This window comes from Dermacentor albipictus, chromosome 4 (assembly GCF_038994185.2).
Source record: "Dermacentor albipictus isolate Rhodes 1998 colony chromosome 4, USDA_Dalb.pri_finalv2, whole genome shotgun sequence".
Classification (NCBI taxonomy): Eukaryota; Metazoa; Arthropoda; class Arachnida; order Ixodida; family Ixodidae; genus Dermacentor; species Dermacentor albipictus.
Genome location: NC_091824.1, coordinates 97,555,991 through 97,700,169, shown reverse-complemented (window position 1 = coordinate 97,700,169; position 144,179 = coordinate 97,555,991). Strand labels below are relative to the sequence as shown.

The following is a 144,179-nucleotide window of genomic DNA, read 5'->3' as shown; positions in this document are numbered from 1 at the left end:
CTGCATCGACAAAACAGGGGGCCGATCGATCCTGGGGATACTGCAGAAAGGGTTAAAGCGCAATGGCACGTGGACTCCGGGTGATGGGCTCAGGGTCCTGTAACCCACCCTTGAACTACTCCTACCACACCTGGGACACAAAGAAGACCCAGGCCGAAGGGTAATAACAGAATATATACGAATGTTTAGAACACTAGGAACAGGGAGAAAAGTTTGAAAGCTTACACGAAGCGAGCAAAAATAAATAGAATATAATTGAACTCCATCCAACGATCTGATCTTAGCCCAAAAGGCCGAACCGCGTCGGCCATGTCTACATTCGCACCACCCTCTATTTGTCGGCGTTCCAAGCGCTTCCTTTCCTTCCGCTCTCCCTTGGTGGCGGTGCCGTCGAAACGTCACGCGTGTCTAGTTTTCTCTGGCTCTTCGGGGCGGTGGTCCCATCGTCTACATAAATATATATAAAAACCAGAAAGAAATTGCCGTTCTCCATTTTGAATTTAACTTCTCTTCTGTCATCGTAATTGGGAGGCCGCATGTAGTCCAAACTCCCGAGGAGTAACGCACCTACGAAGATTGCAGAACGATGCATGGATTGCACGAGTGTTTCCGATACTAAAACAGGGTAAAACTCCTTTACCGCTAAATTCTTTCCGTGCTGTCAGTCTGACAAGTTGCCTATGCAAACTTATGGAAAAGATGACAGACGCAAGGCTTCACTGGTAGACAGGGGCCCTATAGCGTAAAACTATTCCAATATGTTTTTATTCAATTGTCCTCACGTCAAATTTGCGTAACCGCCGACGCAAGCATCGGGTGGTCACCTCCCGGGTTGTCTGAACAAACCAATCAAATGCTCCCCTCGTTTATAGGAGGTCACTTTTGTTTGCTTGAAAAACGAATACCATTGCCTACACTGAGCGGCTTGTCTTAACTAATTAGCTGACAAGAGGAGAGGAGCACGCTCAAGTGGAGAGGGATTCGATTGGGCCGAGCCACTGTACTGAAAATCGATAACTGGATGAAGAGGGTGGTGCCGGCGTCTGCGATTGGTCCGCTTTTCCTTACTTAGCTTGAGGTGGCTGGTCAAAAATCGCGTCGGCCTTCAACGGAAGCTTAGGAATGACGCTAAAACGTGTCCTCAGCAAAAAAGAGTTGGCAGAACGAGGTCGCAAACCTTGCCGAAAGTGCTGGAAAACGTTACGCGGCCACGCAAAAAGTTTGATTACACGCAAATAAACCCATGCTCTCCGGCATGTGCGTGTAGCCAGTGCCTGAGCGATCAGCGGCAACTATCTTTTATTCCTTTCGGAACGGGGCAGCCTGTGGCTGTTCAAAAGAAATTCAGTTTTGTTCGGCATATTAATTCATCTTTAACGCGAACACGTCACTTTGACGCGGTGAGTTTTTGCGGTTTTTTGACGTCGCGTGACAGGCAGGTGAAGTGGGTGCAACCTGAAAACTTATGACCAATAGCCGAGGGCTAATGGCGAAAAGGGGTCGAATCAGAAATAACTATTTTTCTTTTGTTCGGTCAAATCATGCATTATCAGTGTGTACACGTCATATCAGGTGGGGAGCTATCACGGTTTTCGTGACGTCGCGTTACAGACAGGTGAAGTGGGGGTGATCCAAAAATGTTTGTGACCAATCGCGGTGAGCTGATTACAGAATTGGAATAGAAAAGTTTGGTATAGTTTTACGTTATAGCGCCCCAGAATGCACCAACGCACTACTCGAAGATACGGCGAGCTTCCGCAGGCGCAGGTGTAGGATGGATGGTATTTTAGATCTTGTTGCATACGTAGATATGGAGATGGCTGTAGAAGAATCATAATTGCAGTGTTTCTAGACATACAAGGTGCATTTGACACAGCCAACCACACTCGCGTGCTACATGGTTTAATTCAATAGGGCATCGTTGGCCGAACAGTGAGATGGATTGCGGATTTCTTAAGAGACAGGAAAATCTTTATTGAAACTGCTGATGGGCAAAAGCACAAAGCATAAAGTGAATCAAGACGTTCCGCAGGGTGGTGTACTCAGTCCATTTCTATTTAACTGTGTTATGACTGAATTACACCATATCCTGCCTACTATCTTAAATTATTCGCCATATGCAGACGACGTGTGCATGTGGGCATCTGACTGGAGTACTCAAGCCGTTCAGCAAAAGATAAAAGCTGGCCTAACACAAATAATGATTTTTTTTTCGAAAAGCAGGGGTATGGTTATTTTACATGATAAAACTGCTATAGTTCCTTTTACAAGGGAATGCCTCAAGAGATTCCAGCTCTTACTAGAGTCTCAGCGTGTGCAACGTATGCGACAACACAAGTTCTGTGGTGTTATTATAGACAGACGGCTATCATGGGCTCCCCAAATAAAAGCATTAAAGGAGAAAGTCAACTCCCTAATCAACATTCTCCGTCCATTTGCTGGAGTGAAGTGAGATGGGGTAGTTCAACCTGTTCCTTATTACGCATTCACTCGGCAATCATTAGACAAATAATAGCATACTCATATCCTGTAATCTAGAGGAAACAATTCAAAGACTGCTGGCCAGAAGCCTTCGCACATGTCTTGGTGTTCTGCGTGCACGTGCCAGGTGCTTTGGTAATTGCTATGTCCCGCCAACCAACTTTTCATGCACCAAGATTTACGGTAACGTGTCGTCTCTTTTTTCGTCTGGCTACACAACACGCTAATCATCCACTATGACAAGACCTTCAGGATTGAAGCGCTGCACGCAGACATGAAGAAATACGGCGGTGCAAAAAACTTACTGCCTGCTTACGAATACTGGCTTGCTTGCGCAACTCATCCTCCATGGCGACCAGTAATTCCAGAAATAGCCACTTCAATTCCTGGAGTAAGTCGCAAATGTGATATGACCGTAGTTGCGATAAAGCACTTAACTTTATAACATCTTCACACTAAGTACGTAGATCGCATTCACGTGTATACCGATGGATCATGCTGGAATCAAAGCTCTACATCTGCCTTTTATATCGATGGATACCAAGAGAAAAGAGCTTATAGGCTTTGCCACTTTACAACGTCCACAACAGCAGTACTTTATGCAATATTTTCTGCTTTATGTTACATATGTCGGCAGTCAGAACCACTTCGTTGGGTAATTATGAGTGACTCAGAAGCCTCATTGCTGTGCTTAAATGACATCAACTTAAGAAAGGCTAAAAGCACATTGACATACGAAATACAGAAGAAATACGCCATAGCGAAAGATCTACAACACGACATAACTTTCCAGTGGATTCCAAGTCCATGTAAAATCATAGGAAATGTAACAGCTGATCATATGGCACGTGCAGCACATCAAGAGAGTCTCTACTTCCTCTAGCGGTGAGTGATGCGCGATGTCCATTGAATAAACTATGCGGTTGATTGTCCAAGGAAACTTGGTTCATCAATGATGCGCAGAACTCTCAATTATATAATCTAGATCACGGAATAGAATTCAATTCCGTTTAAAATTAGTCGGTCTTTTGAAAGAACAGTTCATAGGCTTCGACTAATCCCTGCCTATACTAAAAGCTTCCTGTATATAATAAGAAAAACTGCCAGTACTACATGCTCATGTGAAGAGGCTGAAAAAGACATAAAACACCTTCCTCTACACTCTAAAAATTATGATGCTCCCCACAAGAACCTCTAGAAAATATTACATGGCTTGGATAGACGGCCTCTATACTTAGAAAAAATTTTAGGTCCATGACCAACAGAAAAACTTTAAACCATTGCTGCGCGCGCCTTAGTGAAATTTTTGAAGGAATCAAAAATATCACAAAAATACTAAGTCACACAATAGTTCTAGCTGGCATTGTTATTATTAACAGGCACCTTTAATTACATATTCATTGTATCTTCGTGTTCATGCAGCATTTGTGTTTGTTGCATTTAGAATGCGGCATTCAAGTGACCAACATCTTCTGTGTGAACATCTTGCTTTTGTGAACGTTTATGCTGTGCGAACTCATGTGTTGCGTGTGAACACTTTGGTTTTGTGAATATTTATGGCACGTGAAGTCTTCTGTTGCGCGAGCATTTACTTACATTGCAGTACTGAGACTTAGTACGTGGATGTTCGTTCATGTGTTTATTAGTCCAGTTTGGTGATTGTTGACAACTTTTCGGCAATAATTATCATAAAAGAGAAGAGGAGTAGCCGGCACCACACATAGGCACCAAGCTTTCCTTAAACACGTGTAATAAAAAAAATGCCGCATGCGCCTGGCGTTTTGTGCACGACCTTCATCTATGGTGTTCGTCGCCCGTCGGCGACGATTGCATTCTCCGTCCATGTCCGTGAAGTCGCTCTTAGTAGACGCGTTGCTGTTCGGACTACACACGAACATCATGGAATTAATATAATAATAACAGAGCTAATACGAGAATGCGTGTGCGTACCTATTGTCACGCTGGCCACCGACCAAGGCAATAAATGTGTTCGTATTCCTTTGTTCAGATACCTCTGTGTCTTGTGCTAAACAGCTTCGCTGGTCATCCACCTTTATTCTTCATTGGTCATCCACCAATAAAGAAAGGGAACACGGGCAAGCATACCTGCAAAGATTGCGCACATGTTTGTCCGTGTCTCCGCTTTATAATGTACCACGTTTAAAAAATTCTAGCGCAGGTAACGAACTATGCTGTACCTACTAACCCCGATTGAAGTCTTGTCGAATGAATTCACAAAAGCACATTTAGGACAGTCCAATTATTTTAATGGTAAGCACTAACAATCATTCTTATTCTGTACTATTAGACCAAAAATAAATAGTCGAGAATTTATAATAGACGTTATACTTCGGTCAAGCGAGATTCAGACAACAGACTTCGCACACCTGTCATTTACCCACTGTCTATCTCCGCACCCTCTCAGGTTGCGGAACAGTAACTGTATCTTTCTTTCTTGATGTCATTTTTTGTCACTGTAGCAAAAGAATTAATTCTGAAGGACTCATATTGAAACATGAAGAAACAAGTTCCACTTAATGTTGCATTCGCTGGCGCTGCGCCTAGTAACGACAACCTACCGCGTCGTATACACATTTTACGGGGGCGTCTAGAAACGACAAAAAAATAAACCGAGGTTGAAACGCGGAATTTGTCGGCTGGAAAAGCGGGGCCCTCGGCGCGTGCGTATACAGAACGGTCCGCTCTGATCCCACCGCTTAGCGTCGCGGACGCCGGGCGCACCGTTTGATCATTAGCGCTTCCCGTGCTCCGCTTAATGCCTCGAGGTTGAGCGGCGCCACGTTAACGCACGCTTACGCGTTGCACGCGTCGGGGTGGAGCACGCGCCCGCATTGTGATCACCATCGCAATCATCGCCGTGGACAACCACGCATTTGTTCTCTCGAAGAGGCGTATATACGCTGTAGTACCTAACGTGTACGCCGGTATGCGCCGTGCTTTCGTAGGGTTCGCTGTTATGGGTTCCTTAAACTCTCGACGCGTCCCTAAATCCACCCGTTGGCGGCACCGCGAAATTACCTTCCCCCCAACAACCTCTGTCGTTGTTGCGGCTATTAGCGTGGATGTGGCTACATGTTTCTTTGAGACTCATAGCAGCCGTAAAGCGTTAGTTACCACAATTGTTTGAAAAAGGATAAGCATGGACTTATTTTAACCTATTGTCATTATTACCACGAAAATAAACTTTACGTTAGATATCGTGAGCAGTACTGTAATAAAATGGGTCACAAAAGGGGTACCGTCTAGTTATTGAAGTAAGATGCATGCTTGAACAGACATAAAATTACCCCATATTTATTATAGAATATTCGCCAGTCAATTAAAAAGCGCCATAGTGATTTGCGTATTCAAAGGATAAAGGAAACCAGACACTGCCTTAGTAACTGTGTTAACTTGTGTTTCAAATCAGTTCTGCGTGAGCAGTTCCTGTACACTTCGACTTGTCCATCAATTCGAGCTCACCCTGCTATCTGCTAGCCTCCTGGTCAGCTCAGATGCCAGAGTGACCACCCTGGAAAGGCGCTAGTCCTGGGTACGATACCTTATCAAGCACAAGACAAACGATGCGCAAGAGCAGCGCCTCCTCTATTTTTTTTTTCAAGGAATATAGAAGGCGATGGCAAGAAAAAGGCGCAGGAAGCAGTTGACAAGAACTTTGTGAATACTGATGTTACGTCGACCTAACTGAGACAAGCGTTCTTAGATTTATGCGAAAAGCATAACCTGAATGGCTTACAGAAGTTGTTAAAGGGTACTAAGACATACGGTTAGAATGTCTTCCTTACGGCTAAGACACACAAGACCATTGTACCGTTTTTGTTTTTTTCAAATACGGCCATCTTTGCCGCAACTGGATGGCTACAACAACTTTGCATATGACGGAAAAATATAAACACATTCCAAAACGTATATAGGACATGACGCAATGAATGTCGAAAATAAAGGACAATAAACGCCCAAACAAATAACCAAATACAGAATACAATACTTCGGCTAAGAAGTACATGTTTGTAACATTGTGACAGTCATATGGCAAGCCGTATGAAAGAAAGACAAAGGATGTATTCTAGAACAATCTGACAGCGTTTGGACGACACCACTAGCATTCACTTTCATAAAAGGTTTTAATGCCTTCCTCAAAGCGTTCAATGCTACTCAGTTGGAAAACAGTCACCGGCAAACTGTTCCATTCTTCAATCGTTCGCGGAATAAATGAATAAGCGTACATGTCCAGATATGCTTTTAGAATTGAGAAGATGAAATGATTGATTGACCTGACGTTTCTAGCCTTCCGGGGAGCAAGATAGGGTGTGGTTTCAATATTGAAGTGGCCTTTTGTTAACAAGAAAATAAATTGAAGCCTATCCAAATTCCGGCATTGAGCCAGTGTAGGCAAATCAAGCAACCGAAGCATTTCAAAACCGAGTCATTACGATAATACCGAGAAAGAATGAGCCTTGCGAATTTTCGCTGTATCTTCTCAATACGGTTTGTTAATCCTAATTGAAACGGATCACATATGACACTTGCATACTCTAACGTCGGTCTAATGTAAGTTAAATATGGAAGTATAATATATAGCTCCGTGGGTGTGGTTGCTAGGTTTAATTGCCGGCGAAGGCACCATAACTTTCTTCCTGCAGCTCCACCGATTCTATCTACGTGTGGCTTCCAACTTAAGTCTTTCTAAATGTTTAAATCTAGGCATTTTATCGTCTCAGCTTCATTTACAATTTTTGAATTCATCTCACATTCACTCAATAACGTGCTTTGTTCTGTTCATAACTCTGAGGATGATCTGATTTAGATTCGTTAATTTTCATCTTTCATTTTGCGGCCCATACTTCTACAGCTTTAAGGGCTCGGCTAAGTGACGCTTGATCGTATTGGTTATTGATTTCACGATATATTAAACAGAGCAACCACACATAACTGGACGACAATGTAGTTACTTATGTGATGAGCAATATCATTTATATAAACTACAGAAAGAAGTTGTCCTAAAAGGAATCCCTGTGGAACGCCTGATGCTATTTTTAATTAGTTAGATTTGTTACCACTTATTTTAACGCACTGTGTCCGACCTGTAAGGCATGAGCGGATTCACATAACAACTTCATTATTTATATTAATTTCCATCAGTTTATTGATTCATTCTTATGTACGACTCGATCGAAAGGCTTCGACAAATCTAAAAATATAGCGTCGACCAGTTTTCTATTATTCAAAGAAGCTGAAAAATCGTTAATCGTTTCTCTGAACTGTGTTATAATCGGAAGGCGCGGTCGAAATCCGTGGTGGTTGGGGAAAAAAGCTTTCTTGTCTTCAAAGTAGGTGTAGGTTGACTTTCAAACTATGAGTTCAAGTAGTTTGCAGCATACACACGTCAGTGAAATTGGCTGACAGTTTCCAATAGTTAGCCTTTCAGCAGATTTCTGAACCGGAACCACTTTTGCCAGTCATCTGGGAAGCGTTTTTGTGTTAGCAGGACATTAAATATGATCTCTAGATAGTAGGTACTACCCATTAGGTACTACCCAGTAGGCTACCCATTCCGCATATGTGCGCAGAAGTGCATCTGGTATACCGTCCGGACCAATAAATTTTTTTACTTTAATGTTAATCAAAAGAACCACACTGCCTTCATGCGACTTTTGTATATTAGGCATTGGTGATGTGTACGGGGATTCTAGGGCGAAGCGTGAAAAACCATCCGCAGAAGTGTCAGTAAAGACATATTTAAAATAATCATTAAAACATATCGCCCTACGCGTGTTGTCCGACACAAGTTCATCATTAAAGACAATGTCACTGGGACCTTCGTTATTATGCGACAAATGGCGCCGAAGGCGGTGCGGATTGTGCTTCATAAAATTAGTTAGTGTAATGTCATAGTAATTTGTTTTAGCCGCAGCCATCTTGGTGCGCAACATAGAGCTTAGCACCGAAATGTTATGATGATCTTTTTTTTACTTCTTTCTATGATTTTCCGCTTTAAATGTACAATTACGCGGGCTATCCACGAGTTTGATTTATTTCTTTTCTTCTTCTTAGTAGGCACAAATCTGTTTACGCAGTGAAAAACAATACCTTAAAATGCCACCTACATTGCGTTGACGTCAGTATGATTGAGTCCATCGAAGCAGAGCGAAAGATCATCAATAACGCTTCTGTCATCGGCTCTATCAAAACATGAGACATGCGTAGTACTACCATTTGTCTGATATACAGCGGTACGCTTAATTTCCACATAAACTAGCTTATGATCCGAGAAGCCAGCCTCAACCAATATGTCATAGTCTTCAAATCGCCTGTAATATTTTTAGCGTTCTTTGTTTCTTTCATTTTTCTTCTTTTTTGCCAATTAAGCCGATCTGACACAAAACTATCATTGCTTACTAAAGTAGCAATGTATAGCTAATACACAGAATTAGAAATCACGGCGTGCCATTTTGCATTACTACAATACAAAATCTGACATAGCAACCGTCATATCAAACATAAAACATAAAGCAGCAATGCATAGCCGTAATATGCATCTCGATACTACATTCTACAAATTACATGATACATGTTACATCACATATGTAGCGTTCCTAACTAGAACAGCAGTAGCAAAGACAAAATCTCAGTGAGACGGGTGTCGTCCTCCATTTTATTCTAACTCCTTCGTCCTCACTTCTGCCCTAGTCCACTTCTTCTGCCATGCATCCAGCACAGTCCGCTTCACTCTTCCGGACTTCTTTAGAGTACACCTCCTAAGGTAATATTTGAATATGTTTCCAATAGAGGCGCACTCTGTTTGACCCGAGGCTCCGGTGTATCAGACGTTCTTCAATATTCCATGCTAGGATGCAATCTTAGTCACTTGAAACGGTCCGTAAAATTTAGAATGTGAAGTTACAGCTCCTTTCCTTGCAAGGACACAGCCTCCAGGTTGTATGTCCGGTATCTCGCTATTGAGCCTTTTATCAAAATTTTTCTTCATGCAGCGCTTCTAGACCTGCTGTTTTTTGACAGTTTTCCTTAATTCAGTGAGTTCGAGGTATCTAGGAGGCATGGCTCACGATCTGTAGAAAGTATGAGTGCTGTACCCGAAGTCGCAAAATGATTACTGTAGCCTAAACCTATGGTGTACCATCTGTTGCGACGTTTCACAGCAGCCTCGAGAGGGCCATTTCCAGCCACAAGCAAAGTCTGGATACATGTTCAGATACTGTTTGACGTCTCGTATGACATGTTCCGCTAGGCCGTTTGCTACTGGGTGGCATGGAGAAAAATATTTGATAATTATGCCGTGCTCCTGTGCCCACTTTGATAGCTTAGCACTCCGGAAAGCCGGCCCGTTGTCGTAGACTAGCGTCTTTGTGTGTCTAAAACATTCAGCCTTGAGGAGATCTATTACGCCATTTGTGTATTCTTTGCCAGCTTTAGCCGCAATCGTCCCTGTGCACTCATCTATGGAGAGCAAGAAAGCTTAAGTTCGCTTGACTCCTTGCCCCTTCTTTTTGAGCTCCGCGAAGTCCAAGTGAACAACTTCGAACGTCCCGCTCGAAGCAATTGAATATTCAGGGTTTGTCATAACGTCTGTCGATTGCTTTAACTTTGTTCACCTGGCAGAGGTGGCATGTGCGGATGTAATGTCGTTTTTCATGCTCGGCCATGTGAATCTCATTAACAATTTCTTATAAGTGTGCCAGAAGCCATCATATCCGCCCGATCCAGGAGTGTCGTTGTACAGATGAAGAATCCTTGGAACCATAGTTGGTGGAACGTCATATTTTCCATTCATAAACTGGAGCTCTCCTGTACCTTCTCACAGCTTAATATGATTGATTGCCTCTGGATTGTTGCTTGATTCGTGTAAAGGAAATCTTGATAGTGCGTCAACGTCAGTGAGGACTGGGCTCGGATGGTGCAAAATAACTAAATCATATTGTTGCAGATAATTCACCCATCTATCAATGCGGCCTCTTGGCTGGGCCATTCTCAGAAGTTGAGTCAGTGCTTGATGGTCCATGAAAAGTATGAATTTGGCACCTTCCAGGTAGGTACGAAAGTGTTGCACAGCTTTTTAGACGGCCAGAGCTTCCTTTTCTGTGGTAGAGTAATTGATTTCAGTGGGTTTCAAATTCTAGCTATAATACCCCACAACGTGGTGTTATGTTTGATCAGCCTGTGTGGAGGGTTTCTGGTATAGAAGTGCACCGGTAGCATAATGTGATGCATCCGTATTCAGTGCGAAAGACAGAGAAAAATCCGGTATTCGCAAGTTGGGGTTCGGCAATATTAGCTTTACAAGCTCGCGATAGACAGCTTCGCACTCCTCGTCCTATTGAAAAGGCACATGTTTCTGAGTTAAACATGTGAGGCACCTTGTTCTCAGTGCATAGTCTTTGATAAACACCTTGTAGTGTCTTGCTAGGCCAAGAAAAACGCGCAGGGAGTGCACGTCATAAGGCTTTACCAGCTTGTAGATTCTCTCTACCAATTATTGCTTAGTGCTTTTAGTGTGTCCATCAAACACACTGCCAAGAAATACTACTGTATCTTGAAGGAATGCACTTTTCTTGCATTCTTGTGAAAGGCTCACCGACCGACTGGCTGAATGACTGACCGACCGACTGGCTGGCTGGTTGTCTAGATAGGTGGATGGACTGGACGGACGGATGGCTGCAGCAAAGTTCTCTCTCAGCAACTGCAGAGCTCCTCAACCAGTCACAACGACTACGGCAACTTTCGTATGTCCAGGCTGTGGTATCGTTTCCTGGAGCAAACGCACCGGCACAACTCGCAGCATTATAGGTGTTCCTAATTCATGCGCGCCAAGGCAACAGTGTAGCGATAAGGTTCCGTGCATGTCGCTTATGCCAAGCGCGGATAGTCTCTCGCATTTCTTCCCTGTACAGCCAGAACATTGTCTCGAAACAATAAAAGCAAACGACCGCGCCGTTATCTGGTACGGCCAATTGCACGAATACAACAGGGAAAACAAAAACAAATACAACTCAGGTACACACTATACACGACTGCAGAAAACAAGGGAGAGTAAGTGTACCAGTTTCCCCCAGTCTGTATGCGTAGCATCGCTTACGTATACGCATAAATGCACCTTTTCCACACGCTCGTGGGATAAACAAACAAAACACGCCAAGCGGGCAATTCGGGATATATACGCCAAAGCACACTGTATGCAGCGGGATCGTAGAGGTCGGAACGAGGTAAAGATAACTCTGTCGAGACTGTGGAGAGGCCGCAGCAGAAGTGTGCGGGCAATTGCTGCGGTTCAAATGACGTCCTCGCGGCATATCTCCGCGCTGGCTACCGCGCACGCATATAAGGAAATAACGGGAACATAAAGTGAGCGACGCAATGACAGAGAAGGCAGTTACACGCGGTACGTTGCGCGCACCGTTGGCATGCATGCGCAGAATTGAGCGGGGTGAACAAAAACTCGGGGGAAAGCTAAACGAGAAATGAAATGTGTAAAGAGAGACAAAAAGAAAGAAAAGTTGGACGAGGGGCTCGCGCTTCTTTGCCCGGCAAGACCTTCCTTGTCTGCGCGTGCTTATCTCTTTGAAGCTCCCCCTTCCCATTCCTTCTTTCCGAATTGCATTTGACCAGGAGGACGGCTCATTTCCTCGTGATTACTTCTCTCGTATAGCGGCCGAAGCAATGGGACACGGGAGAGGACTCGCTGCGTCCCGCGATCGCCTTCCTTTTCTCTTTCGTTTTCTCCGTCTTCCATAGCTTTTTTTTTTTCGTTTCTTTCATGAGTGGGGACCCTGGGAGCGCAGCTGCGTGTGAACAGCTCCCGCTGCCGGCGGCGGGAGCTACTGCAACGGCAGTGCAAGAGCAGCAGCCACGGAGGTATAGTCGTCGTCATTACCGCTGGTAGGGGCGAAAGATAAAGTGGAGCGCCATTCTAAGCAATTGATAATTTTCATGGCCCACCCACACACTCGGTTATGCCTTCCTGCAGTGCAAGCTCGTGTAGAAGCACCGCGTCACCCCACCCCGCTGGCTACCGAATCAATGGCGCATTCCTCGCGCGGGAAAGATAGGTCCGAGAGAAAAAAGAAAGGAGGCATCATCAAAAAGAGCGAAAAAAATCAAACCGCCAGGAAGGACTGAATGACCTGCCCGATGCAGATAGACGGTGCGGGGCGTGTCGGGGGAGGGGTGGTGGAGGGGGGTTGCACGTGCGTTTGAGCATTATCATTGCCCGAAATCGACGCCTCGAATGTGTGGACACGTAGAGGGACGTGAGTGGGCAGCGTTATGCAGAGTCTCTTGTTTTCTCTTTTGTTTCCTGCCCGCTTGTCCTCTAATCAAACAGTCAGTGGTAGCACTCATTGCTTTCCGTTTTCTTTTTTTTTTTTTAATGCTGAATTTATTGCGGGTGCTGGAAGCTTCCAGTCACCACTGGAATTTCTGCCGTACCGATAGTGCCAAACTCCGCCTCCTATGTGTCGCGATGATTGAAGGCATGCACTTTTTTTCCCTCCAGAATATATTCCCTGCAATTTAGACAAAGTAAAAAAGAAATTTATAAAGCCAGATGAAAAAACAAATTTGGTGACACGAAACAAACGGCAAGCGTATATATAACCACCAATCTCGGATATTACGGCTGCGATGTGCCGAGTAGTGTGTTAAAAAAAGAAAAAAGAAGGTGCAGTCTTACCATCACGTCACGAACGGAAAGCGAGAACTAATGAGCGCATTAGGACTAAATATTAGCCTGCCACTGTCGGACCGAGCCTTTTGCTCATCGTTCGGACCAACGCCCTGAAATTTGTGGACAGTGGGGCTCCAGCTTTATGTACGGCTACTGGAGCTGAGTTTCGCCCATGCCGCGCGGCTTATTTGCTAATACCTCTAATACCCAGGCGAGCACCTACCGTTTTCGAGTACGCTTAAGCCTGAACGCGGGCATCAGTATCAGAGCGCCACTATCGAGCTCCACCATGCGCTATCAGCGGCACACGGTGTCTGTCCCCTTTGGTCATGATTTAGAGACAATGGTGTCGCAAGTGTTTGGCGCTGTGTGGACAATTGAGACGAACAGGTAGGAAGGCGGGAGGCCTGAAAACGGCAGTCGGGATGGCAGGCACATGCTATTCCTTGAGACGGCTTTCTGAGTCATTTTTACTGACTTATCTTGGAAATATATGTTCTCCGTTTTGAATAGATAGTCGTAAGAGATCTATCAAGCGAAGCATGAAATCTTATATACCTTCGTAGCACGCTTGTATTCTGCCTCTGCACAGATTTTTGGCTAAAGTTGCACGCTGAGCTCGTTGATATATCATGGTAACGAAAGGTGTAGCGCATGAGAAGCAGGAGAAAAGAAGAACACAGACGACACACACGTTTAGCGCCAAACGTGTGTGTCGTCTGTATTCTTCTTTTGTCCTGTTTCAGATGCGCTACACCTTTTGTCTCTATCTCGATTCTCGACATGACAAGAACAGTGGCATAATGGCACAGTTGTACCCTGCGACTTTGTTTACAAGGGTATGTATTAATTCAGCCCTTCATTTAGTTTGTAGAACAGCAGCTGATGTTTGTGCGCCTTACTTTACACGAAAATATCTGATAAAAATAAAAAATAGAAGCAAGTTTATCAGAAATATGGTTTTTATACCAGGCTGTCCAAGAACGGTGCCTGTTACAAATTAAGTGCACTAATCTGGGGGACGCTTAGCGAAAACGGCATTAGTATTCAAGCTCTCACAAGAGGCTTAATTCACCAAGAAGGCTACGCTGCATGGTTATATGTTTGGCCTCCTTGTCCTGGAAATACTTACACATATCCCAAGTTTATGAATATGAGGCTGCCGTAGAGTGCTTATACTAATGCTGCACTAAGTTGGCGTGCTACTCCTAGAGAAATGACGATACGTGTAAGAAATACGCTGACTGCTTGTGACACTTCTTGAACTTGTGGGTGCCGTGACTCTGTTTTTTCATGCTTGTCACGCAGGCTGGGACTTCCGTGTTTCGATACAGAAGTACCAGTGTCCACTTCATAATGACTGCTTCTCTATTGTTTTCCTTATCTTTCCTTCCGCGTATCTGTCTTTCCCCCGTTCCCTTTCCCCAAGTGTAGAACAGCCAAGCAGGCACGGTCTTGATTGACCTCCACGCCTTCCCTTTTTCGTCTCTCTCTCTCTCTCTCTCTCAAAGATAAGGCAGCTGCAGCCTGTCAGGGCTTGTGGATTTCTGAGGGGCACCAGCTCCTATATATTTCCATCTTGCAGGATTGAGGTACGTCCCTGGCTCATACCCTCATAGAGGACGAGCGCCGACAGATTGCAGGTCTACTATGCAAGAGCCCGACACGCTATTTGTAAGTGTTAGACATTTCCAGGAGACGGTTGTCATCATTGATGTGAAATTGCGCTGCATAGGTGTCACAATGCGCGAACGAAGAAACACGATCACGGACTACCCGTCACGATTGCTCATCGACCATGACTTTCTGCTGCAGAGCACAAGGTTGTGGGTTCAACTCCGGCCAAGGCAACAGCGTTTTTAAAGAGAGTGAAACGTGAAAAACGTTCCTGTTGAAGAACCCCAGATGGTACAAGTAATCTGGAGTTCTCCACTACGGCGTGCCTCATAACTCTTTGTGCCGTTCCGAGACGTTAGGGTCCCGTAGCTAACGACCACACATACACACACATACACAGGAAGATGCCATTTGCTTTGTTAAAAATATATAGCGAAACTGCACAGCCATGCTTACAAACTAATGAACCTTTAAGCAACCTTTCACTATGATATAGTCACCTACGTTGGACAAGGGTACGTACGAATATATAGACTGCATCGTTTCCGTGTGCAACAACTTAGGAAACCAGAGCTGAAGGTTTTTTTTTTTGCTTTTTGTTTTTGCTGCTCACAACGCCGCAGCACAAGCCTAGTGAGCGGAAGAAGCAGTTCACAGTAGCACTAATTACTGCTTCACGAGGGCACCATACATGTATCGATTACTTCAACTCGCACGTGTCCAACTAAACGTGATCTACCCGACTAGACACTGACGAGCTCGACACAGGAACTTGTGCTCCACTATCCTCACCCACGGACTTCGACATGCCGTTTAATTTTTTACCGAAGCATGAGTGGCTGGATACATCGCCCTGAGACCATAGTAGTACCCGCTGACGAGAGCTGCTTAAAAAAACAACGCCTATAATGGTCGTGATGGTGTTGATAAAGGACTGTATAGCCAGGGAGCTAGAGCGGCCATTCCCCGAGCGTCTTTTTCTAGTGGCAAGGACTGTCTCCACGTGTCGAACATATATTCACTTTTAGATGAAACCCGAGAAGGTATGGAAGCAATATGCACATTTTCCAACTATCATGAGGCTATGCCTTTCGTGCCCCTGTATTGAACACTTACCACCTGTCTAATAAATTTTGATGATAATTTCTCTAAACGGAAAATCTAAGGTTTACAATGGCTCTACGCCGAGCAGTCACTTGCAAAAAAAGGTTATTGACATAATAGCAAAATACATTTGGTTAATGTTGACATTTTACATTAGCAACACATCGTGCGTTTGTTGGAATATCGTTGATATAAGTATTTTAAATATTGGCCACCGAAATTTAATTAAAAGTCTATTGGGTTAGCTCTATTGAATATTTCTTGAGCATCTACTAAAAACACAATGTGCTTTTGCTGATATTATAATTGCGGTAAGTGTGGAGACTTCTTGAATAATGACAGCTGGAATTGAATTGAAAGTCTTTTGTTGAACATTGATTGAGCCGCCATTGGTACAGCACTGAAAGCACTTAGTGTTTTCGTTGGAATGGCATGTCTCTTGAAAATAGGCTGATATGTAGTAGAAACATTATAATACTACTCAATTTCAGTTGATTAACTATTGAAATGAATTCACATTCCGCACTTCCACGCACTGCTGCTGATGTTTGTTAATTCACTTTTTCCTAAAATGACTCACAGCCTATGTACTGCTCCAAGAACTGTTAAAGCTTTGAATATATTTGTGAATACGGAATGTAATGCTTGTTTCTATTAAAATGTACAAGCACCTAACGAGTATGAGTATGCAAACGGGACAAAAATAACAAATTAAGACACAGGTGTATAGGCGACAAGTAAAACGCATGCGGATCAATGTGCCAAGTATATTGTTTCAAGATTTGGTTGGGGCGGTGGGAGGAGGGGATGGGTGATGCAGTAAATTTTTTTTTAGTGACTCTTTATTTTTGTTTTTCATGTGTGGTAGATAAGTTCTGTGGGAGCCCGCAAGATGAAGGAAAGTTGTAGGACGGTGGTGAAAAGAGAAACAACAAAGACGCAGATTTCTTTATCATCTGTATTTATTTATTCATAAGAAAACATGTAAAAACCCCTATCGTCGTTACAGACGAAGAGCACGAAATAGTTGCTGCCGCACTTGTTTCCGAATGTCTAGAGTGGGTCTCGCCTGTGAAATAATTAAAATAAAATAAAAATTAGTCATCTTAAGAAAGTCACAGTTTCGCCCGAAATTGATGGCGATAGCAAATTATTAGACAGTTATACAGAGTAAGGTTAGTTGTTTTATCAGTTTCATAAATTGCTGGGGCGCTATAACGTAAAACTATTCCAAACTTTTCTATTCCAATTCTGCAACCAGCCCTCCGCGATTGGTCAAAAATTTTTTGGACCACCCCCTTTTCATCTGTCTGTCACGTGACGTCACGAAAACCGCGATAGCTCCCCATCTGATATGTCGTGTACACACTGATTATGCATGATTTGACCAAACAAAAGAAAAATAGTTATTTCCGATTCGACGTCTTTTCACCCTCGGCTATTTTCCAGAGTTTTCGGGCTGCACCCACTTCACCTGCCTGTCACGCGACGTCACAAAACCGCAAAAAGTCACCGTGTCAAAGTGACGTGTACGTGTTAAAGATGCATTAATATGCCGAACAAAACTGAATTTTCTTCGGAATAGCCGCAGACTGCCACGTTCCGAAAAGAATAAAAGATGGCTCCCGCCGATTCTTCAGGCACTGGCTACTCGCACCTACCGGAGAGCATAGGTTTATTTGTGTGTAATAAAACTTTTTGCGTGGCCGTTCTAACGTTTTTGAGTACTTTCGGCATGTTTACGACCTCGTCCTGCCAACTCTTCTTTGCTGAGGATCCGTTTTAGCGTCATTCTTAAGCTTTCATTACATGCCGCCGCGATTTTCTACCAGCCACCGCAAGATAAGTAAGGGAAAGCGGACCAATCGCAGACGCCGGCACCACCCTCTTTATCGGGTTATCGATTTTCAGTGCAGTGGCTCGGCTCCATCAAATCCCTCATCACTTGAGCGTGCTCCTCGCCTCTTGCCAGCCAATTAGATAAGACAAGTCGCTCAGTGTAGGCAATGTTATTCGTTTTTCAAGCAAACAAAAGTGATCTCCTATGAACGAGGAGAGCGTTTGATTGGTCTGTTCAGACATCCCTGCAGGTGTCCGCCCGATGCTTGCGTCGGCGGTTACGCAAATTATACGTCAGGAGATTGGAATAAAACATATTGGAATAGTTTTACGTTATAGGGATCCTGTAAACAATCGCTTACTAACTAAATTAAAAAGAATATTACGCCGCAGGGAAACATGAACACATCGGTTGATCACCGCGTACAATCGCTGTAAAGCTGGAACCGCATGGCGCGTTTTTCGCTCGCAAAAACGCGACGCTCGGCGAACGCCCGCGCCACCAATAGAGATGTTTAGCTTGTCCGGTATTCCGGTAATACGCAGGCGTAAATTTTTGGCAGCAACACGATTACGCCAGTGCCGAAAATTTGCACCATCAGCGAAGAAGAATACGCTCGGTTAATGCAATATTTGCTGTTTCTGTCTGCTTGAGCGCTGCACTGCGCAGACCGCTCACGTTTACGCCTCCACCCCAACGCCCCAACCAACCGCCTGCGTTTTACCGGAATACCGAACAAGCTAAACCCCTCTAATGACGCGTCGGCACCCTCATGAGCACGGCGGTTGCGCGCCAGCCGCGCCGCGTTCGCCGGCTGTTCAGTCAGACGTGCTCCGCCAAGATTCGGAGAGGGCAGCACCATCTGGTGACGTTAAGGGAACTAATGCATGACGTGTAGCGTGACGTAAACTCGCGCTGCCCTGCCATTGGTGGACGCGGGCGCGGCACCGCAGCGCGACGCGTTCTTTTCAACTCCTCTTCCTCTTCGCAATCACCCTCTCTCTCTCTCTATCTCTCTCTCTCTCTCTCAACAGCACGCGGCTAGGCTTTTTCCGTGGGCGCGTTTCTCAAAACGACGCCCGGGCCCCTCTGCCGCGCGTCAATCGTGCCAAAAATCACGTCTTGCGATTCCAGCTTAAGAACGCTGGCGCTAAGAGCGGCAGCAGCAGCGAGCGAATTGCCCTTCGTACTGCGAATCGCTTCAACGCGAACAAAGCGGCGAGAACAGCGCACACGAAGCCACCAGCCCTCGGCGCACCTAGACATGTTGCCCACCGCAGCGTACTTTCAAGATAGAGCCCGCGCGACCGCGCTCAGCCGCGCCATGCGAAGCCGCGGCCAGAGTAGAACCCTCCCTGCCCCCCTGCTGCTTTGTGCACGATGGAAGACGGCACGCTTCCTCCCCGCCTTCCTTCGTTGCGCGCGCGAGATCGAGCACCATCTGTGTGCGCTCACCCTCGCAAGCCTTCGCTCGCACCTACAGCATACAGCGCGCGGCCACAATGTTATTGCGCTTGGACTTTATACAAAGCATCACGCCGACGCCGACGGCGTCGGCGACAGCGGAAGCTTCCTTGGAGTGTGCAATAATTGCTATCACATTAAAAAATATAGCTTTACCCCACATTTCTTTTTTCAATATGTTCGAATTCAGAGTGCCAAGCGGAAATGCTAAGCTTACCTTCCAATACGGTACAAGTCCGTATACGGAGCAATATCAGCAAATCGAGAGAAAGGTAATCACAAATAAAAGTGGCTGAGCCTATCTTTGCAGCTCGGCAGAAAGTAGCAAGTTGCGAGCGAGACCTGCACGCAAGCCCCAGCATGGTCTCCATATCCGCGCAGTTTTGGTTCGAGGCCTCATTACCGGTCAGCGCCCCAGCCGCTGCACAGAAACTTACTTCCACATTGGTTCACAATTCAAGCACGTTCGGCATAGCATATTATTCACAGCTACGTTCATGGTCTCAGTGAATCACGACACTCATCGAAATTCAACATAAATCCAGAGCAACGAGCAACGGTTCGCGTTCGAAACACCATACTTCAGTATAACTGCCGCTGAGTAGCATGAACCGGGCACGGATTGATACAACCTATCTGGAAAACATGGGAGAGATTTCTACTATAAATCTCTAGCCTATAAACCAACATAAAGTAATTCTGCTTCTCCTTCTTCGTCTTCTTCAACTGATGATGTCGCCAGTAATTTATGCAAAGCCGACTGGCTAACCTTGTTTGAGGCTTTCATGAGTGCTTACGGAAAATTAAAAGCTCATAGATTTATCCTTTTTAGCGTTACTTTTTCTTCTCTCAGCAAAGGACGGCGCAATAGGAAGTGCGCGAGGGCCCTTTAGTTCAGAGTAATGTGTTGCTCATGATATACGTTCGTAATCACGAGAGAGAGAGAGAGAGAGAGAGCACAAATAAGGTAGGTATTGTGTGTGTTAACTGCAGTAACATTATGTTTCTTTGCAGCAACGTAGGTCTTTGCTGCAGAAGTTCAAAGCATACGCTTGTATCGGCGCCTTAGGCGGTGTGTTAACGCGCCGAGCAAATGGGTTTTTTGGATATATACTTCGTCTCAGTTAATGACACCCGTTGTCGGCGGTGTATGCCTAATGCTTGGCTCAAGGCACTTTACAGTTCAGTATTATACTCAAGCGAAGCGTTCCTTGCATAATAGGGTGCGTTTTGACGCGGGGTGATTGCACCCGACTACACTTTTTTTTTTTACCTACACACACATTGTATTCCAATAGAATACAAATTAGTGATCATACCCGCGGAAGCATAAATCCCTTGTGGGCGGGACACGGCAGTCGCTGCGGGGTCTACTCGGCACATACACAAGTTAAAATAGAGAGAAAGGAAGTACAAGTAGATAAAAAAAGATAAAGACAAGGACAACACAATAATAAGAGCCGCACATATGTGACTCAAAAAGCACAAGAAGAAATATCAGACATCCTCAAAATAAAAAGTAATATTCTAAACAAAACGAAATAAATAAAAATAAAAATACAAGAAGCAATAGCGTTATATTTCGTAGGTAAGTTTACGTTACTGCGGCTACTGCAGAGGATACCCCAACTTTGTGGCGTCCGACGCGTTTAGGTGCTGTAATCGGTGCTGCGGTTTGAGTTAATTAGGGTTGGCAGACTGGATACAAAACGTGCGCCAGGGGGAGTTTCATGCACCGGCACTGGTCGGCCGCTGTGGCGGAGTGGACGTTTCCATTGCTCTTCTGTTGGTGATATTGCATGCTGATTTCGTGCGCTGTAACTAACAAAACGGGGACCCTTCTTTTCGGCTGATCTTCTCGCTGACACACGTTCCCACACACACATTACAACACACATGACACACTCAATAATTACACAATAATAGGCCAACATAATGTTGTCAATGACTTTCTTGTTCGGGAATGCTCAACAGGAAACATTTCACGAATTGAGGGTGAAAATCTTCGTGCGTGATCTATATTATTCATAAATCGTAAAAAGAATCATATAACGTTTTGAGTGTATCTAGTCGTGCTAACACATTGCTGTAGAAAAATGCATTATAGGTGGAATGTATGAGTTGAAAAAAGAAAGATTCTACTGGGTAAAATAAAGATAACATCTGAAAATGCAAATTCATGCACTTCTTTTGATATTGAAATTAAGCTTTAGAAGTACCCAAGGGCCAACCGAGTTAGCAATGCTCATCATTCGTGTCTTCTCCCATCCCGCAAAGAAAAGACTTGTAGCAGAAACAATCATGATTATGCGCCAAAGACAGCGATATTGCTTTCTTTTGTGGTTTCGCTGCATGTCTGCACGCAATGTCATGATCTATGTCAAACCTTATGGGCATGCCCATAAGGTTTGGCATAGATCATGAGATTGCATGTGCACATTGTGCACATTATGCACATCAGGCACTGTAAGGCACAATCTCGCTACCAGCCGAAACGCTGGGCTCGATGTCGCTTTCACAATGTATTTTGGCGTAGTGTCCTACCCAACCTCGCTGCCAATCACTATGGCTGCATTCATGGCACCCCACACCATATTGTAAAGTTCCACTCAAACTTGGCGCCAACTCCACGGCGACATATGCCACACACACAGCATCGTTAGCGCTTTTCAGACCCTTTGGATTGTCTGATGCGAACCACAACTGTCGCACAAACTGCACGCTGTTCCAAATGGATTCTCAATGAAAACCTTGGTGAGCTGCTTGTCGGCAGCACTGGTCGAAGGCCTTTGCAGGGCACGTTGCCGACGAGATTCATGTATCCCGGCGTAGCCCCTCTCTCCTTTTCATCTACTGCCATGGCAGTTTCCCGCTGTTGCGGGCCTCTTTTCTCTCTTCCAGTCACCGTTCGCGTACTTTACTCCATTTGACAGCATAGCGGACACGTCTCAGTGAAAACCCTTCGTGCGTGGGACGTCCGTTGTAAATCACGTCCCAATATACCGTGAAAAATTGACGTGAAACGTTTGTAAGATTGGTCAGAGCGGGTCTCTTGAATGTTAAAACCGAATGTGACGAAAACATGTTATTGCATTTTACAGCGAAGCTGTTTGTGGCTACAATATAAATCTGTTTAAATATAAATATGTATAAATATGTTTATTACAGGCTACAATATAAAACTCCCTTTCCTGATGCTGACAGCACTTAAACATTGCAATTTGACAAGCTACAGTCAGATTTCTATTTATAGCTAACTAAGGAGGTAGATGCAAGCATAGCTGACGTTCATATATGCCAGAAAGCACAGTCAGAATTGTATTTAATCAAGGTTTTAAAATACATCACATTTACCTTTGAGACACAGATGGCGTTTCAGCAGCAGTCTTGTCAGCCAGTCTGCCACTGTTTTGATAGAGTGTGAGAGCATATTAGCCCCCGTTGGGTCATTCCTAGCAGCCTCTGAAATTCAGGAAATGTTTATCAGCTGATGCAGGAAGCACAAATGACTACTTAAATTAGGATAACAAACTAATATCACATTGGCTATTACACGCCTTAAGCTGCACTGACTTATTTCAAGGAAACAGTTTAAATGTGATAGCTCACTATACAACAAACAAAATGCACCTTAATCGCTTTATCCTTCTTTCTTGTCTCAAATTTATTGTCATTGCTTTCTCTCTGCAGCCAAATTAACCCTACAAGACTTTAAGGTCACATTCCTTGAAAGCTATGAATCGCTTCATCCAAGGTTTTCCTGTCGTGGTGGGAAAGGTAGAATGTCATATGGACAGTGATAACTTGCACAGAATTTAAAATGCGACCTTTAAGCGGAGACAAGTGCACCGAAAAAAAAAATATTCATATGCTCAGAAAAACAAAAATTGAAAACGATACAGACTACGTTTACTTCACACTACTCTGTGACAACACTGCAAGCGACACAGGGCAGAAACAATTAAGTAAAAATAGAATGAAGGTCAAATGACGGTTAGGGTATATTAGTTACACAATTTTTAATACCTTATACGTACTCAGCAAAAGCAATACACGCAAAAGTAATTTAGGTTCACCATGATTTGCAGATAGGCTATTTACATTTCACACAGGAACATTGAAAAAAGGGCCACACAGTAGTAAATTTATTAACCTTGAAATTGCAACTTTCATTTAGCTATGTGGTAATTTTTGCCCTCAACATAGCGTGCAGTGCCCGTAAGATTTTTAAACCACTTTAAAAGTTCAAGTTTCAGGAAATGTTGCATATGTATGCTTATATAGCCTACATCGTTAGCATACATCACCAGCATGTATGCTTATATGAGCATACATCGTCGTCGTCAGCAGCTGATATATGAACTGCTGACGATTTGGTTTTGCTACCTTGTGGCCCTTCAAACAGCATCATAAACTTCTGCTCCTTACTGTCATCAACGTTGTACAAAGGAGACCTCGGCTGCAGGCGGCCATTACCTTCGGTGACTGCACTTGTCTGCTGCCTGCCGATTATATTATTTGCATTGCCTTCATGCCAAACAGTGGAGTGCTCACACTTTCATAAGCTAAATGTTGGGCCATTAGCAGCATTTCTAAACGAAGTAAACGAAAACATTTTCATTTGCTTTCATTGTGAACAAGGCCCCGTATGGGAGCCGAAACGTCTTGATTTCTTTTCTTTTAATGTTTTTGGTCCCCGTCCGTTTTACCCTTGATTATGAATGTATAGTATCGCAACTGCGTATCGAATCGGTAACAGAATACAGCTCCCGTGGTAGCCTGAGAGCCACTACCATATTCAAGTTGCAAAGAGGCAAAAGGAAGAAAAGTGCTGCTAGCAAACCTTAAAAAAACTTGCAATCTGAAAACAGGTTTCGTCAATAACTGCATGAACGCGACAATCCGAAACGTTAACTGACGTTCGTGTTGTTCAAATCGTGCAGCATGATTTCCAGCAAAGCAGGAACCCTTCAATCATATAACAAAATCACTTACCCAACCAAAATAAAGCGATGTTGCTACTGCCGTTCTTGGAAATGCGATCCTAAGTTCTCCAACCGAAAACTCAAATCACTTTAAGTAAGCGAACAGCATGAACGAACCGCCGCCACAGCTGCCGAGAGTTTCAAATTCTGCAAAAAAAAAGGAAGAAAAACAGCGCGAAGCGCTACTGTTACATGTGGCTCCACCTGCGTTACCGGCCCTGTGCGTGAATAAAACTGTCTGATCTTTTCTCATGCTTACATATTTTCACTTTAAAGGGCCCCTCACCAGGTCTGGCCATATTGAGCTGACAAGCGCAGAGCATACATTGAGCGATAACGATCGTGTCTGCAAAGTATTACATCGCTATGCGCCGCGGAAAGATCTAAAAGTTCAAACCGAAAGCCGTTTTTCCTAATCCTAGCGGCCGCCGCGCTCCAAGTCGGATGATGACGTATTCGCGTCCCTGCGCCTACGTACTCGAGTCCACAGTGTGACGTCGCTCGTGGTGACACATGATTTGGAGAATTATTCAAGACAACATCTGTTATCTGCGCGATCTATTGCTTGAATTGATGAATTGAAGTTTAGAGAAATAATAAAACACCCAAATGGGATGTCTGTGTGTTTCTTTTTTACTCCGCACCAAAGCAAGAGAGATGTACTTCCGCTTCGTCTGCTTGTTCCCGCGGTCGTGCGGTCACGTACGTAGGTACTGAGAGAGAGATAAATAAACTTTATTGCTAGACCAGGCTTCTTGAGCCCAAAGGTGGGTGGCCTCCTCAGTCCAGGTAGCTATGGCTCGCTGCCGCCGTCCGAGCCCTCTTCACCAACTGTAGGTACTGAAACTATGCAATTTTCTACCGTGCTCCAGCGCGTGATCATGCTCTGCGATCCACTTGTTCTGCCTCAGTATTCGTGTAGCACTGAATTATACCAGTCATGTTTCCTTGTGCACAGCGCGCAAAATCGTGCGCTGCGCGAACGAGACAACAGTTCGCGCGCGACGACGCCAGCGGAAGTGCGTAGCGCCGGAAAAAAAAACGAGGAGAAAAAAAATTAAGGCGGGGCCTGTGACGTATTGCTATGGGGCCTCGTGAGGGGCCTTCTCAGACACCTTTAATGCACAGCTTTGTTTTTTGAACAGCTGTACATGTTATTTCTTTTTTTCACTTCCTTTTTATGAACACAATAAATGGCGCGTCCCCTTGGAAGGCTGCAAGTCGCAGCCGAGGAGGTCCCTGGTCGCAGCATGCTATCAATGTGACGCCATATTTGAACCGGCGAACGTGCACGCTTCAAAACATGCGTAGAAATCTATGGCGAACCATTTTCCGCACACTCCATTTGTGGTGCTGATTGCGCTACAAGGCGTTTCAGGTGCCCTATCAACGCAACTTTCCCTTCAACTTTACCGAAGCATGCCGGCAACTTCCGCGCTTACAAAATTGACCATGCTGTCCCCTCCCCCGTTCACTCTACGTAATACGAGCTCCCCCATCACCCTCCAATTCGTTGAGGCTGCCCTGGATGTTCCTGGCAATGCCTTCGAAATTTTGCCACTTTTTCTGTGTCTTTGCAATGGCTAGAAACGTACGGCTAGGAGACATCAAGTGCTAGCATGGCGATGAAAATTGTTCACATATTTTTTTTTCAATTAAACGTCTTCCCAATGGCTAGTGAGTACAGCTTAGAGACATCAAGTGCTCGCCATGTTGAAGATGTATAAACTATAGCTTGACATAGCTCTAGCTGCTTCTAGCCTGCTCAAGCTGCATCACGCTAGCTAGTAGTCAACTTATTTGTGCTTGCTGGGGTGGTCTGTTTTCCGGCTTGCACGGCACTGACGTCTAAGAGTAGATCAACCTTTGTGAACGCGTCACCACTAATAACAAGTGGGATGCAACGATTATACTCACTAACGTCCTTTTTCACCTAAGCGGCACCCCAAGCATGTTGACCGAACCCACGAAGATAAATTAACAAGCCCGAAAATTTTAAAAATAAAACTTCGCAATCTGTTCGGCGACCCCTTCTGGCGTACGGTCGCAGCAAGAAAGTGGAGGACGCTTAAGCTTCCCGTTCAAGAGTGGAACGCGATAGCGTTATCGCCCCCCGTTCACACCACCCAGTCATTCCCTCGGCATGCTCTTGAGTTACACAAAGACGATGCACGATTCCTGCACGATGTTCACACTAACCTTGACAGTAACATACAGACTGACGCAATTTTCCTGGATTTCTCTAAGGCCTTCGATAATGTTCCTCATCAACGTCTAATATTGAAACTTACAAGACTTAATTTGCATCCTGATGTTTTGAATTGGATCATTGAATTTCTTAGCAACCGCTCCCAATCTGTCATTATAAATAATCACCTATCTAACCCTGTGCCAGTCACATCAGGCGTCCCTCAAGGATCGGTTCTTGCCCCCCCCCCCTATTATTATTTTTAATATATATTAATGACTTACCTTCACATGTGTCCTGTAATATCCGAATGTTCGCCGATGATTGTGTCATTTATCGAACTGTACGTAACACCAGCAATCAAACAGCCCTGCAGAAAGACCTCACCAACATACTAACATGGTGTGACGATTGGTTAATGAAACTAAATGTACAAAAATGTAAAGTTATGTCTTTCACTCGTAGCAGTAATCCCCTGGTATTTCCCTACCAAATTAGAAGCATGCCTCTCGAACTAGCAGAGTCCTATAAATATCTAGGTGTCACTGTATGCAATGATCTATCCTGGCATAAACATATTTCTAATATCATATCATCTGCTAATAAAACACTAGGTTTTTTAAAACGTAATCTCCGCCAGGCACCTCAAAACGTAAAACTGCTTGCCTACAAGTCCCTTGTTCGGGCAAAACTTGAATATGCATCTGCCATCTGGAGCCCGCACCAAACATATCTTGTCACCTCACTTGAATCTGTTCAGAACCGCGCTACTAGGTTCATTCACTCACAATATTCATATGATGTCAGTATTTCCGCACTTAAAACACAATCCGGACTAACATTACTATCTAATCGCCGACGCATTGCTAGTCTTGAGCTCTATCACAAGTTCTTTTTCAGTACCCTTCATCATGCGCCATACATCGTTCCTGCAGCACGCATCTCTCACCGCACCAGTCATCCGCAGCAAGTCGCACGGCCACGTGCCCGAACCACTCATTTTTCCGCCTCGTTCATTCCTCGAGCAGCTAAAGACTGGAACGGCCTTCCTGCTGACATTGTTAGCATCACTTGCCTGTCTTCATTCCTACAGCGTGTGATTGATCACTTTGAATATAATTTATGAAGTGTACCAAATGTGGAACTTATGTTAAACCCACCTCTTATGTAATACCCCCTCCGGGGGTCTTTAAGGACAATAAACTGAACTGAACTGAACTGACAGTTTTCATATACAACACTTCTAAGTCCATAGCCCAACTTTGGGGCATCCTCGCACCGATCCCCGCACGGCCCCAATGCGCTCAAACGAGACGAAGGGGAGAAGCGGGCGAGTGACGCGCCACCTGTCGGGACAGTGCCATACATTGCGACGGGGGTTTTCTGTATTTGCCGCAAGATGGCTCTGCGTGTGCACCAAGCGCAGAAGAAATGTAGCGGAAACGTACTTCGCTACTCGTTTAACTGCGACTTCTGTAATTTACATGCTCGTAATTACCGATATATACCACAGTATAACTTTCTACGGCATGTTTTTAAGGCAACACCGCATTCACTAGAGGCGCTTTTGTCCCGCTTTGAACCATCGAACTCATGGCTGAGTGGTAGCATATTTGTCTCACACTCCAGAGACCCTGGTTCGATTCCCACCCAGCCCATCTTGCAAGTTGTTTTTATTGATGAATTGCCTTCCGGGATTTCTCGCTCACGGCCAACGCCGCCGACGACACCAGCTTTTCTGTGACACGGGCTCCTTAACGCTATCTCATTCGCTTAGCGCTCCACGGTTGGCTTTTCGCCGCAAAGCTGGCGACAAGATGTCTGAAACAGATAAAGTGGCCCGCATATTAAAGGATCTCGCAGATGGCGCTTTCAACTTGCTGGTTTTCGGCAAATTTCCAACTATATTGACATCATTATCAATAAATGTTGCCGCTTCAAACAAGATAATTAAGAGCCGACGTATCACGCCCCATATCGTGTGCCCAAATGCCACCACGATGTAGACCTGTCAGGACCATCCTCGCCTGCCAATCCCATGTGACAAACTGGCGTGTTTCGCCGCGAGCTCGATGCCGCGCACCTCTGACGTCATGCAAGCCCATCTGCTTCCACTGCTGCCGCATTGGCCACATCGCTCGTCACTGCCGCAGCCCATCGCAAATCCCGTCTCAGACATTGTGCCCATATTTAGCCAACTCTGCTCCTACTGCTCCCTGTATGCTTCCTGCCAGGATCGTACTGCCGCTAGCGCCCCTGCTCCGAATCTTCACTACGGTCGATCGCAGTTACCCCGAGAGCGTCAGTCGCCTTCGCACCAACGCCGTCGCGTCTCGTCGCCGTCCACCTATCCCGCACACGAACACCCGGCCGGAAAACGAGAAACTGCGGCTTCTGGAGGTGAAGCTGCGCTGTCTACCTTGCTCTATAATACTCTGCTTACTTTGCCCACAAACCAGAACATTCTTGACGTTGAAGGCACTGCTGTCAGTGCACTGATCGACACAGGTGCTGCCCCTCTTCATTATGAGCGCTACCTTCCAACGACGAATTTGAAAGCTCCTTACTCCTGCAACCACACACGTCTTCTACCTTGCAGATGGTGGTATGTTCCCGTCGTCGGTATGTGTACGGTCTGTGTAAGCATCGCCGGCCGCCACACTGCTGTCCTTTTTACCGGGACTGCCCATTGCCAGCGCAACCTCATTCTCAGCCACTATTTCCTCTCAGCGCATTCGGCTCTTATTGACTGTTCCGCCAGCACACTCCACCTAGAGCTGCCTGTTCTCTTGGATAGTTCTAATGCAACACCACTTCGTTCGACTGCTGCCCAAATCATTATCATATATCAAGCTGTCTGTCTTCTGCACCTGTTCCTGATAGAAAGTATCTCATCACTCCGCTGCCTGACATTCCACTGCAGTATGATGTCCCCGCATCACACAGTTCTGTCTATCTCAGCCAACCGGACTTGCATTCCTGTTGTAAACTTCGGTCTAACCAAACGAACTGCACCTCAATGAATTTGCCTTGCCCAGCTTAAGCCTTTAGATAAGTATCACGCGGTGGCTTTCTTGCCCGATGCCTTGTCTGAGCCTACCAGGTCTCCAAAGCCTGCCTCTTGTGCTGATCCCAAGATTCAGAAAATGATTGTGATGGATCGTTCACCTGCACATGCATAAGAGCTTTACCGTGTTTCGTCATCCCACAGGAATGTTTTTGATATTAACAATCGCCCCTCAGGCCAGAACTTACTGTCAAGCATCATATTAATACTGGCGATGCTGCTCCTATTCACTGTAGATAACATCGTGTATCTCTATCAGAATGCCGGGCAATTCAAACTAAAGTTAGTAAGACGCTCGATAAAAATATCATTGAGCCTTCGTCAAGTCCGTGGGCATCACTGGCAATGTTGGTTAAGAAGAACGAGAGATGACATTTTTGTGTAGAAAACCGCCATCTGAACAAAGTGACTAAGAAAGACGTGTACCCACTGGTGCAAATTGAAGACGCCCTTGACTGCTTCTATGGTGCCAGCTACACTACTCCTTTATTGACCTTTGATATGGATACTGACAGATCGCCGTCAACGATGTGGACAGAGAAAGGACCACATTTATAACACCCGACAATCTCTTCCAGTTCAGAGTTATGCCCTTTGTATTCTGTAATGTGCCAGACACCTAGGAGCACATGATAGACTCCTTGCTTGTGTTTCAAATGGTCCACATGCCTGGGCTACTTTAACATTACTGTGTTTTAACCAACTTTTGACATTCACGGTGAACGTTTCTCAACCATATTTGACATTTTTCCTAAGGTCAGGCTTCTGGAGTACAACCTTGCCCAGGCTAAATTTGTCTAACCCGAGACTTTCTGGTTCCGAAGACAGCCACAGGTGTTCGCAGCTTTGTTGTGCTGTGTTATTACTTTTGCCACTTTGTCCAAGGTTTTGCCACTATTGCTCGACCTCTCCCCGACCTTTTGAAGAAAGGCACACTCTACTCTGGGGACCTCCACAAACTGCCGCCTTCTCTCGTCTCATCACTCATTTGACTACAACACCAGTCCTTGCCCACTTTGACCCCAACGCCCAAGAGCATTTAGTACAGATGCAAGCGCCGGCGCTGTCATAGCCCAGTGTCAGCGTGACCAAGGTCGTGTTATTGCCTATGCCAGCCACCTCCTCCCACCACCAGAGCGCAACTATTCTACTACAGAATGGGAGTGCCTTGCTGTTGTCTGGGCAGTTGCCAAGTTCTGTCTTTACCTTTACAGCCGTCCCTTTTCCATAGTAACTGACCACTATGCTCTCTGCTGGCTTTCCTCCCTCAAGGATCTCATGAGCCAGCTTGGTCTCTTGGCTCTTGAGTATGAAAACTCTTGGCTCTGAAGCTACAAGAGTTTTCATACTCTGCGATTTACAAGTATGGACGCCTATTTGTTGAGGATATTTTGTCGAGTTACCCTATTGACAGCTCCAACATACTTGACATAAAGAATGCCACTTGTGTTTCCTCAGTATTGCCAACGAGCAACGTCGTGATGCCTCACTCGAATGCTCATTGATTGTTTTGAATCTGCGCCTGAGAAAGCTTCCTCACGCCCTTTTGTTTTCCAGGATGGTACTCTGTATCGTGGTAATCTTCATCTAGAAGGTCCCTATCTCCTCCTTGCCATCCCAAAGTACCTACGTGCAACCGTTCTAAAGGAACCTCCCGATGCGTCCACTGCTATACATCTCGGCACGCCTCGAACTTAAGACATAGTACGCCGCTTCCGCTTCTGTGCAACGTCATGTCGCAGCTTGTGAGCCATGCCAACAGAGCAAGAAGCCATTTCTGTTTCCCGCTGGGTACCTACAGCCACTTGAAATGCCAGTAGAGCCATTCGGTCGTGTCGGCTTAGACCTCCTGGGACCATTTCTGACATCTGCATTGGGGAACAAGTGGGTTGCTGTCGCTGTTGGCTACCCGACCAGATATGCCATTACATGCGCTCTCCCAACCAGCGGTGCTATGGATGTGGCCAATTTCCTGTTACACAAAGCCATTTTGATGCATGGAGCTTCACGTCAAATGCTCAGATTGAGGCCGGTCCTTCTTGCCCAAGGTCACTGATGACATCATGCATGTCTGCTTTATTCAGCGTCAGCTTACCACCACCTACAACCCACAAACCAATGGCCTGGTCGAGTGATTGAACCGGACCCTTGCAGATGTGCTGGTCTGGTTTCAGCCGATCACCGCAATTGGGACCTCGCTCTACCGTACATTGGTTTCACCTACAACTCTTCTCACCTTGATACTGCTGGCTATTCCCCATTTTACCTCTTGCATGGCCGTTAACCGTTCTCCCGGTTGACACCTTTCTACCATCGATAACTACCTCGACAAGTCAATATGCTTGACAATTGCATACACTTGACAACTTGCATGCTCTCACTATCAGTGTTGCGCACCATCCATAGAATTTATCACAAATCTCAATGTAATACTAATATCGTTAGGCAATATAAAAGTGAAACATTAGCACACAAAATAATTTACAAGAACGTGCCCTATCCCTCATCAGTTTTATCATAACCTGGGTGTAACACTCAACAGGCAAAACAAAAAAAATCTTAGCTGGCCGATAGTCCACATTGTTTACAGCCGCTGAACAATATCCTTTGTTGGTGCAAAAATTTGGAACAATATACCTAACTTGATTAAATGTCTTCCAAATAGTGCACCATTGCTCAAGAGACTTTCTTTCGGGGAGCTACCAGTCACCATATTAATATTGTGCTCACAAACTACTGATGATATTGTATAAATACCACATAGATGCTGTAATTTTCATGTTATCATTGTACTCACAAATTGATGCTGTACTTACACCAACTTCTTGTAACTGATCTTCAACTAGCCACATCGGCTATGGATCGAGGAGCTGCCAGTCACTTTGTACATCTTTTAGTACAATACAACATTGTTCTTTTCCATGAGCAAGTCCAAAAGTATGTGTGGAACAGCATGCCAGTGGCAGCATAATGCACTGGTCTAAGAAAATGTGCAATGGCACGCACAACACCAGCCCACATGTTGCCAAAACACTGCATCACAAAAAATAAAGAAAGCATGTTTGTTTGCAGCACAGGGAAGCCTGTGCCTGGTATCCCCTAGTTCTGCCGCCCCACTATTTAGGCATTAACATGTTTAAGTGACCAAGAAATGCAATTAAACATCGAGTGGCAATAACATATCAAAAAGTATTATTGTTATTACTATGGCAACTAGCCGTATTAATGCACCTTTTCAATGCAATACTTTTCAATGTGAGTCTAGAATAAGAAGCTATTGATGTAACTGCTGCTATTCTTGGTACTATTACAGTGTTTATTATAACTGGGTTTGACTGCGCAATGAATGCAAAACCAATAGTATTACACACATGTTGTGGCAATAATTTCACATTATTGTTGTCACTCTAAAGACGCTTTGAATCCTCAAGCAAGGACAGAGTTACAGGCTTTTGTACCACTGTGCAGACAGCCCATTCCGTATTACTAGTAACTATAAAACCAAATATGCACTTAATGTAACATTTATTAAGAGATCTCTACTACAAATCAGAAAACACATTTACATCTTACCATACCATTTGTTTGCAAAATTCAAAGACAAGCCTTGCAAATCAGAGGAACACCAGAATTGCTATGTGCACGCACTGTAGTCCATCAGGTTTCATTTATTGAAAATCTTTTCTGAAAACAATGTGTTTACTGGCACAGGAAGAAAAAAAAAAAGAGGCTTGAAAGCATTAATGCTACAACACAGGGTTGAACATAGCACAACAACCTTACACCTGCCGGATGCCCAAAGAAAGTAAACAGTGAAATGCTCACAAACAAGCCTACATCAGCAAAGGTTCTTTCTCACATATAAGTAAACTTGTAGAACAGACAACAGTGGAAAAAAACTATGATGAGTAGACATGCTCATGACAAACTGTACTGCCTAGTATAGCTCGTAAGAAAGTGTTTCTCCAATCAATGCCCCACTCTCACGACATTCAACATACAAAAAACAAGTGCTCTCTAAATGATTCACTGTGCTGCTAGAAGTCTTGCGTCACAACATTCGATGAAGCTCTGTGCAACAACTGCTGACAAGAGAGCTTTTAGCATAGCGTAGATATACTAACATAAACATAAAGTGGAATCCAGAAAGATGCACACAGGAGCAGCAATGCTGATGGAAACATCTTGTGAGAATGCTTTAAACGAAAATGCGTAGAGCTCTTATTGCAATGGGCAACTATGCTGCGTAGATCTCCCAGGAAAAGTCTGTCGGCTGTGAGAAGTGCCATGCAACACAAGGGATCACCACAGCTTTCATTTTGAATGCGTTGTTGAACGCAATGTCACAAGCAGTCATCACCACCTATGACTTTCCCGTCGTCACCTGGTGCCGCAGTATGAGACTATGCCAGTACATTTAAGCTATGCTAAAACACCAATGACAAAACTTTTCTGACCATTTGGCTCTCCAAGAGGGGTTACAGCCAACACATACCTCCAGCCAACTCCATATTACTCACACTACAAAGGTGCCAAGCATTCGGCACAATTTACAAATGCTTTCTGCCACAGGCTAGGCAGTAGTATGAAAACCACTGTCCGGACTGGCCACACGCATACACACGCTACGCACCATCACCAAAGCCTTGCAGGAGAAATGATGCAGGTCATGACTTGCCTCTCAAGACCAGCTCATTGTGGGTGCTTTCACATGACACAATACAAAAGGTAACACTACTTTGCAAACACTTCACGGATGTCTGGTACCTTTATTTGGTTCATGCCATCGTTCTTTCAGATGGCGGAGCAACATGAACTCACATACTTTGAAGATGCGCCAAGGCTCAACTCGAAGAAAAGCAGCACAGAGTGGAGAAGGTGGCAAAGACAACAGTAAACAGGCAATCGCATCATCTTCACAGTTTGCAACTGTTACTCAGACCTCGATACAATACAATCAACAGAATGAACTCATGCAGGCACAAATTAGAACAATGACTAGATGCCAGCATCTCTTCCAGTACAAACGCAAAGGCACTGGAACTAAACTTTCCAAATGCTTCCCAAGGGGGGAAGGGGAACTTAGATGCAATGTACAACCACACTAAGCAGGTACTATGCTTCTCTGACACTGCATCATGCTGCCTTAACAAAGCCTTATGAAGCTGTGGCCCTTTCTTTATTATTATTACAGCTTCCTAAATGTCAGAAGCTGGATATATATAAACCGCCTAGAAGGCCTCACGCATTAAGATGCTCTATAACAAACTGCACGTAAGAGTTCAACCTTAAATTGGCACAAGAAAAAAAAAGTATGCGGTTCTTGCAGACGCAATTATCCAGAACATGGTGCTTTTAAATTTTTCACTCAGGCAGTGCCAACTAAGGCAAAGAGGCCAAAAGAATTGATCACTACACACACGAAACAGTAGCTCCCCTCCTCACGCAACCACAAACATCAGAAACGAGGGAGCTAGGTCTCACTGAACAAAACATGGAAGTGTTCTCCCTGTGTCCTCTTTTTGTAGCAGAGGCAGGACACTATGACACACGCAGAGAAAAATGTCCCCAGGACACAGCATCCAAAAGGAAGAGATGAATAAATCACTTTGCGAGAGTTCTCTCAATGCACACAAAAGAGGGCGGTTGCATGTCAGGCACGTTGAACCACCAGAAGCCGTCTATGTAACCCTTTCCTTTCCCAAAGGCCAAGCACGGAGAAGGGAATCCTCAACAATGTGCAGAATGGAAGATACTTTGTCACACCTCGTGACAGCAAGCACCTTGTCTAAGTCCTGGATCTTGACAGCCTAGTTGTCTTGCACAGGAGCCGGTTGTTTCCCACTAAAGCTGGATCATAACGTATCACTTGGGTGCTTCCTTTTTCTTCATAGACATGCTGCAAGAATAGATTGATGCAGTCAAAACATATAAAAAAATAACTCCGACACTAAGTTGGAGAGCTCAAAGATTCAAGATCAGCTTAACTAAAATGGTAAGCTTATTCACTGCCATTACCCCATATTTAGGGGAGTTGCTATGTGCAGAGGAAACCCTGCATGCAGAATAAACAAGTACAGTGAAACCTCGTTAAACCGTAGTCGGCCGGAGCTCGGAAAAAGTACGTACTAAACGGTAGTACTGTTTAAGCGAAATAGCATGAGATCGCCCACTTACCTGTCGAAAAAGGAACTCAGAGAGAGTGCGATGAAAGGGGAAAAAACATGCAGTATTTATTCACTTCGCGGGACGTAAGTGTTATTTTCATTTGATGTCGCGGCGGCCTAGCACGACGACAGCGGCCTCAAACTTACTGAAGCTGCGTGCCAGCTTCTCAGCCAGCCCCCCTCCTCTCGGCAAACACTCGCACGGCAGATTCCTCGTTGGCGTTACGTATTCTCCGTGCACGCGCGCAGTAGTGCTGCATAAGTCCCGGGGTGCCTTTTTCATTGCCGGGTGCCGGAGTTCGGAAAACTTTTCGTTTGGAATAGTTACGTTATCGCGCCCCTGTTCTTGCGACGATCGCATTCATGAGGCTGACGTAACTCGCAGCTTCTGCCACTGTCGGGCCTGAATAGCCCGTGCTGTCACTTTCCGTGTCGTCCTCATCACTGTCGCTAGTTGACACTTCGGCAACAACAGCGGCAACGATGGTGAAAAGTCGATCCTCGTAGCCGACATATCTCTTCGCGGTCGCAGCAGCGCTGCCGAGCAACTTCGCATTCCAAATGCCACACACTGTAGTCAACAGCAGATCCATGTCGCGGGCCAGCTCCGACTTCTTCGTGTCACGTTCGGTAACACGGACGATGTCTAATTTTTCTTCTATGCTGAGCACCCGGCGTCTTTTTTGTCCTAGCTTCGGCATGACGCGAGTCCTCTGTTGCACGACGCCACAACGCTCTCTGGCACGGCGTCCATGCGGCGTCGAAATGATGTTGATGTTGATGCGGCTTCACGTGCAAACGCACAGGGCGCTTGGAGGCCGTTGTACCGATCTCCGAGGCTTGTTGTTCTGCCGGGCCGCCCAATGGAGACGACGCACCGCCGTGTTTGCGCGACGAAAAGTGGAAACGCTACGTTTTAACCGATGCGTATGCAATAAGCTGGTACGGTTTATGCGGATACAAAATACATTATGTTCAATGGCCGCTGAGTCGGGGAATTGACTTTACTACTTTTAAACCGAAACTACTGTTTAAGCGGGTACGGTTTAACGAGGTTTTACTGTACATACAGATTTACCAAAATTTAGAGACAGTATCTTTCTTAGGGAGTTTGGCACTCTTTGGCCCTACCTGGCCCTTGTGCCAATAAACAAAATGCATTCATTCATTTCTCAGGGAGTTACCCCTGCTTTTCTGCACCGGGTAAGCATGTTTCTAGCCTCCTTCCTGGGCCGATCCCGGAGATAGTGCAGTCTAAAAATACGGGCCAATCCCGAAAGCAGTGCAGTCTAATGTGCAGCGCTTCTCCTACTCCCCTCAATCTAGAGGCACACAGACAAAAAGCTTGTTGACACTGCTGTGCATTGAGCGTGCTTGGTGTTGAATGCCATAGCCAGGTCAGCTGCACAATCAAGACATCTGCCTAAGTGGCAGTGATATGGCATTGCAAACGTTAAGTAGATCTGCTTTGTTGCTTTGCAGGGCTTACGCTAAGGTTACATAACAGGAGCATAACCGAGAGGCACGGTAGTGTGTTGTTTTCCTTGCAATCACTGGGGTTCTGGCGGCATGTCCAAAGTCTGGGCTGAAACTAAAACTTAAATGGATTACTCACTCACAAAACACAATCCTCCCTATAGAGAATGGGTCACCAAGTGTCCCAATAGTAGTCCGGACGATGATGGCATCCTGGTGTATCTGTGGTGATGGTGGCTGCAGGGTTAGTCTGGTCATCCGGCAGGTGTGCTGGACGTGCTGTCAATTGCAGTTGTGTCATGCTGGTTGTGCAGACATGGTTTCTGCGGCGGCACACGACAACTCCGTCGGTGCTGATTGACCAAGAATGATGGCCAACTTGTAAGACAATAGTTCCCTTTATCCAAGCCGAGAGTCACCTGCAAAGTTATTGATGTAGACGACTTGACTTATGCAAATCCAGAACATCGCCTTTTCGCCTTTCTCCGTCGTGCCACTTTTCTTCTAGCATGATTGATGGCCTCAGGTGAGTGAAATCTGAAGGTATTTTGCATCCAAACGTCAGCCTTGCATGTTTTTGGCAGGAGACGAGACTATCTGTTCCCTTAGTGAGTGCTTGCTTCAGCAAGAAACCATTTACTCTACTTGGTCATTTGCAGCATGGCAGGGAGTGCTTCTTGCCCCTTGACTTCGTTGTTCTTGAAGAATGTTTCTATTTCCTCGGATACAAAAAAGTGTTGTCAGTTACCGTCCTTTTTTGGAAGTCAAAATGTAGCAAAAGGACTTCTTCATGCCCTTTATTAGTAGACTGGATCAAATGCTTGGCATCTGTTGAACTTCCAGCCATTTTCTGAAAGAGTTGACTGAAAGGAACTTGCAGCATTTGATGGTTCTTGCAGTTTCTCAGAATTGTTTCCCACGGCTGCATTGTTCTAAGCCTCTTGGGAACTGGCACTTTTGCTGGCCCTTGTGGGTTATTTTGGCATGGCTAAGAGCTATGAATAGTTTATTTTTCTAAATCTTTGCAAAAACTAAGCCACCAAACATAAGCTTTCGCAAAGGATTTTATGGATACAATGCCTCTGTGGCCAAATTGAACCGTCTGCTGAGATCATCACTGTAGATCCTCGCAGTAAGCATTCCTTAAGTGTTGCAAACTCCAAGGTGATCTTCACGTAAAGCCAAAAGTAGTAGCCTTTCAGCTTACACAAGGCTTGCATGTTCAACTGCTTGAAAAACATGGCTGAAAGTTTTTTCTTTCTCTGCCAACTTTGTAATGCATTGCGCAGTAGCTGAGGTTCAATCAGGCATTCCAACATTAACACACCACAAGCAGGGGATGACTCGTCATCATTTCCTTGCAGTGGGAGCCTACTAAAGACATCAGCATTTTAGTAATGGCTTCCTCGCCTATAAATGAGGTTTAAATGCAGTCAACGACTGATTACCGGACGCCCGATTTTTCGAACGCCTTTGTGGCCCCGCCATGGTACCCCATAGTCAGTAGACAGCTTTAGTTTAACGTTGGTGTAATAGCAGGGTTAAGGGAAACAGCGTTACCGTTCTGCAAACAAACCTTGCAGAAAGCGAATTTTAGTATAGCGTGATAGCGTAGTCTACATGCGGGGCGCTATTCCATCACGTTTTGAATTTTGCGCACCTAGTCCATCTAAGTGATTCTGTGTGTGTGTGCAGAAAGTGCGAGAGGCAGCACAATGGAAGCCAGGAACGCACTCTATTTAAATAAGCTTTTCATGCCCGCCGACCTGCGGCGAAACAATAGTATAAGCTGTCTACCATAGCTTCTGAAATCTTCCGATCTCCGAGGCCATATGCCATTGCCGTGCCTATTTCTCAACTTCATTGATAGGTGGCGCTGGCATCACGAAGCTTTCTCTTATTAGGCTTAGACGCGCTTGAAATGAGAAGCGATCTCAAAAACTTTTCAAGGTGATCCATAATACGCTGTCACTGAAGTAACCTGAGACAAAGCGAAAGCCGTTTACATGGTCATTTGCTATGAACAAAGTGAATTCGACAAAAACAATGCCAAATTCAGTTCAAAGCGGGCAGCCAGGATCACCACCATGTTTTACGTAAACTACGTAAAACATGCAAAGACACTGACATTGAATTCGAGACAAAGCGTGCATACACTACCATGCCTCCTTTACAATAGATGCCTGCCGCGTGGTCCGATTAACCTGGTTGCATGCCCTCTCCCTCTTCATGTCTCCACAAAAAGGCAACGAGCACCACTTATGGCACACGCCTGCAACATAGATCACATGCTGCGGCTGTCTCGGATGCTGGCAAGAACGCTCGCTAGCGGACGCCCCCACATATTGGCACTATCTTTGTGCCAGCAGAAGAATTTGGTGCATGCTGCTGCGGAAGCTGAAAATGTAACGAGTGCTATCTACCGGAATTTATGCAGAACTAAGGGAACCACCACTACAATGAGAAAGTGAGCAACGTGGCAGGCATCTAGTAAAGGAGGCATTGGCTAAATGGTATGGGTTCTTTAGCGTTCTGCGCATGCGCATGTCCATATCACTAAGCCCTCTATTATGCTAAACTAAAACTGTCTAATGTAAAGAACGTGAAATTTCAGACACAAAAACTCATCGCCGTCCGATTTTCCCGACTTTTTGCCATGACCGCAGGTTTGAAAGGGCATTGATCGAAGCCATCACAGCTGTCATTTTGATTATCTTGCCACTTCAAAAAGGCGCTCTCGCATGCAGATACGCTGGCAGCCATAGCCACCACTGTAGCAACGCTAGGCCTAGCTACTAAGATGTTCATTACCAAGCTTTTTGCTGTTCGGTGCCATGTTTTTCATTAAAACAATTCGCCGTTGTTAGCAATTGTTTCGAGTCTGCCTTTGTAATCCTCACTAATGGCTTCGAAGCTTGGAAAGCACGATGCGTTGCATACTGCTGGTTGCAGAGTCAGCTTCGCATCAATACAGCAATGTTACGAGGTGAAGCATACGCGAAGTATTGTGGTGAAGCAAACCAAAAGTGGGAAGAAGCAATTGTCACGGGATGCAGTATTTACTTATTTATTTCAATACTCTCAATTCCACGTGGGCCGTTACAGAGAGGTGTGGGATTGTCTACAATAAGCACAAATCGCGGTTTTTAAGGATGATGGAACAGGGTTGCTGACAATGGATGCGGGAAGGCAGTTCCAGCTGGCCACTGTCCTTGGAATAAAGGAATAAGCGTGCAGGTTTGTAGGTGAACTTGGGACATGGACTATGAATGTGTGATCAGTGCATGCTGAAATGTAATGAGGAGCAGCATGTAATGCAATACTTGAGGTGATGATTGGTCTGGCATATTTTGCGGAATAGTCCAAGTCGCAGGATGCATTCCTTGTGCACACTCGCCGTCCTGTCACAGTATGAGCATTGATACGCCTAATAAGTATGCTGGCACACCTTCAGAGCTATTTCGGGCATGCCTGTGGCAATTTGAGCCCTCGGAGGCAGTAAAAGGCATGCATTCGTTTTTTCAGACTGCCCGATTTTTCAGACGTTTTCGCGGCTGCTAGGGAGTCCGAACAATCAGACACTGGCTGTATATGCCAACAGTTCGAGACACCATCTCATCATTCGAAATGACAAGAGCTTGGTAGGAGTTTCCTTGGATTTATAATGCCAAGCAGTGGCTGGTGGTCAGATATAATTGGGAAGATTCAAGTCTGGCTGTGCCAACGATGGTGGCTTCGTAGGCCCTGTCTGCTCAAATGTTTCTCTACAAACAAACGAGAAGAAAGGGGTTAACCGATGGGCACGATTTTTATTAGTCATATCACAAGGAGCCAACAAACACTGACACCAAGGACAACATAGGGGAAATTACTTGTGCTTCATAAATGAAATAAAGAAACGATAAATTAATGGAAATGAAAGTGGATGAAAAAACAACTTGCCACAGGTGAGGAACGATCTCACAACCTTTGCATTTCGCTTGCGATGCTCTACCAATTGAGCTACAGCAGCGCTGTTTCCCAATCCACTTTCTTGGGTATTCATGTTTCCTAACAGAACCCTGGAAGTGTTAGCCAGCGCCACCACCTACAGACCTTGGTGGCGGATGTAGAAAATCGTTTCTGCGCAGGCGTCACGAGAACGTAATCTTTTTTGGGTCAAGGCAACCAGCCAATAAACCCACACATGCTACCTGAAGGCATCAATGTCGCCGGATTCGAGACCCTCGTTATGTAATAAACGAGAAGAAAGGGGTCAACCGAGGGACCAATTTTTATTAGTCATATCACAAGAAGCCAACCAACACTGACACCAAGGACAACATAGGGGAAATTACTTGTGCTGAATAAATGAAATAAGGAAACGATAAATCAATGGAAATGAAAGTGGATTAAAAAAGAACTTGCCACAGGCGGGGAACGATCCCAGAACCTTCGCATTTCGCGGGCAAAATGCGAAGGTGGTGGGATCATTCCCGAAGTTGTTTTTTCATCCACTTCCATTTCTATTATTTATCGTTTCTTCATTTCATTTATTAAGCACAAGTAATTTCCCCTACGTTGTCCTTGGTGTCAGTGTTGGTTGGCTTCTTGCGATATCTCTACTGACAAGAGATTACAACGCTCTGGAGTCCACCTCAAACTTGAAGATCTTTCTATGCACCTCTCAGGGTAATATAACTACAAAACAATGCCAGGGGACTGCCATCTGCTACATTCTCGTGCCTTCTAATCTTGTAGTGCATCTGACCATATGAATTCCTGTTTGTATTGCAGTTACAGTCGCCGACCGATTTTCTGGACTCCAAAAATTCGGACATGCCCGATTATTCGGTCAGCTTCGCGGCACCGCCATTCTCCCCGCCAAACTGCTGAAAGTTCGGACACCTTGCAACCTCTCGTCTGATTTTTCGGACACTCCTTGAGCCAACTCGATCGAGGGCATCATCCACCGACTCTGACTGGCACATAGTTCGACTTGCTGAACGCCATTTTTGTTTTGAACGGGGCGGGGCCTCCTTGCTGCCCCACGAAGTGGCGCTACTGGAAATCCCCGCTCATCATCATCGTTTCTGCCTGGTTCGATAAAGTGGCCATACAGCAGTTCCGGTTTCAACTTAGTAAGCCATGTCAAGACAATCCAGCAGCTGATTTGTTTCTTTTGCGCACGACGCTGCGAGCAGGCCATGTTTTTTGTTTGTGCGACTGGTGTCGGCACGGTGGTGTTTGCTTTGTGTGCTGTGTCGAGGTTTCGGTGATCCAACGCGGCATACGGAAACATCGCGTCAAGTGCCTAATGGAGCCGACAGTGCCAGAGCAGACTGCGCTGGGGAATGCCGGCAAGCGGGTGCCGGGAGGCCTAAGATTTGTTGCCTTCCGATGTGCTCCCTACTGACGTGGAAAATGTTCTGCCGAGACCTGCGCAGTGGTTGCATTGCAATTCCGGACACCATCTCATTTGGCAGTTTCACAGGTGCTGACACTGCTGTACTGACATGCGCAGAACTCGACGACAGCGAGATCATTCGTCAGGTTTCCGCTGCACCGCCGGACGATGACTCCGAGTCGGAAGATGACGCAACATGTGCTACGCTGCCGTCGCAAGCGGAGCGTGCACAAGCAGTGACTGTGCTTTCAGCCGCCTATAGTGACTGTACGACCCTCTCCGAGATTCAGGCTTATCTGATTGCGCGTAAACGGAACAGCGTGCAACGGTGCACTCATGACCTACTGCCAAGCCCAAATAAATGCATGGAAATAAAGGATTTCATTTTTTTTTCTTAATCTGCTTTTTTGGACACCTGTTTATTCGGACATTTCCCCAGTCTCCGTGAGGTCCGAATAAACGGTCGGTGACTGTATTGCAATGCAGTTATCCCTGCACTGCAATGAATGTGGCTGCAAGTCGTCTTTTAAGGGGGGTCGCGGGTCTTGAAATCGCGAAAAATGGTCAAAAATGGCAATTTTCATAAATTGCGTTTTTGAAGTCTTTAATGTCCCAACTATGCCTCTACAAAATATTATGGCTGAATTCCTACTCGAAGTATAAAAAAAACGGCAATTTAGAAACGTCGGTGAGCCGAAATTGAACGCCAAGCGCCAAAGTTTGCCTCATTTTCAAGCTACCGTAGCTTTGCCCGACGCGAACCGATCGGCGCCATCTTGGTCTCGTTTGAAAGCTGGTTTCCCGCTCTCCATTCTGGCGCCCCTCGGCACGCTGTAGACCCTCGTGTAGCGGAGCGATCGGCACCCCAGGCATCCGTTCTCAAACGCGAAATCGTCGCGAGACAGCCGCTGATTGGGTGAAACGGGCGCCTCCCCGAGGCGCAGCCCTCTGATTGGCCGTGATGCATGCTTCGCCTCACTAATGGCTTCGAAGCTTGGAAAGCACGATGCGTTGCATACTGCTGGTTGCAGAAAGTCAGCTTCGCATCAATACAGCAATGTTACGAGGTGAAGCATACGCGAAGTATTGTGGTGAAGCAAACCAAAAATGGGAAGAAGCAATTGTCACGGGATGCAGTATTTACTTATTTATTTCAATACTCTCAATTCCACGTGGGCCGTTACAGAGAGGTGTGGGATTGTCTACAATAAGCACAAATTGCGGTTTTTAAGGAACCGCGGTTTTTAATTGAACGCCAAGCGCCAAAGTTTGCCTCATTTTCAAGCTACCGTAGCTTCGCCCGACGCGAACCGATCGGCGCCATCTTGGTCTCGTTTGAAAGCTGGTTTCCCGCTCTCCATTCTGGCGCCCCTCGGCACGCTGTAGACCCTCGTGTAGCGGAGCGATCGGCACCCCAGGCATCCGTTCTCAAACGCGAAATCGTCGCGAGACAGCCGCTGATTGGGTGAAACGGGCGCCTCCCCGAGGCGCAGCCCTCTGATTGGCCGTGACGCATGCTTCGCCTGCCGCGGCCCCGCGGCCGCGTTGTTCGACTCCTTCACGTCGTCTGCTTTCGCCGGCGCGCACGTCATTTTTCGCACTCCTCGTTGTTTCCTAGTATTTTTCGTTCTGCCTTTTTCTTTATCGTTCTTGTAGATATTTTGGCTATTGAGTTGCTTCTTTTAACCACGAATTTCTTGCTTTTGCGTGCCTGGTGTCTTTGTTCCGCGTGTCACGATGGCGCGAGACGCGCGCTTGAAAGCACGCACGCGAAAAGCAGTCAGCAAAAAGAAACGCGCATGGAGTAAGATGAGCGCTACATCGTCGAGAACTACAGCTTCGGTGATGCCGCAAGCTGCTGTACCCTTGGTGGATGCGGCTGGACTGAGCTCGCCAACAACAGCTTCGCCAGTGGACGCGGCTGGACAGTGCCGATCGGTGTCAACTTCGGTGTTACCGCAAGTCTCTGCAGTGCCGGTGGATGCGCCTGGACTAAGCCCGTCGAAAATGCTAACTTTTGAGACGCTGCCGAGCAGGCAGACCTAAGCCTAACGTCGACTTCGGCGTTTCCGCACGCCACTTCGGCGCCGACGGACGCGGCTGAACCGAGCTCGCGTGCTCAGCGCTTCGACACGGTGTTTTGCGCGGAGTGCGCGGGGCGCGAAAAGTACGCAGCCAACATTAAAACTTCATTGGCGAAGAAGTTCGCGAATTCCCGCAAGTTCGAGCTAATGAACGTCGGCACAGCAAGTGAAGACGACTTTCTGAGCTTTTTTTTTTTTTGTCAAGTGCCAATGCAATACAGAGGTTTTCACAATCTTTACATGAACAGATTTCTGTGAGTTTGGTGTTATTGTGTTCAATAATGACTGGGCTGCATGCTAAAGCATTACATTTTTCCATGTGATAGGTAAACAAAAGTGGCAGAGTAAGCAGAACTTTGAATGCAATTTTCTCAGCTTTGCTTTTTTGATCAAATGCCTTTGCCTTACAGAACTTTTCATAATGTTTGCATCAACTGATTTTATTGAATTAGGTATCATTTTTTTCAGTAAAACCTCAGCTACATCCTAAAGCTTTCCATTTTTCATTAAACCCAATAGACTAGCAATTAAGTCAGATGTAATCTAATTACTCCCACATTGTTTTTTTCTTCCTACTTTGTTATTCATTCATGACCTATATGATCACATTTTAAAAACTTCTTTAGCTTTAGGATGTGCAGTGGGCCCTTGGAAATGACAGCTATTCTTTGAAACTAGTTTTTTTAATTAAGAAATTATCATAATGGCCCGTAAGAAAAGACCTATGTGGGATAAATTATTTTGCAATATTTTCATTTCTAGATGAGATATATAAAATGTGAATATATATTTGGGATCATATCTGCATGCCAATTTTCAGGAAGATATGTTAAGAAATAAAAAAAAAAGTTTTCAAGACCCTCATCCCCCCTTAAAGATGTGACCTACCTGTCAAAATACCGTTATGACCACGTACGTCTTATTTCCGAAGCTTTCCACATTCATGTTAGCGGCGAAGCATGTGTAAGCCTTCCCTCTATTTCCCTCCTTCCGAAGGAGATTGCCTTCGTATTGCATTAATTGCATTTTTCCCCCTTGCACATGCTGAATTTTGTGGATTCAGTGCTTTGAGATAGCGGCGGAGTATATATATATATATATATATGCTGACTGGAAGAATAAAGGCACTTGGTTGTTAGTCAGCGCTAGTGTCTGTGTCCCTCTCCTCGTCCTGCTGTTTAGCGCTATTTTACATTTTACTGCTCGTAACGTGTACGTAGGCGCACTAGCACATGTACGTAATTCTCATGCTTGGATTGCGGCGGCCGCGAGGAGAAGGGAAAGCAACGTTCAGTTTGAAATTACAGGTCTTTCCGCGGTGCGTAGAGACATAATACTTTGCAAACCCGACTGTTATCACGCAATGTGTGCTCTGCGCATGTCAGCTCAAAATGGCCAGACTTGGTGAGGGGCCCTTTTGGACACAAATCGCCACAGGCACATCCGTAAGAGCTCTGAATGCCTGCCAGCATACTTATAAGGCATATTGGTGCTCGTACTGTGACAGGAGATGGTGGGTGCACGTGTGTATAATTAAGTAATACATACTGTGTTCCGTGACAATTGCCCCTTTCCACAGTTGTTATACTTCACTGGGCAGTACTACTGTACTAAGGCGAAGCTGACTTTCGGGAACCAGCACTATGCAACGCGTTGTGCTTTACGAGCTTCGAAGATGATTACGAGGATGACAAAGGCGGAGTCGATGACAGTGCTGACAGCTGCGAATTGTTTTAATGAAAAACAGGGTGCCGAACAGCAAGAACCTTGGCAGCAAACATCGAAGCAGATAGGCCTAGAGGTACTGCTGCTAGTGGATCTGCACACGAGCGCCGGTTCGAGGCGGCGAGATAATCAAAATGGCAGTGGCAGTGGCTTTGATTAATGCAATTTCAGACATGCAGTCACGGCAAGAAGTCCGGAAAATCGGATGGCGAAGGGTTCTTACGTCCGGAATTTCAGGTGTTCTTATACACTGACTCCACGGGGCAGGTGATGGTGCCTCGATGCTGTCCGAATTACCGTATTTACTCGCATAATGATCACACTCGCGTAATGATCGCACCCCTAAATTTTGTCGTCAAAATTCGATTTTTTTATTTCCCGCGTAATGATCGCACCCTGAACTTTCCACAGCGATATGTCGTGTGCCAAGTCTAGCAACATTGATCGCGCTTACCATCTGTCGAATGCTACGCGAACGACTCTTCAAGACAAACCAAGCGGTCTGCACGCACCAAACATTCTTATGTAGACGCCTCATTTCATTAATTTCATCACTTTCTGCACTTCCATGACTAAAACAAAGCTACAACCAAACTTGCCTTTATTATGAGTTGGCTTTATAATGGCTGATGTCAACAAAAACAATAAAGGCGCATTTCGATTCTTTTCATCTGCTTTTGCACTCGTGAGCACGCAACAAATCGCGTGCGGCAATGATAGTAGCCATGTTTACTCTGATACGTTAAAAGTGTACCCTATTCATACGCTGACGCTTGTAACACAGCTAAGATATACGCCCATCCTTAACGGAAACGTGCCGTATTAGGATAGTAGGGAAGACGGATGCCGCAGTTTCCGCAGCACGTCGGCCATGCATTTCTATGTCACTGGCAGCTAAGCGCGCCCACCTGTTTCTGTCCCCTCAACGTCGACATGGCTAGGTTATTGCCGCAAACTTGCCGATATTAACGATATTATTCATCACTGACACGGAAGAAACTGTTTCAATGCACGTAATGTACTCACGAGAAGAAAAAAAAAATCGCGTTCGGCGCGTTCCGCTTGCTTCGCCGGCCGCCATTTTTGTTTTGGTGTACCGCAGTGTTACAGCGGCAGCCATCTGTTTGTTGACCTGACGTCATCCCGCAGCAAATGCGGAATGAAAAAAAATTGCGCACATACGCGTATACGCTGCGCACATATGCTGCGCAATCTCGCCACTGCCAGTATGCAGCGCTGCGTGCACCTATGGCACCCGCGTGGCCTCCAGCGGGAGCCGCTTCGCCTCCCGCCGGAGTTTATCGCGGAGGCCACGGCAGCCATAGCAATGAATAATCGTGCCGCTCCAAGAAGGATGCCGTTGCGGGCGGCTGCGGTGGCGATGACACCAATGCGGAGCACGGAGCTGTTGGAAAACTTGAAAAATTGCACATTCTACCAAAGAATGACAGTCACCTCGAGGATCCCGGCTGAAAATTAACTTTCAATTAAACAATATTACTGGATGAGGACTTCGAATTATTGGGAGTCGACTGTATTGAGGTTCTAATTACACGGTGTTCTATGGACAAGGGGCTACGAAAAGTTCAATGCTTCTTTTTATCAAGAATTTCGTTATATTGAAATTCATTATACAGAGATTTAACTTAGCACTTGTGCAGCTTCTGCAGTGTCATGTTGGCAGTTAAACCATGGTCACCACCACAAGCAAGATCATTTAAAGCAGGGGGAAAAAGCCCACAACAGCTATTACATAAAATGTACAATTTGCATGGCAACCACTGCCATTTAATACTAAACATTTATTAACCATAACAAGCTCCCCAGTGTACAACGGCAAGGCCTGCAATGGCGAGCTAATAAGCATACCTTCTTTAGGCCGTCACAGAGTTCTTGTTAGGATGTGTGTTCGACCACTTCGGTGACTGTGATGCCACTCTGTTCTAGGTGGGCCTTGAGCAGCTGGTTGGTGGCTCTGAGCTGGTCGCACTGTTGCCGCAGCAGCTCCAAGTCCAGAGACAACCGCTCGTTTTCTTTCATAACATCAGGCAGCCGTGAAACGCTCGCACGCAGTTCCTGTATGTAGTCACAGGCCTTCGCCAGGATGCCCCCCTTGCTGTGCAGGTGCACGGACGATGGCTGCACAGAGGAAATGACGTGCTTAATATAAACATTTCACTCACCATAGTATGCTTTAGCTTAGACAGCCGAATGCTCAAACTGTGAAACTGGTTCACAAAAAGGAAGATCCTTTTTTTGCAGTAAACCTTCACCTATCAAAGGAGCAAATAGGGCCCATATTTTGTGACAACCCATTCCAAATAGCTCAGCGATAACATGAGGCATGCAAATCGTGTTAGTGGGTGGAAGGAATGGAAAATGACATGAAATGTTTGAAAGCATGGTTCAGCAAGTACAAAAAAAATTATGTATTACTAACCAGAAAGTGGACAAAAGCAGATGTGGCATAAAAATTGTGACATTAGATGTCCCAGCAGTTCGGCAAATCTGCAAATGCGCAATTTTTAAGAGCTGCACAAGCAATTCTCTGTGATGACCAGCCTTGCCTCTACTGCACTGAAAGAAAAGGTCGGTTCAGTCTGTTGCGAGTTTTTGTCAAGTGTGAGCAACACTACTTTCAACTACAGTGAAAGCTCGTTAAACCGTAGCTGGCCAGAGCTCGGAAAAAGTGCATATTAACGGTAGTACAGTGAAACCTCGTTAAACTGTAGTTGGCCAGAGCTCGGAAAAAGTATTCCGAACTCTGGCCCCCGGCAATGAAAAAGGCGCCCTGGGACTTCTGCAGCACTACTGTGCGCGCGCATGGAGAATACGTAACGCCAACGAGGAACGTGCCATGCGAGTGTTTGCCGAGAAGAGGGGGCTGGCTGAAAAGCTGGCATGCAGCTTCAGTAAGTTTGAGGCCACTGCTAGAGCGCCGCGGCATCAAATGAAAATAACACTTTTGTCGCGCGAAGTGAATAAATACTGCATGTTTTTTCCCCCTTTCATCGCACTCTCTCTTAGTTTGGTTTTTGACAGGTAAGTGGGCGAGCTCATGCTATTTCAGTTAAACAGTACTACCGTTTAGTACGTACTTTTCCAGAGCTTCGGCCAACTACGGTTTAACGAGGTTTCACTGTACCAGTGGGACATGGCTGTATTTTACACAAGAGAGCGAAGCGTTCAAGTGGGCTGGAAGCGTAAACTTTGAAGACTGCTGTGGCATGCCGTCATTCCATGAAGGTCTTAGACATTGTGGTCTCCGCATTATGACTGTGAACCTGCCACACAAGAGCAGTAAAATTAGGTTACCTATGTCGCTTTGGGTGAAAAAAATGAGACCACTGAAAGGTAGAACGCCATCGTGAACCCTTATCTGCATTCGGCAACATGCAACATTGCCGAGATCTCCTGATAACGTAGTAACCGCCGGTCCGCTGCAATATTGTGTGGCGTCAGCGCATGATGCAGCATTCTCGCTGACTTGGGTCGCATGAATATTGACAGTAATGACAGGAACGCTTGAGCTGCCGCTGTTCCCATGGTGGACGAACATAGGCGGTTGTTCCAAATCATCGAAATAGGTGTAATTCACATGGTGCGGCAAGGACAATTCTGCAAAAACGAGAGTGCCACTGTCATGGCATCCAATATCATATCGGCGCACGCACTTGTGTACGCCCCGCGCCGTGCTGTTTATCCCGTACACCTCCTCCCTGGAGGCGTGCCTCGAAACCGAGTGACCTCCTTGGCAATTTCTGATATCCGCATGAGGCAATCCCATGTTCTCTCGTCCCAAAGGCCATATCCTTGTCATGGTTGGACTGGAGCTGGGCACACGCTGCCGTGCATCTAGTTTTGTTGCGCTTCCATGCTTTGGTACTTCGTTTGCATTCCTCTAGTTACAATGGCCTGGTTAGTTTAACAGTGCAGCGATTTTAAAAAAATGTTTGTTGGACTGTATGGAAGCAGTTTCAATAGGCAGATGGAAAATCGTAAATGCAGTGAAATGTGGTCGTTATAACCGATAGATAATTATAAGTGGGTTCAACTGTACTGCTGTTAAACTGGAGTTTTGCAACAATGATTCAGATCTTGAATAAATAAGCACTTAACGACATTGCCAGCAGTGTTTTTCTTACAAAATACTGCAGAAAAATAATTTGGTCATTTTGATCAGAATATGGGATAACACTGTGGCACGGAAAGGGTTAGAGCCAGCAAAGCGAGTGAGGTGCCTTACCTGCCCAGATTTGTTCAGGTCACTTGTGCAGTCGGGAATGATTTTAGAAAGCTTGATTATCCAGTTGTTAATTTTGTCCCTCCTCCTCCTCTCCACTGCAAAGAACAAAAGGGTTGACATTAAAGGTAGCGGCACTGTCACCTTTCACACTCGCAATTGTGCTTCCTCTGAAATTCAGCACAAATTATATTGTGAAGAAACGAGTACCGTATTTACTTGCATAATGATCGCACTCGCGTAATGATCACACCCCTGAATTTTGTCGTCAAAATTCAATTTCTTTTCTTTCCCGCGTAATGATTGCACCCCCAACTTGCCGCAGCAATATGTCGTGTGTCAAGTTTAGGTAATGATGATTGCGCTTACCATCTGTCGAATACCACGCGAACGACTTTAAAGACAGACCAAGCTGTCTGCACGCACCAAACAGATTATTAAGCACATGCCCCATTTCATTCCTTTCATCACTTTCCGCACTCCCATGAAAAAAAAAGGAAATCTACAACCAAGCTTACCTTGGCTTTATTTGTAGGCTTTATAATGGTTGTAGTCAGCAACAACAAAAAAGGCGCCTTTCAATTCCTTTTGTCTGCACTTGTGGGCATGCAATTGCGAGCAGCAATGATAGTAGCCACGTTTACACTGATACGTTAGAAGTGTACCCTAATCATACGCAGACGCTTGTAACACAGCTAAGATATTCGCCCACACTTAGTGGAAACGTGCCGTATTTGCATAGTAGTGAAGACAAATGCTGCAGTTTCCGTAGCATGCCTGCCATGTGTTTCCATGTCACTGGCAGCTAAGCGCACCCATCTCTCTTTCTGTCTCTACAAAGTGGACATGGCTACCTTATTGCCACAAACTTGCCAATATTAATGATATTATTCATTACTGAAACGTAAGAAACTGTTGCAATGCACATATTGTACTCCCGAGAAGAAAAAAATCCCGTTCGGCACATTCGGCTTGCTCTGCCGGCCGCCATTTTTGTTTTGGTGTCCCGCACTGTTACAGCGGCAGCCATCTGTTTGTTGACCTGACGTCATCCCGCAGCAAATGCGGAATGAAAAAAAATTGTTTTTTCTGTTCGCTTAAAATTTTACCCGCATAATGATGCACTCCGAATTTGCTTGTATTTTTTTTTTACAAATACGCAAACATATGCGAGTAAGTGTGGTAATCTTGAAACTGCAAGCATGTGTCATCTAACAACTCGGCCCTGTTGAGCACCTAATTTAGCTAAATCTCGATATAACAAAGTCGCTAAAATTCCCAAATTCCTGTTATATCAAAATTTTATTATATTAAAGTTAGACCTTTCTTGCAAATAAGTACAGCCGTTGATGAATTTTTTCTCACATGGAAGGGCCCGCAAAATTTTCTGACCTATAGGGCAATGGGAAATAGCAAATTTTTATGAGAAAAAAAATTCATTTTGAATTTGGAAAATTTGAAAGTTGGTGACAAAAGATACAGTTTCATGCCATGCCGACCATATCTCCACATCTGAGGTATGAAGAGAAGCCAGCTACGCTTTCATGTCCACTCAGCCCTCACGGCTGATTGCGTCGCCCGCAGCGGGACGACGCGGGGAGACAGCACACAATGCCACACCAACTCAGCTCACTCAGTCTTTGCACACGCAACAGATTACCTCTAAAACTGGGTGCAAGGCTGAAAAGAAGAGTGCCAACCTGCTAATGTTCAGCATATGAAGTTTGACTAATAACAGGCCACGCTTAACTTGGGCTCTTGAGAATCTATGCATTTTTCAAATAGCTATTCCCCCGACACAAAGACATTTTACAACACTCAACACAACTAGCAGCACAAAAGGAAGTAGACAAGATGGAGATAACAAGAATGCATGAAGTACCTTCGTTGTGTGTTGCTCTCCTTCTTTCATCCCTGGCTGTCCTGTTTCCTTCTGATTTGGAGCTGAAGCTGTGGGATCGCGGTGCTAATGTCCTTGGTGCAGTCTGCAAGACATCCTGGGGTGACATCATCACATAGAACTGGCCTAGAAAGAAGCAACAGCAGAATTAGTGTGCAGTCTCTCAGGGGCTTTAAAAAATATGTTTTTGTAGGCTTTGCTACCACAGGTCAACACCACACAACTCCTCCTCTCATGCACATTTAGCATGAGACACTCATAGGCACCACCACCTAAGCTTTAGTAAAGCTCTCACACAGTCTCCAAGAGGTTAAAAGAAATATTCCGCTACCCGTTATTGAATACTTAAATACTTATTGAGTACTTAAAAAATTGTTCTTTCACTTTCACAGTATGAGGCCTCAATTCCTGAAACATGCCCCAAATCACGAATTCTTCCATATTAATTTAACCAATTCAAAGCATGTGTCAACACCTGAAGGTTGCTTGGTTGCCTTTAGTTATTTTTAAACACCATGTAATCTTTTATTATCAATACAGCAAAATCGTGCAATAACAAAAGTGAAAGGAGGAGCCAAAATTACTTTGTTATATCCATGATTGCCCTTTACTGCAATAATGCCCAATTGCACAATGGGAGCAGCAATGTGGGCTTGTTGATATTGCGTGACAGAGAACTAGTTGTAGTGCTAAAAGACACAGGGACAGAACAAGGGAGACACACACGCAGTCTGTCTGTGTGTGTGTCTCTTGTTCGGTCCCTATGCCTTCTAGTGCAACAACTAGTTCTCTGCCCAATAGGGTGAACAACTTTAAATATGCACGGAAGAAGATGGCAATGTTGCCTGCGTAATCTCTACATGGCCACATGTGCGATGAAATTTTAAAGGGCCCCTCACCAAGTCTGGCCATTTTGAGCTAACAAACGCCGTGCACACAATGCACGCTAACGATTGTGTCCGCCACGTATTACATTGCTATGCGCCGCGTAAAGAGCTGAAATTTCAAACCGAACGCCGCTTGCCCTTCTCGCGGGCGCCGCGCTCCAAGCCAGAGGGATGACGTATACATGCTAGTGCGCTTACGTACACGTGTCTTTGCTATGACGTTGCTCTTGGTCACTCGCGACTTCGAGAATTATTAGAGGCAACATCTGTTATTTATGTAATCTGTTGCATGGAAAGTTGAATTAAGGTTTAGAGGAATAATAAAACATACAAACCGAATGTCGGCGTCGTGTACTTGTTTAACTTTGCGCCGCAGCAAAAGAGATGTACTTCCGTTTCGATCGCTTGTTCCCACATCACGCAGTTGCACACGCTGACACTGAAACTATGCCACTTTTTACTGTGTTCCAGCACGTGATCATGCTCTATGATCCGCTTGTGTCTGCCTCAGTGTTCGTGTAGCACTGACTTTTACAGCTAGTCAGATGTTTTCGCGCACAGTGTGCACAGTCGTGTGCCGCACAAAATGAAACAAACACAGCAGCTCACGCGCGACGCCGTAAGCGGAAGTGCTCTGAAGAGCAAAAAAGTGAGGAGAAAAAATAACGAAGGCAGGGCCCGTGATGTATGCATCACGCGATCCTCGAGGTCTGGTATGGGAGAATGTGGGGAAAGAATCTCGCTTGCTGAGGCTAGATGGGGCAAGCGGAGAAGGTGTCTTTCTTGGCAGCGGCCCTCGCCTCCTGAAACCACTGGTTCGTGGCACTGAAACATTTCTATCCCGGCTATTATTGAACCCATTAAAAAATTCTTGTGGCTGAGCGCTCCTTAGAGGGCATGTAACAACTTCCAGTGTATAATAAAAATTTGCTATGGGGCCTATTGAGGGACCCTGTAACAAAACAGCAAAATAATATCCGACATGTGCAGCACACGGCTCAACAGCACCTCAAGCAACTGCCTTTATGATAGCTGCCTTCTATTCTAATGAGACGGTCCTTCATTTCCATTTTCAAATTGGCTTATCTACAGCCTTGTGAAATTGGCAAAATGGCAACACATCCTGAGAAAACAGTTTGCATGCTGCGACATCAACAAAGTGAGCAAGCACACAACATGGCCCACCAACTACACAGACGATCTAGGCTGATCCACTGTGCTTCCGTCGCTTCACTGTGTGAATGAGTAGGCCCACAAACCTCGTGATGCTGCCTCGGCTGTCTCGTGCCCTCCGACATTGTGCCGGCATTGACGCAATCTCGGACGCCATGCCTAGCTACACCAGGCTACGTAACATGCTGTAGTGAGAAAGATGAGAAGATGCACTGGTCTTTTGCACCGCCGTGCGCAAGCGGCAGCTCACCATCGCTGCCACTGCACTTCACTTTCTCAGTGAGGCACGTCGTGCAGGTTGGTGCAGCTTGGGCGCAGCTAGGCACGGCCTCCGACTTTGTACCAGCGCAATCTCGCAGGTCAAGCCTAGCTGCGCCGGCCTGGGTGGCGATGCATTGAGAGAAAAGTGCAACAGCAATTATGAGCCACTGCTAATGCGCAGCGATTCGCAGTGGTGAGAAAGACCAGTGTTGGTCGACGGCATATTCAGCATGGAGTTTTGAAATTCCGTACCAAATGTGTGCAAAACTCTGCGAAAAGTGATATATTTGGCGTGCAAGGGTCGGGTATTTTTTTAGTTTCGGACACAAACCTAGTCTGTTATATCCATTGGCAGGACGATTTTACTTCATTGAAACAAGGCTTTAAATGCCCTTACCTCTATGGAGATTTCAAGGGGAATTCCACTTACTTTGTTAAATCCGTTATGCTGTTATAGCCTGCCTCATTATAACGAGGTTTGACAGTGAGCTAGCTTTGAGCATACACTGTGAGAATTCACGGGATTGCCAGAAGCTAGTGCAGGAATTTCAGGTCACAGTGTTGCCACCCTAATTTCATTTTTGTGAACTTTCTAAATCTTCCACTGGCAGCATGATGGACCCAATTTCCTACGGTTGTTTCCCAGGATTCAGTTTGTAGGAATGCTCGCCTACTAAAACGTGCAGCACACAATTACTGACCTCCTTCTGCTGTGGGGCTGGAGCCTCCATTAGCTGTGGTGGCGGCAAAGGGGCTGGAGATTATGGCCTGTGCTACCTGTTGGCCAACAAGTGCTGCCGTGGTGACCACTTGCCCGCTGGCGGCCTCTGTGCCTTCCGGCGCCGCGGCCACTTGGACCACACGATAGGTGACCCCGCCTTGACCATTCTCAGTCCGAAACTGGTACTGGATGCCAGGGTCCAAGATGGCCTGTGATGAAACGCTGGCTATGGCAGCAGCCGCTGCCTGGCTGTCCACTTCCACACCTTCCGTCACTGCGCAGATTACTACGAGCCGTGAAAGCAGTGCCGGCATTTGCCAGCATGGCACACGTTAGTGTCTAGAAGCGTGCATGAATGAACACGCCTACAAGGACATGCAATTCTTGAAGTCCTGCAATTTATTCCTGCAGGACGAGAAGAAACTTGCACCTGTCAGACCACCTTGCAACTCAGTGAATCTTTCACATGTGACAGCTGCCTACATCCTTCTTCCCAGCATAGTGCCATTGTCAAAGTACAACATGCTATGGAAGTAACCGAAGGGCGAGTAAGGCTGTCCAGTTTTTAAACACGCTGAAACCCATGACAAAATTTACATACTGGAACCTATTTTATTATAGAGGACCATCACTGCGTGTGTTAGTCACATGATTCATGTTGTACCATTATGTGCCATCGCTCATGGCATTAAAAACATGCAAAGGAAGAACCTACTGCGAAAACAAGCTCTATAACTGTATTACAAAAGCTTGTTTTTGCCATTTCGTGCCTTTCTTTGCATCTTGTTATGACTGAAAACAATGTTATGTCCCGTTGCAAGTATAACTATATAGGACTAACAGGGCAAAATGAAGAGGTCACCGTGGCAAAAATAGGTCTGTCTCTTATAGCACTGTTTTGGGGCCTTAGTGTGCATAGATTATTTTTCTCTCCTATTCATTTCGTATCACCGGTTGCAGCGAGTGACTGATACTGGTGATAACGAAGGCTTGGCAATAATCCAGGCAATGACAAAGGATAAGAAAGAATGTAAAACGAAAGAATTTGTTGCAGAATACGGTGCCTGCTCTTATGAGGTAGTCCATTTTGGCTCAATATTACTTTTCAGGCAGCACCCCATGCATTCAAGCTCATGCATTCCATGCTTTTTTTGGTGCCATTTAAAATGAATGATTCAAGTTCCAACAACTGTCACTATCCAGCAGTGCACCAAACAGAAGAAAAAAATATAATATAATTAAGCCTGCTAAAATTTAACCTATTCTCATGCACTTCAGATGTCCTCATTCATATAAGAAATGTTTTTGAATTCAGGCTGCAGCTGCTCAGAGCAGTTTCCAGATTGCAGTTTGTATGTACTATTGTTAGCAAATAAAGGAGATAGGACAAACTGAAGTCTAGAAATCTGGCAGTTTTGCTAGCTGATTGTGCATAAATGTGCCATCTGTTTTTACCGGAAAAGGACTGTCTACTGCATGTTGAAGTTCAAATCAACCAACACTGCCACATCACCTAGGTTGTGCGCAATATTCCAATTTCCTTATTAACATTTCGTTTCAGTTGTCTGCAGTAATACAGAATGCTCGCCATCCCAACATAGATACTCTCGCTATCATTAGGTTGAAATGTCATTTAAACCAGGCGGCTGCCAGTTTCTCAACAATTCAAAACTGGCTGATTATGCCTGCAACGCATTTAACCTTGAACCTAGCAAATCTTTGGTTTTTGTTATTTGAATCACATTTCTGCTTAAATTGAGGATGAAGCAACAAGCTATGGAAAGAAAAATGATAGGTGTAATGTTAAGGGATAAGAAAAGAGCAGATTGGGTGAGGGAACAAACGCGAGTTAGTGATATCTTAGTTGAAATCAAGAAAAAGAAATGGGCATGGGCAGGACACGTAATGAGGAGAGAAGATAACCGATGGTCATTAAGAGTCACGGAATGGATTCCAAGGGAAGGGAAGGGAAGCGTAGCAGAGGGTGGCAGAAAGTTAGGTGGGCGGATGAGATTAAGAAGTTTGCAGGGATAACATGGCCACAATTAGTACATGACCAGGGTAGTTGGAGAAGTATGGGAGAGGCCTTTGCCCTGCAGTGGGCGTAACCAGGCTGATGATGACGATGCTGCTTAATCTGATAACCACAGCATAATGAACAGCCAAACTCTGCTTGGAGCGCACAAGTGCTCAATTCCATCTGTTCTTATTAACTACACCCTGTCATATGCAGTTTAACTGTGCCTAGTAAACACATAAGGAGCTATGCACTTCAAGCATCCGCATGCCCTCTTTAGAACAAGCACTCTAAACCTAGGGCACAAGTGAAGGCATGCTGCCTAAAAGAGTAAAGGCTTTTAGACTCTTCTCACAGAAAAAAAGAGCAGTGATGCCTTCAAGCTTATTGTAAACCTTTCAGTTGTGCCCGCCGAGTGGAATGTTTATGCAACAGAATAAAGTTTAATCAGTTTTCATGGTTGTCAAGTCCTGTTGCCTAGTCCAATCTACCTTAGCTTTCTGTTTGTTACAGCAGGCCCTTTCACAGGTTTGTCTTGGCATTTAAATATTTGGTGCATAATTCTTTTATGCCTATATGTTGCACTATCATGTGCAGTTTTATTACAAATTTTACTGGTTTCAGAAAATACAAGGTACAAAATGGCAGTATGAAGATTTTCTTTTTAAACTGTCTATATATAGGATGCAGTGATAGCATCTGACATGAATATGGCCAAACAATGCCCTGAGAAAAAGTCGAATTCAAGCCCCACCCACACACACAACCATTTTATGATTTCAACTTGTTTCAACCAAAACCACTCAGATGACAAGTTTGTGGAGGCCTAAGCTGAAGGCCCCGCATGAAGCATAAGCAGACATGCATACCACATTCAAATGTATGCAAATTAAAAACAGAGTATTAATCAGGTTTACTAAAGGTTACAACGATTCACAACACGCTTCGAAGCTGCGGCATAATGAAGGAATAACCATGACAAAAGTAATTAGCACTTTTCCTGAGAGTGCATTAATCACAAATCGCATGCCACAAATCATAAATACGACAAAGAAATACATTGCTTACCATCAGAGTGAAGCTGTGATGCATCATCTGATGCCGAATCGTTATTCTTGTCTTGGGAACTACAACAAAGAAAACGAATATGTAAGGCGTTATTTTATTTTTTTTTCCCGCGGGGTGAGGAGGCCAGATGTATAACGCAAGGAGCCCAAGGATCATGAACTACCGTTCGCGCGTACAATACCAAATCACGACACACGGAAGCGGTGAAACGCACTGCTTTCACAATGAATGGAACTGCCACGAAACATGCAGACATACGTTGTGAGTTGCATAACTATTCCACGAGAATGCATCAAGCTAAACCAGTCGCGAGACAGCGGTGCCGCAGTCTTTGAACCTTCCGCGTCACATTACGCGTATCGGCAAGTGAAGGCTGCGATCGCTCACAGCTGTGCGTTCTCAAAAGGTGATCCCTTTCTCACTTAATAGACCACAACGCAGGTGGCCTTTTTACACCTACGCCGATCGTAAAACAGTTAGAACGCCAAGAGTCGCGACATTCGCAGTGCAGACGACGGCTCACGCAACACCGAATGGGCCAAACAAAATTCTGCTTGCGTACGGCATTCGCTGCCCACATTACGGTCGGCTCGTCTGCCTTGGAAAGTCGCCGCCGGCCACGATACGACGGCAACATTCTCCGCTGATATGCAGATGGCGTTAAAGCACTACGTGCGCCACCGTACGAGGCTTTCACGTATTCGGAAATGGGCCTAAAATATAGAAGGACATACGACGGCGCTTGCGGCTACGAAAATCGCACAGGTCCTACCGATATATCTGGGGCGTTAAAACGTCGAGGTCGCCTGCCAACAAACGTGTCGCTCTGTTGAATTAAAGGCTGAGGGCGTTGCATAAGTCACAGGCATTCGACAGTCGCCAAACGTCACACTCGATATTATTCGCGGGACACGTTCATAAATTCCATTCACCGAACACTTCCCTATGATATGCCGCATGTGAAAAGTGAGGAGTGCACATTTTGCTGGCAGGAAAGAGAATCGGCAGTTGCACACGTAACCCTCGAATCGTCTTAATTCATGCGGCGCGCACTTTCCGTTTAATTTTCATGAGGCAAGCAAGTTACTAAATTGATTTTTCACGCCCCGGAAGCGATGGACACGGCCTTTCAGCCTGTCCGATCCCACGACCCGGCGATGTTCCGCTACCACGGGGCGCTTTCCAGATTGCTATTACGCTGTTGTCGCCTCCGACAGGGCTCACTAGACGTCCCGCGTGAGCACTATTTTTACTGAAAATACGCTTACTTGCTGTCCAGTGCTTGATCCAGCATATCCATGTGGTTAGGAATGAATGTTTTGAATTTGCCAGGAAGCGAGTGATCACGGGGCCAAACAACAGGTCATGTGAGCCCAAAACCTAGACATGTGACAATATGGCGACCTCTCGGCGTCTTCCTCACAAATTGCAGAGCGCGTGTTCCTACGCACTAATATTCTCAGCATCATATGATAAATTATTTAGCCTTTCAACCTGAAGTCTTAATTTTCATCCATTATAGATATAAAATAGTGCTAGGTACAGCTTTTTGTTAAAGATAAACAACTTTGCACGAGGGACTATATTTCTGCGCACTCAAGTTACTCAACTCCAATTTACGAAGTAAAAAATAGTAAAATTGCTCTTTCGTAACTTTCGCATTTATTGGTTAGACAGAATTGGAATAAGCTGAAAAATATTGTACGCTGCCTTTTGAGCAGTTACTTACGCTTAAAAATTTGATCAAATTAGCGTTTGCGACCTTGACTTTTGAGGTCAAAACATTTCTCTTATTTTTCTCTACAACCAATGACACCAGACCGGAAGTTGGCTAGATTATTTGAGCTAAACGTCACTTCCTACAAACACGTTACCAGCCGAGGCGACTGCTGCCGACCGTGCCGACTGCGTTTGGTTCATTCGCCGAGCTTGGAGTAATTACCTAGATCGCATACTTCTTTAGTCGCCGATATTTTGGTGCTGTGAAAATGCTCGACCTTTTTACGATATTCAGCAAAAGTGGGATTGTGTTGTGGTGTTTCCAAGGCACGACGCAGTTCTTCACTCCGTCGGTTAATGCCTTGATACGCACCGTTATATTACAGGTAAGTTCCATATGTCGTGCAAGAATTATCTTAAATAATGTACCGTTGAATTGTAGTTCACTGTTCCAGGAATGATAAGTCCCCTAGCGTCGTGTATGTGGCAGAATATGCGACTTATTTATGAGTGTTCAATACTAGCAGAAAGCACGTTACTGCGTAATGCGTGCTCTTTCCGCCTAGGTTGCTAATTTGCATACCAAGAGTTCTCTCTAGCTTCTAAGCGTTCTTCTCACATGAGATAACTTCACTGCAGGAAAGAGGTGGCGACAACTCCTTCACCCACGAGAATCTTGTTCTCAAGTACAAATTGGACAACGAATTTGAACTTGTCTTCGTGGTGAGTATCGACGTCGCCAAACTATGTATAATCGTGGTTTTGTGCACCAGATCTCTCTAAATCGCATTGCCTGCTCTTGGCTGCTTGGATCTAAAGTACGAACTCGAGAGCAGCACGTTTGATGACTCTCCAATCGTGTGTAGTGAAGACAGAAAAAAAAAAAGGTCACCCGTGAATGCAGTGTAAACATCCCATGTTGTTTCTCATGCTGACTGATGTACTGCAGTACGTCTATATGAAGTGGATGTATGCTGCTATAAGCATAGTAGAGAAAACGTGATGCGGTCACATATGTTTGCAAACACGCTCAGTCAATACCCTTGCGTTTAAGCTGATATTGAACTGTATTAAATTGCACAGCACCGTGCGCCCTTGCATTCTCTGTTCACCTTACATCGTAGTCAAGCAAACTGGCTCTTCAGGGAGAAAGAAGAGAAGGGGGAAAAAAAAAAAACTCCACCAAAATTTTATTCTACTTGCATTGCCCTGCCTTTTCAAGCACAGAGCTGCAGGATGATCAGGTGTGGTTAACAAGCCAACTGTCACCAGTGGTAGCTGCTACCAGTTATGGCACCAGGAAGAATGGATAGTGTGTCTGCAACATTGTTAGGGGGGGGGGGGAGGCAAGCAGCATATAAACAATAAAAAGTAGAGGAAGCATGTAATGTGCTGTGGCAAAAAAATGAATGCACACATTCTCTGTTGGTGTATCACTTTGAAAGAGAAAATTTGTCATCCACCCAAGGTAGCTACCAACAAAACCTACATGGGTTTTTTGTAAAGTAGACTTGCTGTTGGAGAAAAATTCCTGCTACTCTGGGGGGAATAGAACCTGACACCAATGCCTTTCTGGGATGGTCACTTTACCATCTGAGTTAACCATGATACTATCACATTTTAGAGAAAGGTCAGATTAACTTGCCAAGGCTCACGAACTCTGACCAGATAGTCGGAGTTTGTTCAGACCAGGATAAATTTTTCAACTGCAAAGTAAAGTTTCTGAGAAACCTGTGTGGATATCCTTTGTAGCATCATGCTATGGTATGGTGAATGTGAAATTTTCCCTTTCATGTAGCTTCCTCTACCTTGCAGATTTCCACAACTTTTTTTCCCGTATCTCACTGTCTTTTAATTCAGTATAACAGAGATGCTGCCAGCCAGCCTGTGACATGCATGCCTTTCAGACAAAATATGATCAGTGCTCTCTGATGTCAGCAACTATCACTGCTTTGATTTTTACTGTCCATGACTGATGCTGTGATTACCTTGTATTTATGCGAACATGCAAGTTAAGAAGAGCAGGCGTGTACTGTTAGCATGCAGAGGTTCAAAAGAATGCTCACATACTCATCATTAAGTTACAAGTATGGCTAGATATGAAATTCTGTAAGCTAGATTTAATAATAAATCTTCTGAAACTTCACATTCAGCACTTTAAAAAGCAAAAGAAGAATTGTCACCTAAATACAAATCAGCTGTTGGTGTATGAAAATGCTTGCTTAGTGTACATGCACATCTGCAATTTAACCAGTACGCATAATAAACTTGGCAATATTATCAAGCAGTCCATCCAAGTAAAAGGCAATGTGATAAAGTGCAGATGTCTGTTTGAGTGTAAAATGGCTGCTTAATGTAAGCCCATTGGGGTCTAGTGTTAGGAAAAAAAATTCTGATGATGTGTATCTGCCACAGGTAGTTTTAACAATTTGAAACATGTAACTAGCATCAGTGCAGTGCAAAATGGTGCCACAAAAATATCATTAAAAAACTCGCTTTTTACATTTGTTTCGAAGACTATAACAGCCTGTGGGTAGTTGTGAAATACTTGTATGATTAAATATGCAACCGCAAAACTTCCTTGCCTTCAGATTTTAAAAAGATCAGTCATTCTCCAAGGCTGATTGCTGTCTTAATATTTATTGTGGTTTTCTTTTACTCAGGTTGCCTATCAAAAGGTGCTCCAACTGTCATACGTTGACAAGTTCCTTGATGATGTCCACCTGGAATTCAGAGACAAGTACAAGGCATGCCTGGAATCCGGCAATTTCTTTAGCAACTTCAACTTCAGCTCAGAGTTTGAGGAGGTGAGTAAGCAGTGTTGTCACCTCTTCTGGGGAAAGAATGTGCCTGGTAACGTAAATTACTGTTATCTTCCCATTATTTGTAGTGTTAGCAGGCTGGAGTCATGTAATGTTTCTAGTGGCTCGTGTTTCTAGTGGCTCGTGGCTCGTGTAAGCATTCACTAATTCACATGAGCGATCTACCTTTGAGAATGTAAGAAGCGAGAGTCATATTCATTTGTGGAAGCTGCACTCCCTGTAGGGAAGTGAATAGACACAGCTTTTCTTTCTCTATTTATCCTCCCAATCGCTAGAGGATTAATGAAAATGCCACAGAGGTATGCAATAGTTGTCATTTTATGTAGAGAAAAGCCTAATTCAGGATGGTCTTCGCAACTGGGAAGCTAAGGCATTGGAACGCGGAGGCGCTGATATCGGCTATATCCAGTACTCAGATGTAGAAGTCGAGCGGGTGTCAAATAATTATAGCCACTGCGGGGTCGTGTTCTCCAGGTACAGTATTCTGCGCTGCTGTAGCGTTGGTGGAGTGGCTCAAAGGTAGAATCTTTGATTGGCAATCTGCTGGTCCACAGTTCAAATTCTCGTGGAACAAGGGATTTTTTTCTCTTCTTTATTCGTAAATCTCTTGCAAAAGATTTTGGGGTCCAAATGCCAGCAACAGACACCAAAACGATTAGGTGACTGAGCCCATAACAGCTCTCGCTGTAAAAGTAAGCAAGGAACAGTAGGACATGGCATAGGTTATTGATGTTGCCCCGGCAGAGAGATAACAGGTGGAGGAGGAATGGAGACAGTAAACATTGTGTTTATATCTCCATTGTTATTAGGTATTCAAAAATTTCTATGAAAATGTATTAATCAAAATACATCGCACTCTCTCAGTTTTGAAGAAGCGGTGTTGCAGGGAAGCCGAGGCACTGGAAATTGATGACAGTTGTGAACAAGTTAGCATGCATACGCTGACTGCATGCGTGTGGCTCATACCAGAAGCAGCCAGTACTGCACAAAATTTTAACTGCAGCCACTTCACCATGGTTACCAGGGGTTAAATTTTTACTGCGCAGTTGAATGTTTACACAGCACTGGTTGCGCAAGCTTGTTGCTGCTGTAAATGTTGAGTATGTGGTAGGTGAGGCCATGCAGTGACTAACATGCTCATGCAGCAAATCCAGCACAGGGTTCTGGCTGCATCACGGGATCCATCTATGATACAGCCAGAGGGCATATTTTTGGTAACGTCGGTAAAATTGTGATGCGCTGTGTATCTTGAGCTGCAGTTGTCAGCACAGTTATTTACTATCCAGCGGCAGGCTGTCCCATATGTGTCGAGGGCATGCTCTCCCTGAGCGCCTCTGTAGCCAAAGCACCATATTTGTTGGCTAGGCCAGCCTGCAAAAGAGCAAAGTTATCGTGGCAACATGCAGCTATGGACGACTGCATGGACATGTAGGCACAGGCAACGAAGTGTTGTGCATATGAATATTGCTACTTAAATGGCCGGGGTTCTCGCTGCTGGCATATTATATTTAGCGTGCTAGCTTTCAACAATGATTACCAACGGATCACAGTCTTGCATTTAAGGTAGAAGGTTGTACACAAGCCATATAACAATCTTTTGTTGCAACAGCATATTAGATTTTGTGGCAAAGTTCAGCCATGAGTGCAATGATGGCACTGGAACGCTCACCAGAAATAGCCATGTACTGACTCCTGCCTGTAAAACTGTTGTGCTGACGTAGGAACTGTTCAATTTGTAGGTGCTGCGCAGTGCTGAGGAGTATGGAAGAATGGTGGCTACTCAGCAGAAGAAAATGCGTACGTTTGAAGAATCCCTCAAGTCAAAGAAGACTGTGGCATCTATGATAGAGAACAAGAAGGATACTAAGACTGCGGCTGCAAAGGGCAAGGAAGCTGCGAAGAAAAAACCCGAAGGTAATGTTATCTGCCTTAATCGCTGAGTGCATGATGGTGCAAAATGATGCAAAATGCAAAATGATGATGCTTAGGCCAGATTTACCGACCCATTAGAGTGAAGTTTGGTGCCTCTTTCTTCATTGCTGGCTGCTACTTAGAAAGCTGGCTCTGGTAGACTGCTAAGGAGAGGAGACTAACCCCCCATATTAAAGAATGCGCCCAGTTGTAAGCTCAAGCTTAACTTGATCTGCAGGGTATCCCACGTAACTTGTGCAAAAATGAAAAAAAAAAAAAATATGAGAGTGCCACACAGCTGGACGAAACCAAGGTAATATTTTTCACCGCCACTTGCAGCAAGTCAGACTATTTCTTGTATCTTGTCTAATTATATAATTAGTTTCTAATTAATCAACTTCATTAAATAATATATTTAGAGCTGAAGTCTCATTGAAAAAATTGCTGACAATCCTAAAAAAATACCCGATCCAGCTTTCTGTTGCTTTGTGCGTGCTACAGAAAAGTGTTTTTCTAGCCGGAAAGAAAGCACGTAAAACACAAAACATGCAACTAGTTGCATGACACTTCTTGCAGCCATTCGCATGCTTCTTTGAGGCTTGAAAAGCTTTATGTACCACATACAGAACAACAGAATGATGTATTGGGACGTTCTCATAATGGCCTACAGTTTTCTGATTGACAATGTCGCTCTGATTAGCATGAACTCAAGTTGAACATGCATGAACTTCAACTTAAGCTGCATTTCTGACTATGGTGCTTAGACTCAGGATAAACGCAGCTGGCTCATTTGAGAACGTAATGACTAATTATGTAGTTAGGTGAAATGCAAAAGATAGTCTGACTTGCTCCAAGCGATGGCAAACAACGTTACCTTGATTCTTTTCCAGCTATGTGGTACTCGCATGCAAAATTTGTAAATTTTGGCACAAATTACGCGGAACACCCTGAATATGATGGCTGGTGTGAACGTACCAGAGATTGTCATTGTGTTTCCTTCAGCGTGTTCATGTCAAACATAATCTATTTCAAGTAAAGCATTAACTTCAAGTTAAGGTGCGTTTCTGACTACAGGGTTTAGACTCGGAATAAGTGCAGCTGGCTCATTGCAAAATTCACGCTCCACGCTTCCTGCTTTCACTCTCCCTTTAGGCCTTCCACATAGTATGCTTGAAAACCCTGCTTACACAGTCTCTCTCTCTCATAATTTGTACACAACTGGCGCACACAAAAATGTGTTCCCATGATTGAGTCACCACACAGGCACATCTCCACTCGTCATGACGTAGCAACCACTAGAGTCGCCAGGCCGCTCAGCTTGGTGGAGCCGCAGTCTGCAGTGTGCATTCTCGGGACTCGAGGTCATAAACGGGGTCTCTGCTGCTTGCGGTGTAACCCATGGCTCGTGCCTGCTGCATGGCTGTGTAAGAGGTTGATGGAGAAACTGCGTTCTGACCAATGCTGCCTTGGTAGTTTGAAGCATTCGGCTGGCAACATAGTGTTGTTTTGTGGAAACCACACACAAACTATTGCTCTGCTACATATTCTTGTATTGTAGATATTTGTGTATTGTAGAAGTTTGAATTCCAGTGTCGGTTTACTGTAGACACTCGTCCTACCGTACCTGTGTGCAGTAGATTTCGGTTTGTTTAACTCCGGTCAATTCGATTCAGCCCAAAGGTCACGGCCAGCACTCATACATTTCTATGGACCCAAATTTTCGTTATTTCAGTCCTAAAATTGACCTTCACCAAATAATTTGAATGTGACGAGCCCGCATCTACGTGCCTGACCCCTTTAGTGGTAGCATGTGTCGGAGGAGCTTAGGGGACAGCAAATGCATTGAACGCGTCATGACCCATGAAAAGTACCCATTTTATGCCTGGCCTAAAAAGATTTTTTCAGCAATAACAGTAGCTAATAATGTCTTATTATGGTATTTAAATGTTTCTAGTGCAGACATTTCTTTTCTCTTTAAAGAAAATTGGGCTGAAACTTGCCTGCGGGGTGGAACCAGATGCGAAACCACAACAGTGTTTGTGGCAGCCATAAGCTTTACAGCATAACACTTCTGTGATGTGGCAGAGCTGACTTTAGGAAACTGGCTGCCATTGAGCAAAGCATATTAGACCCTTGTCTATATTAAAGCGAACCTTTCTTTGCCTATTACTTCAACTTTTCAACTGCAGCTGCTGTTACCGTCTTGCACGCTTCGTCTGGATGAGGTTCAGAGCGTGCATGTAGATGGCAGGAGCAGGGCAGAGAGGAAAGGCGACATGAGAAACTCTTTTGGACCTTTCCATCAGGCCCCCAAAATGCCCTTTGCCGCTCCCTTGGTGTTGCCATAGCACCCTCTTGACAGCTGTAATTATCAGTGACCACCCACAAGAGCATCGCTGAAATTGCATTGCTTACCTTTGTACTAACTTGCAACAGTTCAATGGGAAAGTAGGTGGAATGGCAGAGAGGAGGCAAAGAATAGGGTAGAACTGACACTGTCACGAAACAAGGCTTGCCACTATTTGCTCGCAGCCCATATGGGGGGAGGGCAGGGTAGGGAAAAAAGGCAACTTAAAGCAAGGAAGTGCTACTAGTACTAGACACGACAGCAGTTGTGGACAGAGTGGATAAATTTATGTTCAAGATATGGCACGGTTTGTTTCTGGTGTTTCTGCATATAAATACTGTGCAAATTTGACAAGAGGACAATGGACGCAGTGTATGCAGACGCAAAGCCGCATTAAAGCACCATAGCATCTAGGCAGCACTACAGAAGTGGCCACACATCAAATCAACACTTCTGAGCCCACTGCAGTAGCTTTGCGACTATGGTGTTGCTCGACATTACGAGTTTGATCCTGACTGCAGCAGCTGCATTTCTGCACTAGCAAAATACAAAAACACTCGTGTACTGATACGTAAGTGCACATTAGCTAACCCTACGGAGTCGTAATTTATCTGGACTCTGCCACTGTAGCGAGCCTCATAATCTGATTGTGGTTTTGGCATGTACAGCTCCATAATTCAGTTAAAGTTGAACATTTCTGCCGCGATGCGATATGCCATGTGAGGCAATGACAATGCGAACCTTCTCGAACGATATGAACAATGGCACACAATCATACTGCAACGAAATGTGTCTCGCTGTGGGTTCTGTGTACTAGACAAACTAGATGTGCACTAGACTGTACTGTACTGTGTACTAGACAAACTAGATCTAGACAAACAGCAGTGGTGCACATGAGGTAACATTTCACATCAACTCACTGCTCTCATATTGCACTAAAAGCTGACTCAAACATTCGCCGTCAACTTCAGTGCTAATTATTGTCATTCAAAGCAAACAGCACAGCAAGCTTTGCTTACATCGATTCCAGCAGTGCTTGAGATTCGTGTGATCTAGTTTGCCAAGTCAGATATGCGTTAGATTCCTGCTTCCGTTAGAGGCTTTGATTTAATTTCTGTTAGTTTTCTACTTTAAACACATAGGAAGCGGGTGTGCATTTGATTTGAAGGCATGTTAACGTTTGACAAATACTGCCAATTGAATCAGTGGTGTTTTTGGTGATGATTCTGCATCTTGTTTAATTCGACCTGCCAGATAATTTAATGAGTTTCGTCGGTCACGTCAGGGTTGAGTTAATGGAAGTCATCTGTATTGGGTGTCATGGTGCTTTGTCTGAAAGTGAGTTAGTGTAATGTTTGGTTTGTTCATTTAACATAAACAAAATTACCTGCTGGGATTAGTTTTAGAAACTGGTTCATGTTGGCAATTAAAAACATATAGGAACATTTCCTTGGACCCGTGAATCATTGAGCACGTGAAAATACATTCTTGGCACAGATGGGCTTGCTTCTCGAAAGTAGCAAGGGTTGTGTTTGTGCAAAAGGGTAACAGAATTCTGTGTGCTAAAGACTGGCACGGGGTTGAATGAAACAGCATATTTCATCCTGCTGTGTAGAAAATTCTAACAGTGTGCTTTTTCATTTAACATCACAAATTACAAAGCATGCTTTAGGACTATAAACAGTTTTTCCAGTTTTGAATAAGGAGGCAATAAAAGCTGAACTTAACTGAACGTGGTGTAGTTATCACAAAAAATCCATTGTGTACTTATTGCTGGCAAGCCAATGAATGCATAGGACTGTTCTATTTATTCAAATAGGTTTTGTTTGGGCACCATTTGGCTATTCTGTTTGATATTTGTTTATACAGGAATTTAAGGCACAGTGCATGATGTGAATTCAAAGGGAACATAGAATGAGGAAAGTTTAAGGTGAAGTTTTTTTTACCTTTTCAGGTGCCAACTATACTGTTGATATTAAATTTTCTTACATTTCTTACACCTTTATAATCATGGAAACCATAGAGCTGCACAACAAATCAAAGAATTTTCAATTCTTCAATGAGTTTTCCTAAGATTATAGAATATGGAACTCCATGCGAGAACTCCTTTTAGGAACGTCGGATATGGGAATCTCAACTAGTTCATGGCTAGAAACTTTGAAAGCACCTCTCCAGACACTTGAAATATATACATGATGTAAAATATTGTTAAAGAAGATGAAAGAAGGGAACAAGTTACATGAAGACAAACTGCACCTGTCAGGACAAACATCTAGCCATCTACCTTCTGACTTACTTTATTAAAACACTTTACTCTTATCATTCAAATTTGCAGCAACAGGTCCAATAAGAAGTTCTTCAAGGTGCTTGTGGTATATTTTAAGTATTATAATTTTAATCAGTGCTTTTGATTTTGATGCACTCTCTTTATGTGTATAATTGTGCACATAGTGTCTGAAGGGGTTAGTGGCAAACTGTATTTTATAGAACTGTAAGAGTTCTTTGTTACATTTGCTTTTTGCTTGATACATAATTTTCCTGAAACAATTCTTTGTCGGTGGTAGTTAACCAAGAATAATAGAACTTAATATGGTTAACCAAGTTAACCATATTAAGTTTTGGTGGGTGTGATCCTCAGTACAATTTATGTGATGGTACCATTTTCTAAATTGGGTCTCTGTTTGAGAAAGTGGCAGTCCATCAGAGTGGTGAAAAATGCAGTGTTTCAGAGTTTGGGCCTCTGTTTATGCCTGAAAGTGAAATGTGCTGTTAATACTCTCGATACGAAGTACAGTGGCCTCTCTTTGAACATAACCTCAAGGAACCAGGGAAATTGGTTCCATTTATCAGGAGTTCTATTTACTGTGAGACAAAACTGAGTAAACTTGCCTGAATACGAAACCAACCAACCATAAGGATGGCGTTCCGTTTAAGAGGTGGTTCCGTTTAAGCGATTTCCGTTTATTGAGATGCCACCGTACTGCCATCATGTGTCTAGATGACATACTCAACATCCATTCTGTACTTATATTGCATCAAAGTTCACATAGGTAACTCTTGGTGCTGGCAACTTGTCATGGAAGAGGCGACAGTGGTGCAGGGAACTTTCAATGCTCAGTTATTTGCGTACATGAAGCAATGCAGTGCGTGTTGAAAGATTTCTAGCTAAACAATGGTAGTGTTGAAAGAAGATAATCCACATTAAAATAAAAAATAGTGGTTTGTGAAATTTTCTGCCTGCCCAAAATATGGAACATGTAAAGGGCCGTTAGTTACACCCTTTTTTTTTATGCTCGTTTTGTCACAGCACCCAAGAAAGAAGCTGCTGTAAAGGAAGTCACCATGAATGGCGATGCTGGAGGAGACCCCAACGATGATGACATCGTGAAGAACAGGCAGAAGCTGTTCGAGAAACTGCAGGGAAAGAAAAAGCCCGACAAAGGGTAATGATTGAGGCTCGTCTGTTTCTGGTGGTTGTGTTTGGTTTCTTACTGCCGCAGTCGCTTGATTTTGTATGTCTTGGGTTGCCAATGCTTTTGTGCGGTGCCGGCCACTAACCTAGTAATTGCACAGCTGTCACGTTTAGTTTCTTGAACCCCCGAAAAGATCCAGCATTGTTTTTGAGCCAGCTCGAGCAATAATGGCACATGCTTACAGTGCTCTGGTAATGTTAATGTGGTAAAGTTAATAGTTAAAATCATTTGCAGGTATCAAAAGCCACCTGCTGGTGTTAGTAAAATTCTGTTTTTGGTCAAAATATTCACCTTCTGTGTCATCTCTCTTTTAATAACAGTTCTCAAACTGTGCATAGCGACAGCACCTGTAGATTTATAGGGGCCCTCGAACGCTTTTCAAGGCACTGTTTTTTGTTCCGTGGGTTGTTTAGATTGACGGTTGGAGAGATAAATGCAACAAGAATGGCAGTGATGGGGTTACACAGTCTGAGTTATTCAGCTAATAATTTTGAAATACGGGAAAAAAATGCATGCCCTCAACTCAAAATTTTGCGCAGTCTTCTTTCCCCATTTCTCTCGCCCACTGACATGACCCCTCGATGCCAATGGTAAGAGCCCGAATCCCCTGCACAGCTGAAGCTCACTCCATGGTTGCCTACACGTTCTATGTTAACGGAGTCCTGGTACTCCGGTGTGCTGATGACACTGGTTGAGCAACCTGGGACTGCGCAAAATCTCTTTTCTTCAGTTCAGCTTTAGGTAAATGCAGAACCATGACCAACAAAAAGGATGCGACAACAATAATGAATCGAGGTGAGAAACCTGCACCATGAGAACAACATCCAAAACGACGCATTGCGGCGATAAGGCTGCTCACGAGCATACAAAAGTGAGAAGAGAGGCTTTTGTGCTTGGAGGCCAGAGGTATGCCACCATACCAGAGGCGAAAGAACAGCCGGCACACCTACCTAGCTTTGTGGTTGCAGTATTCTTTTTTTTCTTACTGCTGTATCTGTTTGCATGAGTATAAAGACTACAGCAAACAAAAATAAAATAAATTCATTTATTATGTTTTTGCTGCAATGCGCTGGTTGGAACAGCGAGTTGTGACGTCGACAATGGTTCTGGCGAGCACCACTGGGCTGTGATGCAGTCAGCAGCAATGCAGCGATTTGTTTGCGGGATTCAAATACTAAATATTTCCATGTCACTGTTTTTACCTACACTAGAAGCATCTCCAACTGTCAGTCTAGGCGACCTGCAACAGAAGGATGGTGGTTTGAAAACTGTTCGAGGGCCCTTTAATATGTAATAATGAACTTCACAGAGAAGCTAGTTTGTAAAGTTGTTCATATGTCGTTTGTGGTAACATTGGCAGTTATGATATGATGCTGATGAGTAGAATAGGAATTTGTAACCATTTTTGGTAGGCAGCTTGCTGTCCATTGTCTGTCTGTCATTGTCTGTCTGGAATGAATGTCCATTGTCTGTCAATAACAGTTCTCAAGCATGTAGCCTCTGCATTGTGACTGTATTTATTGCCTAGATTTATAACAGCAAACTGTGCACGCATGATCAGGTGTGTAGAAGGTTGTGTGCATTAGTGGTAATCTTTTCTTGTCAGCAGCTCCCGCCTTTTTTAAAAAAAATATTTTCATTGAGAAGCATCTGTTTGTACCTCAGTGCTGAGAAATGTCAATACTTCTTTAAAAACTGCATTGTAAAGATTATTTTTTGCACTTAGGGGATTGCTTTGAGAGCATAAATTTGTGTACTTTCTCAAAAGACTGCTGTTTACGTAGAGAAGAAAGGTGGGAGGACACTTCTGCTTTCTTCTCAGCACGAACAATAGAGTGTTTTAGCAGAACGTTTTTGACGGTCCGCTCCGCTCTCGCGTACCCGCTCACAGTTAGCGGAGAGGCGGACAAAGAATCAGTTTTAGCGGAGCGCCCGGCTGCGTCCGAAAGGCATGTGCTTGCCTGACGCGCCACCTTGCCGCAGCAGGTAAAACCGCTATGAACATAATATTCAAGTTGTAAGAATTGCCGCAATAAAATATGTTTGGAATTACTCAAAAGTCTGAAGGCATTTCACGCAATACATTGCATTTTCATTTCTTATAAATATATATAATCCTTACATTAACAAAGCCGTTACGCTGTGTTGTAGCCAAGACAAGGTTTTTTGCTCTTTCAGTACACCTAAAACGTGGTTCGCATAAACAAACGTGCACACATGGCATGGTTCTGAAACGGGTTCATGGCCACAACCTCCCGAATAGAAGAAGATCTTCGTGTCTCCTAAAGTGTACTCTAGGTTTGCGCTTTACAAATCCCGATTCAAACGACCTCGTGGACGGGCCATCAGCACTGGGGGCAGCCATTTTGCTTCGCTAAACCCGCTTGACGCGCTCGCTGCGCTCCGCTGAGAAAGCTTTCTAGCGGAGAGGGGGCCCCCGTCCGCTTGCCCGCTCACTGCTGAACTGGTCGCGCATGCGCACTTGCGCTTCCGCTAGCCCGCGGAGCGGACCGTCAAAAACGCTCTGCTAAAACAGCCTATTAAGTGCAGTACAGTTTTTGCAATGAAAGCTGCTCAATAGCGTCTCATGTGTTAACAAAAGAAAACATTATATTTATTCAGCAAATGTAACCACTGCAGAATGGAGTCCCTTGAGTGGCCCCAGGTTTTGGGAAATTTTGTCTGTCGCTTGTTTAAAGGGACCCTGAAATGATTTTGACAATTTTCTACAAATGTACCGAGTCGTTAGAGTAGGTCCTTCTGATCATTAATTTACGCATCTAAGTGCTCCGCATAAAGCGTGTAATTTATTATAAGGTTTTAACCCTTTGAGGGTCAATGACGTAAATATACAGCACCGTGAACAAGTCTGAAAATGGTCGATGCCGTATACTTACGCCGCCATCTGTACGTTTAAAAACATGCCAATTTCCAAACTTTTTCTTTCCTGTCATATGCCGCCACCATGTGGGAATACAGGGAATTTTTTTCGTGCTCCTCCCTCTCTCAGTTTTTGTTGCATGGTTTGTTTTAGAGCTAGTTTGCTCCCGTGTATCTATATACTACTGCTCGCGCATTGGCGCACGCGGTCGGGCAGCGGTTTGGGTTTTGTTCTGCGGGCTGGTTTCGGCTTCTTTCACTTGCAAAACTGATGGCTATCTCGTTACTAATTGCTCAAAGGGCTACCGCTTGTTTCTCACTCGTTTATGCTCACAGGGGTGCGCATAGGAAGGATGCCGCCATGCATGTGTTCCAGTTGCTTTTTTTTTTTGGACACTCGCGAAAACTAATTGCCTCTGGTTGGTGATAAGATGAAGATTAGGGGAAGTTTGTCACACGTTTTGCTTTTTTGACGAGCACACAACCACACAGTTTTCTTGAGTGCGCGCACCTACGCAGTTTGATTACTCTATGGACTTTAATATTAGTGTAAGAGCAGGAACAGGGGATATTCTCGTGAGCGCATCCTCAAAGCCTATATGTATAACAATGCATCAAATTTTTAATTCTTATAACTTTATTTGCTTTTTTATTGTTGTTATTCATGAATGAAGAGTCCCTATATACCAACACAAAATATTTTTTCTCATTTTACAGTCAGCATAGAAAAATTACGGTATGTTTTTTTCCGCACTAAGTCCCTAAGAATTGGAATCTGCAATAAAAAAAATCGACCCTGGGTGGTCGCGTATGCCGAAAAAAATCTACCCTCAAAGGGTTAAAAATTTACATTGCTGCCGATCGCAGCACACTGCTTGGTGGAATTTTCTGCCGCCCCTACCCATATGACATAAATCAGCCAATTGACGTCATGTGGGCGAGCTATCCAATTGTCTGCCCAGGGCGCGTCATCTATAATTTTTCCACCTTTATGGTGAACAAATGATCTTCGTAACAGTTGGAGTGTTAGTTAATTTGTTTCTATAAAAAGAAAGTAACAGAAAGAGAATGCACAAGAACAATTTCTCGCTGCACTTAAGCACTTCCGGCACACAGCAAGCATCGTCTGCTTGTGTTACAACATGCTCCTTTTCGACGAGAGCTCCGCGGTCAGAGTCGGTCTCAGTCTTTTCGTGAGCACTATGATTCGACTTTGTTGCGTTGTGGACTGCAAACGTAATGACTGGCAATATGTCAAGCTGCAACATCATGTCCCTCTGCAAGGCAGCAGACGAGCGAACTGGCTGCAGTGCATTGGTGTGCTGCTATCCGATCGGCACCCGGATTTGCGCATTTGCGGCCGTCATTTTACAACGGAAGATTACTAACGCAATAGCGTTTCACGAGTCCGGTATTAAGAGAAACGCAAGCGCAAGGGGACAGGGCCTGGCGGTGTCCCCTTGCGTGTCGCCTCACTGGATGAGCAGATGTGCAAATGTGAATGGTCTGCAGGGTGCAGCCACCTGGTGGCACAGAGCTCAACCACACACAGTAACAGTAACAAAATGTGTTCTTTGCTGCTGGTGTAAATCTTTCGCAGGAGTGTAATCGTTAACACATTGTTTTTGTAAATGTTTAGAATGTTTTACACTTGGTTAGAGCAATATTAGTTCTTTGTTTGGCTGATCAAGCTCTGTGCCAATGGGTGGCTGGATCATGGAGAACGATCAGGCAGCTCACGTATGTCTGCACTAAAGTTCCTTCATCAGCTTCAGTTTATGCCTCCCTCGTTCTGTCGAAAGGCCCAGCTAGCCTGTGGTTACCGGAATACCAGACACGTTCGGCGCTGCGACAGAATGCTCACAAAGCATGCTGCTTCGATAGCTCTCACTTGGGGTCGACTGCCAAACAGCTGGCGGAGAATTTGGAGAGGCTTTGCATGCTCGCTCCTAGAGAACCGGAAGTCGACGACACGTCGTGCCATCATGACGCAGAGCCAGTGTAGGCGGAGCTTAGCCCCGATCACTCGGTGAACGAGTTGAGGGGGAAATGCATGACTATGGAGGAGGGTAACTTGTAATGATTCGTAGCTCTCTTAATATGAGACCTTTCACACAAATTGTGGGGCAAATTATTAACTTTAGCTGTACCCTATGCGTCTACAAAATTTATCCGAACCGTTTCAGGGACCCTTTAATATTGCTTCAAACATTCTGTTGTCACTAGTATAGAGAGCTTCCAAGCAGGTCCAGCTAGCCCCAACATTTAATGAGGGCAACTCTGCATAATGGGGTCCCAGGAGCAGACTGATTTCAAGCGAGATGTTGTCAAAATGTTTGGTTTCACCTGCAGTGTAATTGACTTCACAAAATGCATTGTATGTATGAGTATTGGCTTTGTGTACAATGCTGATTTGTAAACAGTTCTGGAAACATGCCAAAGAAACCTGTGGCTTTCTTGTGGGTGCTTGAGTACTCGGCATTCTGCGTGCATATCTAATCTTCATGTCCCTCTACTTGTCTGAAGTTATAGAATTTTAATGACCGTTGTTCTGTACTTACGAAGAGCTTCGTAAAATTTGTTCTCTTGCTTCAGCAGCACTTGTCTTTTATGGGTGTTTGCATTGCTTGCGCATGGGTCTTCGTAGTTTGATCTTCTTGCTCATTTTTATTTTAGCGCGAAAAGCCCTGCTGCCGCGAAGGACAAGTCAAAGAAGCCTCGTATTTGGGACCAGGGTGGCAAGTCGTCAGACCTTAAGACCCTTGACTACAGCGGAGGGGCACCTCCACAGGGCGAGGAAGGCGGTCGTTCGGAAGAGCTCCTGACTGCTGAGTCGGTGAGGGCATCATGAATGTTAATCCAGGGTTACTGAACCCACAAACTACTTGGCAATCCTGGATTTTTCAGTGTATATGGTTCATGTATACACATTATTAGGCTTCAGAACATCACTGCAGTCAAATCTAACTACAGTGAAATGTCACTACTACGAACCCCACATTAACAAATTTCTCAAATTTACGAATGTTTTAATATCACTGCCAGATTGTGGACATTTTTAATGTAAAAATACTTCAGAACTACGAATTTCAATACAGTCGAACCCTACTATATTGAGCCTGTTTACATCGAATGATTCTATATATCAAACAATTTCTGGACATGGTATAGTTACAATGAGTATGTATAGCAAAAATTACGCTTACATCGAACAAAAATAGCAGCGATTCCCGATATATCGAACGTCAAGGGGCGGAAAAGTATCCCCAGAAGTTGGCTTTCCCTCGTGGTGGCGGGGAAACACGGCGGCGCGGGTCCATCCAACCGCTCTCCCGACCGGGACTGTGCTGCCTTGGATGAGCCGTCGACACCCCCCCTGCAAAAAATGATCCTGGCCCGCCCGCAGCGCTTGCTCAGACAGCCAATCAGAAGCTCCTGTGCCCTCGCCGTGCAAGATGGCAAAAGTGCGAGTAGTCTTGCTGCTTTTCTGGTTCATTGTGTGTGCGCATTGTGGGCCTTCTCCCGCAGTGTAGCTGTGATGAAGCGGCAGAATTCGCCTTTTGTCATGAAGCTCGAAATCGTAAATCGGCTCGAATGCGGTGAGAAGTTGAATAACCCCGCAGCGTGCAAGATTCCAAGGAGCACTCTCAGCACGATCTTGAAGAATAAAGGGGACATTAGGGCTAAAGCAGCCAAACTAGCGACCCGGTGCTCGTGGCGCCCGACGCGTACCCACGGCCGTGTATGAGTGGTTCATTCGAAATCGCTTCAGCTGTGCTGGCTTCCGCGTGCTCGGTGATGATTGCAAATTCTGATGAATGCAACGAAGCCATTGCCGGTGTTGCTGAAGTTTAGAGTGAGCTATCAGAATTTCTGGAAGCCGTTGACGAATCAACGGTGGGCGAGTTTGTGAGTGCAAATGATGGCGTCGCGACCACGGGAGAGCCCGAAAATGGAGACCACATTGCCGACATCATACCGAGCACAAGGAAAAGTAGGCACAATGAGGAAAGCAACGACAGTCCTTTGCCCACATCCTCCGAAGTGATTGGTGCACTCGCACTAATCTGGTGCTTCTGTGCGAATGCGGAAGGTTGCAGCCTCAGCTGCTCCGACTCCTTAGACAATGTAGAGAAGTGCGTGCATTGCAGGCAGTGAAATTGCCCAAGCAGAAGACAATGCAAGACTATTTCATGGGAAACTAGGCTAGGTTCATCAATAAAGTGATTTCATGTATGGTATGTGCTATTATGACATCCATTTATTTAGCAGGCTTATATCGAATTATGCTCTATATCCAACTGATGGGCGTTTTTTTGCGAGTTTGATGTAGCCGGGTTCCCACGTCTTGACAGCCGGGTTCTCCCGTCTTGACATAAAACTAAGTTCTGTGTCACTCAGGGAATATTGGAAAGGCACTGAGGGAAAACCTTGAAAACTCAGGGAATTTGAAAATGTCAACTTGGTAGACACCCTGTGCAAGTACACCGACCGCCGGCGGTGCCCTGCTGCGTGGGCAAGCTGGATTACAAGAGGTGCGGTAGCCATGTGGGGAAAAGAATATCAGGAGACGTGTGAATGTTGAGTGTCTCTACATTGTGTGCAGGAACGTGTTGTCGCGCTTTTTTGGCCACTTGTGGAATAGATTAACTTTCGGGCAAAGCTGATATTTAGTACTTCTGATTAAACAGACATTTGTTAGACCCTGCCAAGTCCAAAATTATCCCTTTGTGACTGTAGTTCATTATATCCACATTTGCTTAGCGGAGGTTTTACATTATATTAAAATTTAACTATAATGAACTGGCGGTATACTGTATGTACATTGGGGCATATTATTGGGCATATCATCTGCCTTTAGGTCATTTGCAGCTGTAAACAGGCAGATTGTAAACTAGAATTCTAACCATATTTTATTCCGGTGCCTTTTACCTTGCAACTCCAGCGTTCATGGGTTGGAAAAGGTGGTGGGGAGATTAAGGACATGGAGTGTTCCGAGAGCGAAGAAGAAATTGACGAGGAAGATGACCATGTCAGCTCGAAAAAACAGTCCACCAAGGGGTAAGTTGTATGTTCTTGTACTTTTGGCATGCTGTCAGGACATTGACATGTGTCAAAGATTGCATCACAGTAGCTGAAGCAGCTTCTTAGATGGTAGAACTGTGTAATTTATGCCTGCTGCCATGAGCATTTCTAAAAATGTTGTTCTTAGCTTAAATGAAGAGGTACTTCTGATGTGCTTGAAAGAGACAGTATCAGAATGTCCACTTAGGTCATTTAAACTGATGCAAATATCACATATTTATATAGGGTTGACAATGCGCATGAAGGATACAGTACAAATCAAACATTTAAAATATAAATAAAGGTATCATACATTTAAGTTGGCTTTCTTAAGATGCAGTAATGAGGTTCCCAAATTGGTAGTAACACTCAAGGTCTGACACTCTTTCTTTTTTTATATGCTTGGTCTCAAAGAAGGAAAGCTCTTTTTGTGGCACTGTGAGGTTTGTAAGAATATTCTATTTGATATTCACTTTGATGTGAATTTCGTGTTTAGTCTTCTAAATGTTTTGAACAAACAAACGCAAACTTAAAAACATGCACAATTGATAGTGCCAGTTTCATTGTCGAGCAAGTTGCTTAGCCATTGCCATGGCTCACACTCAAGACAAGATGAAGTCAATTTGCACTCGCCATCCGAATTTATGCAGCTGCTCGATTATTTGAACATCACTGTGGCACCGCCATCTTAATTACTCAACCACTGTATAAAGGTGACCAAAATTTCAGACTGCGTACAGTGCATTGTTTGATTTTTCAGGCTTTATCCGCGCACACAATGTCTGAAAAAGTGGCACATGTCAGCAAAAAGTTTGCACCTTTGAAGTTGTTCCTCATTCTCCTGCTTCAGTTGACAAACTGGTTTCTCGGCTTTCTGAGAACTGTATTGACACACGCACTTGTTGATCATTCTCCGGTGACCGCTTTTCACTGGATGAGAAATGTTAAATGTTGTCACTCGATGTAGGACATGCCTGCATGCATCTGAAGTTTCTCGAATATTATCAATAGTTATATCCGTTGTCTGTTGTCATTGAACCTTGTGTAATCTGATTGTATATGCCACCTGAATCGGGTAGTACTTTCTGGAAGTCACGCATGCACCATCGATTACGCTGGAACCTTTGATGAGTCATGTATGAAGCTCATGCGCTTGACCTGCAGATCAAATTTTGACTATCGCCATTGCGTTTGCTGCTATCATCGCGCTTGAGTGTAACTTGTTTTTCTGGGCACAGGCTTGCCCACTAGAGAATTTTTTTGCAGTTCACAATTCTTGCTATGTTATTCATTGTCACTACAACGTGGCAGTATAAGCATTGCATACCTGCCAATTTTCCAAATATTTTGTAATGTTTACGAATTTGGGCTCGTTTCACAATTTTACAAATGCTCCATCAAGTTTTAGGAAAAGCAGATTCAGTTTGCAGAAAATTTTTAAAGGTGTCTGGAGGTAGAGCAAGATCACACAAAAAAAATTATGCAGATACAATGCACATGTTGGAATATATGTGAAGTGAAGCTTTCATGAAGTGCTTGATGAAATGCTATAAGTTTTCTCATTTAATTCCTGCCTCTTTGGCATAAAGAAAACTGGTGCGTGCAAGTGCTCTTGCGTACCCATGTTTCACAGTGTAAAATCTTATATAGGCTTGTATTTCTCCATTATTTCTTACCGTATTTACTTGCATATTATAGCACTTCTTTTTTTTCGAGAGAGAGTTGATGCAAATTCTGAGGTGCGATCATTACATGGGGTAAATTTTCCCTGGAAAAAAAATTTTTTTTTTCATCCCGCCTTTGCCACGGAATGACAAGTCAACAAACAGGCTGCTGCCGCTGTAACTGTGTGGGAGATCGAAACAAATATGGTGGCCGGCGAAGCAAGCCGGATGCCCCGAACGCATGTTTTTTACTTCTCGGGAGTTCATTACGTGCATTGAAACAGTTTCTTTTGTTTCAGTAATGAATAATATCGTTAATATCGGCAAGTTTGCGGTAATAACATAGCCATGTCCACTTTTAGGGAACAGAAACAGAAGGGCACGCTCAGCTGCCAGGGACAGTAACACATAGCGGGCATGCTGTGAAAACTTCGGCACTTGTCTTCACTACAATCCTAATACGGTGCATTTCCGCTAAGATTGGACGAATATCTTAGCTGGGTTACAAGCGTCGGCGCATGAATTGAGTACACTTCTAACCTATCAATGTAAACATGGTTCCTGTCGTCACACGCAACAAACAAATCTGTTGATTTGTTGCATGCCTATGAGTGCAGACGAGAGCAATTGAAAGGTGCCTTTCTTGCGGTTGTTGGCCACAACCATTATAAAGCCTACAATTAATAAAGAAAAGGCAAATTTGGTTGTAGATTTTTTTTTTTCTTGGAAGTACAGAAAGTGATGAAATGGGGCATCTGCTTAAGGATCTGTTTGGTGCATGCAGACCACTTGGTAAGTCTTGAACAGTCATTCGCAAAGCATTCAACAGCATTTGACATATGGTAAGCATAATCATCATCAGCTAGACTTGCCACACGACATATCACTGCGGCAAGTTTGGGGTGCGATCATTACGCAAGAAAGAAAAGAAACAATCAAATTTTTACGGCAAGATTCAGGGGTGCGGTCATTACGCGAGTGCTATCATTATGCAAGTAAATATGGTACTCACTTTAAATGTACCGGCCGCTTCTTGGCACATCCCCGTTGTGGGTTATCATCAGCACGCGGCAATAATTTCAGAGTTGGTTGACATTGGCACAATATCAAGTTTTTCTTTAAAACTTCCTTGTATGATATGTACCTCCTGCTTCTTGGCCAACACTCCTCTGTGGATATGTGCTGTTGTATGGAAATCATTGTTATCACAATCAACGTGTGGATATGCTTATTGCTCGATCCTACGTTGTGAGTAGTGTGGGAATCATAATCATCAACGCGTGGCAATCAGCTCAAAGAGCTGCCTGATGTTGGCACTAGAGAAGAGTAGGTATGTAGGGCTGGGGCCTAATGGTAAGAGCATCAGGCTGCTGCGCTGGGGGGCTGAATTTCTCATCCCTCCACCAGACGCGCTTAATTTTTTATTTTTTAAGTGAATATGAATCTATTCGACAAGAACCTGACCAGCGACTGATCGACCCAGGCAAGACCATGGAATGGTAACCATAAAAAGCTTCACTTTAAAAACGCATACAAGAAAGAAATTGTAATTGTATCCTTGTAGCCATACACTAGAAGGGTACTTGCTGTGAGCAAGTTTATTCAGAGAATTTCCTGAAACAGGTGAAATCTGAAACAACAAAGTTTGTGAAAAAGTCATTGTTATGTAAAACTTGCCTTGGGTATGTCTAAAGGTGAATTATCAGTAATAAAGTGCATTTGTGTATCACATAAGGAGTGTGTACACAGGGCAAACTTTAATGTAATGCTTGCATTCACCTCCTGCCCTTTGACCTGTCCGTGAAACTTCTATGAATTCTAATGTTCCCAGGTTTGAAGGTATGCTGCTGTAAACAGATATTGGTCAATCATATGCTAAACAGTAACTTGCCAAGCCAAGCCACAGCAAAGCTACGCTGGTTAGGCCTTGGAACCAAGGCAGAGTGGCCGCAATGAAAATTTACTGCTGGCTGGTGTGGGGCCAGGCAGAAAATCATTGCGAGAAGCTTGTTGCTATGCTGATATGGTTGTACGAGTAGCAAAAAACTGCACTCTGCAACCAGTCGACAACTATGGTGAGAATGCTTACCAAGTTCATCTGTGTGCTTACGGATGTAACAGGCTAATGCATGTCGGCAGAGAGTACCAAGGTTCCTAGGCTGTCTTGTGGTTTTCACAAGGCAGCCTAAACTGCTGCATTGTGCAGTCCAGGTTGCAGGCACGTACCCAGGGGGGGGCCCGGGCCCCCCCCGAAATCAAGTGGCATACCCCTCCCCACCCACGCCACCACACCTCACACATTCCTAAAGCGCCGCCAGATCAATGTTGAGACTTCGCAGCTGTTCATCGGTCAGCATTATGCTGTCTTTTTCACTCCTTTTAGATGGCGGTAGTTATCGGCATCTCTTGTAATGTGAAGGCCAATTTTCTCGTAGATTCCGCACCCACGCAATTAACTCGAGATGCATTCAGTTGTCACCATCTATTCAACCGTCACGCGCATAGCTGTTGCTTTTGTTAGTTCAACCTTCTTTGTTTAGGCTGATCCTGGGACCATGAGAGGGATGCGGCTGTTACTCAGCTGGTTTGTACTCTCATGGAACGAGTTGCGGCCGGAGAAAACGTCAATTGCGTTTAACTTATCCCTTTGCTTCATTGTTTCCTTGAGTTACGGCTCGCCCCGACGCTGGCAGATGCCCGGAACCATATACACGTGATATGGGTTAGATAAGGTGGGAAATAAAATAATGTGAAAGAGCGTCCATCATGAAACCCTGCAATAACCTTAAACCCATAAGCAAGATGACTGTCGCCCGTTACCTCCTCTGTTTTTTCCTAACTGTATAGCACTTTTCGTGCAAAATTGGCAACTGGAAACAAAAATCGCAAGCAGTTGAGAAATTAAGCGATCTACTAAGGGAGAGCCAAGGCAACAACCAAACTGCAAGCAAAAGCGAATAATAAAAAAGTTAACCGTTGTTTATGAGAATATTTATGGATCAACATATTTTTATTTAAGAAGGAAGTAGAGAAAAGGCCGCCGGAAGTGGAGAACGATTACTTGTTTTGAATGACGCTTCTACAGTTATCGGTCGAACCGCCTCACGTAGCCACTTCTCTGCTGCGCTTATGTGGGTGTTTTTCTAACCTTTCGCAGTGAGTGCAGTACGTCTAGAATCGCGGAGTCCTGCGCTCTAAGCGGTTGTATGGGACTGGCGGCCGCACAGCGTTACGCAATTCGCGGAACTGTCAAAACTGATCAACAAGGCGAAAATAACTGATATTCGAAACTATAACATGAGAAAGACTGAAGAAGCCGTAAAAAATGAACGCAGCCTGAAATCAGTAAAAAAGAAACCTGGAATAGGACAAACCATGATGTATGCACTAAAAGATAAGAAGGATAATATCATCAGCAATCTCGAAGATATAGTAAAAGCAGCGGAAAAATTCTAAGCTGACCTTTATGCAGTACCCGGAGGATTCACGATAGTTCACTTAGAAACAGTAATGAACAGGATACAGAAACTCTCCTATAACTAGCGATGAGGTCAGAAGGGCCCTGCAAGGCATGAAACGATGAAGAGCGGCAGAATAAGGTGGAATAACAGTCGATTTAATCAAAAATGGAGGATACATAATGCTTGGAAAACTGGCGGCTCTTTATACGAAGTGTCTATCGACTGCAAGGGTCCCAGAAAACTGGAAGAATGCAGACATTATACTAATCCAGAAAAAAAGGAGACGTTAAAGAATTGAACAGTTATGGGACCATTACCTTGCTCCCAGTATTATATAAAATATTTACCAAAATAATCTCGAATAGAATAAAGTTAACACTGGATTTTGTCAACCAAGGGAACAGGCTGGCTTCAGGAAGAGATACATTGCACTGGATCACATCCATGTCATCAACTAGGTTATCGCGAAATCTGCAGAGTACAATAAGCCTCTCTATGTGGCTTATATAGATTACGAAAATGCATTTGATTCAGTAGAGATACCAGCAATCGTAGAGGTACTACGTAATCAAGGAGTGCAGAACGCTTACGTAAAAAGCTTGGAAAATATTGCTACATGCATGAGGTATCTGTTTGTTTGAACGAGGCACTATAGGCGCCATCACTCCAGAAAAGAGAAGGAAGAACGAACTGGGCTCACGCTATGAATCTAACCGGTCAGCGTTGCAACCGTTGTTGTAAATATAATCTGTAAATAGTTTCTCGTCTTACTGCCGCGTCTTTCGCGTTAGAATATCTACGAGGTTCTACAGCTACCTTAATTCTACACAAGAAAAGCAGGGAGATACCTACAGAGAAAGGGGTCATACAGGGAGACACAATTTCTCCAAAGCTTTTTTCTGCGTGCTTAGAAGAATTCAAGCTATTAAACTGGGAAGGCTTAGGAGTAAAGATCGACGGCAAATATCTGAGCAACCTTCGGTTTGCCGATGACATTGTTCTATTCAACAACAATGCAGACGAGTTACAACAAATGATTGGAGACCTTAACAGAGAGAGTGTAAGAGTGGGGTTGAATATTATTATGCAGAAGATGAAGATAATGATAAATAGCCGGGCAAAGCAACAAGAGATCAGGATGGCCAGTCGGCCACTAGAGACTGTGAAGGTGTACGTTTACCTAGGTCAATTAATCAGAGGGAACCCTGATCATGAGAAGGAAATTCACAGAAGAATAAAAATAGGTTGGATCGCATACGGCAGACATTTCCGGCTCATGACTGGAAGCTTACCATTATTATTGAAAAGTAAGGTGTGCAATCAGTGCATTTTGCCAGTGCATGTGTCCAGTGCCAATGCATTTGCCAGTGCATTTCCCAGTGCATTTTGCCAGTGCATATGGGGCAGAGACTTGAGAGCAAGTTAAGGACCACGCGAAGAGCGATCGAACGAAGATTGCTAGGCATAACGTTAAGAGAGAAAGAGAGTGGTTTGGATCAGAGATCGAACGGCTACAGACGATATTCTAATTGACATCAAGAGGAAAAAATGTAGCTGGGCGGGTCATGTAATGCGCCGGTTAGATAACCGTTGGACCATTAGGGTTACAGAATGGGTACCAAGAGAAGGGAAACGCAATCGAGGACGACAAAACACTAGGTGGAGCGATGAAATTAGGAAATTCGCGGGCGCTAATTGGAATCGGTTGGCGCAGGACAGGGGTAATTGGAGATCGCAGGGAGAGGTCTTCGTCCTGCAGTGGACATGAAACATGATGATGATGATGATGATGATGATGATGATGATGGAGGTGGCGGCCCCCCCCCCCCCCCCCCCGAAAAAGTATCCTGGGTACGTGCCTGCCAGGTTGTATGTGAAATGCACACGTTGCGGCATAGTGTTGCGTGCGTCCTGCAAACACAAAGTACAGACATGAAACCCCTCAGCAGCCTTGTCCATCACGAATTTTCTAGCAGAGTTAACTGCGCTTGTACAACACTAAACAAAATTGTGCAAATTATTTTTCTGTACTACTGCTATACAGTTAAACTTTGATATAACGAACTTCAATATAACAAAATTCTCGGTATAACGAAGTATATAACTTTTCGTAACCTCTTGTCCATAGAACACCATGTATTTACAACCTCAATATAAGGAAGTGTGTCCATATGCGATTTCAATATAACGAAATTTCACTGCTGCCACGAAGGAATGCCGATGCAATAGATGGAAACTTCAGCGGATGCGGATGGCCAAATTATTGAATTACAAACAGGCGGCTGCTTGCAGACGCACCTCACAAATCGCGCGCCGTGCAGCAAGAGGGACTTCTGAAGTTGAGCCGCATCATGCTCTATACAAAGTTAAAGTGCGATAAGGTACTATCGCGCCCCGCTCACTGTTTGCTTTAGGTGAGACTGAAAGTGAGCGAGGGTGAGACAAAAAATGGTGGTGGCTTCTCGAGCGCCGCCTTCGCGCGTGAGCAAAGGGAAAGAAGGCTAGGGGAGTGAGCTCAAGGTAACGCGATCAAGCGCTTGCGAGGGGGTGGAGTTAGGGGGGTAAGTTAGCGCGTGCCTCGATTTCTGGCACTCATCTTGGCCATGGCTGCATCTGGCTGTAGGCGTGGCTGAGTGCATCTACAGCCGCGCAGCCTGCTTTAAGCCGAGACCAGATGTACAGTCTCGTCCACTCTTAGGGTGAACACGGCTCACCGTGGCCGCGCTCCGCGGGGTGCCAGTGCGTCCGGCGCGGCGGCGCATCGAAGCGAAGCAGTGCAGGCGCACACGGACCCAGGGGAGGTGCTTCGCGTCGTCTGCTGCAGCGCTGGAGTGCACCACCTCTTGCTTTGCTGTACACCTTGCTAGACCCAGGTGACTGAGTGCCCGAGGCGGCATTGCGGGAGGGCGCACTTCACTAACTGGAGCATTTTCCAGCTGGTTCCGTCTACAGCTTGTGAACAGCCTGCTTAATCAATATACATAAACAGAAGCAAGCTTCTCACCACATAAGTCACTTAGCATGCTTTTTATAAGTGATGAGGGTAAAAATACAGTCATTTTTTCACGCTCATTTTAGGCTGGGTGGGGCGTAGAGGCGACGCTTGATAGTCGTGTCAGGGATGTCACCCAGCCTGAGGCTGTTCTTAATTTCTCGAACAGTGGCGGTCGGGTTTGCAGCAGCCGCCGCAACAATGGTCACTTTTTGCTGTGCTTTACGGGGAGCATCCGCAATTCTTCCATCCTTCTTGTAAGCCTGGACGATTCTATTTACAGTTTTCAGTGGCCTTTTTGTCATCTCCGATATAACGCGTTGAGAATAGTTTTGTAGGTACAGATCTACAATGCGTTGTCTTTCTTTTTCCAGTACCCGCGACATGACTAGTTTCCAAAGCGCATCGGGGAAATAAAATTATTCTGCACTGTTACAGCGTTTTTATCGCCGAAGTGCCATGGCAACCAGCAACCGACTGTTTGACTGGTTTGACTAGTTTCCAAAGCGCATCGGGGAAATAAAATTATTCTGCACTGTTACAGCGTTTTTATCGCCGAAGTGCCATGGCAACCAGCAACCGAACAAAATGCAGTTCATCATGCAAGTCGACGGAAATGCGTTTAATGGAAGCACCTCTGGTGTCTTTCGATTTGGCGAGTCATCCCAGAATCTGTAACTCCTGAGTGGCCAGTCACTCAGTTGGGTAGTCGTTGGCTGCACCGCATCATCATATTAAGCTAGGATGGGGTAGCATGACCTACGCAAAAAAAAAAGGGGGGGGAGGGGGGCTCAGCGGTTGATCAGGCTGACGCCCATGGTCAGTTAAAAAGTAGACTGGCCTAAACACAGCAGTCTGGCTTGGGCTGGGCTTAGCATTTACAAACGGCGAGTCCGTTTGCCGACCACCGGCATGCTGTGGGCAGACGACACCATGCCGGCCTCATGGCCGTCGGTTTAAATGTCGTGGCCGCCTTTGTCCAACACACTGACCGGCCACTTCCCCAGGACGGCAACAGCATCGCTAGTCCGCGGCAAGGGTTCCTGCGCCGTATTCATATTTGGCTTTTACCCACTCAGCATAGCCCACCCCATAAAAAGAAATAAATTCCTCCTAATCTCCAAATTTATCCGATGCCCACCTCTACGGTGTAACTCCTTGTGTCGCTTGGGGACGTATACCGCACAATTACCAAATTATTATATACTAGTGAGAATATGCATATGGCCCATTCTGAGGAAGTACCGAAATGAAATAGAAGCGAATAACGACTTAATTACCCGGCAAGACGTAATTTAAGCTGGAAAGCAGACATGTAGATTATAGATTTTCCACTTTAATTACCTATTCGAAATGGATGGAAACAGCATTCGCATGCGGCGTGCATTGATTCCAAGGAGAAAAAAACAACAAAAAAAATGTCGGCGCCATATGTTTTACTTCACCTAATCAATGTAATCAAATAATTGACCGACGATTCCTCAAAATGAGAATGCGACATCTCGCGTCAGGTAGCCCTAAGAGGACCGGCACCGCTTTGGTGATTTTACACAAGCTGTGACAGCAAAAACGAATTTAGTTTTTTTATAGGATGCAGAAAGATGAAAAGGGGGAGTAAAATCGCCGCCAAATCAGTTGCTATGCCGGGGAGAGCACTTTCCTACATCGCGTAAAGCGCTCCATGCTCTCCTACCAGCGACATTAACGCGTCAATAAGAGAGTGCGAAGCAGCTGAGATCACTTCTTAGTTGTTGTCGAAGTAATAGTATTGCCCTCCTTAATGGTAAAATCCATGGCAAACATGATGATGCGTGATTGAACAATCGCTCTCTAACTTTCTGCGAAATTTATAGCAGGTTTCGGACGTTTTCTTGAGACAATTAAGCACATTCGTTCTAGCATCAAGACATGCGCGAAACGGCGCGCTAGGCTCATCACATGATGACTCCAACCAAGAGCGCGCCCAATAGGTTTCTCGGTATGCACCACACGAAGTTCTGTGAGAGTAAAATAAGAGGGCCCCAGCCTAATAAAGAGCGCGAAAAAATGACTATTTTTACACTCATCACATATAAAAAACATGCTAAGTGACTTATGTGGTGAGAAGCTTGCTTCTGTTTATGTATATTGATTAAGCAGGCTGTTCACAAGGTGTAGACAGAACCAGCTGGAAAATGATAAAGTTAGTGAAGTGTGCCTTCCTGCAATGCCGCCTCGGGCACTCAGTCACCTGGGTCTAGCGAAGTGTACAGCAAAGCAAGAGGCGACGCGCTCCAGCGCTGTAGCAGACGACACGAGGCACCTCCCCTGGGTCCGTGTGCACCTGCGCCGCTTCGTTTCGTTGCGCCGCCGCGTCGGACACACTGGCGCCCCGCGGAGTGCGGCCACGGTGAGCCGTGTTCACCCTAAGAGTGGACGAGCCTGTACGCTTGCAGACGCGCACAAGCTTGCGTTCGCGTGCCTAGCATGTGCCGCGCCTGCGAAGAATGGCGGTTTGCATCTACAAAGACGCGCGACAGCGCGCGCTCACTCACAGATGCGTTGGCAGACGCCGCTTCATGCTTTTGTTATTGTCAGTGTTTCAACATGCTTCGATATCTACAAATGTAAATATTATATTTTTATAGCTGTTAGATCAGCACAAAAAGGAAAGAAGCATTTTCTTGCATGTTATAAATCTGCTTCACTGAGAATTGAATGTACTATCGCCGTAGCTGCGTAGCCAGGCGCGCCAATGCGAGGCAGCTCAAGCCCGTGATAACAGAGAGGAGCTATTCCCCGAGATCACACCATGTTTCGACGCGTACGAGCCATGTTGCACCGTCTTCGCATGCGTGGGCACGCGGACGCGAGCTTGCGTATGTCCGCAAGCGTACGTGTTGTCTGGGCTTTAGAGGCAATCTGCCGCGTATGGCAAGAGTGGGCATGCCGAGACGGTGTGGCATCATGTAATCTGTCTTCCCGCCCGTTTAATCTTAGAGGTTGCGTAATCTCGAGTTTCGGTGACCTGTTGGTGCGACAGCAGACGGAGCATTCGCTCCCCACTGCCGGTGCTTTTCATGATAGCGTCGTCCTAGTGGGGGCGACGCTATCAGCCGTGGGGGTGAAGAGCACGTGGCTGGCTTGGCATACTTCGTACCGCCGATGTGAAGATATCGTCGATGTGGCATGAAACTGTATCGTTCATCGTAGACTCCCAAATTCATTAAAATAAATTGTTTTCTCATTCAAATTTGCTTCTTTCGACAGCCCGATAATTCTGATAATTGCACGGCCCCTTTCCGTGTAAAAAAATATCGATCGGTGACTGTACTTTTTTGCATAAAAGGTTGAATTTCAATACAATGAAATTTCGATATAACGAAGCAAATTGCCGTTTTTACTGACATCCACTCCGCTGCCATGAGTGATAGTATCTGCCCGCAGTGGGACGATGCTATCAGAAAGGGCACAGGCAGAGAGGAGCAGATGCATTGTGTGCCTCTCGCTTCAGCAAATTTCTGAAGCTTGAGATTACGCAGCCTCCAGGGCTAAATTGCGCACATGAAGCCACAACCATCTCCGCTTGCCAAAGATTTGCACCCACTGTAGATTACCTCCTACATAAGGTGTGAGGACCACATTACTTTCTTGACAGCCATGCCATTGAGTTAGAGGAGGAGATGCACACTGACCTGCCTCCCACTCCCCTCTTCTCCAGTCGCCTAAAGAAAATTAAGACTCCACAGGGGGCCACCCTAAAACCTGAAACGTCGTATTCACCAGAAAATGAGTGACTTAATTACACAAGGGGCCAAAAAAAAAAAGGGATCTATAATCTTGTATGGTCACTTTCGAGGATACCTTCAATTTTGCGTGACAGATGCAAAATGCATAGGCGTCCATAAGCAGGGCCATATTACGTGCAGTGCCAAGCATGCTGTCTCGTAACAGTGCCAGAAACGCTGTTGCCTGTCGACATGACCTGTGCTAGCCATGCGAAATATCACGACTGTGAACCCCCGAGAATACAGCCCAAGTTTGTCGATGCATTGCTGCATGCACATCTTGCCTTTGACCTAGACAGTCTGTGTCTTGGCCATTATTGTGCTTTTGCTGCAGATAGATGAAAGTACACTGAATACATGCACCAAATGTTCATGCTCTAGCAACCTACCAGAAGTAGACTGTGCTGGGATAGCTGAGTGATTGCATTTTTCTTTTTTTTTTCTTTGTGCAATTGGGGACTTGCATAACGCCGACAACGCTCTGCTGTAGTCAAACAATGCTGATTTTCGACCGCCATTGTGAGGGACAGACACGAGCAGTCTTTAGTAGCCGGTTGCCTAACCCTCCGCGTTTTTGTGTTTTGTGCTGTTTCTGCAACATGCCTTTGCTGAAGTTAGATGTGCTGACCTACGACTGCACGCTACTATACAATTTGTCTACATTTAAGTCTTAAGCTACAAAATGCAATATGACATTCAGTCCACTCTGTCACTTGTCAGCTTGGCAGCTGCAGGGCCATGCCAACCATTCACCCCTGTTTCGCACTACACAAAACAGTGAAGTGCAGCGGCCTTGATTGAGCAGTCACTCAATATATTTAAAGAAGTGTGTGCAGCTTACGCATGGCTGGTTATCTATTTTTTGCACTCTAGAGCACTGTCATAATCGGGTGCACCACTTGCTTAAAACCATGCATAGGTAACAGCAGTCACATTCCTTGAGCCAAGTATGAGATGCTGGGAATGGTGGCTGCGACAAAGGTGATCCAATCGTGTGGCTGAATGCTAGTGTTTGTGAGGTCACACTTTGGCCATGCTACAGTAAAAGCTCGTTAATTCGAACTCGTGGGGGACTGAAAAATTGTTCGAATTAAGCGGAGTTTGAATTAACGAGCAGGCGGCAAAAAAAAAAAAAAAGATGGCCATTGCATTTGGCTGCTAGGGCCGAAGCCAAAATAGCCATATCTGGGATCGTCATCGAGGAATACGCACTTCATACGTCGCATTTCACTTCATACGTCGCATTTTGCATGAGCAAGCTCATGCAAAATGCGACAAGACTACTCGTGCATTCCACCTATCGCAGCCGCCGCAGTGCAACGAAAACCTGAAACGGCTTGCTCCGGAGCATCGGCGGCGGCGGCGCCCGCGCGTCAGAGAAAACCTGCTACGGCATGCGCCGGAGAGTGGTGTGCAGCGAGCGATGAGCGAGCGCGGCTTCGGCCGCTTATCTGTTTGGCCGGCGCTGGGTGCACGCACGTGGCAGCAGACGACCCCAAGTGGAGTCCGCTGCTGCCACGCATGATGACGTCACAAAAAGAAAACTTAGAAAAAATACATGAAATGCTAACGTTATCGTTTTGTTGTTAAATACACTACGCCTAAATACATAAAGCATTTATTTTGTGCAGCGTTTTAAAATCGAAAATGACTGTCGGCGCCTACACACGCGTGCACGCAGTGGGAGGACCGTTGCGATTCCTTGTGGCTGTGTGGTGTGTACAAATCACTGTGTAATATCGGCGAGTACGAATAACGTTGCCGTTACGAAGCTACAGAAGCTTCGAACGAACTGTGCTGCATCCACGAAACAGCACGACATGTCGCATCATTTGGACTGTCGGTTTCGATGAGTCGTGGTAGCACAGCGCCGACTGCATATTGGGTCACTGTGTAATATCGGCGAGTACGAATAACGTTGCCGTTACGAAGCTACAGAAGCTTCGAACGAACTGTGCTGCATCCACGAAACAGCACGACATGTCGCCTCATTTGGACTGTCGGTTTCGAAGAGTCGTGGTAGCACAGCGCCGACTGCATATGGTGCTGACACGGATCATGCGTATTGCAGGGTGTGTCGTATGTAGCGATTCTTTAAGTTGTGTGTACGCCTTCTGGCAAAGTCGGATGCCTATTTGGCCTTGGACACCACGTCGACACACTGCTCTCGAGCTCGAAAACGCAGAAGTGGTGCGCGTCGGCATTGACGTCGATGTAGGGTGCATACACATTTCCAAATCGCTGTGCAAAGTAAGGGCGCCTTTTGTTGATGAGCAAAGTGCGTTCAAACATTTTGCGTCGCCTTATGCATGTTTACATATGCTCCATTGACATTAGTAAATTCAACAAACAAGAGCAACAGCACTAAAAAACGTAACAGGAGCTGCACAAGACCAACCATAAACGCGCTCCAAGGCATAAAGAAACGAGCTGCTCTAGCGTTGCGCCCAAGTGTGCATGGCTCGAGATCGCAAACTCGAACACCATCCGGTTCTTCCAGCGCAACCAACTAGAACAACATTCTCTCACACAACACAGTAAGAAACCGTAACATTGTGTTTTAGCTAAGCTGAAAAGCTGAAGCAGCTCCAGCAGCGCGCGCAAAACTACAAACCGGAACACGCCATACTTGTTTAAACAACGTCATCATAACTGTGACGTCACTTCCGTGCGTGGCAGCAGCGTTTTAGTATGGCATTTCGCTTCTACCACGCGCGTGTCAGCAGTTTACGCCTATCTGTTTTTTCTGCCAGCGTCCGCTGCGGCGTACGCGGTTGTTGCGACGCGCGTCTTTTCTTTTCTTTCTTTCCTCTTATCTTTGAACTCTCCTCTATCTGCACGCGGCAGCGGTGATGGCTCGGCCTGAGCCAATCGGCAGGCCCGTGCACTTTCCTTTTCATCCTTCCCTCAGTCGTAACAACAACAACGCCGGAAGCTCCAGCAAGGAAATTGGCGGCTCGCCTCGTGCGTGCAAAAATGCGCGCTGGCTTATTTATTCTCGTCGCTGTGCATATTAAAAAAAAAATTTCAATGCATTGTACTCGTTACGAGGCGACTTCTATTTACGAGAAGCAATGTCGGCTGCCGGCTCCTAGTTCGAATTAACCGACGTGAGTACCGGTACGTTCGAATTATCGGGCGTTCCGGCCCATTGATATACATAGGGCTTTGCAGGGACCCGGGCATCAGTTCGAATTAACCGGCGGTTCGAATTAAGCGATTTCGAATTAACGAGCTTTTACTGTAGTTAACTGCACGGGATTGCTACACTAGTATACAGTATCACAGCATGACATGCTTCTTGGTTTTTTCCTTTCCTTTTTCTGTGTAGTTTTCACTGATGGAATCCAAAATTATCTAAGAATTTACAAAATTCGTAGCTCCTGCAGTAAAGACCTCTCCCCATCTACACCTTCGTGTTGAAGTAAACTGCACATTCGGGCTGCAAGTGCTTGTGCATGTCAAGATATTCAACCAATATTGCATTGTAGGGAACCAAACCTGTGTTAGCAGGGTCATATTGTGCAGCGAACATGCTATGTATATGCCAGAACAGAGCAACAAACTCAATGTGACCTGTAAGGAGTGGCCCACAAACTTTCCTTGATGACCTATGCTCTCATGCACATCTATCCTTCAAGATAGGGGTGGGAAATCAACTTGCGCACAGAGTATCTGCCATTTTGCAAAAGGTCTATAGTCATTGTCCGGCGCTTCCCTCACCACCTTCGTCTGCAAGGACATCAAAGTAGAGTTAGTACCATGTGAAACTGCTTAATATAAACCGGGAAAGCGTCACTGTTTAATACGTAAATTAACAAATGCTGGATATACGAAAAAGAACTCGCCCATCAAATCATAAATGCAACCTTTATGATTTCGTTACTTGGTTTGTCCTTCAATTTGGGCGTGGTCGTTGACTGTTTGAGTAGGCTTTGCTGGTTTTAGTTTCCAGGAGGTGCTGGCGACATGGCTGATGACCATGCCAACGACATATCAGAACCAAAATATTGCCATTTCTTCTCGACTCAGTGGCCATATGTATATGTTGCAACTGATGGTCTCCTCTGGACAATTGTCAGTTGCACTTTGCTCCTCAAATAAGCAGGACATTTGTCTAGTGAGCTCCTGTACATACAACACTTTGCAGTGCGCTGAATGCATTTTACATCTTAGATACACCTCTTTGAGGTCCCAGGATGTAATCCTAACATATTCTTCTCACATTTGTTGCTAAATCGCCATTGAATTTTCGTTTCATGCTTCATTGTTTTTGTAGAGGCAAGACTGGAGGCATGTTTGGTATGTTCCGTGGCTTGGTCGGATCCAAGAGTATCACAGCAGAGGACATGGCCCCTGTTCTGGACAAGCTGAGAGACCATCTTATTGGTGAGCTGACCGATCACACTCTACTGAGCTCTTGTTCCTCTGTCCCTGATGTTGTGGCATGCTTTCATGTGTCTGCAGTGCCTGTGTTAACAAGTACACCTTAACATGAGTTAGTAAATGCTTCTAATGTGATTAGCATTTTTAAGATACCTTACACACTTTCTGGTATGTTTCTGTCTCTGACTATTTTTACCCCAACTTGGGTCACTGGATAGTTCATGGTTTAGTGGATGGAGCATTGGGCTGCTGTGCTGAGGGAACCATGTTCAAATCGGCTGTTGGACCAACTTGGGTCATTGACCTTATGTGACACTGAGTCGTGGTCACTCTTCAATAAACCTCTTCGACACCAAATTGGGTCACTGGGTATGTGCTGCTCTTCAATGTGGAAAAAAAAATTCTTTATAACTCTTTAGTGCTGTGTGATATCGAACCCACTTCATATATATTCAGACAACCGTGTCCAAATATATATAGTAGAACCTCGTTGATATGATTCCGTTTTGTACAGTTTCACAGTGCCAATGTTCACATCAAGAATGCAAAAAATGACGCAATAAAGTTGCTTGTCTTTTTTACGGGTTAGTAATAAGTTCCCAAAAAGCATGATCCGGGACATTGTATTTCTGAACTGCAGTGGTTGGTATTTTTGTCCTCTTGCCTGAAACGTTTACATGCAAAGCTTTAAAGGGAACATGGAAATGATGCATTCTGCTTTGGGCATTGCTTTTTTCTTCTCTGTGCTTGCCAGAAAAGCTTAGGATACATACATGCAATGCTTACAGACTTCGTAAATAAAAAATGTGAAAGAAGATCACCTTTCTGAATAAAAAATAAAAATACACGGTTTTGCTTATGTCACTGCAAGTGTTCAAAACATTGTGGCACCGTAACGGTCTAGTAGTGAGAGTGCCTCCATTTGTGGTTCTGTCGCAGCCAAAAATGTGGCGGCTGATGTGGCCCAAAAGCTGTGCGATTCGGTGGGAGCCCGTCTGGAAGGGCGTGTGCTTGGCAGCTTCACGGGCGTGGCATCCACGGTGCGGGCCACCCTGGTAGATGCGCTGGTGCAGCTGCTTTCACCCAAGCGCCGTGTCAACCTGCTGCGAGACGTCCTGGAGGCACAGCGTGCTGGGCGCCCCTTCGTCATTACCTTCTGCGGTGTGAATGGAGTTGGAAAGTCCACCAACTTGGCCAAGGCAAGTTATTCTTTATATGTACATACAATAAACATTTTTTAATTTAGATACCACAAGACTGAAAAAGAAATCTAATTAATCGAATGTCAAGTTCTAGAGGGTAACCAAAAAAAAAAAAAGACCAATACCTCGTTAAACCATACCCACTTAAGCAGTAGTTCCGTTTTAAAAGTAGTAAAGTCAAATCCCCGACCCAGTGGCCATGAACATCATGTATATTGTATCCGGATAAACTGTACCAGCTTATTGCGTATGTATCGGTTAACACGTAGTGTTTCCACTTTTCGTCGCGCAAACATGGCGGTGCGTCGTCTCCATCAGGTGGCCCAGCAGATCAACAAGTCTCAGAAATCAGCACAACGACCTCCAAGCGCCCTGTGCGTTTGCACGTTAAACCGCATCAACATCAACATCATTTCAGCACCGTGCCAGAGAGCGTTGTGGTGTCGTGCAAGCGAGAACTTGCGCCATGCCGAAAGTCGGATATAAAAGACACCGGGTGCTTAGCTTAGAAGAAAAACTAGACATCGTTCGGGCTATTGAATGTGACGTGAGAAGTCTGCGCTGGCACGCGACATGGGTCTACTGTTGACCACGGTGTATGGCATTTAGAATGTGAAGAAGTTGCTCGGCAGCGCTGCTGCGACCGCAAAGAGAGGTCAGCTACGAGGTTCGACTTTTCGCCATTGTTGCCTCTGTTGTTGCCGAAGTGTCGCCTAGCGACAGTGATAAGAACGACACTGAAAGCGATAGCATGGGCGATTCAGGCCCGATAGTAGCAGAAGCTGTGCGTTACGTCAGCCTCATAAATGCAATTGTCGCGACAAGAACAGCACCCCACAATAAAGGTGCCCTGCGACTTCTGCAACACTACTGCGCCTGGCAACGAAGAATATGTAATACCAACGAGGACTCTGCCATGCGAGTGTTTGCAGAGAAGAGGGTGCTGGCTGGAAAAGCTGGCTCACAGCTGCAGCAAGTTTGAGGCCGCTGTCGTCGCTGCTAAGCCGCGGCGGCATCAAACGAAAATAACACGTTTGTCACGCGAAGTAAATAAATACTGCACGTTTTTTCTCCTTTCATCGCACTCTCTCTGAGTTCCATTTTCGACAGGTAAGTGAGCGATCCCATGCTATTTCGGTTAAGCAGTACTACCGTTTAGTATGTACTTTTTTCGAGCTCCGTACAACTACGGTTTAATGAGGTTTCACTGTAGTTAGTAAATTAGTGTACATTTACTTGCTGAATGAATCAACAAATCTTGTTTCTGTTCAGCACAAAAGCAGTGTGGAAGCTGCAATTCTTGTCATCTCACGATGGATTAGCACTCACAGCAGCGAATGATGCCTCATGCTTCCTTCACAGTGTAGCTGCAGTGCAGGGCCCGTGTTTTCATCCAAGACGTGCTTTGCAATTCCACCTGCACATCCTGATGATTTTTTCGCCAGTGAGCCAGTCAGCAACAAAGTGTCCGTCAGTTGTGATGTAGCCAGTGAGTTCGATGCCGTTAAACTGTAGCTGCTGAGTTTAGTGAATTGTTCTCCATCCTTGACAGCTTCTGCTGTTGTGATGTGTCATGTGCACGAGTGCCATAATCAGAGTGGGTCAGCCATGCAAAGACAAGACACTGTCGCGGTTGCACAAGTGTGCCGAAGAATAATTCGAACAGAAACACCAAGCCAGGAGAGAGAAAAGAAGGAACTGGGGAGACATGGAGCAACAAGCCTGCATGGAGGAAGTAGTTCACCAGTGCTCCAGGTGCAAGAGTGAAGTCGTCAGGTATCAGGCCCGGGCTTTGTGCCTTCTACTGGACCATGGCGACCTTCCAAAGGCGTGGTCGCTGCATTTTCGTGATCATCACAACAAAAAGGTGCCGGTCGACGTGGGAGAAATGAAGCCCATGCACCGGGAGCAGAGGTGAATACATTGGACTTGATGTCCGGCGTCGAGACCCCTACCATGCCAAGGCCACCTTCCCATGTTTACAATGCCACAACCGGACTTACTCCTGCATCACCGAATCCCTGTTGTTCGCCTGAGGGTCACCAGGATTTTTCTTCATCAGTGCTTGTCTTCAGCACCACTTCTATGCTCTGAGCGCTGCCTTTGTCAACACCTCTAGTTCATCTTGCAGCTCCACTGCAGACCACGAAACTGAAGGCCCCTTCTGATTTTGATACTTTCTTTGGAGGCTTAATTCTTTTTTGCGTGTTCGATTAGATTGTGCAGTTTCTTTTTCTCTTTGTATTGGATTTTCTTTAATGACTGGCTTGCAGTGTGATAATGAATGACTTCGTCACTTCATGCACTGAGGCTGTACCTCAGCAACGATTAATTATAATTGAAATAATCTCATCACAGCTGCGTTCTTGACATTGCGCATGCGCTACACTGAGTCAAGACGAAAGTACTGCTTGCTACATCCTCTGCAGACGAAACCGCGGTCACTTTTGTCGCGATCATGGATGGCAACCTCAAAGTTCTGAAGGCTTGCCACAGCCATTGCAGGCAAAACTGTGGTCGATGTCAACACAATCATGGATGACGGCCACGCATTTCTGGAGGCACACAGGCCATGCGCGCACAGAGTCAAAACGGAACTGCTGTTTCTCGCAGCCGCTTCAGACGAAACCGCGGTCAGTGACGAGGCACTCTTGATTGATGGCGACTAGCTACTGGACAACGCAGTGTCATGCATGGCAATGAATGCAATAATAAAGGCTATAAAGGCAAAAATAAGCTTGAAGCATTCTGGTGTTCCTGTCATTACCGTATGGTTAACACTGATGACTATGGCCATGTGGACTCAGCTGCTTTCTTTCAGTTGGACACCAGCTTTGTTTTTGCTCAATTGTATTGTACATTTACTGCACTCCAAGCTTTGAGAATTGTCCGGATTAATGAGAGCTTGATGGCATTAACTAATGCAGACACCTGCCAGGACCAGTGGACGAGTCCAAATTATCCCATCTTTTATATTAACGAGGATCGGAATAAGGAGATCTTATTGTACTAGAAAGCTTGCTATGTGTTGTGTTTACACACACAGTAGGGTGAACATCCCAAAAGAATGTATCAGATATCACGCACTGTGGGAATCGTCGTTGTGCAAAGCACTTTGCTGGTTAGCTGACTAACCAGCATCATTTAGGATTATGCAAGCAAAGCATCACCTGGTTAACCAATGTGCTTGTGTACGACGAACAGCTATGTGGCTGACGCGAGCATGCCCATGATTACAGCAGCAAGATCACAGTGGCGACAATCGTGTGACGCTGTTGGCATTTCTACTCTGGCCTTAACAATCTGAGCTTCCAATATGCCAATTGTTGAGTTCTAAATAGGTACTGGAAGAGTGTATTTGAGAGAAAGAGAGATTGTGACGTCATCAGCGACCACGTGTTACAGTTGTACATACCTGTGGCAATGTCATGTGGTGTATGCTAAAACGACAATGGCATTTACGCTCTGGCATGAAACAAGGCCCATTTGACGTGGGCCAATCATGAAATTGGTACAGCTTCGGACAGTTTCTACGTAGTGCTAGCTTCTATGAGGAAAGTATTGGGGAATGCGGGCCAATCCCAGAGATGGCGCAGTCTAATTTGCTGTCTAAAAGCACGAGCTGTTCTGAGGAAGGAACACGAGAATCTGGCACGGGACGCATGTGATCATGGCCTAGTGTTTGGAGCATTGGGCTGCTGTGCTTGAAGGACGTTCCTTTTTCTTGTTGACGAATATGGACCAACTTGCCCATACAAATGGTACATTCAACTGGTCGTTTGAGCGCTCAAGAGTGCTCTGGTGGTGTGCTTTACATTTAGGTGGCCATAAACAAGTCCTCAGAACGCATTCACCTAGTCCACTCAATGTGCTGCGCTCCAGCTTGGAGTGCTCGGAAGGATTGTCAAAATTAGTGCTCACCTTCGAGCTAGGAGTGCGACCAAGATCTGACAAAGTGCAGGTTGCGTAGCTGTTCGATTGCTTGTGGGGCAACTGAGCGTTCAGCTTAGTTAGGAACCTTCTCTGACTCTAGCCTCGAGAAGGTTGCGCATAGCTGCGAACGGAGGCGACCAGTGGTAGGAACAGTGTCTTATCTTACAGTGTCTTACGAGTAACTGGAAAAACTTGCAGATCTGCTTCTGGCTGATTGAAAACAACTGCCGTGTACTGATTGCTGCCTGTGACACATTCCGAGCTGGTGCTGTGGAGCAGCTGCGCACTCACATGCGCCACCTGAATGCCCTGCACCCACCTGAGAAGCACGGCGGCAAGCAGATGGTGCAACTGTACGAGAAGGGTTACGGAAAGGATGCTGCAGGCATTGCCATGGAAGCCATCAACCATGGTACGTGTGCTTATCGTGTGTTGGGTGTTTGCTTGACTACAATTTTCTTGCCAAATTTCTGTCAATTGTCCCATGTCACTAACATGTAAATAATCATTCTAAATATTTATTACACTGCCTTCGTTCCCTATCGCAGTAAAGTTTAGGCTCGTTACAACGGACTCACATACAACAGACTTTTGGATATAACGGACCATATGTCCGCCTTAGTTTGTTCTACCTATTTTATTAATGCAACGAAGTTCGCTTTTAATGGACTATGTTACAACACACTATCGGCTACAGTAGACAATATTAGCAGCAATGTTTTTCTAAATCGGGCGTGTTAAACATGCTTTCAACCCTTGACAAGGGCTGACAACTGACTTGTGAGGGTCAGCCGACGATCGCAGCTCAATATCGCATGCGCAAGAGAGGAAGGCAGGGTGGGAATGCGCCGCCTTCTTTCACGCGCGAGGCACGGGGGAGAGGCAAGAGAGGGGGGGTTCTACTCTGGCGGCTGCCGTATCTTGTAAGTGATCTGCGATGTGAACAAAGTGAACAATGCCGATAGCTTTGTATGTGCTGTGTTTTCGCCGTTTAGCTCGCGTTGAAGTGAGAGACAGCACGAAGGCCAGTTCGGTCGCTGCTGCTGCTGAGCTTATCTTTCTTAATTTGCTCTCGCAATCAATGTTTCGCCTTTCGGGTGAAACTGTTACCTTTTTTTTTTCTACTTTGAAAGTTTGTCGCTCACTTTTTGCAATAAAGTTGTTAGACATTGCAACGAAGGTTTCAGAAGTGAGGTATTTTGGATATTACGGACTTCAGATAAAACGAAAGTTTTTTGTCGTATTATCAGGGCCTGTTGTAACGAGGGTTGACTGTATGTAATCCTTATGGAACCAGGGAGCATCAGACTTTCTCATTCAAGTGTAACACATCAAGCATAACACAGGTGTGAAAGATTGACAACGTAGAACTCGGCTTAACTATTAACATTAAAGAAAACTTCATTATCCTTGTTACCAGTACAGGAGAACAAAGGAACATCGTAGCGACAGATGCAACATTAATTCTCTTCGGTCTCTTTAAAGCGCCTCTCCTCACACACAGCTACATTTTGTCCCTTTTTGCATACGAAACTTGAAAACTTCAGACCACCTCCAAAAAGTAAACACAGCAGGAGCAATGCACACACTGCTTTTTTCAGTGACTGAGGGCATAGTTCGGGTCCGTTACGTTGATGTCATCTCCACTCTTCATTCGGACCAACAAGGAATCAACTTCTCTTTCTCCAGGAAAACCATCAGGAGTGTAGAACCTGTAGAACAAATACCTGTAGTTAGAACCTGTAGTTAGAACAAATAGAAATTCAGCAGCAGTTATATAATTTGTGGAGTTGCTATGAGTACAGCTGCTGCCAGACTTAACTGAAACAATGAAGAGATAGCAGCTTAACAAGAACAAACATAGGCTGTAAGGAGCAAACATCAAAGGCTTTAGAAGAAAGATTCATTAAGCTGACACATTCAAGCAACTCAAACCACAAATCTTAAGCACACTCTGCAAGGGAAGTGAAAAGGTGCTTAAAGCTTGTTTGGGTAGAATATGATTGCACTGAACAGAGGAATAACTACATTCTGAAATTTTATGCAGTCAATTTAAATTCATTAGCACAAAATGCCCCCTTGCCCCCTTTTCTTTATTTACGAGGAGAAAAAAAAGCTGTAATGTCAGTGTTGCTAGTCAGTAGGACCTAAAAACTTCCCATTGCCATAATTTACCTTGCTTTATTTCCTCCAATGACATTCTATCATATTAAATGCTACATCTGAGGGTAACACTCAGTTTATTTATAATACCACTTCACAGCTAATATTTCTGTCATAGTAGCCCATTCAAATGTTGTTTTCCTTCTGACTATATAACATTGTAATAGTATTCGCACAGGCCTCATGTATTACTGAATTTGGTAGCCATGTTCTAAAATGGCCTAAGAAGTAAAGAAGATTTTCTAGTATTCTTTAACATCCCCTCTGGATACCCATTTATACTCTGTGTTTGGCATCTTCAATGCTTAGCGCTCAAGTACTATGTGTCTCAGCTGCCTAATATCCGCTGGTGTCTAATTATAGCAACGTGAGCACTTGCCTATAGTTGAACTTCGTTCATACATTCTGGAGAAAAATGGGTAAAAAAAGTTTAACAACCAGGAAAATGTACGATCTAAAGCCACTAAAAAATTTGGCAGACTTCATTGTAGTTGACATTTACGTAATACAGTACAAAGCATTGCCCAAACTGTTGCAGCAGGAGATGACATGTGCTGAGCTGGTGGAGCTCGAGATAGATGTCTTCTTTTTTGCAGCTTCAGCACGCTTAAGCTTACACTCCTCAAATTTGTCCTGGGCCAGCAGGCTCTTGAGGCGGGTCATTTTGACCGGAATTTTTTAGATGCGCACTCAGCTAGAATTGTTGTGACATGCAACACCAATGCTCCTTGAGCTGGACCCGAGCTGCCGGAGATGCGCTTAGTCGTTGCCGTGAGGTTCCGTATGAGTGAAAGCGTGTGAGGGTGAGCTGGTGAACTTGGTTCGATTTCGCATGCGTGAGCGAAGAATGTGGCCCGGATGCATGCCCTCTCCTGTGGCGTGCGAGGCAGGGGGGTGAGGCGAGGGAGGAGGGGCGTTCTTCTCTGGAGGCTACTTCGGTGCCTCGATCTCCTCCTCACCCACCACTCTGTACGGAGTGGACACAACCGTGGCGTCTACTACGGCGTTGGCCATGCGAATCGCGGACGCCATAGTAGATGCCTTTGGTGGACACCATAGGGCTGTGTTGTCGGCACTTGTGTGTCTTAAAGGTGGTCTGCGAAGTGGTTAAAGTGCGCGCCCACGCGGGCCTCATTTTCAAAGCAATCTGCGATGTTTGCAGAGTGCGCATAGTGCCGGTAGCTTCGTATGCGCTGTGCTTTTGACATATCATACGTGTTGAAGCGACACCTGCACTGAGGTCAATTGACTAACAGCCGCATTTTCTAACTCCAGCATTTTCGCAGACAGTTTCCGCTGTCATCAAGCGATGTGTGTTCATGTTTACCTGTGCGTGTGTGATACCCTGCTGGTTAATTTAGTTAAAACATGTTGACGGGCTAGTTGGTTTGAATCCATAATAGAATGTGTAAGCGCGACTGAAAAAGACGTAGAAAGAGGCAGACACACAAAGACATTGCTGTCTCTGTGTGTCTGTTTCTTTCTATGTCCTCATTGAGTCACGCTTACGCATTCTATCATTGTTAATTTAGTTAGTAAGCGAGTGTTTACGAGTTTATACAGTGGATAAGAGTACTATCCTTACTTCGTAGAGCTATCTACTAATTTGTTATCGCAATCAGTGCTTCACCTTTTCGGTGGAACTGCGAATTTTTCTTGTTCACTTGGAATCGAACGGCTAAAAAAGATATTATACAACCACAGTTCGGCAATGTACTGTATGTTGGTGCTGAAAGATTGTGTGTTCTGGAAACTTGTGGCAAAGAAGGAGCATAACTGTATTGGGTCATTTTCTTGTGTTCTCAATTGCAAACGTTGGCGCAAGGAAATCATACGAAATGGGCTTGTATCAATGAGGTTCCACTGTACCGACCGCAGACACCTTTGTGCCATCATTACATTTGGCACCTTGGTGTGGCCAGGGGAAGCATATTCTTGGTTATTCACTTTCATGGATACAATCACTTTCACAAGACTTTGCATGACTAGCATCCTCTCTTAGCTGAGTGCCAGGAACGCTACCAATCGTAGATACTGCCACAACCAGTGGTAGTCATGCAAGGTCTTGAGAAAATGATTGCATCCCTGAAAAAGAACAACCAAATGTGAAAACAGTTCCAGTTGTGTGGGTGGTGTTTTATTAGTGTGTCACTAAATGTGTCAACTTATGTAAACTTCAGTTGTTAGTGTTGACCATGTTAATGTATTGTAGCAAAACAAGCTTCTAGAACATCTTGGCTGGTACCAAGTGATACTAGTAGATGGCTGAGCAGCTTCAGAATGCAAACATTTCTTTTCTTTCTGTTCCAGCTCGAGAAACAAAACTTGATGTTGTCCTTATTGACACAGCTGGAAGAATGCAGGATAATGAACCCCTGATGCGTGCACTGGCAAAAGTGAGTTGAGTTTTGAACACGGTGTTAACAATGTGCTCCAGTTCTCCTGTTTAGAATATGTATGTGCACAAGTATATATTTGCGTGGGCTTTTCTGGTGGTGCTGTAATTTTTTTTCTTGCGTTCTACAGTTTGCCAAATAAGTAATGTAAGCTGTTGGTGAATTAATTTTCTTTGTATCTTTTTAAAGAGTGCACTATTCTTCTGTGTTTGAAGAGTCTACCATTCTGATCAGTCTTGTATACTGTGTAGTATCTTGTATCATGAAAACACAGTAAGATATTTATCTTTCCCAATTCTAACGTACCCCAGGTATAGTGAAATCTTGTTAATTAGGAAAATTGGATAATTCAGACAGGCACTCTAGCTTTGGAAATCGCACGCATTATTCAGTGGTATAAAACTCTAATTCCGATGACACTTGAGGCATGCCAAACATTTAGTGCCACAAATGCTTAGCACATACAAGCAAAAGTGGCACTATCATCCATCTAAAAAGAAGCAGCAGAGCCCGAATCGTCATGGTCATCCGTGGTAACCGCACAGGAATGGCAGAAATACTTTGACTCTTTATTCTCGCATTTACTGCTGCACATGACACCGCATAAGTCATGTGCGTTTAGAACTGCGCGGTCACCATCCGTGATTGTGTTTTTAGCGACTGCAAACTAATCGGTAGTTGTCGTGGTTGGTAGTACATGTAGTTTCATTTCGATTCAGTGTCAGGTGCTTGTGATGTTACAAACTTGGTGGAAGCTCTCAAAGATGAAAACTGATTGTACTGTGGGCTGCACGCTGCCGAAAAATGTGCCACCTATGTTGTGATGGACGATCGGTTTCCACTCAGTTCATTTTGAAAAAAAAAAATTGGGACGGGTGTGACGTATTAAGAAGATTTTATATTTTAATTACTCACATTTTGCGCTGCTGTCGCACTACAATGGAAGTCGCAACAACATGACGAGAATTGCAGCTTCCAAATTGGTTTTGTGCTAAATACAAGTGAGGGTTGCGAATGTCTACTAAATAAAGGCATGTTGATGTACAGTAAAACCTCATTAATTCAGATTTCACGGGAGTGAAAAGAATTTGCAACCTAACCAAATGTCAAATTATCAAGGGTATCAAGAAAACAATAATATCGTCATTACTACATCAACAATCTTTTATTTACTGAATGCATCGGCAAATCCTGTTTCTATTTTGCACGAAAGCAGCACAGAAGCTGCAATCCTCCTCATATTGTGGCTGATAAGCGCTTGCAGCGGCAAATGTTTTGGGGTTTCCTTCCCATTTCTATCACAAAAGGCAAGGATTTGTCGCTTTCATATTCTTATTGCCATAATCAGAGGCATGTTAGGTTTGTTTTGCGAAGTTATTCTTATGCACATTCGATTTCTATTTTCTATCAAGAGCTCCGATGTCAATTAAGCATTGGTTTCTTACGTTGAACCCACAAGAAGTTGGTGTGCATTCGATTTGGGGGCTTGTTAGAATTGAAACAAACACTGCCCAATGAACCAGCAGTTTGTTTCATTATTTTTCTTGCCTCTTGCTTGTTAAGACCTGAGGCATAATTAGACCACTTTCATTGGGGCCGTTGGGATCGAATTAATGTAGGTCAACTGTATAACAGAACAAAGACCGAGCTTCTTACTGCAACTGCAGTTAAGTGCTCGAAATTGGGTTTGTCCATCTGTCCATTCCATTATGCTGATGGTGATCATAGTCATCAGGTCTCCTCCTCATCCTGAGCTTCGCAATCACCCTAGAGCATTGGAAGAAGAAAAAGAAGACTTTGTCCAGAGACTTTGTCCAAAACAGCCACAACTGGGATTTGAACTCATGTCATTGCAGCAATGTGCACTTAGTACAGCTGGAGGTGCTAACCACTGTGCGATTGTGTAACAACAGTGCTTGGCAATTACTGTATCTACTCGTGTAATTCTCGCACTCGCATAATGCTCGCACCCCCCATATTTGTCACCGAAAATAGGATTTTTTTTTTTTTCCCTCGAGCAATCATCGCACCTCCAAAAAGTGCAGCAGCAAATGTCGTCTGCTTGTTCCAGCCACTGATGATAATAGCGTATGACATCCAAGTGCCATCTTTTAAGCATCATGCACACTGACAACGCACGCAGCCTTAGTCCAGTCCAAGCCCAGCCACAAGTGGCGAGGTTACTGCCATTTTGTTAAATTTTGGTAGCGCGCATAGTCGCATGTGAGAAGCAGCTGACATCGGCATTGTTTTTGTTCACATTACTTCGCTATGGGTCGATACAGAAGTGACATGGCTGGTTTCAAGTTGAAAGTGATTGCGTATGCTCTGGACAATGGCAACAGGGCTGCTGGCAGGCATTTTAGGGTCGACAAGTTTTGCGTCCGCTACTGCCAGTGGCCGCACGAAAAGCTGAATTTCCCCAACAAGACGTGCTGGGCCTTCCGTGGTCCAATGACTGAAAAATATGCACAGGTTGAAGCTGCACGCCTTGAATACATCAAGGGTCTCTGCGCAGAAGGGTGTGCCATTTCAATTGAATTGACGAGCAATTGGGCGCGCATAATTGCAAGGAAGAAGGCCATTCCTGGTGCAACATTTCCACATGAGCAATGAGTGGGCCACATGATTTATGCACCGAAGTGGCCTGTCGCGTAGGAGATGGGCAACTTTGTGTCAGCAGTTACCCGCGATGTATAAAGACAAGATCGTTGACTTTCATCACTTTGTGGGCAAGTGAAGGACTTCCTGCTCTCACAGATTGCAACGTGGGCCAAGCATCAGTAAATTTTGACATGCCGAGTAGCGCAGCAGTTGAACAAAAAGGTGTGTGGAGTGTGCACATTAGGACTACAGGTGCTGAAAAACGAAGGTGCCCTGTTGCGCTCGCTCTGACAGTGGACGTACGAAAGCTGCCACCTTTTGTAATTTTCAAACTGAAGACCCTCCTAAAAGGAAATTCCCTCCTGGCGTTCACATTCGGGTGCAGAAAAGAAAGGTTTATGACCGCAGACCTTATGGTTGACTGGGTCAGAACTGCTTGGGGACGCTGCCCAGGGGCACTACTTTCTTTGTCACTGCTTGTCATCGACAGCTGCCGCAGTCACCTTGTTGACTGTGTTCGGGCGAAGCCAAAGGAGCTGCAGACTGATCTAGCTGTTATCTCAGGCAGTCTCACATCGATGCTGCAGCCTCTGGACGTATCCTTGAACAAACCATTCAAGAATAGTGTTCGGAAGCTGTACGCAGGATGGGTGGCCAAAGGTGAACACGCCATCACCCCTGGAGGCAAGATCAAGAAGCTGTCAGCGGAGCACCTTTGCACGTGGATATTGGATGCATGGGCCATGATTTCCCCAGACCTCATAGTCCTCAGCTTTAAAAGGATTCGCATTTCAAATGCTTTGGACGGAAGCAAAGACGACCTGGTGCACTGCAGTAGCTATGCAGACAATGTTGAAGTTGCTGATGAGGCCAGTATCAGTGATGTCAGCCTTGACTCAGACTTTGAATAGGTCAGCCAAGAGACACTTTATTTATTTGCTTAATTTAGTGTCTGCAAATAAATATTGCTTTGTGTGGAACCTGTGGTTTTTATTGCTGAGGTAAGTCTTGCTTGGAAGTACTTTTATGATCTTTTAGTGGCTAGTGGGAGAACCCCGCTTTGCAGCCACTTCGTTTTTCTTTTTAGCGCTCTGTATGTTCTTTTAGTAAATTTTCCCTACATAATTATCGCACCCCCGAACTTTGCATCGATTTTCTACGAAAAGAAAAATGTGAGGATTATGCAAGTAAATACCGCAGTGCAAGCTTTTGCACTCCACACATTTTGTCAGCATGCTGTCTGTGCATGTGTTTGGGGGCCACGACTATAGCGATACCATAGCGGACGACAGTGACATTGTGTGTGTCACATAATCGTTCTTGACAAGACAGCAGTGTGTTGGCATGCAAATCTTCGTTGTCATGTTCATGAAAAATAGTGTCGATATAAGGCATACATGGCAGTCATAAGCCTTAAACGTGCTGCATGCCTGCAATGGAGGGTGTGCCATGAATCGGACAGTTAGTACCACAACAATGCCTCATAGGCAGTTCATACATGGTAGTTCTTACATGATAGTTCTTACATGGTAGTTCACGCTTATGGCAGCTACTGTGTAATAGCACATAGATAAACACGCATCACTTTACACATAAAAATTTGTATTGAACAATTTGTGTGGTATTGAGAAAAAAAACTAAATTGCAAGAAAAATTGAATAGATTGAGGAATTTGTTGGTTTGGAATTCATTTATATTGACAGCAGTAGTCTCCCACTGTGAAGATCGCCATCTTGCTTTTGCTTTCTTACTTTGAGGAACAGGAATCACTGAAGTCTGCTGTTTTATTCTTTCTTTATGCTTGCTTCAGTGACCATAGCGCTTATCCTAACTGTGATCTTGAATACCTCATTCTCCTGATCTCCACTTCCAGCTTATTACAGTGAACAAGCCTGACCTTGTGCTCTTTGTGGGCGAGGCTTTGGTTGGTAATGAGGCTGTGGATCAGCTTGTAAAATTCAACCAGGCCCTTGCCGACCACTCTAGTGAGGAGAACCCACACCTCATTGACGGCATTGTGCTCACCAAGTTTGACACTATTGACGACAAGGTGAGGCACTTTGAAATGTTGCAGGTTACTTCATTCTTGTGAGATAATTTTTGTTTACAGAAACATGACTGTAACAAAATTTTGTGTCTGCAAATTACTATTCTGAAAGTTCAGTGTGGAATAAAATCTCGAAAAGTTGAGCTTGCGGAGGGAGAGCTGGTTACTCTTCCCCCTGTATGTTTGTTTTGGCATGGCCATTTTGTGCTCGAGGTATAACCAACAATGTGCAGAGATTTCTACGGAAATGGTGGCTCATGAAAATCTATGTGGGTGGTAGTTGATTTGATTGCCGACAGGGGTGCACAAATATGATATGTTTAACATTAAGTGAATTCAAATAGTGGAAACCAAGTGCAAATCGAATCAAATACGTTTCAAATATGAATACAATTGGTTTTGCAAAAAAAAAGTTTTTTTTCTCCCTCCGGTGGTACGAAAAAAAACTCATTTATTGCTCAGTAAGTAATGTGGAGGAAAATAATTGCTTTATGAGCAACAAAATTTTCTAGTACAACACTTTTGCTTGACAATATAGCACTTCTGTTATTTAAAGTTGTCATAAAGGAAGGATAGCTGCTTGATGTGTTCGGGGAGCAACGACACCTTCGTGCACGTCACAATTCCTTCAAATACTGAAAAGTGCTGCTCACTGGAACACTAGTGTCTGGTAACAGCAGGTATCTTTTCACAAGCCGAGTCGACAGTAGTTACCACACCTACCTACGCTACGAATCACACAGGCCTTCTCTTTCGCATAAAATTTTGTCATGCACATTTCTTTGAACCTGTGCTTATGGCAGTGAAAATTGCCACTGGTTGATGAGCCCATCAAAGTCTTTCCATGGTGCCAACATGGAACGAGCCTCTTCAGAAGCTTTCATTGTTGAGTACATGTCTGGGTTCCTTGGTGTTGATATTTTCCTTGCTTCTTCTAAAGCCAGAATTTCAACCAAGTTTGCCATTGAAATATTGTGGTGGTACAGAATTAGTACCTTAGAGTGAGAGTCTAAAAACACTGCCAAGCTTGCTACTGGGTCAAATTTGGAGTATGGAAACCATGTTTTAGGCACTTATCCAGTATAGTAGCAGGCATAGAAGTTTCCACTTGGCTCCTGTTGTTGTCCAGATGCATGGAGACGCAGTATTGGTACTTGAGCTCGTAGTAGCGCCATGACAGTGCCTCTTTACTTTTTATATGCTTCACTGCAGAGTAAATATGCTTCACCGCAATACACTATGCCTCACGGCATAACTTGACTGTATTGCAGAGAAGCTAATTATAAAGACCCAATAGCAGCAATTTTCAGGGGTTAGAATATTTCTAATATTTGGTCCAAGTTTCTTCTTAATCAAATCGAATGCCAACCAATTTGAATGGAATATTCTGAGTTTCTAATTTGCACTCCACTAATTGCTGGCTTTCGCACCTTTTCTCAAACCATGTCCCATCACTCTTTATAATTTATAGAGCGCTGATGCACGCTAGTTTTATTGAAAACACACTGTAAAATGCTACTACTTAGGTATGCGAGGATATAATATCTCATTTTTAATGTTTCCAAACTATGTTTGTATATCAAGAATGCTAGCAGTGTAAGAGTTGTCATATTTTTGTGCATATAATCTGCACAAGAATTCTGCTTTTGGCAACGGCTTTGCAGCAATGCTTCAGAAATACTGTGAAGCTGTGCCTGAAGCTGACATTTGCAAACAGGTGACTTCCTTTATTTAGAGGTCCTTGCTTGGGAATAAATACCTTGAATTACAGAGCATTCTGGAAATTTGTTTCAAACAAAACTTTTTATTACCTTATGACAATGAGGTCTCGGGTCCAGTTCCCGACCACAGCTGTGACATTCCGATGAGGGCAGGATGCTAGAACATTTGTGGGCCCTAGTTCAGGTGCATTTCAACGATTTCCAGAAGTTGAGAATGTATCTGAAGTTCATCAGTCATATCAGAATTCATCAATTATTTGTGACATTGTTTTGTAGGAGCTGTGACTATGCAGACAAGCGTGAAGCATAGGAGTACGCTTAAAGCATGTTTAGCATTGTCTTATTGTGCAAAGAAACATTCTATCAGTTTGACTTGCTGCAGTGCCTTAGTGGCTATGGCGTTACGCTGCTTAGCTCAGTGTCATGGGTTTGATCTCGGACACATTTAACAGGAGTGAAATGCGAAGGCTGTCATGTGCTCGGTGATTAGCCCAGGTGGAAACCCAGGTGATAAAATAATCTGGAGCCGCATACTATGGCATGCCTCACAATTAGATTGTGGTTTTGGCAGAGTTGATCATGTTTTTGAAATGAGTCCATTGTATTAAAAGATTTATTTGCCCCAGTGACCCTTTTCTTGCTTACCTTTCACTCCCAAGGTTGGTGCTGCGATCTCAATGACCTACATCACAGGACAGCCCATTGTTTTTGTTGGCACGGGGCAAACCTACATCGACTTGAAAACGATCAACGCCAAGGCAGTGGTGCATGCACTCATGAAGTAGACAGCACTGGTGAAGCTTGGCAGCCTTTCTTCCCTGACCTGGCTACCCTTTCCAGCTTTTCCTTCTTGAGATAGTAGCAGTTTTGTTGAGAGTGCCACACTTTCCTTCATTTTGTTTGAGAAAGAAGCCTTGTTATGTCAAGATTTTTCGTGGTGTTATTGAGTTTACACGTAAATTTTGAACAACCAGAAGGTTCTTGTTTTTTGCCGAAAACAATGTTTTTGATAGTTACATACGCTACACATGTGTTAATTTTGTTACATTCCTTTGATAATACCCTTAGTCGTTCCATCTTGTTGAGGAATGCACACCTATTAGCTTAAGCTCCCGTCTATGTGGGAAACTGTGAGCTCTGTCTGCTATGCCTGACCACCTAAATTTGTGTTTTATGGGCTTTCACGTCATTTTCTTGTGCTTTTTGCTCAACACTAAAAAAAATTATTTACATATGATTATTTGTACAGCGTTTGTTTTTAGCTTTCTAGCTTAAATCTACACACATTTTTTTGTCTGTTTGACGTTTAATTTTGACTGTCAGTATTTTTAATATCTTAGTCATGCCTAAGGGCTATAATTAATGCACCTTTATTATTTTCCTATATGTCAATGCAATGGCAATGCTGTGTGGAGTGGCCCTGGATTGATTACACTCTATGATATGCATAGCCCATTTTGGCTGTAAGTCACACCAGAACCTAATTGTGGTATTTCACTAACATTGCCATGTTGTGCTGTGAACACTATAATCAGTTACACATGACTTGAGGAGCGGTGATAATTGGTGCCTGGAATTAAAGTATGTGTTTCACTCTATAAGAAGCTTCTTGATTCATTTTGGTTGCTTATCTTCAGGTCCCAACACTGCCTAAACCTTGAGACCTTTTCTTGGCAGGAATAGCATGCCAAATAAATGAAAATACTACTTTGGCGTGTGTTCAGGGTGCTTTAATTAAGTATTGGTTCAGTTCCAGTTCCTGGGAATAAAAAGCTATAATAGTTGTGGGGTTCTCACACCCGTGCTCTTGGGACAAAGGATCGACAACACTGTAGTGCAAACAGTCACAAGGGCATTTATTGCACCTTTCATAGATCAATGCCTGCTAGTTGAGTTGCTATCCCCAAAACATGCCGATGGGCGAGCGACAAATCGCGGAAGTCCGACTCACCGCAACCGGATAGCGAGCGAATATGTTCGCCCCATGCTGGATCCCAACGCCTGGTCGTTTGCATGTACGGTCATGCAAACGGTGGCGCGTTCGAACGGGGCTACGCGAGAGTCTCGCAGAAGCATGGATCGGAGAACGTGCGGGACGTCCGCGGCGCTCGCCGGCCCGCAGCCCAAGAGGAAGAGCCTTCTCCTATGTGGGCCCAAGTAACCCCGCCGGTAGGCGGCGTTAGCAGCGCAACACTTGCGCCATCTCTCGTACTGCGCCTCAACCGCACCGACCGTCGCGGGCCCCACTCCACGCAGCGAAGCCGCATTGCAGGAGATGGGAGCTATGCGGAAAAAACATATCAGGGGACGCGCAAGAGTCGCGCATCCCCACACCGCTTACGAAACAGTCTACGTTGTTGAACCAGACCATCGCAGTGCACTGGATCCTCAGGATCATATGTTGTCATGCCACAATGGTTGCATCCCAATTCATGCATGCGCAAACACTGATGGAATTATAACAGTGTCTTTCTTTAAGCGATCTGGCAGCTTGCACGAAAAATTGTGTGGAAGAGCATAAACTGCTGTCTGTGTATCGGTGGGGTGTAAGCCCTGCATTGCGTTTTCATACCGTCATGTCATGCCAGGCGATAATTATCAAACAGTAATAATAAACGTGGCTCACAAAATTTCAAAAAAATATTGCAAGTGCATCTTGGTACGAGTGCTGACTGCTGCTAGGAACATCAAAGGCAAAGTTGAGAGAGAGGAACCGAATGTCTCATCCAGTTTCGTCTCCATTGTGCTCAAAACACTTCCCGACGAAATATATTTACTGGAAACGTCAATGCTCACACTTTAACCTTCATATTGCACGTGTCTGTACAATGTACCTAGCATCGTGGTTGCCACTCATCTGCAAACCCAAATGCTGCTTCCTTCAGTAGAGTTTACTGGAGGCCCCCATGACCCCCTCTGGATCCGTCAATGACCCCATCGTGTTTCTAGCTACGGCAAACAGACACTTAGCATACAGCTTGTAAACAGGCTGGCGGCAGTGCGAAAGTGATAAAGCATTGGTGTAATTGTTTACTTATATATGTTGCGAGGGATCAGCCATATGACGCTGTAAGCTGTAATGCTGTCCACTGGCTTAGGACAATAATAAAAAGGATATGTTTTAGTAGCAGCCAACAGTTGTACTGATGCTTTGTTGCTTTCACACGTTGCAAAATCGACCATACTCTCCACGATAGCGCACTGACCATGGCATTGCACTATTGAGCTTGAGGTCGCCAAATTGATCCTAGCCGTGGCAGCCACCTTTTGAGGAACATTAAAGAACCCCAGGCAGTGGCATCATTAAAGGGAGCAGACTGCCCTGGGTGCAGCCTATTAAGCGGCAGCTGTGCTGCGGTCGCCACACGAGCCGCCTTCGTTTTCTCAGTGGCTCGTAGCCGAATGCGGTAGACGTCTGTGCCCTGGGAAGCTGAATGGGCCAATGAAGAGAATGGGCTGTTGGCTTAGAGTTTTTAGTGTCTAACTGCAGAATTTCTATAGCACTTAAAAAATGTGACATGTCAAGCTGCCACCATGTTGTCCTTGTTTTTTTGAATTTTTAACAGAAATAAATGCTGAATTACAGGCAGACATACGACTGTTGCACTTTTAAATTATTTCACATTCACTCTGCAAGATGTACCTGAATATAAAGGAAGGAGTGGAAAGAAAAGTGGGGTAGAGAAGGAAGGTGGCATGCTGAGCAGCCATACTGGGTGCCGGGAAGCCGAGTGACTCCACTGACTCCAGGTAGTCATAATCAATCAAAAGTGCCTGCTTTGGCACACCCTTGTGAGCGCAAGGTGCATGTGCAGCATATTGGTTGCAGTAAGCCTTCAGCTGAGCTCTAATTTCATATAGTGAAGGCAATCAGCTTCTATGTTACACCAAAGTTTCATTTCTCTATAAGGGGCAATAACTCTGAAAAAAGGGGCAAACGGAGAAAAGTAATGCACCAGAAAATCACTAGGACCTCGTGTGGGAGAGCACATGATGCACGTGTGTTTCACTAGCCTCATAACACTGCTTTCTAGTGGACGCATTTTTTTTTCTTTTGATAAACTGTTTATTATTGCAAGAAATGTTAGTGGTAGTTCTTTTTTTTGCGCACAGACCTTTAGTCACATTCCCATGGCAAACTGCTTTTGCATTACAGTAACAACAAGGTGTATAATAACTAAAGAATAAGCCTGCAAAGCGCAAATGAGCAAGCGCAAATGAGCAAGCGCAAATGAGCACTTGTAAGTGGCCAATTGAAAAAGTATTGCTTACTAAGAATGTACTTCCACGGTGCAGATCGGTATGCATGGATGAAAGATAAGTGTTGGTCTGTTTTAATTTTTCGTGGAAAACACCCGTGTGCTTAGATTTAGGTGCACGTTAAAGAACCCCAGGTGGTCAAAATTTCCGGCGTCCTCCACTACGGCGTGCCTCATAATCAGAAAGTGGTTTTGGCACGTAAAACCCCAAATATTATATTATTATTAATTTTTCGTGGCATTGCTCTTGCCACAGAGGCGACAGCACAAAAGCTACTCTACGCTTTAATGGTAAAACAAAATGAAAGTCTTTCTTTTTTTTTTACTTTATGCTACAGTCACCCTGTAGGTGATAGTAGCTGCCATCATAAATTCTTCACAGCATAAGTCTCTGGTACATGATGTCTCCAGTGCTCTATAAATAACCCACTCTGATATTCAAGTTCAATTACAAATGCAATTTTCGTTTGAGGGATCGACAATGGGCTAGTTGGTGTTGCATATTTGGACGGGGTAAACAGTGCATAAGACGAGGACACGTAAAAGAACAACACAAGCGCTCACCAAGCAAAGGAGCATGGCAGTTGGATGAGACGATGAGGCTTGATTACATGGAGAGGCTGTTTCAGTGCCATAAGGGTTTTACCCCGTCCAAATATACAACGCCAACTAGCTCAACGTCGATGCCTCATGCAGTTCATTCCTTTTACATTGAGCTCTTTTGTCTTGTGTCACTGCAACAGCCTCTCCGTCAAGCCAAAATACATAGAAAATTGTAGTGTACAGCTTACACACAATATGCAGACATGAAAGCTTCTTATTGTAATTTGAATATACGAGAAAACATAACTCTGTTACACGAGAACTATAAACAAACCCCTTTTCCAGCGTTTCTGCGATTTATAGACCGGCCATGGCGTCCGCCATTTGCACGTGCCGGCGCGCGAATATCTTGGAGGCCACGGAGCAGTGCGCCCGGTTCCTTGCAGCACCTCCAGGTGGTGCTTGCCTTCGCCGCATCACGGCCCACGCAAGAGGCTGCATTTCTACCAGAAAGAGCACCTTCGCGTATTGCATTTTCCACCAGCGTTTCCTGTTAAAAATTACGCTTACATACGCCGGGAAGCATGAGAAGCAGTCAGGGATCTTTGATTGCTATCGCATTCCACACTTACAGGCGAAGCTTAAGTGTCCTCCAAATTTTTTTCTATGTGCTTCTATTCTTTGACCTACATATAGATACGGTGGTCCTGCCTTCGTCAGAAGAGTGATTATACTCTGATGAACGCAGGACCACCTGCCGAAATGTCAGTAAATGTAGCTCTCGTAGGTTTGACACATATCCGCGAGAAGAAGGGGAACCCGAAGGTCTCGAATCTGTCTAATCAGGAGCATAAAAAGCCAACGGACAAGGAAGCCAAGGAAAGCTCAGATGAAATCAGCCGCCATTGTTGTAATTGAAATCTAGAATGGAACGAAGAAAGGGAAATGAATGCGGACGAAAAGATAACATGCTGCCGGTGGTATCCGAACCCACAACCTCCGTATTACGTGAGCGTCACACTACGATTTGTGCTGGCGGTGACGGAACAAAGCAAAAACTTGCAGCAGTAGAGGATGCAAAAAAGATGAAAAGCATGCTGGGAAATACCTATATTTTCTCCTGAAAGGTGAAGCATTGATTGCGGTAGTAAATAACAGCTATAAGAAGTAAGGTTAGCAGTTTTATCGGCCTTACAAATTTCAGTAAGCATTCGCCTACTAAATAAATTGTCAAGTGTGGTCTTATCGCACGCACAGGCAAACTAAATGCATCTTACACGATTACCACGGAAAACTCGCTGTCAGAACAATGGCGTGATGAAGAGCGGCAGCAGCGGCGAAAAAAAGCGCTTTATTCTGCCTCTGGCTTTAACGCGTGCCCGAAGCTAGGAATTATGCGACTTTTTGCACTAGGCGCGCAAGAACAGAGCGAACACGAAGTCATAAGAGATCGCTGGTCCCTAGCCATTGTACCCCGCCGCAAATTAACTCCAAAATAGGGCGCAGTGGCGGCTCCGATGGAGTTTCGATGCGCAGCTCGCCGGTCTCCCTCCTCCCCCCTCGTACACGTACTCATCCCTCTCCCTTGTTGCGTCTTTGGTATAACACAACAAACACTCATAGTGCACAACTAAATAAATGGAAATTAACTGGTAAACTAAAGAAACCAAGGCGAACCTTCAGGAATTCCCGAGCAGGTATACTATACGTTGAGGTGGCTCATAAAGTATATGCTGTGCCGAAAATCTTTGTCGAGCAAAGCTGATGACCGTATTCTGCATTGCCTCGGGGAAATGCATGCAGCACTATGACAATACCTGCTTTCCTGTTGTTTCTCATGCCACATCAACCAATTAGACACGATTTAATCGTTAATCGAAAAATTGGAGAGATAAAATTGCCCCGTGCAAGGCACTACTGGTAATAAAATCGCCTCCAGCGCTTGGGTACCACAGTGGGTGCCGCAGTGCTACAGTTGACCTGCCGAGGGCCACCCCTCTGCCCCCTTCCCTCCTGACTTTAAGCACGGGCAAAAAGTGTACTGCATTTTCATACTTATAGAAAGACCAGGAACCGCGTACACTAGTAGAAGGTCACGTGATAGGTCACATGCATCTTCATGTATTTGCCGCACGTGGCGCCAAAGTTAGTTTTTCGCTAGGGTGCCTCGATCGAGAGGCGGCGCTGACATCGAGGCTCCCTATTTTTCGCTACTTTAGTGAAGAATTAAAAATATAAATCCACGCTTAATCAGAAAAACACGGATGATTTTAGCCAGTCTGATAGGTAATCTTTCCATCGGCTTGGTTATCTCGATTCATGTTCTGAGCTGTTGCCTGTCCCTTTAGTTAAAAGCCGTGCGCTGTGAATGCTGCGTTTCGTGAGATTTGTTTGCGGGCTGCTAATCTCGATATTCCGAGGAATAATTTACTCAAGAACATATAAACTAAATTGCGCAACTTTGGCGGTTGGATAGTGTAGCAATCTAGCTTTTATTGCATGTACGGTACGCATAAACATATATAGCATACATAATTCTAAATGTAGCCTCATTGCACGTATATAACCATTGCGTACACTGTATATATTGAACCTCACTTTGTGTAACGTGGCAATTAGTTTGTGTACCTGTGCGTTACCGTAGGTCTATGTGGTTATATGTTAGTGAGTGTGGACTTGGACACTTCTTTCAAAACGTGCCATGTATGCAATGCTTCGTACTTTGTATATGTCATCGTCCTCGTGGAATTGAGCCGTGATTGTGACTCAGTGCTGGTGTCGTCTCTTGTTGAAATAAACTTTTTCTGAACACGTGGAGCCCCACCGCAACAACGACGGTGACGATGGCGGCAAAATTTCACCTGGAGTGTCCATATAATTGCTATAACAATAAAAGTACTGATCTGGACTATAGGCTACGAGTAAACCTTCTTTTCGCTGTATCTACCCCCTGTAGTCATCGTCACCCATCTTGTTCCGCTCTCCTTCCCTATTTTCCTTTTCCCACGCAGAGTAGCTGGGTTGAGGAATGTGCCTCAGGCCAACCTCTCTGTCTTTCATATCATTAGACATTTATTGCTATTGAGGTGATAAACCACATAATTCGATTCGATTTTAATTAAAGCGGTCAGCGCCTTTATATTCAAGGTGTTGAACAATGACTGCAGTGTGACCTTGCAGAATCACAACCCAATTTCCAGCGAAGCTGTTGCTTTGAAGCACTTAAAATAGGAATGTGAGCTGCCTGTAATTAAGCCACACACTTAAAAACATCGAACCTATATGATTGCTCCGTTTAAATCTTACCAGCATTTAACGTCTTTGGTTACTTGGTAAAGAAATTTTACAAACGCTGTAATTCATTCGCATGCGTGTTACGTTGCGAGAACATTGACCATAATGTTCTCCCATTTTCCCGAAATGTGATCTTGTCGGTGTTTGCAGTTCCTCCAGGGCAGCAGGTTAAATTCTGCTTTGTTCCTAAAAGACAGTTATCGGATAGACTGCATACGTAATTTACTCCTGGGACAGTAATTTGTCCACACACACTTTGAATGTCGTTTGCACATTACCTATATATAGCCTCTAATAGTAAACTAATATAAATAAGATGCACTTTGTAGTTCATCGAGAACGTAAGGGAACCCTACGAACCTGGTATACTCAAATATATATATTTAAGAGAGAGAGAGACAAAAAGAAATGCATGGTTCAATGATTATTTGCAACTCTAAGCCAGTAACGTTAAAGTTTCGTCACACATTGCATTGCACTTAACACCGTGCACCCCCTTTCCAGCAAACATAAACTTCGTGTAAAATAGCGTTATCTCGGGCTAATGAAAGCGCATGCGATAACAGCAGTGTGACACTTTCAGTTCTTGCTTAATTTTTTTTCCAAGTGCAGTACTTTCTCCTCACGAATTTACCTCCGCATGCAGATTTTGCATTATCTTTCGCATCTTGCAGTCTTTTGCATAGACACCGTTACGGGGACAAACATCCCAAGAAACGTGCACCCCGATTACAACCGAGGCAGCTGCTCCGTTCATTCGGCAGGGAGAGAAACGCGCGCTTTGTCGACGCAGCCGAATATCCGAATAGCCAAAAATACACCGCCGTAGTCATAGACACAGACTCCAAAATCAGAATCGCAAGCAGTGTATATATGAACCAAACACTCGGAAATAGCGGAGGAAGTAGCGATCGCGCTGGCCATCACAGAACAGGAATGCGAAGTCGTACTAAGCGACTCGCAAACGGCAGTAAAGAATTACGCCAAAGGTAGAATCTCCAAGGAAGCCCTGTCCATTCTGGCCAAAGGGGGCAGATCCAAAACCGCGAGCTCCAGGATCATATGGTTCCCCGCGCACGTCACCACAGAAGGCGACGCGCTCACGAACCTAAAAGAGACAGGGCACCGGGCGGCGAGAGACATGACCCGCCGCGCCGAACAAGTCAACACCTCTCGCACGATAGCGAACACTCCTCGCGCAGAATTGGACAGGCTCACCTGAAACAATGACATAACCAGCGCATATCTAAACGCCAGAAGGATATACCCACCGCCGAGTCCCAAATTAAACAGGAGGCAGGCCGTCGCCAGGAGACAACTCCAGACGAACACCTTCCCTAATCCATTCCGTCTGAAACGTCTCTTCCCAGATAAGCATCAGGACGACACGTGCTAATTGTGCCAGGAAGGACCAGCAACACTCAAACACATACTGTGGGAGTGCAATGTAGTAATAAGAAAGATGGCAGTTGCTCCGGAGACCCTGTCGTCGAGATGGGCCTCCGCTCTGTGCAGCTCAGACCTCGGAATCCAGACGTGGGCATTCCAGCAATCCCGTGAAGCGGCGTTTGGGAGACTTGAGCCCGGGTCGCGTTAAACCTTGCCAGACGTACAAGCAAGTTGTATCTATCCATCCATCCATTGTGTAGCCTTTTGCATAGTCTTTTGCATTTAATCTCGGTGGAATTTTTTGTGCCATAAAAACTAGCTGGATGCTGCGCTCCCGCAATGCAATCCTGACGCTCCGCTTGAATACGTATATTATTGCTTGCAATAGCCGCAGTAAATCCACCCACTTTTAGCTCTGCCTATACATCACCTACTACGTGGCGCTTACTTTCGTCAAACAAAAACTATGTGTCCTGTTTACTTTGACGGGGACGCCAGAGGAGCACCGTAAAACATATAAAAATACCGTAAAAGGAGGGTTCAAGACTCATTTGTAAAGCTACAAAAAAAAAACAGAAAGGTTAGTATTCTGCGGCACATTGCACTAAAGATGTCCCCCATTTCTACTGAACGTAAAGCTTGTGTGACGCAGAGTTTGCTTGGCACATTGGGAAACGTTGCTGAAAACGTCAGCGTGACACTTACGAACACTATACCTTAATAAATTGTTTGCAAAGTTGTAGTTCATCTACACGCATTTAACTTTGCACACAGACTTGCCATACAAATCTGCCCATTTCTGCTAAGTTTGACCTTGGCGGCATATGTAGGTATATGTCATGGCAGCGGGATACATCTTACGCCGCTCGTAAAACGCGCTCCTATAGTGCTCCGGAGCCCTCGAATATATACGCTTATTGAAGTGGCCACAAGCATCCACATTTTTCGGACTTTGCGTACGCATTATTAGCCGTAACCTACTTATTTTTCACGAAATATGAACAAGGTGTCTCGTTTTGTGCACTGAGGACACCGGAGAAACCAACTGCACTCCTGGGTGACACGTGATAAGAAGAAAATGAGGTTTCGGTAAGTAATTCTTTGCGGTAGTTCTATGCAACCAGGAACAGTAAAGCTTCACCACACATTACAGTTAGTATTTCCACTATTTTCACCGAACTTGGAAGTTGCAGTCCGGTGCAGTCATTTTAGCACTTGGGAAAATACATGCATTTCAAGATTGTCATGCTGCCGCTATTCGCTATGGCGAATAGCGGCAGTATGTCGCTCTAGAACGCTTCTATGAGTAAACTTCTACAAAAACTGTAATTAAGCTGCAGAGATATGAAACATTTATCGTTTATCACGCGTGACGCGTTTCCTACTTCAATGAAATATAAACACCGTGTCTTGTATGGTTCACCAACGAGTCCAGGGACCAGCTAAGTCACGCCGCGCATAAAGTATAAAAATTGGCAGAAGGCGAGTATTTAGTAATTATATGCGAGTCGCATAATTATCCTAGATGCTCTAAACTTTAGAAACACGTAACCCGTACAGGGTGACCTCCCGTTCCCGTAAATATAAAAATATCCGCCTTTTATGGCCTTCCCAGGCAAGAGGGGAAACGTTTTTGAGGGTTTCATATATTAAACGCCTCTAAACGGGCCGTAAAAGAGGGTTTAACAATTTTAATTTAGCCCCTAGTTGGCACAAACACTTCAAACTTCACCTGCTTATTGCCCTTAACATTACCTGCATATTTACAAAATATTAACGTAACGGGTGATTTATCTTATTTTTTTCCCATAAAACCGGTGAAAACTGGCATATAACATTTTCGAGCGCTTGTATAGCCGTATGAACAGGCTTCGCTGCAAAAAGAAAAAAAAGAATAGTGATGAGATTCGAAGAATTAACTCGAGGAATATCGCCCCTTTCGCCGCAGTGGCATGGGTAGGGTATGGCGACGAGACGCGCTAGCTGGCGCGCAGTGCATCACCTTCTCGGCGACGGTGTGCAGCGGGATGCATCGGCCACGTAGATGGCCGTATAGTGCCAACACATCGCCGTTGCGTGGGGCGTATATAGCTGCATTCGCGCGATGTACTGAACCGAGCGGGCCGTTGTTCACCACTTCATCCAATGTCGCGCTGCTTCGCGGAACAGTTCGACGCACCGTTCATAGGTGGATGCTGTGATGCTGAGACGCGTTATGTTCGACTCAGGGCATGAATCAGCGATTCGGTCCGTCGTGCGAATACCGGGACTGGCCTGAAACCTTCCTCGTGCGCTTTCCTCCCGATGCCCGTGCGTCTGCCTGACCGCCAGACGCAGTGCGTGGGGGTTAAGCGCGCGCTCTAGTCGAACGGGTTTCGCCACGATTTGTGTAATATATGCACCTAAAGCAGAAAACAAGAGAAAACGAGGAATTTGACCGTCGCGCAATACCGCGCTTCGTCCTGGAGATAATTTGGTGAGTATGTATATATATATTCTTTCGTCGGATCCGCGGTGCTCACGGCCAAACCAGAAAAAAAAGGATAAAGTTTTCACGTTTTCTGCTCTCATCTGGCTTATACTGTGCTGCAGGTATTCTGTGATTTTCGTGGGCACGTTTGCATTTAAAGTGGCCGAACACTCGAACTGTGAGGACAGTTCGCTCGCCCTGCCCTTCGCATGGCCGAAAAAGAAAAGCACGGAATACTATATTATTAGCTGCAAAGTACGTGCGTGCTGTAGTACAATTTGCACCCGACTAACTAGAGCAGAGGTAAAGTGAAATACGCTTGATATGTTGAAACGTTCAGATGAGCAGCAAAAAAACCCTTGCAGCGCATTACACACCGCCGCCAATCACTGCTGTTTCGCGCATTGTTAAAAAGAAAAAAAAAAGAAAGAAACTTCTGTGCAAATGTGCGAGTGTTGACGTTTGTTTTCGGTTTTCGACGCTATCCCGGTGGTCTTAATTTATCTAATGGGTCACAGCCATTGTCGGGCTCTTATGATAGGCTTACGGTAGACTGTTGATTTGCTGCTCATTTCTTCGTTCACTCGCCTCTTTGGAACGGGTACGAATGGTAGCGCTAAAAAAGTGCGCATTTCGCAAAGCCTTCTTGAATGCGCGTCTGCGCTAGAGAAACATTGATGGTACTTATTTTCGAGCATATAGCAGCTTGTGAAACAGGGCTAACAAGAGAAGAAGAAAGAAAAAAAAATTACCGACGATTACGTTACTTCCTAATGCGAAATTTGAGCGCAGCTGTTTGCGAGCCTTTGTTTGCGTTTGGCCTCGGCCTCGGCCGCGCGAACGGTAGTCTTCTCTGCGACGGCGATGAGCTTCTGCTTCAGCCTCGCTTACTGCTGGTTGCTCTCGACGGCGGCGATGAGCCTCCGCTTCGGCGGTGCGAACGGCAGGGTCTTCTCGGCGGCGGCGATGAACTTCTGCTTCAGCCTCGCTTACTGCTGGTTGCTCTCGACGGCGGCGATGAGCCTCCGCTTCGGCGGCGCGAACTGCAGGGTCTTCTCGGCGGCGGCGATGAGCTTCTGCTTCAGCCTCGCTTACTGCTGGTTGCTCTCGACGGCGGCGATGAGCCTCCGCTTCGGCGGCGCGAACGGCAGGGTCTTCTCGGCGGCGGCGCTTAGCCTCTGCTTCGGCGACGCGTACTCCTGGATCATCTCGAGGGCGGCGACGGTAAGCTTCTGCTTCGGCGGCACGCACCTCTGGATTCTGACGGCGACGGCGCTGGGCCTGTGCTCTGGCAGCTCGTTTAGCAGCAGCAGCAGCAGCAGACGGAGGACTTCCATCGGTCGTCTCGCTCATGGCTCAGAAAGAACTGGCAGATAATTTCGCAGTGGCGAACGGCAGCGGCAATTTCGGCTCGGGCGGTGCACATATACAGATCCGCCGCCACCGATCTGGCTCTCTGATTGCCACCGCACAGGGGTTGCATTGGAGGAGGAGCGAAGAAAGGAATTAAGTTCGAGCCGGCGCTTTGACAACCGGAGACTCGCAGGAAGAGGGGGGAGGGGGGCGGCGTGTACACCCAGCGGCAAACGATGGGGGCAGAAGCGCGCGCAGCAAGCGGACAACACGATAAAGGGAGGAGGGAAGAGATAGCAGCGACTGACTGATGCCGCTGACGCCGATAGTGAGTCAACCCCAGCTGCGGAGTTGGTTTCAGGGACAACGCCGCCGATGCCGACACAAACAATATGATACCCTCGCTTCCGCAGCGCTAAGAACCAGGTCTAGCCGTGGGAAGGTGGTCACGTATTCGTCGACGTGCCGGGGCCTACGTGAAATAACCGGCGCGTCGGCAACTGAAGAGCACTCTATCCGCCACACAAGAACAGGGGGGGGGGGGGGGGGACCCTTTCCTCCTCTTTCTGCATGGCGGCGACGGTGTTCTATGCAGTCACGTTATCTTGACTCTCTAGCGGCGTCAGCGGCATCCAGCGGTATCAGTCGGTCGCTGCTAGCGCTGGGGGGATGAAAGGGGGGCGGAGCTGATTACGAGGCCGACGACAACGCCGACGACGACGCGAAACCCAGGAACGGACGCCAAAGAGCTGCGCTCTAAAAGAAAAGACGTCTGGGAGTCTACGAAACCGGCAACGGGCCGGGTCGTTACAAACTCAAATCCTTTCTTTACGAAACAGTCCCACATACACAGGCGCATAAGCCCACTATCTCGTGCCACATTAAGTTTTTTTTTAAAACGAGATCTAGAGAGCAGCGCGGCTTGTAAGGTTATCACGCAAGCAAGCTTCACTAAGAAAATTCAACTTCACAGGAAATTCTGCGCAAAAGACGAAAGGCCGAAGCCAGTTCACTCGACGACCCATGCTGACCGAGATCGTAGATGCCAGAAAGCGTATAAGCCCCTGGTTCACAGCGTCGGTATTTCTATCTCGAAAAAAAAAAAAAAACATTTCGTCTTCTACGCGTGCAAAGAACTTGGTAACATACAGAAGTCTGCCATGCCAACGTTACTTGGATGCAAGAACACGCGCAGTTTTTTTATTCACGGTAAAGCCAAAGCAACATGAAGCGCTTAGCTTAGTTTAGAATTGCCGTGGTTCTGTTGCAGCCTGACCTCGCACCGTTGCGCTCACCGCTGTCGCTTTGCCTTTACTAGGTGGCGAAAAAAAAAAAAAAAGGAAGTGAGCCCGAAGTTGAACACCCACTGAAACGGTGAGCGCCCGGAGGCACTCGCGCTCGGGGTCTTTCTAATTTCAGATTCAGCGTTGGTGCGTGCACGCATGTGCGCGCTGGGCGAGGGAGACGCCGCCCGTGCTCGCTCTCTTGCCGCTTCGCGTGTCCCATTGAAAAAGTCCAACGGTTTTTCCGGCGTTGCCGTGGACTTGCAAAACGCTGTGCCGCCGACTTGAAAGGAAACTGGCCGCGCCGCATACACGTCGCGACTCTTTTCATCTGCGCGCGAGTGTCTGCGCACAACGCGCCGAGCGCTAACGTGGCTCCAGGCGGCAGACACGGCTAATGCAGCCGGAGGCAGGTATGCATGCAAGTATAGGCGGCCGACCAGCCCGGAGGCCGGGGACGCTGGGGCGCTGCTTCTTCGGCGACAACTTGAAATGTCACGCCGACTGCAGAACTCTGCCCTCTTGGGAAATCATTTCCAGGCTGGCTAGCACAAAATCCCCATTTTTTTCTTCTCTAGTTGTTTTCCTGTACATTTCGCGTTGCACGAGCCCTCAAGCTTTTCATCTTTCCCCGGCCGCCGTGTGTGTCGCCTATTCAATTAAAGGAGCCAGATGCCACCGTGTCACCGACGAGAGACAACCGTTTCGACATGAAGCACGGGCTGTATAGGACGGATCGTTTAACGGGCGGGGTCCGAGAAGTGAAAGAGACAGAATAAGAACTTTTGGGCTGTGGGTCTAAAAGGAGATGCGGGTAGGACACGGAAATTGGAGGTAGTGTGACGGTGCCGAGCTGCACTAAAAGGCGCTGAAGCCCAGCGGTTCGCTTCCATTTACGGTATAAGAACGCAAAGTGCACTGCAGGGCACGTGCCAATGCCCAAAATTTATGTTTATATATCGCATGCCCACCGCCCCTCCCTCACTCTCCCCTCCCCTCGAAAAAATTTCTCCGAGCGCCAGGGCTTAAATATTAACGAGATGTTTCTACAGTAATTCAAAGCCTCAGAGAGACGAGCCCCGGTATAGATACCATTTCTGCACGGCACTTAAAGCTTGCGGTCGATGTCATTTGTGAACCACTTTCTGTACCTATATATCCTGCATTCAAAAATAGCATTTTCCCTAATTCTCCAAAAGTAGCGAAAGTTATTGCGGTGTTAAAGAGGGGGATAGGGTGTCTGTTTCCAATTACCGTCCAATCTGTATGTTTTCTTCCTTTAGTAAAGTTATCGAAAAATTAGTTGTACTTCGCTTAAACAAACACCTGCAAAAATTTAACTGGTCATGCCAATTTGGTTTTTGCGCGGGACACTCTACTAACCTTGCCTGCTTTCCTTAACTGACTGTATCAAACGCTTTATTGAATGAGGATGAGTGGTTGGCTCGGTTTTTTTGGACTTCACAAAGACACTTGGTCTCATTAATCATCTCGTCTTGTCTAACAAACTCGAAGCATATGGTATTTCAAGTTCGGTCCTCAAGTTTTTAAAAAGTTACTTGCCAAACAGAAAGCACACTGTATACATATCAGGCTCTCTCTGCTGCTAAAACGATTAATAAAGGACCGCCTAACGGCTCATTGCTTGTTCCCTTACTTTTTTCTAGCTTACATCACTGATCTTCCCGACAGTATAAACACGGCTCACCGTGTTCTATATCTCGACGATATGACCATTTACTCTGCTGACACATCTATTAACGCTGTCATTACTAAATTCAATTCTGTTCTCTGTAGCGTGTCCAAGTAGTGCCATGAAAATTATTTAATTTTTAGTCGAAATAAATCTAAATTTATTTTTCTTAAATCACCTCAACTCATGTTAACTTCATTACCGAGCATCACAATTGTCACGCATTTCTTTGCAGCCAGTGATAGTATATCATTCCTTTGCGTTCGTCTCGATGCTATCTTAAAGTTTATTAACCGTATTACTCACATTAAAAAGATGGCAGCATTCGGCATTTGTCCAGTGTTCGTGTTTTTCTCAGCAGGCTCTTCTTTGTCTTTACTTCGATTTCATAGTGATGACATCGTATCATGTGGGAACACATGGTGTCATCTTTAATTCCTCCAGCATTTAAAAAATTGGGCTATTCGGATTATTTTTCACTTTTCTTGGTGTCCAGCACCACGGCCGTTCTTCGCTGCAACTACACCTTGAGTGTTAATAATATGTTTCGGTTTAGTTTGGTTATGTTATTGTTTAAACAAATAACAAATCAACTTTCTAGTAATTTCATCGATTCTGAGCTTTCAATAAACACAAACTACACCAGGCTTGCTACTGACAATAAGTTTTTGCCACCTATAAGGACTCTGCTAATTACGGTAAATCATCCTCATTCTTCTGTGTGATCACGTTATGGAATCATTTACCAATGTCTCCGAAGTCCACTGCTTCGTTACTTTCAGTCAAAAATTGTTCATTAAATCGATTAGAAGTTCAATTGTTACGGTCTTGATGTTCGCGCTTCTTTAGTTCTTGTACTAGGTTTGTGTTTAGATATGTAGTATTTATTTCTCAAGTTCCTCTTTTTTGCATTCAGGCTTTTTTAAATTCTGTTATACTAAAAAAAATTAAATTATGGGGTTTTACATGGCAAAACCACTATGTGATTATGAGGCACGCCGTAGTGGAGGGCTCCAGAAATTTCGACCACCTTGGGTACGTTAACGTGCACCTAAATCTAAGTACCACGGGTGTTTTCGCATTTCGCCCCCATCGAAATCCCGCGACCTCGTGCTCAGCAGCCCAACACCATAGCCACTGAGCAACCACGGCGGGTAATTCTGTTATACTTGGTGTATATTTTACTTAATGTGTTGGTTCTATTTACACTTCTGCTAATCCTCGTCATACTTATATTTAACGTCCACCGCGGGTCCCGTTGCAGTCTTGTACTTTGGAACCCTCGTATGTATATATTATCTGCTGTAATTAACCTTCAATGCATTCATAATTTGATTGATCAATTGATCGATCGATTGACTGATTGGTAATCACATCCGTAGGAGCTATGATAGTAATGGTACGCCACTTCTTGAAGGAAAGTGTGACTGCACCGTTAAAAACATTGACAGTTCTAGTTGGGCAAAATCGGAAGATAATGGAACTTGTGATGTATCCTTCCGTATAATTTTACGTGCTACTGTTTAAACCAGAGGCCACCGAAGTGGGCAGTCGTGCTCATCTTCAAATTAGACTTCTCTCTCCAGGAAAGTCGCAGCAAAAGAAAGAATTCTTTTTAATTTATGCTCTTGCTTAAATAGTTCAGTCGAAATACAACAGCATGCCGCAATACGTGGGAACGATGCACCATTTTAACAACGAAATTCGTCACTTTTATCGTTTAAAGTCTACTGCGGCGTTTTTTCAGTCGTACGTGACCGTTCACTTTAATTATTGTCTTTTCGTGAACCAGCCAAACTAAGCCGGGTTGGATTGCGTACCGTATAGGCGAAGACTACGGTACGCATTTTCGCGCTCAACGCGCGAAGCAGCCCGTCTACGCGCGAGACGAGGCTCGTCGGCGCGAGAACTTCCAAAACGCGCAGCAGCGCGCATGCACGTCGCGTCAGTTTCGGGGCTCCGGCCGTGCGTCATAAGCCGCGAGTTTAGTCGATCTCCTCTGACAAATCTCTCCCGCGATCGAGTTACCGGCAACTACACGCGATGTGCGCTGCACGAGAAACGTTCATGCGCGCGCTGACTGGGAGATAAACGAGATGCAAGCTTTTCTCTTACGTATGTACTTGCACGAGGGATTGCATCTACGCACGCTTCCGTCATTTTCGCCTACCAATAACATTCGCTTCTGCTTCGCTGCGTAACTTGGGAGTTTAGCGTTTGCCTCGCTGTACACGCGTCCTCGCCACGAGGGGCTTAATCGTTTGTCTCCGCCAACGGCGCGCCTGCAGCAGCTGTTATGCGGAGTTGGTGTGGGCTGGGCACTGTTCGTCTTGGAGGGCCATTCGATTCGGCGCCATTTTTCCCCCCCTCGGAAACGTTACGGAGGCATCGCTACAGCCAACGTTTATAAATCTATGAACGTTAGGTGCACGGCGGCGAAGCCCTTGCAAAGCGCCAGCTGCTTCCGTCCTGGAGGCGCCGCTGCCTTCCTCGCTGCTTTCCCTTTATACACTTGCCTTGACGGCTTTTCCTTCTTCTCCTTGATTTCTCGCTGTTTGTTCGGATCCCATCTCTCGTTGTGTATGCCGTCGCGCTTCTTTTCCAGCCTTTCCGCACAGCCGATAAATAGACATTGCGACGTTATCGGTCCTTCCCCTGCAAGGGAGTTCGTTTCACGGAACAAATGTCTCAGCAACAAAGCCGCTGCAGGAGCGTCGTCGCTGCCTCTCGCTTGCTGCGATAGCGTATCGTGCGGGCTCGAGATAGCGAGATATATGTCGCTCGAGAGTGTTGGCCGCGTGGTGTGCAACTCTGAACTCTTTCACAAAACATATCGTTGGGTTGATACCGATTCGTGATTGAGTATTTCGCGGACGTGACGTTGCGGCAACGTTTCGGTGCGAAATCCATACGCACAAGTGTTTTAGAGTACCACAAGGAGACCTCCTCGCATTGCGTATATATACTCAAAATGACGCGCGTGTCGGCTCGTTATGAAATAGGGTTCACCACATGGTTATTACGTTCGGCATGTGGCGAGCTACATATTTTAGGCTTTCTCACGCGGGTGTTACGGTCTGCGGCAAGTACGGACTTCGAATGTTCTCTTACAAAGAATGGGCTGTGTAGCCCCACCTTATGTTTCGCGGATTTTCTTTTCTTTATTTTTACCTATATATATACTGCTTTGATAAATAGTGCTGCGGTGCGTCCTTACACGTCACTATAATCGGAGCTTTATAACTACCTGGATGACAGTATTGACGTCAAGGACTGTGACGACAGATTCGGTGGTGTGGCCGACACTTCATTTTACATATGTGACAGTTTCCTATACCTTTCCATCTACACCACTGTCTCGCGTGAATCGCTCAGTGAATAAGCTAGCTGAAGCACCAGTAAAGGTAGATGAGATCGCGTAAAGATGTTTATAAGTTTCCAATTCATTATGGAATTTCGATATACGGTCTGCGATCTGTCCTATCTTCTTTTTGTGCGTTCGGTACAATGCGACTTCAGCTGTCATACAACACGGCTAACTAAAACTTCGTTAACCATCTTACGCATAGTAGTTTTGTTTTGCCTTGACGGTGTCTACGTGTTCCTTATTTGCGCTCTCAAAATTTTGAATGTGGTCCCTCGCATTATTTCGACGTTGTTTAACGTGTATTTCTCGACACTCCGCAAATGAGCTACATTTACGAATTCGTAGCTTATGAACATTGAAGTAATATATTTTTTTTCAATCTCCACCTTACTCTCCACCTTATTCTCTTTAAGTCTCCGATACAAAATAGACGTAGTTCACTGGCGCGTTATGTAAGCAGCTTTCAGAGTCGCATGACCATTGATACAACAATACCGATGTCTCTCAGCTTCCACTTATATTAGCAGACTTTGGTTCGCGGCATGACTGGAAAACATACACTAAAGCAAAATTGTTCGCATCGCAAACTGAGCCCACAGAAGACGTTGATTCGGAAATGTAAGCATTACGTGTGCTAGACATATTCTACTCCACCAGACGTTGTCGTTTTGTGCGAGCGCGGAAAGGCTCTAGTGTACTGAGAAGCGCTGTGGTCCGGCTTCTTTCTTGTGACGGGTATCATCAGCATAGCGCTGGCGTCTTCCCCAGGTTATCAAATCGAGCCTCAAGTTTGAACTGCTTCGCTTGTTTGTTGGTACTGAAAATAAATAGACCACGTCTGGCAATAATGCTTCCATATAGCCTAAAAAAGGACGTGCACGAATTATATATATATATATATATATATATATATATATATATATATATATATATATATATATATATATATATATATATATATATATATATATATATATATATATATATATACCGTCTGCGACATTACTATTGAGAAGAAGAGGCGGGAGAGACTACAGCAGAGACATGAAGCAAACTGAAGCTCTCTTGCATTCCGCATGGCCAGAGATGCATGACCGCGCGTGCTTCATGCGGAAATCGATTTACCTTTTCTGACAGCCAGGACAGCCGCCTCTTCCATGTATATTTAGTTTGCGTGTCCCTTTGCGTGCATGGCTCCGCCATGGACTCCGCGTTTTGTGAGATGCCTACCCACTTAGCTGAATGTTTCTTCTCGCCCCTACCCCCCACCCTCTTTTTTTTTTCAAAATAAGGAAAATGCATTTCGGGTTCCAGACACGTATTCTTCTTTACAATGGGAAATCGGACAGGCATGACCTGACCTTCTTCAGGGATGCTCTAAGCGTCCCGCTTCTTTTAATCTTCTGGAACACGACGGAAAAAAATAAATTGCTGGCCTTCATGAGGGTAGGCAAATAAACACTTGGATGCGCGATGAATATAATCGATGAAAAAGAAAAACACGTTATTGTGCGTTTGGATTGAATTTTCCGTTTAGTGGTTTGTTGTACGTAAAGCACCGCAAAAAAAAAAAGGCATTATGGGGTTTTGCGTGCGCAGACCGCGATTTGATTATGAGGCACGCCGTTTGGACCACCTTGGCTTCTTTAACGTGACCCCCCCCCCCCCCATCCCCCCGAATCTAAGCACATGGGATAGTAGCATCGCATTTATATTCAGTTATAGACTTCCTGGGTGGCAATTTAGGCCTGTTTGACCTCAGGATAGATTTAGAACGCGCCATTATTAATTCTTCTTTCTTTTTTTTTAATAGAAAGCGTAGGTGACGAGGTCAAGAGTGTCGCGAACTTTTATTGAAAAATCATGAATTTAGTGGTCGAAACAAGACCACAGAGAGAAGAGGACAGAAAGACAGGACGAGCGCGTTTTCATATCGTTCGACATGCACCAACTAGCCCAGCAGCAAGTACTATACTAGAATGTTCCGGACAAGGCGCCGAAAGACCATGTTGTTCAAGCTTTGTCGCAAGGCAGGAGTTTCACAGAAAGTTGTCACGTTGCTCTCAGTTGCCAGAAGTAGAAGCTCGCAGAACAACAACATAGCAGGTGAAATTGCAGTCATGAGCAAAGTAGAAAAAATTAATTCAAGGAAGGTTTTCCATCTTTTCGTCATTTAAAACGAGAAGGAGGTTCATAGGACGACGGAGGCTGGGAATGATTAACAGTAGTAGAACAAGGAAAGTCGTTGAAGTCAATGTTTCGACAAAGGGACTTGTCTATGGAGAAGCCGAGAATATCCTTGTAAACATTTTAACTTTATCGAAGTAAATAATGAATTTATTAGCAAAAAAGGTCGGTATGAGCTTTCGTGCTGTACCCTGCTACTATTTACAGTTATGTTGCTGCCTAACAGTAGTCTATGTGTTAGAGTGGGAATTTTGTGAAATCTCGCATAATGAGCTACAGTAATGTTTTGCTCAGCACTGCCCATAGCAACTCAATGCGACTCATCATGCTATGAACCCCAACCGATGATCTCACATTTGCCAGAAAAGCAACGCATTTCGGAGTTGTAACCGCATTTATACTCTAGAAGAATCGAGACTTGGGACAGTTGGTACTGGATGAACATCCTGAAGGGTCAGCGCAAGACGACGAAGACAAAAGGCAGGAAACAGCTAGCTTGGGTGTTTCCTGACTTTTGTCTTCTTCGTCTTGTGCTGCCCCTTTAAAACGTAACCGCATTTCTTGGTCGCATGTCCGCAATAAGAATAAAAATGGCCCAGAATTATAACAGTCACTGTGGCTTATGTACTGTCAACACAAAAAGTTTTTATATATATATATATATATATATATATATATATATATATATATATATATCATGTGTGTCCTCCCCAAAAAATAGAAAAACTAAATTCACCTTTGCGCTACCGGTCTAGAGTGGCAGTTCTCGCAACTTCTTACCAGCAGAGGGGAAGCATGGACGAGGTCACCTCTGAAAGGGCGCACCGCCAGCTGGAGTCTGGTTATAGTTTTCTGCTTTTGTTCTGCTAATGTAAATGTTAGAGTATTAGAAAATAAAAGCTCGTTGTTTCTTACTAAAATATTAATTTGGCTGATTGTTGACATCATGAACCCCTCCAAAATATGCTATGGCGTTCAAGTTTTCTCTTTAAACCAGTGACGTGAAGGTAATCGTTAAGTGGGATCTGTATGGCAAAATAAGCCATCCTTAAGGCACCGAAATCTTGTTGGATGATTTTTTACTCGGGGACAATACACGGCGTATGTACTATCGCGTCCCCAGTAAAGAAGTAAGACTCAGTTTATACCGCACAGTCACTCGTTTCAATATTCCCGCCAGCAGGGGTGAAGAACCTTTGAGTGACGTAAATTTTGAGTAACGGACGTCACGGAGGTCCTGTGAACCATCAAACCGTTGACGCCTGCAAATACACACATGCGCCCACGTTCGTCAACGCGGGAGATAAGTGTGTCCCGACCGTGTTTCGGCCAAGAAGACTTATTTATTTTTTGAAACCTCATTGGTTTCGGCAAACGCACGTTCAGTCGCTCTGGAAATGCCTCTCCATCAGCGTCTTTAATGTCACAAAATTTTCTCCTAAACACTAACGTTTTCATGACGCCTATCGGGACAAGTCTGGAGAAGGAAGCAACGTGTCGTTTATAGACTTTAAAATTTAGGTAAATTACCTTTTTGGTTCTGCTGTCAGAACTACTTCGTGAAAGCCGTGCTCATAAGCATGCACAACTGATGATATATACAATTTACCCTCTAAATATCGTTTCTACACTCATCTAAACTCAAAGGAAGCGTAAAGAAAGCGCTTCCCATTTTCCACTATCCATTGATATACTTTCGTGCCCTGAGTAAGATGACAGCGGCCTAGCTTCACTTTTAAGATATCATCTCCGCTCCAGAACATTTTTTAACCTCCTTATTTGATTAAGCCACCTTAAGCTACAAACAACAATAGCTGCGTCTGCTGCGCGTGCTTTCCGAGATAGCAGCGGCGGGTTGCGTAGAAAAGTTTGACGCGGTCGCTAACGGGGTACCCTCTCGCCGACGACGAGACGCTCAACCTTGTCTAACTCCACTTCTACTCGAAGCACCCGAAAAAAAAACTGCGTCAGGAGTTTCGGGAAGCGATCTACTTTGATAGTGAGGCCATTCTATGATTAGTTAAAAAAGTGTTTCGGGCCCCTTTAATGGACACCGTAATGGAGAGGCTCTGATTAATTTTGGCCATCTGGCGTTCTTTAACGTGCACAAACAAAAAAAGAAATGGTAGTCCTAAAACCTGGAGCACAAACATAAAAGAGAAGAGGACCGAGGCACAAATAGGTGACACGACGAACACCAGCGTTTGTCCTGGCGCCTATGCAAAACGCAGTTGTTTTTTTTTTATGCGAAGCATATTACGAGGGCTCAACCCAGCTCCTCAGGCGCGGCGGTGACCATGAAATCACGTGATACCGTGACGTCACGACAGAGGAGAAGTGGCTTTGGCTCAACTCTTGCAAGACGGGCTGGGTGGGAATCGAACCAGGGTCTCCGGAGTGTGGGACGGAGACGCTACCACTGAGCCACGAGTACAACGCTTCAAAGCGGTACAAAAGCGCCTCTAGTGAATGCGGTGTTGCCTTAGAAACGCGCTGTTTCTAAGGCGTGCGTCTCTTGCTCAGGCGCACATTTCGTTGCCGCGCCGAACGCTGCTTTGCTCGACGCTCACCGCGTCCAATGCGGGGCGCGTAGTCGCTGCCCTGTAGCCCATTGTCTTACACCCCTTGGCGGGTCGACGGGAACGCTGTCGCGTTCCACTCTTGAAGGCGAAGAAGTAATGCATGAGTTGTTTCTTCGTCTAGCCGAACCAAATATAGCCAAGCAACAGCAGTTCACCAGGCTAAACAGTGGTTCAACAATTAAAATAAAGGCTAGTATGCTTCGCATCCTGGGCTTAACCTTACCTAAGCCACAGCCATTTTTTTTCGAGTATGCCGTCTCGAAGCGAGTTTGTCTCAAGACAGCAATCAAAGATGTTCGAGCACAACCACGTAGTTAGCGACACACTAAAAAGACGTAAATAAGCAGAAAAAAATGATCATTTTTACAAAGACCAGTACAATAACACGTTTTTGCAGACAAATGTCAAGAAAACGATCGCAGTCTTCAAACACGATTTGAACGTTCCTCACAATCGGTCAAAGTGTTACACTCATATTGGGCGCCATTCACATGCATCCAGAAGAAAACACAATGCTATTGAGCTATTTTGGTCTCGTTTGTTTCCTAAAAGTGCGCATATGGCATCGTTGGGCCGAACGTAATTCCGCAAAAGGCAGCACGAGACGTGACACTTTTTGGCAAGCTTCGTATACACGTAGAATTCAAGTACGCATCAACTGGGGGGGAAAAAGAGAGAAAAATGACGAAGGAAAGGACATTTTATTGGTAATAAAGAGAAAAAAGCAGCCAGAAACGGAAAACGCTCTTCGTGGTTACGAAGGGAGCCTCCAAAGCCGACTGGGATGGAATGGTTCAGGAAGGCAGCTGTAAAGAGCAATTGTGATTGTGCAACTTCTCAACCATTTGGCTTTCTTTTCTTATTGCCATATTCGTACTCGAAACTCGAACAAAGAAATAAACGTTCGAGGGACAAGAAGACAGAACAAATCCATGAACACTTTCAGTGGATGCGAACGAGACGCGTCGTTTTTTTGTTTTGACTAGCATGTTTGTCGTCCACGGTGAAGCGCTGTTCTCGTCGTTGGATCACAACAGCGAGCTGCACCACCTATACAAGCCGTGTGTCACGTTCTGTGCTCGAATGCTGCTGCTCGGTTCGATGGCGGAATGCCACAAGGATGACTCCTGAAAGACGTGGTGGATCAGGTTTTCTCGTCGATATATATATATATATATATATATATATATATATATATATATATATATATATATATATATATATATATATATATATATATATATATATGTAGACTTTAGCTTGTCTTCATGAATCTTGGCTAGGTAGTAATTTTTCTCGTGCGTTGAATGATGTGAATGTATTGTGGCACTCAGTATGTGCCCAAATAGACAACTTTAGTACAATGTATGTAACATAGGCGTGTAACCATTTTTGACCAATCTCTCAGAATGAGCGTGCAAAGGTAACACAAAGGGTATGTAGCTTTAAGCGGGTGATCATTTATTGGGCTTCACAGAATTTTTACAAATCACTTGTGGCAGATAGCATCATTTCATTCCTTGAGCTGGAATATTCGATGAGTGGACATTACATGCACGAGAAACCAAAACACATATTAAACTGATTAACGGGAATTCAGTAACTAATTTTTAAACTAATTACGTTACGTCACATACTGAAATTTTCAAATTGTGGCTGGTCAGTTGGCAAATATCCACTTCGAATGAACTTTCTTCAGGATGACACCGGCTTAGAAATATTCATTTCCAAGGTGTGCGACGAAATACGTGGTCGTTCCAGTTACTCCAGTGCTTCAATGCATAAAGAGTGTTTTAATAGAAATGTCAGTGGAACAATAGTGCATTTTTACTGTAAAATTTGATGGCACATATCTTGAAATCCGTGCCATCCTCAAAGTTTCTTCCTACCGGGCATGCCTCTAGGTAAGCTCTGCCAAGTAACAAAGGGCCTAATAAGGAAACGACAAAGCATGAAAGTGTCCAACGCAAGATATCAGATAGAATTCGCGGAGGTGTCAAAACTGTTCAACAAGCAGAAAGTAAGGCATATTCGAAATTATAACGTGAGAAAGACTGAGGAAGCACTAAAATATGGGCGCAGCGTGAAATCACTGTGAATAAATATTGGCATACAACAAGCGAAGACGTATACACGGAAATATAAGCAGGGTAATATCATAAGCAATTTAGAAGATATAGTAAAAGCAGCGGAAGAGTTCTATACTGATCTCTGGAGTACCGAGAGCAGCCACCTTAATTCAAAGTAGTAATGAACAGGATACAGATGCTCTTTCAATAACTAACAATGAAGTTAACTAACGATTTTAGGTATAACTAACGATGAAGGGCCTTGCGAGACATGACCCAAAGAGAAGCGGCAGGAGAAGATGCAATAACCGTCTATTTAATCAAAGATGGAGGAGAAATCTTGTTTGAAAAGCTTGCGACTCTGTATACGAAATGTCTCACTTCTTCAAGTGTTCCAGAGAACTGGAAGAATGTCAACATTATGCTTATCCATAAAAAAATGAAGACGTTAAAGAATTGAAATAAAATATATGCCCCCTAGCTTTCAGTATTGTATAAAATATTTACCAAAACAATTTACAATATAGTAAGGGCAACACTTGACTTCAGTAAACCAAGAGAAGAGGCTGGCTTCAGAAAGGGATGCTCTACAAAGCCAACTGTCATCAATCAGGTTGTCATCAATTCAGAGAAATCAACCTATCTATATGGCTTTCATAAATTATGAAAAAAAATTGGTAGACGCTTAAGCTTCGCCTTCAAGAGTGGAACGCGACAGCGTTCCCGTCGACCCGCCAAGGGGTGTAAGACAATGGGCTACAGGGCAGCCATCACTTACGAGGCGCCCCGCATCGGACGCGGTGAGCGTCGAGCCATATGGTCGAGCAACGCAGCGTTCGGCGCAGCAACGAAACGTGCGCCTGAGCAAACGGAATGAACCAAAGAACTCGGTATCTCGGCGGGGGAAATGATGCACGCCAGCCAAACGTCGTGATCGGCACGGGCAGAGAGGACAGATAGTGATCTAAAGAAAGGAAGGACGCTCGATTCTGCAGAGGGAGCAAGGCGAAGCGTTGTCAGGGGAGAGAGAGTCCGGGCCGCCTCGCACCAGTCCTCGGACAGCTCCAATGCGCGCGTGGCGCGCCATCTGTCGGGGCAGCGCCGTACATGGAGAGGAGGGGGTCTTGTGTGTTTGCCGCAAGATGGCTCTGCGTGTGCGGAAAGCGCAGAAGAAATGCAGCGGAAACGCACTTCGCTACTCGTGTAATTGCGACTTCTGTAAGTTACATGTTCATAATTACCGATATACACGGCAGTATAACTTTCCACGGATCGTTTCGAAGGTAACAGCGCATTCACTAGAGCCGCGTTTGTACCGTTTGGAAGCATCGAACTCGTGGCTGAGTGGTAGCGTCTCCGTCTCACACTCCGGAGACCCGGATTCGATTCCCACCCAGCCCATGTTGGAAGTAGATATTTATTTATGCAGTGCCTGCAGTGATTTATCACTCACGGCCAACGCCGCGGACGCCGACGCCGACGACACCGGCTTTTCTGCGACACGAGCTCCTTAACGCTATCGCTTTAAAAGCATTTGATTCAGTAGAAATACCAGCAGTCATAGAGGGACAACTTAATCAAGGAGTACAGGAGGCATACATGAATATCTAGGGAAATATTTACAAAGATTCCACAGCTACCGTGGTTCTCCACAAGAAAAGTAAAAAGATACCTATAAAGAAAGGGGTCAGGCAAGTAGACACAATCTCTCCAATGCTATCCACTACATATTTGGAAGAAGGTTGCAAGCTGTTAAACTGGAAAGACTTAGTAGTGAGGATCAACGGCGAGTATCTCAGCAGCCTTTAGTTTGCAGATGACATTGTCCTGTTCAACAGCACAACGCGATGAGCTACAACGAATGATTGAGGACATTAACAGAGAGAGTGCAAAAGTGAGGTTGAAGATTAATATTCAAAAAACAAGATAATTATCGATAGCCTGGCAAGAAAGGAAGAGTTTAAGATCGCCAGTCAGCCTCTAGAGTTATGTGAAAGAGTACGTTTATCTTGTGCGACGCCGTCTATCGTCCACACCAGCTTCGCTGTACATCCACTTTCACAGCGTGGAATGGAGATGGATTTCTTAAAATAGACCTTGCTTCCTAATCAAAGCAGGGGATTATGCTTTGGATGTCAATACTGAGAACTCCGATATCTGGAGTCGCCAAGTAAGCCATGTTTTTTTAGGAATACAATATTAATTTTCACTTCTTAAAAGATCAAGAATAAATTGTGTTGTCTAATTCTTAAGGAAGACGCGCTTGTGATACTTCAGTTAGCACATAGATAGTTTTACGCGAACTGTTGTAATTCACTAAAGAAAAAAGTGTTTTTCATTAGGCGATCCGAAAAGCATCAGTATCTTTTAGCTTTGTGGTTCCTTTGATGTTTGAAGAGTCTTGCAATTACTTGTCCTATCTTTGTACTAGTCATACGTGATTTTAACGCCGTATTTTTTATACTGGCATAACTGGTAGCCTTGCTTTCGCTTTCGTTAGTATTTAAGGGAACTTTCACTGGTTTAAAAGGCGGTGACGCAGGTGTTGTAAAAAGCGCTACTAATATTATTTTAAATTGAAAACTGGCGTAACAGTTATGCAGTCTGTTGAAGATTTCAGTCGATAAATTTTAATTAAGTATGTCATTTAAACAAATATTCGCAACTAAAAGTTTACCATGCTCATGATATGCAATGGTACATAATACATGGTGCATAGGGGAATCACGGCATAACACCTTCCGATTAAATGTTTACTCTGCACTTTGCTTATAGGGATGCTGTGTAAATTTTATCCAAATATGCATTATAACCTTAACATAGTAACCAGTTATAGGATGTACAAATTTTATGATCACATTTATGGTTCCAGAGATTGCAGCACTAGAGCGCATAAATAGCAAGTTATAGCGGGGAAATCTTTCTGAAAAATAACCTGTCTTTATGACATCAGGGACTTCACATTTCTCACTTTGCTACCACCAAGATGATTTCGTACAGCACGTAGTAAATTGAACAACAACAACAACAACGACAACAACAACGACGACGACGACGACGACGACGACAACGACAACGACAATGACAACGACAACGACAACGACGACGACGACAACTGGACTTTGTACCGCATATTTTCGTGCTCAGATTTCGTGAGATGTTTCCTTTACATGCTTTGGAATTTGGAGGGAGAAGGTGGAGAGGGGGGCGTGTTGTAGAAGTTTTCAATGTAGAAGGCTCATAAACATTCAGAAAGCACGAAATATTTATGTTATGCCCACTTTAGTGTTTATTCACTTAATTGTGTAGCCGTCAGTCTATATTTGCTGCCGATAGACCTCCTAAATGGGCCACAGCAAAAAGGCCAGACACAATCATACATTCTTGAGTCGAAAGGTAAAAAGAAAGAAAAGGGAGGGTAACCTGTTGCAAATACAAAGAACAACCTCGAACAAGAAATAAACCAGTGCGAGAGGCCATTTAGAAGGGTCGCTAATTATCCCAGAGCTGCGAGGAGCGCTCGAGAGGAAGCCGCAAAGCAAAGGGCCCATTCATTTGCGTCGACTGGCTTCTGTGGACGTGCTCCCTCGGAAGCACTGCTGCGTGCAGAGGACGGTGAAGTCCCAGCAGAGGCGCCGGGAATAGGGGGATATAACTTCTACTGTGTTAACTATGAAGGCTATTTCTCCTGTTTAATTGACCTCGGTTGCTGATATTGTCATCGTGATCGTAATCATCATCATCATTCTCGCAGCTGTGACTCAGTGGCTAACACTTTCTGCTGCAGAGCACAACGACATGGGTGCATTCCCGTCTGTTCTATGTGGTTCCCCCGTCTCCGCTGCTTCGCAGTAAATGTCATAGCTTCGTGTGTTTCACTCAAATGTCAACGTTTCCTTTAATAAATTTTCAGCACGCTGCTTATGAAAATACAAGCATTTCTTTCCGCACCGGTGCAGCCGACATCAGAACCAGCAACCGCTGGTGTCACGAGGGAAGTGTTCACCATCACCATCACCATACGTTATGCCAACGGTCCTTGCTACTATCTCTCTCCCCTTACGCTAAACCCCTCCGGCGGTTAGCTTTTGTCGGAGCGAGATACTTCCGGACGCGTATCTCACCGGTCATCGCATCCGGTGATTGCTCTGAGCGAATTGCCGAATTTTAACGCAATAGAGTTAAGGAGCTCGTGTCGCAGAAAAGCCAATGTCGTCGGTGTCGGCGTCGGCGGCGTTGGACATGAGCGATAAATCCCGGAAGGCACTTCATAAATAAAAAAAATGGCTGAAGGCTTAGCTTGGTTGAGCATGGAAGATTGCGAAAGCAATAACCTTGGCTGCGCCGTGGTTTAGATTAGATTAGATTATGGGGTTTTACGTGCCAAAACCACTTTCTGATTATGAGGCACGCCGTAGTGGAGGACTCCGGAAATTTCGACCACCTGGGGTTCTTTAACGTGCACCTAAATCTAAGTACATGGGCGTTTTTGCATTTCACCCACATCGAAATGCGGCCGCCGTGGCCGGGATTCGATCCCGCGACCTCGTGCTCAGCAGCCTAACACCATAGCCACTGAGCAACCACGGCGGGTACGCGCCGTGGTTTGGCTGATGGTGTGGACATGGCTACCCTTTGTTAAACTTATGGCTATACATCATCCGCCATAGCGCAAGGCAGCGCGCCGACCACTGCGAGGAGCCGAGCTGTAGCCCCATTTATCCTCCTAGCGTGACGTCACACCAGCGAGCGCTCTCTCTCGGTAGCGCCCCAGCAGCGGCGCGCAAGGCTTCGCCTCCACCATCGATGCCGCGAGCTGGGGCCCCGTATTTCGGTCTGGCGTGACGTCACATGGTCACGTGACGCGCAGCTGTGTAAGGAGGCACCACGACCACTGATGGGCCGAAAGTGCGCGCAGTATTGCTTTCGCAATAAAACAACTTGCAAGATGGGCTGGGTGGGAATCGCACCAGGGTCTCCGGAGTGTGAGACGGATACGCTACCACTGAGCCATGGGTATGATGATTCAAAGCGGGACAAAAGCGCCTTTAGTGAATGGGGTGTTGCTTTAGAAACGTGCCATAGAAAGTTATACTGCGGTGTATATCACTGCGTGCGGTGTGTATATTGCGGTGCGGTAATTATGAGCATGTAAATTACAGAAGTCGCAGTTACATGAGTAGCGAAATACGTTTCTGCTACATTTCTTGTGCGCTCTGCGCTCATGCAGAGCCATCTTGCGGCAAACACACAAGACCCCCTCCTCGCAATCTGCGGAGCTGCCCCGACACGTGGCGCGCCACTTGCCCTCTTGTGCCCTTTGGGCCGTGCGGGGACCGTTGCGAGCATGCCGCAAATACCCTTGCGTTTGATAAGTTTTCTCGCTCTCTCCCTTTCCAACTTTCAGCGTGCGTCACTCGAACCCTCGTGTTTAGGCGACGCGGCTCCTCTTTCTGCTTACAGCGCGATTCCTGGGTGCAGCGTCCTATGCGGGACGCTACTGCCATGATCGCTGCGCCGTAGCGCGTCTGATGGTGTCCCCTGCGATGCGCACATGTGCCGAGGTGCTTCCGAGGAGTCATGCGTCTGCGTGGCGCTCCCAAGCGAGATAGAGGACGATCTCATCGAGGCGTCAGCCCCATGATCGCGTCCGCCTTCATGGCGCGTCGCGGCCCTGCTGTCCGTGCCGATCGCGACGTTTGGCTCGCGTAAATTGTTTCTCCATTCGAGACACCGAGTTCTTTGGTTCGTTCCGCTTGCTCAGGCGCACGTTTCGTTGCCGCGCCGAACGCTGCGTTGCTCGGCGCTCACCGCGTGATTGGTGGGTGCGAAGTCCGATGCGGGGCGCCTCATAAGTGACCGCTGCACCGTAGCGCACTGTCTTACACCCCTTGGCGGGTCGACAGGTGTTGCACCCTCTGGCGATGCGAACGGGGTGCGATAACGCTATCGCGTTCCACTCTTGAAGGCGAAGCTTAAGCGTCCTCCAGTTTTTTTACACCGAAGCTCTCTAGTTGATCGGAATTTCTTTTTGTCCGCGTGCGAGGTTTTGCTCACACAAAAACAAACGGCAGCTGGAAGTCTTGGTGTTTGAGTTTCAGCGTAACAGAATTATGCTTTCTTATATGTTCGAATTACAGTCCGATGCTATCATGTGTGTAGGCTGTGTGCAAGTCGTACTGTACAAATTTCGTGACACATTTTAGTTTGAGAAATTGAACTAGTTCAAAAATGTACTTGCACCAGGCGGAGGGCCTACTAGAAGTATCATGTATGCTGCAGTTCCGCAGAACCACAGTGTAGCAGAACTGCGTGCGCGTGTGACCAACGTAGGCACACGATCTATGTGTTGCTTGGGCCCTCAGCTCGTTGCATCTGTTGCACAACTTGTGCTGCGACCGTAATTGTCATTACGGCAAACACTGTTCGAAAAGTTACAACGACGTTTCACTTCGCCAACGCGGGTTACGTGCAAGCGTATGGACGCTGCGAACATGCATCGCGGCGTCGAAGCACAAACGGAAAGCGTGCGAACGCGGTCGCGGACGCTGCTTTTCGTCGGCAGCTTCGCTGTGCATCTAC

At 45.1% G+C, this 144,179-nt stretch overlaps 3 protein-coding genes across 20 annotated transcripts in view; 2 read left to right on the top strand and 1 right to left on the bottom strand.

Annotated features, from left to right (window-relative positions):
* Nucleotides 1–32,956: 32,956 nt before the first annotated feature.
* LOC135911418 (upstream stimulatory factor 2-like) lies at nt 32,957–60,117 on the bottom strand. Of its 4 annotated transcripts, none has more exons than XM_065443705.2 (7): nt 59,825–60,117; nt 58,557–58,615; nt 55,452–55,757; nt 52,412–52,555; nt 50,533–50,627; nt 48,156–48,425; nt 32,957–35,347 (listed from the first exon to the last, which is right to left on the bottom strand). In XM_065443705.2, exons 1-6 carry the CDS (start codon nt 59,854–59,856, stop codon nt 48,183–48,185), a joined length of 879 nt encoding a protein of 292 aa, XP_065299777.1. In that variant the 5' UTR covers nt 59,857–60,117; the 3' UTR covers nt 32,957–35,347; nt 48,156–48,182. The 4 variants fall into 4 exon arrangements, with proteins under 4 accessions (XP_065299777.1, XP_065299778.1, XP_065299779.1 ...); XM_065443706.1 differs by having other exon boundaries at nt 55,452–55,745; nt 59,825–60,114; XM_065443707.1 differs by lacking the exon at nt 59,825–60,117 and adding an exon at nt 59,119–59,138.
* Nucleotides 60,118–60,404: 287 nt separating this feature from the next.
* On the top strand, nt 60,405–112,712 carry SrpRalpha (signal recognition particle receptor alpha). The gene is made up of 13 exons (XM_065443703.1): nt 60,405–60,661; nt 60,915–60,998; nt 62,939–63,082; nt 64,837–65,011; nt 70,663–70,798; nt 76,385–76,544; nt 78,654–78,769; nt 94,936–95,045; nt 95,982–96,241; nt 100,376–100,589; nt 104,651–104,736; nt 109,214–109,390; nt 111,768–112,712. The coding sequence occupies exons 1-13, from the start codon at nt 60,545–60,547 to the stop codon at nt 111,891–111,893; spliced, it is 1,905 nt and encodes a 634-aa protein (XP_065299775.1). The 5' UTR covers nt 60,405–60,544; the 3' UTR covers nt 111,894–112,712.
* Nucleotides 112,713–122,661: 9,949 nt separating this feature from the next.
* LOC135911416 (uncharacterized) overlaps nt 122,662–144,179 on the top strand; it is a 989,518-nt gene continuing 968,000 nt past the window's right edge. For 5 of the 15 annotated variants that reach the window (XR_011513989.1, XR_011513988.1, XM_070537274.1 and 2 more), the window contains exon 1: nt 122,947–123,069. Coding sequence is in view for 3 of the 15 variants with exons in the window: in XM_070537274.1 (XP_070393375.1) it covers nt 122,990–123,069 (80 nt within the window). In the remaining 12 variants the exon portion in view is untranslated. Of the gene's footprint in view, nt 123,070–144,179 lie in introns of all 15 variants that reach the window. The other 10 variants (XR_011513997.1, XR_010567340.1, XR_010567339.2 and 7 more) reach the window with 6 other exon arrangements.

Coding starts and splice junctions, on each gene's coding strand:
- LOC135911418 (XM_065443705.2), bottom strand. CDS start 59,856: ATGGATATGCTGGATCAAGCACTGGACAGCAA. Junction 50,628..52,411: donor GAGAGCAACACACAACGAAG/GTACTTCATGCA, acceptor TGTTCTTTGCAG/TGGAGAGGAGGAGGAGGGAC. Junction 48,426..50,532: donor ACCTGAACAAATCTGGGCAG/GTAAGGCACCTC, acceptor TCCTCTGTGCAG/CCATCGTCCGTGCACCTGCA.
- SrpRalpha (XM_065443703.1), top strand. CDS start 60,545: ATGCTCGACCTTTTTACGATATTCAGCAAAAGTGGGATTGTGTTGTGG. Junction 60,662..60,914: donor TACGCACCGTTATATTACAG/GTAAGTTCCATA, acceptor ACTTCACTGCAG/GAAAGAGGTGGCGACAACTC. Junction 65,012..70,662: donor TGCGAAGAAAAAACCCGAAG/GTAATGTTATCT, acceptor GTTTTGTCACAG/CACCCAAGAAAGAAGCTGCT.